The 144,179-nt window shown below is 40.6% G+C and overlaps 4 protein-coding genes and 2 long non-coding RNA genes across 10 annotated transcripts in view; 3 read left to right on the top strand and 3 right to left on the bottom strand.

Moving 5' to 3' along the window:
• The first annotated feature begins 8,475 nt into the window (after window positions 1–8,475).
• Window positions 8,476–64,887, top strand: sema4f (sema domain, immunoglobulin domain (Ig), transmembrane domain (TM) and short cytoplasmic domain, (semaphorin) 4F). 2 transcript variants are annotated; one of them, XM_036005715.1, is made up of 16 exons: window positions 8,477–9,295; window positions 52,691–52,833; window positions 53,902–53,961; window positions 57,183–57,281; window positions 57,874–57,985; window positions 58,110–58,229; window positions 58,401–58,555; window positions 58,650–58,831; window positions 59,199–59,340; window positions 59,481–59,694; window positions 59,967–60,076; window positions 60,205–60,356; window positions 60,783–60,835; window positions 60,989–61,179; window positions 61,432–61,632; window positions 64,815–64,887. In XM_036005715.1, exons 1-16 carry the CDS (start codon window positions 9,202–9,204, stop codon window positions 64,827–64,829), a joined length of 2,043 nt encoding a protein of 680 aa, XP_035861608.1. In that variant the 5' UTR covers window positions 8,477–9,201; the 3' UTR covers window positions 64,830–64,887. The 2 variants fall into 2 exon arrangements, with proteins under 2 accessions (XP_031144307.1, XP_035861608.1); XM_031288447.2 differs by lacking the exon at window positions 64,815–64,887 and having other exon boundaries at window positions 8,476–9,295; window positions 61,432–63,067.
• On the bottom strand, window positions 64,818–65,338 carry LOC116042289. The gene is made up of 3 exons (XR_004898417.1): window positions 65,270–65,338; window positions 65,022–65,141; window positions 64,818–64,936 (listed from the first exon to the last, which is right to left on the bottom strand). It is a non-coding gene; the product is annotated as an uncharacterized LOC116042289 (long non-coding RNA).
• Window positions 65,339–70,173: 4,835 nt separating this feature from the next.
• On the bottom strand, window positions 70,174–76,063 carry LOC116042311 (carbohydrate sulfotransferase 12-like). Its single transcript, XM_036004874.1, has 4 exons — window positions 75,954–76,063; window positions 73,405–73,580; window positions 71,789–72,018; window positions 70,174–70,497 (listed from the first exon to the last, which is right to left on the bottom strand). Exons 1-4 carry the CDS (start codon window positions 76,054–76,056, stop codon window positions 70,257–70,259), a joined length of 750 nt encoding a protein of 249 aa, XP_035860767.1. The 5' UTR covers window positions 76,057–76,063; the 3' UTR covers window positions 70,174–70,256.
• A 6,497-nt stretch (window positions 76,064–82,560) lies between these two features.
• On the bottom strand, window positions 82,561–87,909 carry LOC116042391. Its single transcript, XR_004103205.2, has 4 exons — window positions 87,800–87,909; window positions 87,561–87,673; window positions 87,291–87,344; window positions 82,561–83,209 (listed from the first exon to the last, which is right to left on the bottom strand). It is a non-coding gene; the product is annotated as an uncharacterized LOC116042391 (long non-coding RNA).
• On the top strand, window positions 83,053–102,864 carry syt4 (synaptotagmin IV). 2 transcript variants are annotated; one of them, XM_036005734.1, is made up of 5 exons: window positions 83,053–83,115; window positions 96,822–97,441; window positions 97,613–97,936; window positions 101,037–101,157; window positions 101,615–102,864. In XM_036005734.1, exons 1-5 carry the CDS (start codon window positions 83,064–83,066, stop codon window positions 101,932–101,934), a joined length of 1,437 nt encoding a protein of 478 aa, XP_035861627.1. In that variant the 5' UTR covers window positions 83,053–83,063; the 3' UTR covers window positions 101,935–102,864. The 2 variants fall into 2 exon arrangements, with proteins under 2 accessions (XP_035861627.1, XP_031144210.1); XM_031288350.2 differs by lacking the exon at window positions 83,053–83,115 and adding an exon at window positions 94,520–94,838.
• A 16,313-nt stretch (window positions 102,865–119,177) lies between these two features.
• si:dkey-183c6.7 (urea transporter 2) overlaps window positions 119,178–144,179 on the top strand; it is a 37,427-nt gene continuing 12,425 nt past the window's right edge. Inside the window, exons 1-5 of one of the 3 annotated variants that reach the window (XM_031288352.2) lie at window positions 119,178–119,455; window positions 126,092–126,246; window positions 126,748–126,937; window positions 127,579–127,707; window positions 139,834–140,023. In XM_031288352.2, the coding sequence (XP_031144212.1) occupies window positions 126,120–126,246; window positions 126,748–126,937; window positions 127,579–127,707; window positions 139,834–140,023 (636 nt within the window). In that variant the 5' untranslated portion in view covers window positions 119,178–119,455; window positions 126,092–126,119. Of the gene's footprint in view, window positions 119,456–125,698; window positions 126,247–126,747; window positions 126,938–127,578; window positions 127,708–139,833; window positions 140,024–144,179 lie in introns of those variants that run through there. The other 2 variants (XM_031288353.2, XM_031288351.2) reach the window with 2 other exon arrangements.

Below are 144,179 nucleotides of genomic sequence, written 5' to 3' on the forward strand. Positions count from 1 at the left end.
CAGATCACACACACACACACACACACACACACACACACACACACACACACACACACTCACACACACACACACACACACACACACACACACTCACACACTCTTGATAGCGATTATGGGTTGACTTTTACCATGGGTGGATGATTGGTACCCCACACATCATCTGAACGACGCATTTTGTTTCCCCTGATGCAAGTGCAGTACTGCAAATGGTGAGATAATAAAAAGAATAAAGAATAACATTTCTGAATAAAAATCATTTTTGGAGTGAACACTGACTCACTGACTAAGTCACTAATTTTGCTGGTTTTTGGACCGCACGTAAAGCACCTGTGGATTGGATGATCCACTATGTAAGCAGCCGTAAATCTCAATTTAAACATAGTATAAGCTGGTGTTTAAATGTGCTTCCTCTTCCTCTGCACCCCCACATTCACAATCCTGTTTTTCAGATTTATACGCTGCGGATCACAAAGTTGTTTTTTTTACACTAGTCATGTATTAATGTCACAGTGAGGCGAGGAGCTTCACATTGTACCGAGCACTGGTTTCTTCAATTATATCTCAGTGGGGTGGAGGGGTACAATGTCGTACTTGCCCGAGGCTCTCTCCTACTCTCTCTGCTTCTCCACACAGCTAGAGTGGGTTAACAGGATTAAGGGGACATTTGCATTGGGTTGGGTGGAAAGATGAGTATGTTGGCAGTGACTCCATCATGGCATGTAGTCAGATAACGTACAGAGAGCTCAATGTGTGGCGTATTTAGGTCAGATTTGAAAATTGCATACATTAACGCAAACACAAATGCACCTGGAGGATGTTAAGACCTGTAGGCAGAACACAGAGAGGGCAACGGAGGCAGTGTCGGGGGGTGTGCATCTTGATGTTGTATGCTGATCTAAGAAACTGAGTCTGGATCATAAGGGAGTTGGTGTTGGCATAATCTACTTAATCTGGTTGAAGACAGCGTCGTCTACACAGGCTCAATAATTGATAGCACCATCTGCTGTGGAAACCATCTACCAGAATGCCACACATAAGGAATTAGGTTAGAGTGACAACGGGCAATTACATTTTACCTTTCTTTGCCACAAGGAGACTGATACTGGATAATTGTATTTAACATTTCATCACAGTCACAACAGGATGAATGGGTCTGCTGCAAGTCTGCCCTCCAGAGACATTCATCTGAAATAGTCCCTCCACTAAAATTGAAGGTGCACACACACACACACACACACACACACACACACACACACACACACACACACACACACACACACACACACACACACACTCTACAAAAGTGAGATCAGATGAACTCAGGACATCAGCATACATTAGATCAGTGGTTCCCAACTTTTTTGTCAGACGTACCCTCAAAGCCCTGTCAGATGAACTCAAGCCCCACCTCATTCAGAACGTGTTGCAAATGTGCTCATTTGAATTGATTTTGAACTAATCTGGATATTATTTGTAATTTCTATTTTATAAAATGACTCGAGCTGCTCCACACTTTTTTCCGCATAGCCTACACCCTGGCAACAGCTGAAGTACCCTCAGGTGTACATGTACCCCTGGGGTGGGAATCACTACATTAGATGATTAGACTTAGCAGTATTCAATCCAAGTAACCAGCCATTATTGAATAGGAGAATGTGTATCTTACAAAGGACTTCTTGGTTCTCTAAAGGATGAGGCTAACGATTACATTTCAGCCCACACTAAAGACTGGCTTTACCACAGACGTACCGGCTAATTATAGCTGAAATGATCCCTTTAATTAGACGGGGCTTTTAGTATATATTAATTGATATGGTGTGTCTATGTGTGAGTTGTTTGTGTGCATTCACGTGTGTGTTTGCTGTCTGGATTGTGCTTGTGTATGACATGTAAATAATTGATAGGTGAGCATTGTTTGAACATCTTTGATTCACAGCACGGGGATGGATAGCACACACAGTTCTCCCCCATGGCTGCATGGATGAAATGCCTGCAAACGTGCTAATGTTTGACTGATTTAAACACTTTTATTAACACTGAAAACATGCACACAACGTATACTGTATGTGATGATACGAGACAGCTTGGTTTCCTCTGCCAAGCAGTGTGTTGCAACACCTTAGCAGGTGCAGCTGTAGCCACATGAGAAGCCTCTCAACATGTATCCATGTTTCTTGGAAGCATCAGTCATGTTGCGTTCATGTCACATTGGAAAACGTGAAAGAAGGGGTTGACAGATTAATGAAATTTGCTGGGAGCATTTTTACCCATGAATTTAAATAGGGCAGATAAGCTGGGTTTTTAAAGGGGCGCTATGCAGTTTTGGCCATTTCTTCGCTGTTTTCTGGCTTTTTGCTCGCAGGTTTCTCTATAGAGCTCCCCCTACAGCTTCAGAATAGATATTTGACAGCTCCTATGTTTACTTGTGTCTGATTCCTCGCTCGGTCAGTCAGTCTTTCTCTGTTCCTCCAACAATGCTTTCCTAGCTTTCTGCTTCTCTTTTGCTGACTCAGCCATGACGATTGTGTGAAAAACTCCATCGCTACCTTGTTAGCCGGTTCCTGAATGGGTGTATGTGTGCAGTGCCGTGAAGCAATTCGTTACATCGCGAGACCTGATATCACGCGATACTTCCTGACGCTGAGGCCGGCGGCTCGCTGTCTGAAAGTTGCAAGGGTGGTTGGGTTGGGTGTTTTTTCTGCTCACAGGCGCTAGGGGGGAAGCGAGACGACCACCACTCAACTCGAAAAAAGTCATATAACCATTCCAATGACTCCGAAGCTGTTAAGGTAAATTAAGCTAAAAAAAACTGCATAGTTCCCCTTTAATGTTGTTACATCCAATATGACATGCATGTGACTTACCTGTAATACAGCTAGGAGGGATTCAGGCAAAATAAAGTAAACAATCACTGCATTTCTGAGATTATTCTTCTCTGTATGGAGGTTAAAAAAAAAACATATGTCATTTTCTTACTGGTTTTAGTGTGGAGGAGAAGATACGCTGCAAAAACTAATTCCTTAGGAAATATTACTGCTATTGCAGTGAGCTTATAACTACATTCTTTTTCTACATTCTTTAAAATTCTTTCACTAGAACAAAAGAAACCCTCTCTCTTTGTTTTCATCATCACCTTGCCCTGTGTTTTCTGATAGATTAAGGAAAGGTCCTGCAAGGACAAATAGGAGGAAGAGGAAAGGAATTAAAAATATTCAGTTTGAGGACAACTAAGCCTGATGAAGGCCATCACATAAATGTGTTTTCAAATATGAATGTCTGGCTGTAAGGACCTTTCAAATGCATTTAACTTGGAGGGAATGCACAGCTGTCACTTTGGTTAATGCTTTTAGCTAAAACACCCTTAAAGAGTGCATGTGGTTACTGTAATATGCAACTGACAGGACTCGTGCTGTAATTCCTCTGATAAGAAGTGGAGTGCTGGGGATTGAACCCAGGACCACTTCCAGGTAAGGCATGCCCTCAACCATTGAGCTACATCCCCTCTACTAATAAACCATCATCCACTGTATAAAAATCAAGCTTTATTCAAAGAAGTTGGGAAGGTGGTCACAGAAAGAGTTGAATCCATGTATTGGTTACACATATGCAGTAAAATATGATGGTTTCAGTGATTTATCTGCTTTGTGAAATTATTATCTTTAATATTTGAGTGGCAGGTTAATGTTTCTGTATATCTTGAGTAACCTGGACAAAAATGTCCACATTCATGGATCATTTGGGTGGAATGAAACGAATCAAATGCTTTAACTTGAGCGTTGATCCAAATCTCCAGGCTTACCCGGGCTCAGTACAAGTCAGACTCACTGCCTGACTCCCTTCCATCTCCGCCCTCAATAAAACAGCAGAATCCATTGTTGGGGGATTAGCGGAAAAGGTTTTGGGCAGTTTCTTCCATTTCCTCCTCAGCAGAGGTAAGTGATGGGGGGTAAATCAGTTGGCAACCAGCCAGCTGCGGTACAAACACCAAGCAGTGAATATCACACAGGGGGGATTGACCCCACGTTCGCTTTGTAATCTTTTCGAGTCAGACATTCTGGGTGAAATGCTCACATTTTATACAGGATTTCTGCTCCACAATTTTACGTGGTGCCTTAGATTGACAGCTTGATTGACACATTTAGACAGAGGGAGGGTGGGGAAAATGTGCACAGATGCAGCAGGGGAGGTGGAAACAGGGATGTGGGGGGTGGGAGAGGTTAGAGGGTGCTGGGAGAGAGAGATAGAGAGAGAAAAACAGGGTGCACTACATCTTGGGTTTAATTAGGTAAATGAACGCTGTTAACTAAATGAGTGTTTCTGTGTGTGTGTGTGTGTGTGTGTGTGTGTGTGTGTGTGTGTGTGTGTGTGTGAGTGCATGTGGTCCCTCTGCTCCTCAGGTCAGACGTCCTCTGCCTTTTGCGACCCCACCCTCTCTCCCTCAAACACACACACACACACACACACACACACACACACACACACACTTACACAGGCAGTTACTGAATAAGTGGGAGAACATAATTAAAAGCTGTGACTGCATGCATCACTTACCCAGTTAATAGACCAGTCACACATTTGCTGGATGTAATGCCACTTCACAAAAAACAATATTTTCAAATGCAAAGTCACTGTTCCCATGTCTGCCCTGATGTCCAAGGATAAGGTCAATGTCCCATGCATGTGTGTGTGTGTGTGTGTGTGTGTGTGTGTGTGTGTGTTTGCCTGGCCTAATGCTGATCAAGAAGCAGCTGCTCAGTGATCCTGAGCCATATAATTACATTTGCTGGAGATGGTGCCTCGTCTGTCTCTCTCCATCTCTTTCGTCCGTCATCATCTTCGCCCGTAATAACAATCCCTCAATTTCAACCAGGGATCCCCAACCATTAGTCACACACACAAGACGACACACATGCACAAACACACACATAAAAAACCTTTGGCTTAACCAGTGTCTGTAAAAACATATGTGCACACATGCACACACACACACACACACACATGCTGTACAATCAAAAAGACACATTTACAGACTGATGACAATGCATAGACAGGCATGCACACTGAAACAGATTAACAGAAGGAGTGCAGGGTCACGGATTGCAGCTTCCTAACATCACGGTCTGAATATTAATGTGGGGGGACAGATAAGCAGCCGTGGCAATCCCTTTAAGGCCATCTCCTCTCTGGTTGGTGCTTGTAGTTAATTTATGCCAATCTGTATGCCCAATTTATGCAAATTGTGTTTTTCGGCTTGAACTAGTGTGTGTGTGGAGTGGTTTGAAGGCTTCAATCAATCTGACTGTGTCTGTGCATTTTACTTTGTCTTTACTGTTAGTGTTGTGTTTATAGCACTTGCTTCACCTGTCCAGCAGGGGGCAGCAGTTAAACTTGAGTTCAGCTCAGAGAAGTTTGATTTTGAATCAGTATTAACACCCTCCTTATTTGCTTCATCCTAGATGCAGTGCAGTCGATCTAAACAGTAACTGACCCAGATCTGGACCTCCACTCTGACATTGATAAATATCCTAGCCCCCCAAAAGTCATGGGTGAAGGCACAGTGGGGTTTTCCCCAGTGCCCTCATCTCCAACGGCTGCTACAACTGCCACTGATATCTCTATCGTTCATTGTGATACTGAGTGATGATTAGTCGTTCAAAAGTCATTGGCCGCGTAAAGATGAGACACGCACAGTGTGAGCCTAATCAGGCTCGATTAGAGACGGCGCCGCTCACTTCTTGGCTTTTCTTTATCACGGCTCCTTTACCTCTGACCCCTGTCCTCCTCCTCCTTCCCCCTCTTCGTCTACCAAATCCTTTAATCCATGCTCCTCTGTGACCCCTCCCTTTGTCCCGGAGTCGGGGTACATGTCTGCTCCCCCGCCCCGTGAAATTGGCCGGTCAGCACCACCAGCCGCCCTGCTCTTCTCCTTAGAGAAAGACCGATTGAGCGGGAAGGAGAGTGTTTTCAGTATTGCAGTTATGGCTGCTACACCCTAAATCCATAAATATGAAAGTTACAACACAGGCTTGAGCGATTTCTAAACTAAGGATGCTGCAGTTTATTGTTTATTTCAAATAGGCTAACTGTAAATGTCAAGACAAATTATAAACACGTGGCAGAAAACAGCCTCTCTGTGGATTATTGGTGTGGTTAAGGCCTGTAAACCTGTGACCTCACATCTACTGTTTAATCATCTTTACTTTAGATGCTCCGCCCCACCATGATGTCAGATGACTGACAGGTGGATTAAGGAAACCAGACCACAGGAGCAGAGGTAAAAGGAGCAGAGAGACCATTCCTTGGCAAATGTTCATTCATTAAATATGATATGTTGAATGAGTAAAGGATTCATGATGTCAAAAACCTGAACACCTGTACTTTTCATTCATAATGTATCACAATGTATTGTGAATATGAAAAAATGGTTAACAGAAATATTCAATAGTGATTTGACCTTTTTGAGCCTTTGTCCCCCTCACATAGAGTTTCTGAATGGGTTGCAATTTTAGTTTATGGAACCCTAGAGTAAAGCATTGGATAAGACTCAGTAGCTGATCTATATACACTATATTTTATATATCTATATTCTTTATGTCTGACTGACCAATACTGGATTGTTTAGGCTGATACCGATATCGACCAATAGGCATTTTTAACACCAACTCATAACATAAATTAAACATTTTTGATAAGGCTCTCTTAAATTATTTATTTTTTAAAGAATTGTGACCAAGAGTACTGAGAGGGACATTGTATAAATTATACACATAGCCTACAGTATATCTGCAATATTGGCAGATAGATCTGCTTGCATGCTATATCAGTATAGCTCTATTACATATTGCACTATTCCTCTAAATAGTGCGGACAATATATCCAGTAACCTGCTGGGAATTGAGTTATGTCTGAGTAAAAACATGAGGGTAATATTTGTGATGATCAAAGCTGAAGAGATATTTTTTGAAACGGATTTTAATTTGATAGGACTTGTCTTCACTTCCATAGGCTGTAGTGTGCATTTGCCAATGTATTTAATATATATTTGCAAATTTAAAGGTGTTCCAGGTGGCTTCATCATCACATGATGATGAGTAGCTGATCTATATACACTATATTTTATATATCTATATTCTTTATGTCTGACTGACCAATACTGGATTGTTTAGGCTGATACCGATATCGACCAATAGGCATTTTTAACACCAACTCATAACATAAATTAAACATTTTTGATAAGGCTCTCTTAAATTATTTATTTTTTTAAAGAATTGTGACCAAGAGTACTGAGAGGGACATTGTATAAATTATACACATAGTCTACAGTATATCTGCAATATTGGCAGATAGATCTGCTTGCATGCTATATCAGTATAGCTCTATTACATATTGCACTATTCCTCTAAATAGTGCGGACAATATATCCAGTAACCTGCTGGGAATTGAGTTATGTCTGAGTAAAAACATGAGGGTAATATTTGTGATGATCAAAGCTGAAGAGATATTTTTTGAAACGGATTTTAATTTGATAGGACTTGTCTTCACTTCCATAGGCTGTAGTGTGCATTTGCCAATGTATTTAATATATATTTGCAAATTTAAAGGTGTTCCAGGTGGCTTCATCATCACATGATGATGAGTAGCTGATCTATATACACTATATTTTATATATCTATATTCTTTATGTCTGACTGACCAATACTGGATTGTTTAGGCTGATACCGATATCGACCAATAGGCATTTTTAACACCAACTCATAACATAAATTAAACATTTTTGATAAGGCTCTCTTAAATTATTTATTTTTTTAAAGAATTGTGACCAAGAGTACTGAGAGGGACATTGTATAAATTATACACATAGTCTACAGTATATCTGCAATATTGGCAGATAGATCTGCTTGCATGCTATATCAGTATAGCTCTATTACATATTGCACTATTCCTCTAAATAGTGCGGACAATATATCCAGTAACCTGCTGGGAATTGAGTTATGTCTGAGTAAAAACATTATTTTGAAAAAATACCTAATGCGTCTACAACGTGGCATTTTTCCTCTCCAGTAAATCCCATTCTAAATAGGCAAATCCCAGTTTGAATTCAGTAGAAATGGTTGCGTGAATCCTCCAGGGTTCAGGACCGTGGCAGTCAGGCAATGCCAGGTTTCACATAACCACTACCGACTTTCATCTCATTGTGTGACAGAGCAGACTGAAGAGCAGACAGTTCCATGTAGGATAATAGGCCTAGTCTAGTGGACACAGTGCAACCTGTAATTGCTTCCTGACCACACTGCCCGTCATTTACACACATTTTAAAGAAACTCACAAAAAAAGGAAGTTCGATATCACTTGTAGCGTTTCTGAGGAAAACCACATCTGCACCTGTCGGCCGTGACATCACCCAACCTTACCTGTTGTGTACCCTCGCGCTGCCTTCTCCGGAGGGCGGGGCGCGATACGGTTGGCTTCCGCGCTCGAGCGTTGCATCCTCGAGCCGGTCACTATCCTCCATACCATATCGCTGTGCACCGTGCCAGCGCTCGAGCTCCAGCGACATAGCGCGCGCTCGGAATTTAGTTTCACTTGTCGAACCTAAACCTGATTTTCTTGCTTTAATTCCCTCCGATAATTTTAAACTGAAGACCAGCGTAGGTTTTATTTGTACCAGCGGGACAAGCTCGGCGACACAGGGGCACAGACCGGGGAAAGAGCGAGGCTTCAGCTTGGTACGACCCAGGACACTGACTGGACATTATTCCTGCACGAGAGGACAGCACTTTGGATTACTTTGACACACAGTTTGTGACTGGAACACACCACAAATATAACTACATTACTGTGTCTTCTGGTTCTCAGCATGTGGCGTTTCTTTAGTAGATAATACAACCCTTACATTGCGCTGAGCGGATGCATGCACTTCTGTGCGCTTTGTGCTGATTTTAGCTACGTGAAAAGCAGTGACCTGTAGCAAAATAGCATTATACATTTTTTTTTTTAGGAAGGATTTATTTGATTTTGAAATAACCACAAGTTATTTAACATTTTCTTTTGACCGAGCTCTGCGCCTTTTTGAACTCGGAAAACCCTGCGCAGCCAGGACCAGGATGCATCACAGCTGAAACCACGAGTCCGGGACTTTGGTGTTGGAATCAGATCGGACGGACCTTCACCTCCGTCCTGGACCAGGACAGGATCCGATTCATGATGAGTCCTGTCGGTGCGATGTTGACTCTGCTCCTGGTGCTATTCCTGCTCTCCGGAGCCTCCTGGGCAGCGACCCTGGGCGGGTTGGGAGGTGAGTGCAACCGCCGAGGCGGAGGAAAACAAAAACTCATGAGGGTAATATTTGTGATGATCAAAGCTGAAGAGATATTTTTTTAAACGGATTTTAATTTGGGAGGACTTGTCTTCACTTCCATAGGCTGTAGTGTGCATTTGCCAATGTATTTAATATATATTTGCAAATTAAAAGGTGTTCCAGGTGGCTTCATCATCACATGATGATTATGATTATGATGATGGTAACAGCTATCAAAACAATATAATACACGAGGCTGGTGCAACATCTGTAACTTCAGCATAGTTTGCAATGCTGCCTCTTATCTTTTAACCATATTGCATATGCACAGCCGAAGGATCTCGGCTTATCACACACCTCCAAAAAGGTGTGTGATAAGCTTTGGCAGTGTTTGGCGCAAAACATAATCTAACCCAAAGTTGACCCCGCATGTGTCCACGCAGTCATCCTCTGCACTGCACTGCTGTTTTACGCACTCAGGGCGCTTTACCAAAGGGCTGCCTTCCACCTTTATTGTGGCTTTATAAATGGTGATGCTGGCGAAGCAAGCAGGTGCCAGACATGTTCTGCTGAACGCCAACAACAAGTGCACAGACTGGGCAGAAACGCTGGGCTGTTGGTTTCATCCAGACACGTAGCAGCTTTCAAACTTAAAGGGACAGTTCAGTCAAATGGGCTTCCCACTGGAGGGATTGATGCATGTAGGGAATTTGTCTTTTCATTTGCCCTCATCCAGAGAAGGCAGAGGTCAGGATCAGTGGCTCTGTAAGCTGGGAGTGAGTCAACATCTTGCTCAGGGACACTTCAGCAGAGTGGAAACAGGGGCTTGAAAATGTTCAGACTGTGGGTCTCTAAAAGGACGCAAACAGCCCTTAGTTTTCTTGAAAAGTGGCTGTGTGTATCACATACTGAAAATACTGAAGGGTGAAAGAGAACCAGACACAGACTGGAATGGCCATAAGTCAGAGTGAATAGAAGACAAGCCCAGCTCTCTAACAAGCTCCCCCTTTGTGTCGGGGTCAGCAGCACAGACTCTCCAGCCTTCCTGTTGGAAACTGACTGACCGTTTAAATGAAAAAAATAAAACGAGGAGACATCCATCACAACAAAACGATAAGAAGCTTAAGGGGCAGTAGTCAGACAGAGCTATTTTGTGAACCTTTGGAGATTGCAGTCTGTATGAGTGTATCTCTACATTTGTTTGAAATGTATTCTTCTTTGCACAGTAATACATCTTTGGTTTTTTCCCTCCTTTATGTCCTTTCTTTCCCTCTCTACCGTGTGATGGTGTTTACACCCAGATGCAGTGAGGAGGAAAGGATTTAGAGGTTGCGTCACTGTGTGTCCATTGACCATTAGCCTGTAGTCCAGTCACCTGACTGTATTAATGGGCTTTGGTCTACAGAGGCACTCTGCAGCAGAGCTTATTGTGCTTTAACCCTTTTGTATTTTCCAATCAGCGATTGATCTACAATTAAGTTCTTACTTTAGACAGTCACTGCATGGCTGTTGATTCGGGATCATTTGCTGAATGAATGCAGTGTCTGTAAGTTAGCCCCCTGTCTCTGTCATTACGCAACAGTGGCCTGTGGCACGCTGGCCCCACAACAAATACAGTTGGAGCGAGCGCCAGCGAACAGCAATGAGAGAGAGAGAGGCAGAGAGGGAGACATTCAGATATGATGTCCCACAGAGCACTCTTCCCATTTTCATAAAACTATTGCAGATTGAAAACTGCATCAATGAATAGTATTTCTTGTTGCAAAGGTTGCCTGCTGCCTCTTAATTTGATTAAAGTCCCTACAGCATTTCATTTTAGCAGAGTGGTGCCATCCTCACAAGGGTGTGTGTGTCTGTGTGTGTGCATGCTTCTGTGTTTGCATGTGTGTTATGATTGCTGAAGAGAGACCTCTTGCATAAGGCAGTGGAGTTGTTATGAGCAACTGGTCAGGTGACGTGTGTGTGTTAAGCTTGGTTTGCATGTACAGTAATAACCAAGCGACAATCTGCACAGCTGATTGAAGCTTATGTACACTTCCTTTAAATGCAGTTCTGTTAAACACACATAAAAGCTTGTAATGTTTGGTGTTTCCCCTGTCCTTACAGCTAGCGCCACCAACAGGCCAAATCTGGTTCAACACGTCAGTTTATGACTTGCGGGATTTTTGCCAGCCTCAGTCGTATTTTAGGATGAAAGTGGGCCTTCATCTGGCGTCATCCTCAGAGACAAACTTAGATTCGAAGTTAAGAAAGTCCTGTTTTAAGATACCATTGTTTTTAAAGTCAGTTTGTGTAAACATTATCCATCTGTCTTGCACCACAAAGATGTTAATTTCTGTTATGATTCATCTGTTGTGCTTATAAGATGCAATATTAAATGGTTGGGTGGCTAATAAGGCTTATGTGGAATTGTTCCAACTCTTGTTCGTTTTACTCTATTCATAGAGTAGGCATTTGTATCTAGATATTTTAGTAAAGAAAACCTCAATGTAAAAGATATATAATTTCTATAATTTCCATATAAATGGGAATAATGATTAATGGCGCTGTACATAAATACAAAACAAATCCACTTAGCTTGACATTACATTTATGTGTGTATGTCTGTTGTGCCCCTCTGTCAGCTCCGGTCAGTTTCACAGGTCTAGCAGTGGCTTTAATGCTCCTCACATGAAAGTCATTAGGGTGTCGGCACACGAGGGAGGGCCTGGCTCCCAGCGGTGCACCCACTGTATGGATCAGGGTCCATTTAGCGTGATTGAGAGAGGAGCTATGTCTTATTTTAATAGCTTGGTTAGTTGGAAACTATGCAGGTATTTTAAGCTTTGTGTCGCTCAGAAGGCCACCCAATGTCCATCTACAGTACCACCTGCAGTTTGCCTGCCTGCTCGCCAAAACTATACTTTTTCTTTGTTTGTAGTCAACAGAAGCTTACCACAATCTCTATTCAAACATGTCTCACCCCAGTAGCTCTCAGTGATCGAAGACGTATTACTCTATTGTAGTTTTCTGTTTTTGTGCCAACATTTGCACTTGGCTAGCGATGAACTATGTGTGGGTGGATGGGAGTCCCATATAACAAAGACTAATCAAAGCAGGCTGGAAAATACAGTTATCGCCTTGAATTCACTCCATGCTGTGGTGTGGTGGGTGGGGCTACAGGCTCTGTTTGTCTGGTTCTTGTGAATTTTACTTGCCAGGTAATACTGTTGCTTCACACTTCAAACTATCAGCAAACAAGGAAGCAGCCAACTCTGATGATGAATGTGAAAAGTGCAACTTTTTGTGGCCGTCAAGCTTAAATGAATTCTGCAATTCAGTTGAATTTTCTTGGTTGCTCATCTACTGCTTCTACCTTTTGTCTTGAGATGTAACAGAAAAGTGCTCTATAACCAACATTGTTTAAGTATTTGATATTAATCTGAACTTACATTTTAGCTCTGGCGGGGTAACAATCTTCTAAAAAAGCTAGGACAGTCATGGGAGTAAAAATTCCGGATTACTTTGAGGAAATGTTTTAGCCTCAAGCGTCTCGTCTTGTGATCACTTTAGATGTAGAAGTAGATGACGACCAAAACAAAAGCCACATAGAGTATGTTTACTTGCACACCAATATTCCTCTATTATTCCGAATATGACAATATTCCGAATTTGATACAGGTCATGTAAACAGCATATTCCGGTTGGATATTCAGAAGAAGGCCTTTTTCCGAATATAGCATTTTCCAATTAAGACATGTGGGCTATTCCTGTATTATTCAGGTTTTAGAGGCATTCTTTGGACATGTATACAGCGCATTCTGAATATGCGTCTCAGTCTATTTTTAAACATTATTAAAGACTTGGATATCAACAGGTTTTTGGACATGCGCACACATCGCTACGCCGACCTTTTCTGAAGGTGGTTGAAGGAATAAAAGAGGGACGCTGTGTTGGCACGGTCCAACAAGTCCTCCGCCGGTGGAATACTTCGTATTTTGCACGGCTACATGTAAACAGGAATATTAGTGGAATATTCACTTTCATTAACCATGTAAACAGCTTAGTCGGAATATCGTGTTTTTCGGAATAAGGGAAAAAAACGGAATATTATGTGCATGTAAACGTAGTCAGTGTCTATTGCATAGTAATGTAGGCTATACATTGTTCATGATGTCACTGGAGGTGGTCTCTGTTTCAAGGGAGTCGCCCTACCTCCACCATGACTTGGCAGATTATTTAGGGTTAGGTGGTTTAGGGTTGAAGTCATTATGTGTTCCAATCAGAAATTCTAGTTCTTATTACCCCGTGTAGTTCCAGTGAAGCTAAGGCAATTTATGTTTCATGTTTGTTACAAATTGAACACAGACATGTCTCTGAGACCTGCTGGTTTTACATGATGACACATGCTGTTGCCTTTGTGGGTTAACGATACTCCATATGCTGGAATGGGGCTATTATGCTGCTGTCAAAGATATATAGTTAGTTTATAATTTGGAGGGATGTGGCTCATGATGTGCAAAATCCTCATCCCTGCAGGCCTGCATACTGTCCTATCTGCCGTGGGATTAGGCCAGGAAGAGTGTAACCACTAAACTGTCTGAACCGGGGCTTTGCCTGTGAGAATACATGTGGACTACAGTAGATTATGAGTTTGGGTTGGGGCTGCATTGTTGTCTCCCACCGGGGGAATAAGAAGTGGTTATCCAAAGACAAGAGAACAGTGTTCCCTTTTTCTCATCTCTGCATCCTGTTCTCTCTCTCTTGCTGTGTGTTTCTTTGCCATTCTTTTCCAGCTCTCATCCCTCTCTTCCTTCTAAGTGTCGTTGATAGGGCCTGGTGGAGTTGAGTGGTACCATGGGAATGGAGAAAGGCTTCAGAAATGCTTTTGGCACTTCCATCAGTTTTGTGTGATGATAAGCCCTAGCTCTTTGCTGGCCGTTGAGTGCATAACGAAAAGATGTGACATTTTAAAAGATGCCTTCCTATTAGAGCTGGGCAATATATCGATATTATATCGATATCGTGATATGAGACTAGATATCGTCGTAGATTTTGGATATCGTAATATCGTAATATGGCATAACTGTTGTCTTTTACTGGTTTTAAAGGCTGCATTACAGTAAAGTTATGTAATTTTCTGAACTTACCAGACTGTTGTAACTGTTCTATTATTTGCCTTTACCCACTTAGTCATTATATCCACATTACTGATGATTATTTATCAAAAATCTCATTGTGTAAATATTTAGTGAAAGCACCAATAGTCAACACTACAATATCGTTGCGGTATCGATATCGAGGTATTTGGTCAAAAATATCGTGATATTTGATTTTCTCCATATCGCCCAGCCCTACTTCCTATCTATATCTCTCTTTGGCTGTCAGAAATACTAAAAATAATAGAAGTGGTGGAACACTTTCCACCATAGCTTGTGTGGTTAGTCCCTGACTTAAAACCTAGCATGTCTTTATGTTGCTATTCTTTTTTTTTAGCTGCATGTCTGTTTTATGTATCCATCTGCTGTTATCGCTTTCTTCTTATTACCCTGTTTACTTTCATTTATTTTCTCTTATCTTTTCTTCTAAAATGAGTTAAACATGAAGGAGGGGAAGGATGAGAGGAGGGAATTATCAGCTGTCATCGGCCTCCTACAGAAAATACTCCCTCCCTCCTCACATTCGTCAGCAAAGTTCATTAGCTTCCCGTGCGCTTCCACTCATAATGCACTCTCTATCAAGCCCCAACATTAGTCTGTGATTTGGAGAATTACATTAGCGGTGCACACGTACATAGTTGTTCATGCACTCTCCCACGTTGTTTGTGAATGGTCAGCCCACACAGGCACTCCTGTGACTGGAGCCTGTCAGAGTAAAGGGCAAACCGAGTCAGATGTCAAAGGCCACACACACACACACACACACACACACACACACACACACACACACACACACACACAGTCGACACAAGCAGATTCCCTTGGTTGCATTCCCAGGAGGATTTCATGATTGGTATTCTTGGTGGCTTTTTGGCTCAGTCCTAATGCTGCATCTCTTGTTGGGACACATCTATCCCTGCGTAATATGACTGCGGTGAACAGTTTAACTCATGGCACTCAAAGGTCTACGACATGTTAGGCATGTTAGGAATGATAAAATTCTCCATCATTCATTCATTCCTCCTTCCTGCTTTGTTCCCACTCCTTCGTTCATAAAAATCTTGTGAAATGTGCCGCGTCAAGATGTGAAATACAGCTTCTTTAAAGTCTTGAAGGGTTTAGTAGAGAGTGCGTGTGAGTGCGCGTTTGTGTGTGTACTTACGGAGGGCTTTAGAAGAAATGATTGCAGTGCACAGCTCAAGCATATATCATCAACTCATTGGGATTCACTCCTGCCTTCTGCCCTCATCTCCTTCCTCTCTCGCCCTCTGTTGCGTGAAAATCCAATCTGATAGAAAGCAAGTTGATACCAATTATAATGCATAGAGAACACTTTTCAGCGTTTAGACACAGAGGGTATACTTAACCTGAAGAGTTTCATTTTTTCTACCCCTTGTTCTATTTAATTTCAAGTTAAAGTGAAGCCTTTTTTAGTGTTTTAATCAAACCTGAACAGTCCCAGAGGCATTATAAATTAAAAGAATTCACACATCTGGAGTGAGTTAGAGGACCGTTTCCCATCTGTTCAATTTTGCTGACTGTTGTCTGGGACCATCGTCAATCATATACTGTAATTCAGTATTGATTTTATTGTTCCCCAACTCAAGGTGAAGTAAAGGAGATTGGGAGAGGACAGAAAGAAGGCGCCGAATGATCATTAAACATGGTTGACTTGAAGAAAAACGGAAAATTAAAACAAATCTGATAAGCTTTGGGAAAAGAGACGCAGACTAGTCTAATAGTTATTGATGAGATGAAACCGTGTAATTGTTCTGTGTCGTCCATGACAAAAAACAACCAGAAAGGCAGACAGACAGACTGGAGGGGATGGGCGTCACAGCTCCAAGACAGGGTCAGAATTCACCCAGGGTCACCTTGTTCACTGACAGCATCCGCTTAACCTATCACAATGAGAAGATCCTCAGAGAACTGGTGGCTGTTTGCTCAGACTGATTGGGAGTCTGAAATCAACACAAGTCATCAATCGATTGGCCTGTCAATCCATCTGTGTGTCTGTCTGCTGCCAATCTGTGTATCCAGTTGTGTGTGTGTGTGTGTGTGCATGCGCGCGTGTGGGCGGGCGCGTGTGGGCGGGCGCATGCGTGCGTGCGTGCGTGTGTGTCATCAGGTCGGTGACTGTGTTCATTAAGGGAAAGACTTGAATTTGAATGCATGCTTAGGGCTGCTCCATTATGGATAAATATCATGTTGCAATTATTTAGAATTCAGAACACAAGACAAAATAAAAGTTTACCTGCAAACCGTAATGTGCAAAATAATCGTTTTTCGCGATTCCTCTGTTTTTGTGATCGTTAGGAGCCGGAATCATATTGCGATTGAAATTTTGATTAAATGCAAAGCCCAAGGCGCGCTCCATCGATATACCTCCCTTTACGTCTGTTTCACCTTTTGTGAAAGAGTTGAGATTGTATGGTGATTTGTTGAAATTTAAGGCTAATGCCTAGTGTTGCTCTTCGTGCAGGATCTGTGTCAGCAGCATTTTGGCAAAGGGAAGAGGGGTTGGAATGGAAGGAAGGAATCACACACACACACACACACACACACACACACACACACACACACACACACACACAGCTCTCAGCTCTCTCTCCTCTCGTGAGTAGAATACTACACTTCCTTTGGCCCTTTCCTCCTAGACACACACATAAACAAACACAAACACTCACTTCATCTCACCACGCTTCTTTCTTTTGGGCCATTGATCTCCACAGTTCAGCTGCCTGCAGCAGCTACAAACCAACACAAAGTTACATGAACAGTATGTTGTTGTCTCAGTGTGATGTTTAAAAGCTGGACACCTCATTTTATAATAAAACCCCTCACACCAGCGCTGCACTGGCAGCAGCGAGCAGTCAGCTTATTCCCGTTTTGTGCCTGTTGGCATTTTTTTACTCTCAGTGACAGTTGGAAGCTGGAAGAAGCCACCGTGTGAAGAGGTTCGAGTACAGATGAAATGTCTTGTAAATCCCACTTTTACTGCTTTCTGCCAGCAGTGATATGTCTGCTTCCTGTGCAAACTCACCCAAAGTATTACACCAATGAAGGTATACAGTGATATGACTGGGCCAGCGTCCTGCAGAATGTTTACCTTTATACACAAGGGTATTGAAAACAGTATACACTGTGATGAATCTGACCATGTCTGAATTCATTAAAAGGTCAGTTTAATGTTCTCTGAAGTGCCAAATTGTAAGAAGAGTATGTGAAGCACAAGCAACTACATCTAGCTTTGTTTATGCTTACTTATTACTATTAGAATTAATATAAATGTCCTCCTTCACCCTCCATATCTTTATAGATATTATTAGCCAGGTCATGGTTGATGGTTGACAAACACTCAGCTGCTCTGAAATGTCACTTTTTCTCAGAACTGGACCATCAGGTTCAACCGGCTTGCACTTTTAAACATGACACACTGTCACATCTGTTTTCCACACATAAAAAGAAATCACCTTAGATGGTATTTTGTGAATTTACAGTTAGTGTGTGGAAAGTAGAGTGTGTGTTCGCACAAACACACACACACACACACACACACACACACACACACACACACCACAGGGTGTTTGGCTTGTCATGCAGAGCAAGTAATGACTCCTGCTATGATCAAGGTAACATACCTGGTCATAAAGTGTGCACAGCGACTCCTGTTTGGAATACACACACACAGACATAGTCTTCAAAGAGAAGCTGAGTAATGAATCTTCTAAATAAAAAGGATAAGGTTGTCTGAGGCTACTGTGTGTGTGTGTGTGTGTGTGTGTGTGTGTGTGTGTGTGTGTGTGTGTGTGTGTGTGTGTGTGTGTGTCTGCGTATGTGTGTATGTGTGTGTGTGTAAAATGAACCAAGATATCTATTTCCTCTCTGTATATTGTGCTCGTTCTCTCTTTGGCAGCCTAGTAAATCAAACCACCTCTCTGGACTCCTTCTCACCCACTCTTTTTGCATGTGTGTATGTGTGTGTGTCTTTTGGCAGTCTTGGTTGGCACTGAACCACAAGTCCTGTTCCTTCCTTACACACACACACACACACACACACACACACACACACACACACACACACACACACACACACACACACACACACACACACACACACACACACTCACTCACACAAAGACTGCTTGACAGTAAGGGCTACCCTGCTGTTCCTACTTTGTGTTTATTGATTGTTAGTGTCTTCCGCTGCAGAGAGTTTCTTTGGTAATAGTGTGTGTGTGTGTGTGTGTGTGCGCGCGCGTGTGTGCGCGCATCGGTCAGCTTTAAAGCACATATTGACTGTTGTTTTCTCTCTCTCCATGTTGTCTCCATGACTTGTTGATCTCCAGTTCTCTTCTTTTGTTTTTTTATCATCCTCTTTCTGCATATTGACCTTCTGTCTCTTTCCTTTTTTCAATTTGGTGTGTGTGTGCTTTAAAGGAAAGCTGAGTAACACTGGGAACATTAATGGCAGGAAACAGGCTTGGGCAAAACACAAAGGAAAAACTGTCAGCAGTCCCCCTCACTCACACACTCACTCTCACACACACACAAATGTATATAGACATTAAAATATACATTGCCGCAGATGCCGATGTGCACACACACACACACACACACACACACACACACACACACACACACACACACACACACACACACACACACACACACACACACAACCACACACACACACACAACCACACACACACACAGACACACACAACCACACACACACACACACACACACACACACACACACACACACACACACACACACACACACACACACGCACACACATGCACATACTGTTATTTTATAAACCTTTCTCTTATCTTTTGCCGGTTTAAAAAAAGCTTGAAATGTTGAATTACCTGCATATCCTACTAGTTTTGAAATGTATGTATTTATGTGTGTGTGTGTGTGTTTGTGTGTGTGGACAAACCTCTCATTAAATTTCCACCTCTGTCTCTCTCTCAGCCGTCCCCTCTCTCTTTCCCTTACCGCTCCTCGGCCCCCCTCCTCTGCTCTCTTTATTGTGGTTTCTTTTAATTGGAGTCTGAGGTGGTAATTACAGGGTGGGAGGGAGTCTGGGAAAGGAGGGTGGGGAGAAGGATGGAAGACGTGGAGAAGGAGGAGGAGGAAACAGCAGGGTTGTGATGACAGAGCTGCAGAGGAGATGAGGGGAGGGGAGACAGCTTTTCAATGGGGGCAGTTGTTGAGAACTGACTGAAAGACGTTTTCTCAAATGATCCTTGTGTACTTTTACTACACTAATGCTGTTGATACGGCTTCTTGCACTACATACAGCCCGTAAGTGGAGGACATGAACGCTGCTGTTGGTGTTGCTGGTGTAGACAAATAATTAGATAAGTTAGTGAGACATTATTGCACTGCTGCATATTCTTTGTCTGTGAATTATGATGTATTTTAAATGTTTTACATTATTTAGATTGTATAGTCTAAGTTCCATCCGTCCAAACTCGAGGCCATCTGTGCTTTTGAAACTGGCTGATGCACACATACACAGAAAAACACCCAGTGGGTTCATCTCCTTGAGGCCTGTGTGCTTTTAAAATAAAATTCATTTTTTAAATTAAATTTAAATTTAATTTTCTTTGTCTTACTTGATCTTTCTCTCAGCAAACTCTGGCTTCAGCTTGTTGCATTCATGAGAAACTTTCATTTTAACATTGTGTGTGTATGTATATGGGTTTATCTTTGTGTGTCTGTAAGAGGGTAGAAATTCTGAAGGCCTCAGTATTTTGCTTTCCTGGAGGGATTAACCTGTGTTAAATGAGATACAGTAGCTGCCCGACGTCTCCCGCTGTCTGGGAAACACACACACACACACACACACACACACACACACACACACACACACACACACACACACACACACACACACACAACATTGTTGAAAGCCAGCCGTGCTATATGGATACATTAATGCTGATCCACATTATCATAATTGAGGTGTCTGCTGAGCCTGTATGTGTATTTTGTGCATTGTGTGAGTCCAGGGGGAATACAAAAAGAGAGAGAGGCTCTTTAGAGCCAGACAGACACCATACTTCCATCTTTTAGCTCAACATTACAATGGAAGACAGGCTGCCTAAAGTGTGTGTGTGTGTGTGTGTGTGGCATCACTAAGGCAGGAAAAAGCCTCCTAAAAGCATTATCACACTGATCTAGAAAGCATGTCGACATTACAAAGCACTACACAAGCGCTTCATAGACAGAGACGGTGGCATCACAGTGAGAACACATTAACGGAGCCTTTGTTTGAATGGAGGAGCGTGCAGATCAAAGCTCAGGCATTCTACAGTCATTAGAAACATTACAGAAAACATCATACTTACTGGGTTTTCTTATTTAAAGCAAATGGAATTCATGACAAAGTACTTTACCTATAGAATAGATTAGTTTTAATACACTATATACTGTATATTCTGACATGTGAAGCCACACACAATATAAAATAATTCCATCATGAAACTGCTGGACAGTGATCCAATTATGATTTACAGTAAAGTTATTAGTTCCCGTTGTGACATCATGCCACAGAGTGTCCAGTCAGATGGCATCATGACATCACAGCGTCTTGAGCGATCTCATCAGCTTAAGTGCATTTATATAATGGCCCCCCTTGTTCACATGGGAATGGAAATGAGATCCCGGCCGGCAGTCCAGATTAAATTATTATCATGCTGCCTGAAACACTAAGGCACTGAGGAAAAGTGCACAAATGCATGTGGATATATACACACACAAAAGAGTGCACATGGACATTTATAGCACAAATTCAAGCATGTTAACTGAAATATATGAATCATTTCATCCTCTCTGATGTATGTGAAGTGAACTCAACCTAAGTTTATAATTTGTGTCAGTGATTATTATTTCATAATTCGTCATTAATTTTATAGGCTGAATGATTATCAATTTATCAAAAACCACGAATTGATAGTGGAGTAATTGTTAGCTGCAGCCATAGTATGAGTATAAAAAAGTATAACCCACTTTTTGGCTTGAGCAAACACCTGCAACCATTTAAATTTAGACCATGGAGGCCTTCAGCCACTGAACTAATAGGTATTGAATGGACAGCAATCTGTTAATGGGGCTGTAAGTGTGTGTGGGAGTATTTGTGTGTTATTGTGTAGACCCTGTCCATTGCACTAATAGGGCACTGAAAGAAAGGACTTAATGCATTAAAGACACTAAGAGGTGACGTGCACTTATCCCACCCAACATATGGGTGAGGTCAAACTGTGCATTAGTGTGTATGGGTGCTTAAGAGGGAATAAGCTTGTAGTTTGGAACCTAATGGAATAATTATTTTTCTAAGGCTTGTGTGTGTGTGTGTGTGTGTGTGTACTATGTGTTCTGTGATGATATTATGCTCTTGGTAGGTGTCTACTTTCAGAACTCCTGACAGGGTGTTAATGTACTGCTTATTATTGTCTGAGCGCGTCCATGTGTGTCCTATTCTCACAACAGCTGCCGCACACATTCAGCTTTGTGTTGGCAGGATCTGCTGTGTGTTTATGTGCAGAGGAAGTGTGTGTGTGTGTGTGTGTGTGTGTGTGTGTGTGTGTGTGTGTGTGTGTGTGTGTGTGTGTGTGCGTGCGTGCGTGTGTGTGTGTGTGTGTGTGTGAATAGGAAGTCTGTTTTAGTCAGGTGACATAGTTACACACGTCAGAGAACACACAACAGTAGGCAGAGCTGTTATCCTGGTAGACTCGCTCAGTTGTGTTATTTGCCTCAAGTTGTCGGTGCTGATGAATGATTAACACTATTAATGGCTTATTCATTCAGCCCAGGGAGCTTTTATGTACTGTACCTACCTGTGCAAATAATCTCCCCAAACACATAATAATGAGCTACACTGTGTACTGTACTGGGCTGAGTAACAGGATTTTGAACTACAAATCATATCTATAATGATTTGATTTGTCTGTCTATTGTTTCAACAGGTAGAGTGCCTTTAGTCAGCGGAGAACAGTCTTTGTATGTGAAAATGAAATAAGAGCAGCTTTACTGAGGGATATATTTAAATCTATTATTTATATATATATATATATATATATATATACTGTATATATATATATAAATCTAGTAATTTGTTTTATGTGCTCATACCAGTGCCAGAGTTCCACTTCAATCCAAAACTAAGAATTAGAAATAGATATTTCTGCACTTAAACTTATTAAAATATTCATGGGGTAATGTGTAAAACTCGTAGAAGGAAAGGTTGCGTCATCCTTTCTCCCACAGTCTGCCTGCCAGTACCAAGCAACTGCACCCTGGGAATTTGCATGTGGCCTGCATGCATGTCTTTTCCCAATGCTTTGGTTGCATATATACAGTATATATTCCTGTGTGAGCATTCTTGCATATGGGTGTCTGTTTGTAGCATCACATACAATGCACTGTCAGCTGGCTCCAGCCCTGAGCACACAGAATCCACACATGCATACTGTCAGTGGTAGTGATGTCATTTGAAAAGCCGGGCATACAAAGTGCTACCCTCATTTAGTTTTAAAGGCACAGTCCCATTAATAACCTCTATAAATGTCATTTAAAACACTATTTATAGTGGAAAGTGTTAAAGAGGAGAGGCTAACATGTCCACTGAAGGTTGACCAAAGGTGTAATAGTACATTAGCAGTTCAGCTGGTGCATGTTATACACTGATGGGAAAATAGTAAGATAGTGTTAACGGTTTAAACTGTTAAAGTTAAGTATTATAAAAGTAAGCCAAAGTTAGTCTTTCTAAAGTTGTATAAGGACAGTAATTCAGGTTATTTTTTGTCTTGAGACAGTAAAATAAAGTTGGCCTTCTTAAAATATTCAGAAAGTGAGCTGAAGTTTGGTTCCTGACCGTGTGGTCTTGGTTTCTGCTTCTGTTTCTTTATTATGTGTACTCCATGTCACGTTGAACATCTCATGTGTCTTTAATTTAGTCAGCCTGACTGCTTTGCATTATGAATGTTTAGTGAGTTTGCATGTCATCATTGTTGCAATTCAAACAGAGACGCCCTCAGAGATGGGAACACGGGAAGACTCCGACCAGGAGTGAAAGACAACATCTTAGTCGTTACTAAACTTAAGTTAGTGGCAGGTACAATGTATTTCTTTGAATTTTAAAGCTCTAATTTAGGTTATTTCAAAGCAACATCTGAATGTTTGTGGCAGATAATGGTAACTAAAAATGATGACAATAATTGCTGAGCGTCAACAGTTTCAAAGGATTTGCAACTCCTGTTTAATGATGCAAAAAAGTGTGTAGGTTAGTTGTTGTTAGATAAGGCTAAGTGGTGGCTCCTAATCCTATTTCCATCTCTTTTTGCCTCATTGCTGTTTCAGATGGATGCTAAGTCTGTACTTAGCATGTGGTGCATAAGATCTCGGTGGCCAATTGAAAACATATTCACAACATTTCTTACTACTGATTTCAGTACAGGAGAGAACAAAAATATCAGAAATTGTATACATTTCCGTGCAACAGCTCTAGTCTGAACAGACTGCAAGTTCAACTGTAGAAAATGTGTTAAGAGTTTAACAACTCAACCATGCATAATGACACAATATTACAGTATTTAGTATTTAGATTCAACTAAAGCTTGAAAGCAATGGAGAGTGAAACTTGTGGTTAGGAGAGACAGAAAAAGAGGGAGCTAATGGACTGGTCAATTATTCACTGCTAACCTTTTTACCGCCTGTTATTTTAGTGGATCGCCTAAGACAAACTTGAATTAAGTGTGTGGAGTGTGTGTTTGCTTATCTTCACAAGAGCCCTACATGCTGTAGGATGAGTATTTGCATGTTGTGTATGGATAGTCCTTATGAAGTGACCATAAGCCCACACTATGGACTTACAGTAAGTGGTGTTTTTGTTCATGCACGAGGTGTGATATTATATACTTTACACACTATAGTGCATTTGATTGTTTTTTGTGCATTTGTGTCTATGTGTCTTTGCTTGTGTGTGTGTGTGTGTGTGTGTGTGTGTTAGCTGATGACTTGTCAGCAGGCCAACCCAACCATTGTGAAGCACTTACTGCTGTTCCATTGGCCTTGCAGCTATCAAGCACTGATAAAGATGTCAAATAACACGCACTGCTAATGTTATGGAAATAACTTGGTAGACCAGAGAGGAAACTGTCGGCCAGGCCAAGATTTATTTAAGGCAGGCTTCACACTGTCTGCGTGGCGTGTCTGTTTTTATTTTGGCTCCCATGTTAACAGGTTAGAGCTTACACACTGCCTGCGTGACACGCACATTTCAGGCGCAGCTCGAGCAGCGCCAAAAATGTGTGCATGCTAGAAATAGGACCGACGCCTATTTTTCACGTGACACGCAAGCGTGTTGGAAATGTTTCCAGGCAAAATAGAATACTAAAAGATGTTTTTATGTCATTTTGACACAAATACATTTAATTAATGACATTTTGATGTTTGAAAGTCTCTAGGTTTTGACATAAATGCAGATATAAATGTAATTAAAAAAATAATAATAAATAAATAATCTCAAATATTGCACCTGTCAATACAGAACGAAATATTCTGTAGCCTATTTTGCTGTCAATACTGCCGACGTTGTCTTTGCTGTAATCAAATCAGTATATATTTATGTTTAACATGAAGTATTCTACTGCTTGAGTGCAGTAAATCAATGGGAAACATACATGTGTACAGACAAGGCTAGCAGCAGCAGCGCCGCGTCAGACACGTTTCTGGTGTGAAAAGACATAAAAAACGCCACGCAGCTGACACGCAACAGAAACGCCACGCTCATGCCACGCAGCCAGTGTGTGGCCGGCCTAAGACGGGCTTAACTGAGACTAAATTCTAACACACATCCTTATAGGAGCATATGGTCCAGTATGTATTCATGTGTACTGAACGTATGCCACTAATGCTCTTTAAAGGCTCTTTAAATGCTGATATACGTTACATTATAGTTATTCTCCATTTGCACACACTCATAGAAAAGCTGATCAGCAGGTTGAGGTGAAGCTAAAAGCTTTTACACAGACAAAGCTTTCCTTGTTAGGTCAACCACACGCACACACACACACACACACACACACACACACACACACACACACACACTTGTCTTAATGTTTGCCAGGAATGAGCTAAGAGTCATTAATCTTGCTTTGCTCAGAGCAAACTGACCAAATTCACCCTCACACACACACACACACACACACACACACACACTGAGCGTTCATGTATATACACACTCTTATGCACACACACACATGGATGCGCACACAAGCTGGCAGGCACGAGAATTAAACTGTCTAAACCTTTCTCTCTGTGTTAAAGAGTCCCTCCATCTTGTTGTTGTTTTACTTGTAAATGAACACCTTCTCTGACTCCTTTCTGTTCAGTGTCTTTTTTGAAGGGAGGATCTGTGAAGCTCCTCCCTCCAGGTGTGTTCCCACAGGCAGGTGCAACCACGTGTATGCGCGTGTGTGTTGTGTAAATAAAGAGACCTAGACAGGTGTTGCGGCTCCATTGGAATTCCACTAGTTTGGTTTTGGGCCTGTCATCTTTTGAATGTGTGCATTAGTATGTGTTCCTCTGTATGTGTTATGCAAGTGTGTTCTACACAAACAGAAAACAAATTTGACCTGCCAGATTATTGTTTGGGTGTTGAACAGGGTTTTAATGCTGTGGAGCCCCTGCAGTGAACAAGAGGATTTGAAGCCTTTTAGTGATAAAGGCAGGGGGCACACAAGATTAAAATAGTTGTTTACCTCTTATTGCTACTGCTGAACAGAAGCTTGATCTTTTAACCACACAACATTGTTTGTTCATTAGCCAACAAGCAATGGCCGAACAAGTATTTAATTAATTTACAGGGGACATATCATGAAAAACTCACTTTTTTAGTGCTTGTGCACATACACTACATGTGGGTATCTGGAGTGCCTACCAACCCATAAACTGTGAAATAATACAGCCCAGTCAATTTTTGTGTGCCGCTGAGATCAGAAAACATGGGATTCAACAAGACACACATGCAGGCTCATTACTGTAGAATATACCCTGAGTATATATATATCTGAGTATCTCCACCCACGGCTTGAGAACTACCTTTGCAAAGCTGCACCACATTTTCTCACAAGCCAGTCAGAGCAGATGGGCTTTTTCAGGATGGGGGCATAAGGCACTAAAACCGAGCGTTTCAGACAGACGGTATACAGGCATGTTCAGACAGCATGTAAACATGTTCTAGTAGTAGAAACCCAAAATACATATAGTATGAACCTGAAAATGAGCATAATACGTTTCATTTAAGTAAATAAAAAAAGACTCCATTACAGGTGAAAGTTCTGCATTCAAAATGAAATAAAATAAAGTATCGGTGTGGCTGTATTCTTCATTTACATCTTAAAACTGGAAAGAGAACAGGGGAACAGGAGATAAAAATAGATGAATATGATAGAGGGAATAGTTTCAGTGGAGTTAATTTGTGTCCATAGGTACTAGATGGGTCAAAGTGGGAGGAAAAAATAGGAAGACAGAGAAAGAGAGTGGCTAGAGGATATTTTCTCATCACCGGGAGAAAATGAAAGTGGATGGGAAGAGAGGGGAAAGATGAGAAACAAGGGCAGGAAGTCAAGACGAGCTGTCATGTCCTGTAGACCGATGGCAGCCTGAGAGGAGGAGAGATGAAAAGAGGAGTTTTTTCCTTCTCTATCTGCCTCTCCCTGCCTCCCTCCCTCTCCTTCTCTCTCTCTCTCTTGCTGTGTGACCCACTCTGTCTCTCCCTTTGGGTTTAATCAAGCAGACAGTTGGATCGACCCATTCCGGGGGGGAATTATGATCAGCAGGCATTAATCTGTGTGACAGGGGCTTATTAGATGAGAGTGACCACCCCTGCTGGCTTACACAGTGGATGGAACCCGCGCTGACAGAGAGAGGTGGCTCGGGGGAAAGTCACACTAGGGAGGGCAGAGGAACGACAGACAGTGATTTAACTTTTAGAAACTATCTATTTTCCTTCTCAGAGGAAGATAAAAAGGGATGTGAAGGGAGGGATTAATTTGTATTTACTTTGACAACAGAGCTCTGCTGTCTTTGTTTGGAAGGTCAACATCAATTAGATGTGCAACTGGTGCTGTCCGTGTTAATATCGTTACAGTGCACTGCTTTGTGTGTGTGTGTGTGTGTGTGTGTGTGTGTGTGTGTGTGGGTGTGGGTGTGGGTGTGGGTGTGTATGTGTGTTTCTGCTCCCCACCCTGACACACTGTCCTCACACATGAATGACTGATCTTTAGTGCTGATTACGTAATGACACAGCAGCTCTGCATAGTTTTTGTCCCAGCACAGTGTCTCCTCAGGCTAAGGGAGGATGTAATGAGACTCATCCTTTCAATACTTTATAAAGTCTTGGCTTTTTATACCCTTTTTATACCCTATACTCTTACACTCATCTGGAGTCATGGGTTGTAGTTTATCTGCAGAAGGAAGCTGAAGGGAACGTAAATCACCTGTGTTGTGATGCTGCACTGTGCTGACTCACGCTTCTTTGTGCAAACGAAGCAAATACATACAGATCGGGCCAATCAGAGGGAACACAGTGATCTGTGGCACCGTAGTGACGGCATGGAAAACAGGTTATTTGATCAGTGCATCATGCTGGTCAAAATCCTGCTATTCTGCTCTGCAGCATGCTTATATTTCAATAAGTTAGTTCTTACATTTATGTTTAATAAATGTATAGAAGTCTTTATTTGACAGTTTAAATATTTAGCTGCTGTGTTCGGCAGTTTCATCAAGTGAACAGGTGAAGATTTATCTCAGGGACATTATGATGGGACACATGACTGATGATGGACATGCATAATCTTAACTATTTTTGTCCTTTGCTTTTTTTGTGTCTGTTTAATTTACTGACCAAAATCTTATTTCAGCTGTAATCCACATGATGATACTTAGTGTTTTTGTAAATGTTGCTATGCTCATCTGGTTGCCTTCTATTGTTACACTGCGCCGACAGCAGTAAGATTCATAAGCAGTAGGGAGTGATTTGTGGACTTTTTGCATGCACGTCTAACATTTGATTTAATGCTTTATTTCTGTAAAAACATGCAGAGGAGGTCTTTCCTCCCTAGGTTGTGTATGGCCCCAACAATCTGAAGATATGCCCCAAATCCATATCGCATACAGCAGAAGAAAACATGACTAAATAATGTCAAAACAGTTAGTATGCTGTGTGCTGGTGATGATTCTCCAAACAATGCAATGCAAATGTTTAAACTGACAACAATGTGGATGGTGGTAAAACCAGGAACACAAAAAATAAATACAGATTTTGTTTGGCCTTATCACGTCCATTCCCGTTACAGGCCACAAACATTTACAGGCCACTATATAATATTTTCCTAACATAAACTAGAATTGCATGTCATTCAAAGATAAGACAGTAAAGGACAGGTCTCTATCTCTGAAACTAAAAGTGATTTCAAGTAGGATTAGTGCATTATTATAGAGGGCACAATGCTTCATCACAATGTGTTGATATATTGTATGCACACTCAACAACCTTATTAACTGAACAAACTTGGGATTTGGCACAGCGCTTTCTCCAACCACTAATGCAAGCATTGATAAATGAATTAAATTATGATTTCACACTCTTGCTGATGGTGTACAGAGTTTATGAGGGTGCTGCATGTAAAAAAGGAGGTCAAACATCCAAGTGCAGAATGTCTGTTAGTCACCAGGCATGTAGGAGGAAACACATGCAGGATGTTGCCACTGTAAAAGTTGCATTCCAGGAAAAGACTTTACACTACAGTACGGCATGCTGTAAACGAACCATAAACAGTCTGTCTTCCTCTTTCTCTCTCTCCCTTATCTTGTTTCTTGGCACTGCAACAAGCTGGCAGCCTGTGGCTGATGATTGACCCCCCCTCGAGCTGACCAAATTTTAATGTTTCACTGCACACACACACACACACACACACACACACACACACACACACACACACACACACACACACACACACACATTTCTCAGTTGTAGAACGGGTCCTGCAGGTGTGTGTGTGTGTGTGTGTGTGTGTGTGTGTGTGTGTGTGATTGGCAGGAAAGAGTGAGGGGGCGGATAGTACCTGGGGATACGGGTTCTCCATAACAGCCTAAAGGCAAGTGTACAGTATGTATGAATGAGGGTGTGTCTCCTATAGTGAACATCATGTTTTAACGTTGGAGCTTCTTTTTGTTTTGTGTATGTATGTCATACTGGGGGTCATTTCTAAATGTAAAATGTACTCTTAAAAACAGGCTTTGCAATGAAACCATGTTGTACTTTAAAAAATTTGTTTTGCTTATGTTTATGTCCCCTAAAGTGTCTGACCTTGACGATACTGACTTGTATGCAATGAGGGAGAAAGAGTAGATGTGCTTCCAGTTTCTTTTTACTTTTTATGTGGGACACCCATCTTAAACAAAATATATAAACAGAGTATTTTTTATACTTGCAAATGTGCCTGGAGTGGGACTTTTACTGTTTCATTTTTACTTAGAATATTGCATAATTAGCAGCTCATTTGTGTTTTCTCTCCATTTCTCTGTTTTTCTGTTTTCTCCTTATAACCGGAAGCTGTGCTCATCCTATAGGACCTCATTTGGTCTTGCAAGCAACAAGCAAACTATAGTGGTCAGCATCTTCTTGCAACAGAAAACACAACTTTGGGTGTATTGGGACACTAAATTGTTTGAACCAATATGCTAACTATTGAGGCATAATGACATACATTTGTGTGTGTGACCTTGCACACACTGGCACTATTATAAAATTCCTCAGAAGATCAAATGAGTTAGAGAAGAACTCGGCCAAACTTGTTTCCTTCTCTGAACCTGAGAACATTAGTTTACTGGAAGTCCACAGGCTGGTTCCACTGAATTTGCTGGCAATGGTACCAAAGCACTCTGCTGTGATTTCTTTGCATCTTATGTACTTCCCCTCTAATGACATGCCAATCAGACAGTGCAGTCAGTACAGTGATGAGCTTTTCCTTGCTTTTGGCTCAGGTAATAATAAACTGAACCAAAACCTTTTCACTACTGCTTTCTGACCTGTTTCTGTAGCCACGAGGCCCACTGTTCTTCAGATTTATTTCTACTTCCTGTTGCATGTAGAACCAATCCAAAGCTCCTCTCTCCTAAATAGCTTGGTGTGTGTCCTTGTTTCTATTTATGACTCTCCCTCACAACATGAACACTAGAGTGGAGTTCATGAAGCATCGAAGAAAAACTCACATTTACATAAACACAGATTTTGCATGAACCCATGTGAGAGCTTTTCCCGCACTACCCAAAACTGTGTGTGTGTCTCCATTGTATTGGAGATGGGGTCAGGAAGGAAAGCCCCGCCTCTTTATTTCCCCTTGTCGCCCAGAGTGACGATGATGTCACAGAGGAGCCTGGAGCTGCGGGGCATCGTGGGAAATGACCTTTAGACCTCAGCACACGAAAATGCACACATGCGCACACAAACTCACAGACTGTGTGTGTGTGTGTGTGTGTGTGGGTGTGTGTGTGTGCATAAGAGAGTGTGACTTCAGAGATACAGCATATGCAATCAGGTTAGGGGCGTAGACTCGTGGGACTCGGAATCTCATCTCCCGACACAGAAATATTCTACCCATGTCAGCAAACTGTGTGTGTGTGTGTGTGTGAGAGAGAGAGAGAGAGAGAGAGAGAGAGAGAAAGAGAGAAAGAAAAGGGGGGATAGATAAATGGATTGAGGCAACCCTCTGACATGATTAACGACAAGACATGCTGTGTTCAAGTGTGTGTGTGTGTGTGTGTGTGTGTGTGTGTGTGTGTGTGTGTGTGTTGCTGTGTTGAAGCTAACCTCAATCTGTACGTGTCAGGATCCTATTAACATTAATCGAAGCCCATGAAAATAAACTCTGCTGCTATGCACAGTAAGCAACATCTACTGTGAACCCACTGTAACTGAGCTTCTTAGTGTGTAGCTGCCTCTACACGATGGATATACTTTGAGCTCATGAGCTCAAAGCTCATTTCAATCAATTTTTTATTTCAAATCGAAATTTTGACACCCCTAGCATCAACATAACATTACAAAGCCTCTATAATAGTGCACATATTGGGTTTGGTAGCTCATATATAACTACTTCCAAAAGCTGGCTTTGAAAACGTAATATTCTTAGTATTTTTGATCAGATTATTCTTGTCTTAAATCAATGTCTTGCTTATTTAAGACAATATTTTATTTACATGTAGGGACACTTCTTTTCTTGCTTGTGTTCAACATTTAATACTGGTGCATTTGAGAAGTTAAATCTCAATATGCAGCCCTAATATGTCATGTACAAAAAGCACTTTGAGTTGCCCTGTGCTGAAATGTGCTATATAAATAAAGTTGCCTTGCCTTGCCTTACAATACTAACTGTAACCTGCCCCATAGGGCTTGGCGATATTGCCAAAATTTTCTATCCCGATATAGGTAATTTCATATCTTGATAGGGATATACAGTATATCAGCATATAGCATGTTTTCTAGTAATTCAATAAATAAATAGTCTATAAATAACCACATTGTAAAGCCTATTTTTGTATACTCCTGTGTGAATGTAATACGTATCAAATGAAAAGTACTGAGTATTTTCTCTTTTTATTAAGAACTTAAGTGGAAATAAACATAACTTGCAAGGATCAAGGAAATGATTGCAAGGAAAAGCAGAAATTAATTAGTCAATGAAACATTTAATAAGATACACTGACAGCAGCAGAGGCTAAGATAGTGTATTTTGGGTTTAGCGCTCTAATATGCAATATTTTAAAATACCTCATGTTATCAAAGAGCCAAATTTGCAGAGCCAGATAGGAGCATATAGCTATTAGGTTGTATACAAGGCCTGAGTGTGGGGGAGGGCTTATGGGTAGCTTATGGGTAATGCAGTCTTTAGGGATACAGCATGCCTGCTCTAGAGGTGAAACCCACCATCCCTGTGTGTGTGTGTGTGTGTGTGTGTGTGTGTGTGTGTGTGTGTGTGTGTGTGTGTGTAGCTTTTTGCCTCGATCTTCCTCTCAACAACTGATATTTTCTAAATGTCAAACCTACATTATCTTGTCCCTGCAGGCAAATATAGTATTTATTTAGTCTAATGTATGTATAGGTGTGTGTGTGTGTGTCACATCAGTATCTCACACAGCAGAGAGGGCAGACAAACAGCTAAGTGTTGGTGGTATTTCCCAGCTCTCACTGTCAGATTCTTGTCTTGAACTTACAAACATTTATCCAAGACTGGAGCGTGTCCAGTGCACACAGGCAGTAAACGAAGAACCCCTTACTCTCTCCATCCATGTGGGAGTGGAGAATATTGATTTCTGAGAGAGAGAGAGAGAGAGAGAGAGAGAGAGAGATGTTTATCTATTGATTGATGGTATTACTGGCAGTATAATACCTTTGCATTTTGAACATGCATGGCTTTATATACTGAAATTTACACTTGGTTATTTGCTGCTTCCTTTGGTATTACCCAGAATAATAATAATAACTTTTATTTATATCGCACCTTTCATGAAAGCCAAGGACACTTTACAGAATTACAGTGGCTAAGGTAAGCGAGGTTGTAGGATGTGGTGGACAGGTGGTGTTTCAGGAGTTAAAAAAAAAAAAAGAATAGATGCAAATACCAACTGCATTTGCGTTTTTCACTTCACTTTTTTTCACATTTTTATAGTAAAGTTCTTTTTTTAGAGGCAAGGCAGTGAGACATTTAAAGCAACAACATGTAGCCTAGCCACCTCCTGAAGTGGCTTTAGGGATCCTTGTTTCCTGTTCCAGGCTGGAGGCAATTCCAGGTTGACATCTAATCAAGATGAGTGACAAGTGTTTTCAAGCAGGAAACTGACAAGGATGCAACTCCCAATACACTTCTGTTTGCAGAGTCAAGTTGAAGCTCAAACTGTACCTCTATGTTAGAGGCTGTTTTCCCCTGCACGGAGATCATGAACTAAACTTAATACGTAGTTCCCATGCAACTCAATCCACCATTGGTTTACTGTTATCTGTGAGTGTAAGAAGCTAGGTTGTTGCTCTTGTTTTCAAATTAATGAAAAAGAAAACATTGACCAACAGCCACTCATCATCTGCTGAAGCTCCAACAGGCCTCAGAGTTGCAGAGCAGTGGCTGGCTGAACTTCGTCTCACCCCTCATCCTGCCTCTCTTTAAATGTTTCATATCAACAATCTGCATTGACTTCTGCCTCCGCCTTTAACTCCCTCACTCCCCTTCTGTGTTAAAATGCTCTAACCGCTTTTAACATCAGAGACTCAAGCTCAGGGAAAACACCATGCTTTATGTTTAATGTTTCAGTGGAACTTAATTGTGCGTGTATGCAGAATGTGCGTTTAAACATATGTTTGAGACTTCTGCTGTGTGTGTGTGTGTGTGTGTGTGTGTGTGTGTGTGTGTGTGTGTGTGTGTGTGTGTGTGTGTGTGTAGTGACAGTGCAGTGAATCAGCACAGGAGCTTCAGCCATGTGAAAATAATACACATAATTTATTTAGCATGAACTGTCCCTGTGTGTGTGTGTGTGTGTGTGTGTGTGTGTGTGTGTTGGGTATGAAGTACTACAAGGCCCACTAGCTGTCATCATTGTATTTAAAAAAGTGTAAAAACCTGTATTTGTGTGTTGTATGTGTGTGTGTAAGAATAAGTCGCTTTCTTGCCTGTCTAAGGTTACCTTCTTTAGAAGATGATGGCTTAGCAAAGATACTGTCCGGTACCTGCATTTCCAGATATACACAAAGAAAGAAGGTTGACAGCATGAGATCTAATTATTCGTAGGCACGCACACACAAACACAAAGGCCTCCAGACACAACAAAAACTAGAACACCGGTATATACCTGTCCCTTTCACCTCATGCAGTATCTTCGCCATTTCTTTTTTTTTTTAATGACATCATCTAATGGGTTACTTTGTTAAATATTGCAGCACTAAATACTAAATGATCTATCTCTAAAGATGAATAGCACCTTTGAAGTCTGTTATGTTATAGTACTAATGCAGGAGCCTTTGCCCATGGCAGACAATGAATAAATAAAGCCTACTGTATGGGATAGACACACTGGAGGGCATTCATCCCATGTGACACTGCAGTGATCTATTGTTTGTGACAGATAATCACACACACCCTGATCTCTTTTAACAAATGTTTTATTCATGTGTGACTGTGTGTGTGTGTTTGTGTGTAAGAGGTGTGTTTTTTTTTAGGTCATTCAACTCAACAACAGGTCCAAGGTTGACACTAGGCTCGTTCGAGATGAGCCAGGTCAGCGCAGAATCGATCACCGGCGATCGCCGCCCAATGCATGCCGGTTAGATTTGTGTCCGACTTGATCCCGACTTGCTCTGACGTCATGCACACGTGGGCAACGATAAACTCACAAGATCAAGGCGGCCGCAGTTTTTAGAGCCAGGCGCCGCAGTTGCTCTCCACCGACTGCAAGACCCAGACAGACTCAGGGCATGCTGGGAAACGCCGGCCTCTCAGCTGATCTAACAGCTGATTGGTTCAGAATCGACTCAACATGATGACGTTTTTATAAACTTTTTATTGATTTTGATTTGGAGGGATTTTAACTGCTATTTGTCTGATTTAAAGGCTTATTCTGTACAGAACACATGTTGTGTGGCTGATAGTTGTTTAGAAGTCAGAAAGACTAAATCTGTTCAGATTACAGATCATCTACCGTGTGTTGTTAATTAAAATCAGCAACAGATCGCATGTAGAGCATTTTGAGAGCTACTCTGTCATAATTAAAACAACTGGAGACTGTGTAGGAGCTGATATATGGGTCTGATAACATTTTATTAAATCGGAATCGGACCAGTGTTTCTGTCACTTCCTGTTCAGCCTGAAGGCTGCTGGAATCGGCTGGAAACTGTCCGACTTGACAGCAGATTTTTGTCACCGCCCCCTGCTGTTCCTGCCTGCTCTCGTCCACTTTACAGGCGAGGCGCAGTTCATCTCGAACGAGCCTAATGACTTGGGGTCAGAGTTTCATAACTTGAGCATTCACGCACACACTAAAATATGTGTTTTCCTATTAGACATACAAGTATATTTGTTGTGGTTTTCTATCTCAGCGACGCACGTCACTCAGCCATGGCTTGGTAGCGTTGTATTTCCCCTGACTCATTTCCTGGTTCTCCTTCTCCATAAACAACATGAGATCAAGGAGAGGGTTAACTTTTCCTGCTACAGATTTCCCACCGTGGTCAGAAAACACAGGGGACACACTTTGTTTCTCTCACTATGACTCTAGAGTCGGTACTCGCTCCGAAGCTAATCGCCGTCACTCTCTCTCACTTCTCCCTCGCTCTAACACACTCCCCACACACACACACACACACACACACATGCCGGCTCGACGCACACACCAGCGCACATGTATAAACATCAGGCCATTTACGTAGGCTACGGTGAAAGCTCTGCGTGGAGCCTCCGCAGAACCATAAAACGGCCTTTATGCATATCCACCAAAAATACAATTTCAAAAGAGCTTTGATTTCGAACCAAATTAAAAGCTGCGTTTCATTAATTTCCTGGAAAGTTGACATTTTGGAAATGCCACGTTTTCATCCAACAACACATTTTTCATCCAAGCCATACATCTGTTTCAATGCATCTCCATCCAATCTGCATCATGTCTGTCACCTGTAACATCCATCATCAGGGTGGTGGTTATTGATAATTAGTGATTATTTCCCCATATGAATCCTGATCCTGGATTTGAGTGTGTTTTTAGTCAGCTTTCCCAGATAAATAAGACCTAAAAGACTGATGTCTGAACCAGAGATGCACCATGCTCCATCTGCTCTTTCAGTTTGGTACAGATAAAGCTATCAGCTCTGCAGACACACAGAGGACCTCAGCAGCCATTTCACAAGAGCAGAGCACTTAACCCATCGACCTCTGTACTGCTATATATCACCTAAGACACACACACACACACACACACACACACACACTAAACCTATTAAAGCTCAGAAAATGGCCCCAGTTTCACTGCAATGCTAGATCTGGCCACCTTGCACTTTCCATCTCTCTACCTCAGGTCAGTGAGTTCTTGCTCAATTCAGAGTGAGAGAGAAGAATTGCTACCAATGCGATGTAACAGAAAATCAATTAAGTCTTTCTTAACTTCAAACAGGTTTTCACCTTGATCAATTTGAACATGCAGAACCTTTGAAAAACCCATTTGTAGTTCATTTTATTTACATGCAAAACTTCACATTTTTTGAAAAGAAGCTTTTGATATGATCACATGAACACAGTGAGTAGTAATTTATAGTGATTATAGGTGCTATTCATACAGATAAGGTGATCTTGGCCCACCTGTATTGTTAATAACGCTGTTCAGTTGAGTCCAACATCTTTACATCTGGTTACCAGAGATTATACCTCATCAAAATATACAAAAATCATCTTCTATTATCATCATCTTCTATCAACTATTCTACATGCAGTATAGCACACAGCACAAATAACAGGAACACTCAAAAAATGCGGTGTTACAGTGATAGCCTCTTAATAGCCTCCATTGCAGGGTTTCATTGAATATGTTTTTAGTTGCTCATATAAGTACCAAAAAGAGACATTTTGGCACAATCACAAGACTTTTTCAGATGGCGGTGCAGATGGCTTTTTCGTGTTCGCTCTTCACTACCTGGGCTCTCTCTCTTCATCTCTCTATCACCTCCATTTCCTGCCTGTCGCTGTGTCTCTCACTCGCTCTGTCGCTCACTCGCTCTGCCGCTCGTATCACGCTCTATAGTACCTTTATTTATTCACATTCCCCTGTGCCTATTCCTCTCTCCTCCCCCCCCCCCCTCCATCCCTCCTTTTGGGTGATTCGGTGCTATGTAAAATAGCTTCTATATCTGCACACGCACACTCAGAGAGAGTGAGGTAGTGAACTGCTAACAAATGCAATTTGAAGGAGCATCAAAACAAGCTATCCAGCTGACCTTGATAAAGCAGCCAAGTATGGAAGGAAAGAGGCTAGCAGCCAAAAAGAGGAGTGGAAGCCCTGGATTTTGTGTTTCCATGAGGAAGCTTCTCTCTGAATCTCTTTTTTATTCTGGGTCTTTCTGTCTCTGTTTTGGAAAGTCTCCATGTTTTCATCATGTACTTCGGCGAGACCGGTTTCTGTGCAGCTGCAAGGTCATTGTCCTCCCTCTACCATCACACACACACACACACACACACACACACACACACACACACACACACACACACACACACACACACACACACACACACACACACAATGATACTGATACCAGTGTTATCAGTTGCTGTGGTGCTAAAAGTGTGTGAAAGCATCAGACTGCATGGAGAGAGGGGTCACAGGTCAAAGAGGGTGTCATGTTTGTGTCACTGTCTGCTGAGAACTAGTCGAGTGGAACCTCTAATATAAATACACTGACAGCCACATGGCGAGGTGTGTGTTTGTATGATTTTAGACCTGAAATGCACTAGTGAGTTTGTAGCTTGGACTTTATACAGTAGTGCAGAAAAAGGCAGTCATTTTTTGTAACGTGAGACAGAGAGCGTTTAGAGGCGCTTGTGTCTCGGTGACAATGCGCCCATTGTTCTTTACACTGAATGAAACAGAGAAGAGAGTAGTGGAGAACCAGGGAGAAGAGGGAGGCGCTGAGAGCATCTCTCCCCACTCAGGATGAGCCTTTCTGGGACACAGAGTTCCAGCAGGGGCTCCTGGATCTATGGAGAGCACCAACTACTGTTCCTGGAGCAAGTCCAGGGAGTGGGTAAGATAGAGGAAATGAGGCAAAGATTTACTTTTTATGTTTTATATTACTAGTGTTAATAGACTTATGAGGGTTATTCAATCTGCATTTCATTCAGACTTTAATACTGACTTGGGCACTTATTAAGATGGCAGAAATGTAGGCTTGAAGCATTTTTGCATTCACACGGCTCCCCTCACAAACACATACACATACCCTCAGGGTTAGTCAGTAGCCAATGGTTAAATGGTGGGTGCTTTGATCTCTGGTCTCTGTCAGTGGCCAAATTGTTCAACACACTGGGCACTTTGTTCTGTAGTCGAGAATAGACCCAGCCCCAGACATCATGAACACAATGGGTGTTTTTGAGGAAGCATGGAGATGTGTTGCTCTCAACACATCCACTAGATTCCAGATCCGACTTTTACAGTACTGAAACCAATACTGATACTGATACGGATACCAATACTGATACCTGGGCTTTGGGTATGGGCTGATACCGAGTACTGATCCGATACCAATGTTTCTTTAATAAGCTGTAAGCCACACTGTGTGGAAGTGACTGTAATTATTTTTTGTGTGTAATGCAACATCAGGCTTGACCCAAACTTTTTTAAACAAAATGTAACAAATAAATACATTTAAATATAAATAAATAATAAATCGTGCACCAGCAACTTAGTAAAAAATCGGTATGTACTGTAGAAGAGTAACAATCTGTTCACACGTACACACTCAAAGTATTAGGCTCTCTCTTCGCTCTCACAAGCCTGAAGCTTAAGCTTTAAAGCATGTAATTTACACCGGACAGTTATTTTCTCCCATTGCCACTATTACTGGAGCACAACAAAGTAGTTAAATTTCCAAACAACATGTGTCTTTTTCAAGTCCCTAACTCATTAGAAGTATGTCATATTGAATACAGGCAGCAGAATATTATTTGGACATTTAATTCTTAAAGCGTAACTCTTGCCAAAATGCAACCTAGGGTCTTTTTGTGAATGTACCCGAGTCAAACTTTCGTTTAAAAGCATATTTAGGATGGAATCGCCACTTTTAAGATTTACCGTATTCTCGTTTTTCGGTCAAATGGCCTTTTGAATGGGAGTCCTAGGGGCACTTTTATGCTAGCCTCAAAATAGCTATTTTTAAAACACTAAGAAGTCTCGACACAACATGAAACTTTGCTCGAAGTATCACCAGGGTCTCTACACATGAACGCAAGCATTGAGAACATTGTTTGTGTACACAGAGTTTACTAAAAAGCAACTCACTGTAGCTGTTGTTCTTCTAAAAATAGTCGAGGGAGGAGAGTAAAGATGGAAAGCTCCTGAAGCTTAGTTCCATATAAATGCACGGATAATTCGTTGTTTTGTCGTTAGTGAAACACAATATTGACCTTGTAGTTAAAAAAGGAGCCTCATATAAGAATGACATTTCCTCCTATGGAGTCCGTTCATTCGCATTCGGAGATCTGGGCCTAGGAAAAAAGCGGATAGCGTAAACAACTGCTAACGTGAGTTGCTCAAAACCTTTCTTTTTAGTAAACTCTGGGTACACAAACAGTGTTCTCAATGTTCATGTGTAGAGACCCTGGCGATACTTCAAGCAAAGTTTCATGTTGTGTCGAGCCTTCTTAGTGTTTTAAAAATAGCTATTTTTTTTTTTGAATTCTCATTCAAAAGGCCATTTGACCGAAAAACGAGAATACGGTAAATCTTAAAAGTGACGCTTCTGTCCTAAATATGCTTTTAAACGAAAGTTTGAGTCGGGTACATTCACAAAAAGACCCTAGGTTGCATTTTGGTGAGAGTTACGCTTTAATGAATGGCAGCCAGTATGTGTGAGGGTCAGAGTGGTAAATGGGGATGTACTGTAACGCGTCTGACTACCATGCAAGCGACTGAAGTTTTGGCCCGGCACAGTCCTACAAATGACTTGTGTGTTTTATAACCTTTGCCACACATGGATATTGCAAGGGTTTATCAACATTCTTGTACGGTAATAGGTTTCTAAGATGACACATGGTGGAAGTGATGGAAGCAGAAGGTTTAGCAGTGTGTGTGTGTGTGTGTTTATGATTAGGGGGTGAGTTTGTGGTATGGAGGATGTGGAGTCACCTGGTATGTGAGTGTGTGTTTCTGTGGCTGTCTTGGTGGCCTCTCCAGCTGGCTAATATTTTCTTTACTAGATGGGAGGTAGACCTCTATGGTTTCTACCAATGTTAATGAGACATGTGCAGGACTGGTGTGTGGCCCTGCATTATATTTTTATTCAGTTAAATTGTTCCATGTAGTCTTTCCATTCCTCTCCCCGTGTGTTAAAGTGCTAGACTCAGCTGTCCCACACTTATTTATCGCTAGCTTTTGTCATTAGTCATGAGCGTTGCTCTCGACACCTCCATACCCCTCTTTCCTCTCGTCTCCACTCCTTTGCTTCTGTCTGAGACACAATCAAATCACTATTAATGAGGTGACCTTTGACCTCGGATTCTTGCCTCAGGGCACGAGCGATGACATCGTGAGGAGGACAGAAATGGAGAGGGGAGGGTGGATGAGGCACAGAGTTGAACGGGGGAAGAGACGTCAGAAATGGCGAATGGGAGAAAATGATGAATAGTTGTTGTGTTGTCTCCTCTCCTCTCCATCCACTCCTGTCCTCTCCTCTCCTCCCCTCTCATCTCCTCTCCTCTAGCAGGCTGCTAATTAATGTATCTATTATTGATTAGATCAATCTCCCTTCCCTATTAACCTCTCTATTACTATCTGCTCCACTAATAGACACACTGCTAGCTCGGTGCTAACACCTGTTCTCTGAGTTTCCATAAACTCTCTCTATTGTTATGTCTTTACAGACAACCAATGTGTAGGCTATGTAAAATTTATGAAAGCACACAGATTTGCCTGAGACAACAGGGAGTGAAAATATGAGAATCATCTGTGGGTGTGTGGAAGCCTTGTGGTGGACAGCTGCGTTTGTGTATTAACATTGTCATTATCGGGAACAGACAGGAAATTAGCTTTGTTAATGATTAAATCATTGTGTCCACATATAAGGCCAGTCATGGGATTTTTTTCTTCCTGCGACCCTCAACGATGTCATCAAAATGAGACTTCATTATAACCTGTTGTGTCTTTCTGGGCTCTATCATACTCTGGTTGATGTTGTGTGGTGCAGTTTCAGTTAAAGACCTTTACTCGGAATCTTTCTGGTTTGACCAGCAGTGTGAATTTCCACAGAAAGGAGATCAGAGATCTTTTGTAGTTTGTTTAGTTTGTTTTTCAGAGTAGAGTTGACAACGTTGAGACTAAAATTTAATTTAAACGTATTAAATATCAACAAAATCAAACCTCTCTGTCACCTCGATCTTATGTTTCACCTTTTTTTTTTTAAGTAAATAAAAGCTAAACCGAACCGTGTGTGTGCTGCTGTGCGTGCATGTGGATTGAGGTCCTATTGATCTTCCAGCTCAAACAGCATGCAAACTCTGACCTTTGGCTGGCGACCCCAGGGGTCATCAGTGACACGTCATGTGACATTGACCAGCTGTTGCTTCAGCACTTCAATATGGTATCAGTCCTGTATGTGTGTGTGTGTGTGTGTGTGTGTGTGTGTGAGTGTGCCACCGCATGCAGATGTTATCTAGAACTGTGTGGTTTCTGCAATTATAATGAGAAATGTGTGGGGTCTCTGTGTGGTTGTGTGTGCAGCGGATAAAGACCTGCACTTAAGTTTTAAGGCAAAAAGAACTGCAGAAGAAATGAAAGCCGTTGCATGGATTTTCCAATTACACAGGGGGTATAGTGCATTGTGTACTGTGTGGTAGCATACGCAGACACACATATATGCACACACACACGTAGTTGCAATACCCCAGCCCGTTTTAATGTGTGTTTGTGTGAGTATGTGTGTTTCTATGTACCACAGTGTGTACTAGGGGCGTTGAAATTAATCATTGCATCGATGCATCGTGATGCGGACCTGGACTATTCTGCATTGATGCGGTGACAGACCATAATCGCTAAATGCGTAATGATGTTACTTGTTGATTTTCCGGTGGCTGCTTTTTTTTTATTTTTGCCTTTTGTCTGCTCTAGGGTTGCACGATATTGACAAAATGTAATATTGCGATATCGATTATGAATATTGCGATACTAATATTAATTTCGATATTTTTAAACATATGTAAAATTACAAAAGTTACGGGAAAACGCATCAAAATAGATTCATAACAAATTAAACAAGCTTTCTTACAACACAAGGTTTATTTCAACTGACGGTCGTATTGGACTGGTCCAACATGAATAAATAAATAAATAACGACCATGTCTACAGAACAGGACACATTTTACTGGTTGGACAGTATAAAATAAATAAATAAAGAGAACAGGACACAACTTTTCTTTTGCTTCTCTGATTCATTCCGTTTTGTTGTCTCTATTTCTTCCGTACACTATCACTCTGTTGAAATATGCACACACGTCATGTGGTACGCTCCATAGGGTTTGTCACGTAGTGGACCCGTGTAACTGGCCAATGAAACATGATCGTTATAGTGTTTCAAGCAAGCTCTAAATCAAACACAACTATGCCAAATAGTCAACGGACGGGACGCAGCGCTCCACAAAATATTGCATACTTATACACATACATACACTTTCGATATAATATTGCGCAACGTGATATCGCGATAACGATATTGAGTCGATATATCTTGCACACCTAGTCTGCTCTCTGCTGTGTTCAGACTCTGCTACATTCAGGAAGTGTTTTTTCTAAGAGCAGATACAATAAAAAGGGGAGTTCATATATATCTGACTGCTTGAATTTGTTGAATAAAATCATGTGTAGCAATATATAATAATATTGAGGAGGCGGCACATCGTGATGCATCGTGATATCAGTCGATTTGACTCGTTGGCAGGATAATTGTAATCGAATCATGAGACCAGTGAAGATTCACACCCCTAGTATGTACTGCCCTGAATCTAGCAACTAACCTATCTAAGCAAGAACCGAAACCACCAATTTAGAGGTGTGTGTGTGTGTGTGTGTGTGTGTGTGTGTGTGTGTGTTTGTACTTAAAGGTCCCTGTGGTGTTGGCACAAGTGGGTAAATCTCACGGCATTTGGTTTTTGCACAGATACCTCGCTCTAATGCCTTTATTGCCCGTTTACCTCTCTGTTTCTTTTCCTTTTTTCGCTCGGTTTCCTGTTGTTTACACTTCACCCAAGGGAAAACATCTGTAGCAAGACGTGAACACAAGCTGTAAAATTTCCCTCCTACATTCTCTGGGGAAGCGAGTGTGATGTGATGCCTACCTTTTTAAGCTTTCAGCACTATGAACACTACCTACTGTACGATTGATCCCTGTAGAGGAATTCTCTTATCCCTCCACTGGGAGGTCAAAAGTCAGGCTCAACCACAGAATAGCAGCCCTAAAACCCATAGCAATACAGTGTCTTGCACTTCAGCAGAGTGGATGTCGACAATGACCTCATTCAGCTAATTTACATTATCTATCAGATCAACCACTTGGACACACTGACATCACCCGAGCAAATGAACAAAAATAAATCTGTGTCAGAGTTGTAGGTGGAAGAGGAACTCTACTACAGTACTTCCCTATTTAAAGTGAGATGAAACAGTGAGATCACAAGATGACAAATATTTCTGTTTCAACAAAATCATGTTCAGAAGGAAAACAATTCGGTGGAACTGCACATCAAGGCCACAGTCTGTGATGCTGGTTTACAAGTACGTATTACCTCATTTAAAGGGTTCACAAGGTAAAAAGGTACAGAGCAACTGTAACAGATGTTATGGCTGCTCCTGCTCTGTTTGGCTTTATAGAGACACAGATTGTCTCACTGTTTAGTCTGAGTCCACCGGCCAGAACCTAAACACAGCCAGGCAGGGGTACCTTTGTGTGAAAGATGTTGTTATAAAGTAATAAAGGTTTCCAGACATATTTACTGATAGTTTTGTTATTTTAAATACAATCTCTTCTTTCTCCTTTTTATTGGGCCTGATATTACTTTATATTAACAGATTCATGCATGCAGAGATATTTATATCATGCAACGGGATGGCTTTATTATATCTAGCAGTACGGTCTTACTTAGAGTAAGATAAAAATAACAGGATTGTGGTGATTCAATGACTCATTCATACAGACACTCCCTCTCACGTACACACTGGGCTATATGTGCACACGCTTCATGTGTGAGGGCTGGTGGATGCTGCAGGCACCAGCGTCTAAACCAACACACACCGCTCACACACACACACACACACACACACACACACACACACACACACACACACACACACACACACACACACACACACTTGCTAATCCTGCAGGGCATGGGCGAATTTAGGGCAAGCCTGATTAGTAGTGCTACTGCTTATCACCCAGAGCCAGTGAGAGAGACAGAGAGAGAGCTAGAGAGAGAGAGAGAGAGAGAGAGAGAGAGAGAGAGAGAGAGAGAGGGGGGGGGGGGGGGACAGAGAGAGAGAGAGAGAGAGAGAGGGACAGAGAGAAAGAGAGAGGGTCAGTTTGGAGGTGGTAGACAAATAAGGGTAGATGTAGTGTGAGGTTGGAAACTGGGAGAAGGGGGCGAGAGAATTGGAGGTATAGCTATGTAGATTCACACAAAGGAATCTGTTTTTCAGAATCATTATTATCACTACTTTATTCATCTAAAATCATCCAAATACAAACAGACACCGCAGGAGGAAACAGGGAATAATGAAAAGACAGAAGAAGAAGCAGCAGCAGCATAGCGGAACATTAAGTGATAAGGTGGGCAATCAGCCACTGCAACCTTGGACCTCCTCCACCTCCTCTTCCTCATCCATACAAAGATGCCCCCTTCGTCTTTACTTCAGCCTCTCCCTGCGTCCTTGTATCCTTTACTTTCTGATGCCTTATTTCCTTCCTCCAGTCTTTCCCTTTTCTCCTCTCCCAACCTGTTCTGGATAATCCTCCACTTCCCTCAGGATATTTGCTGTGTGTGCCAGCTCTGTGTGTCAGGGTCATTTGGTGGTTTTGATCTCTTCACCTCTGAATCTATGCGCTACGATGTCGGTACCACTTTATAGACAGTCCATTTCTTTAAGAATTCTTTATGAGTTGTAACTAAAGGCTTTATTAATGCGTGATACATCTATTATTATTTTAAGCCATTTATAGGAACTACATGGGTTGCCAGGTTGTGAAAAATCCATGTTTATCCTCCTCTACGCTTTGTCTTTTTAGCAGCTTAATTTCAGAGAAGACCACTCAAATGGACTAAAATCCTTGAATTGAAGGACTGAATTATTACCAAACTGAAAGGATAAGCCCAAGCCAAGGATATTTTTCACAAAATTGTTTCTAATACTGTATATATTTAAAGCATACAATTAACAAAGCCATAACCTACTTATTATAAACACTTTGTAAAGGGTGTCTTATTAGGAAGTGGTACCCTATTGTATCATAGCGTCTGTTGCCACTGCCAGTAGGTTTCACATTGAATACAACTTTTCCACTAGTGTACCAGCATCTCTACACTTCCTCAAACATTCTTAACAAATAACTTAAATGAAAAGCCACCTTCAGTGTTGTCGAACACAACTCTTAAATCCCTTAATTCGCTTTTAAAGGTCCTTGAAACTGTGTTGTTTCTCAGTATATTGATTTTCTCGTGAGAAATCGGCTCAGTCACGCACACAGTGACACTCGACTCTGATAGGACAAACTGGTTTTTCATTTAGAAATTCATTTCAGGGGCAAAATCAGTTTTATATTTCATTAAAGTAACCATAAAAAGGTTTTTACAAACTATTACATTTGTTTTGATGGAATTTGCAGACACACTGGCACACAGGCAATCCTTTACCGCCCTAATAAATCCAACGGAAAGGAAAAATAAGCTGTTAGAAGGACTTTGCTACAAGACTCTCTAACATGTGTGTACTCAGCTGTGAGTTAAGAGCGACTTTGTTTGTTTCAGGATCAGGTTTCAGGATCAGGTTAGTTCAGTTTGTTTGGTATGCTGTGATATATCTGTTATATTAAATAAGTTTGTTCCTCATTTAGCTGTGACATTGGTGCATCTATGTAAAAATGTGTCACTGATTTTCATCTTGTGGTCTAATGTAATGCTTCTTCTATTGAGACCTGATTGCTCTAACTGACAACACAATTTAGATTTCAAACAAAATTGGCTACTGCAAATTGTGTCTGTAGTACGTCTCTTTCGATATTGCTCACTGTAACACGATTACTCTACAAGTAAATGAACCAAACCACAGCGGCAAACACTTTAACGAAATTAACCTTTCAACTTCAAGTGTCCATACATAAAATAATATCAGATGTTTCAGCCTTTGTAGCATTCAGCTGCATTGGTATGTAGAGACTGATGCTAGCAGGAGCTTAACGAGGACCAGTTTCTCCGTAGATCTAATGAGCACACGGCTTTGATGCTCTGAGGCTTTTGTTTGGCTCGTTCATTGACTGAAACAAGGCTGAAATTGACCGTGACCACTACAAAGGGAGGCTTGTCTTTCGCCCGCTCTCTCTCTATCTCTGTCCCAATATGTCTGATGTTTTGTCAAACCAAGGTTAGGAAGAAGATATTTTGTCTAAACAGCAGATGCAGGCCAAGCTACTCATCTTTATTTTTGTATTTTAAGTTCACATTCTGAACGCTCCTCTTACTTTAACACACTCTAGAAACAGGATACACTTGAATAGCTGACTTCTGTCATCAATCAAAGCAAAGACAATGAACCACTTAGGAACAATAAGAAGGAGTTAACCAAACATTACACACACACACACAAGCACAATCTCAGTTACCATTTTCATTGTCTGGATGCTGGAACAGGCATTGTATTTGTTGTAAATTATATTCAAATTAAGCTACTGTTTATAATATGTTCAACCATGTCTGTGCAGCTGACAGAAAATATTCAGTGGAAGTCAATTTCATTCTCTAAATATATTGCTACTGGGCCTTTATTTTTAGTGATAATACAGAGGACATACATGCTTTTACTGTAACAATGCCCAAGATGCAATTACGCCCATGAACAGCGGGGGCAGTATGTAAGGAGGAACAGTTAAGTTAGCTCGGCTGCAGAGTCTCAATAAAAGACAATACACAACACCATAGCTTCTATCAATAAAGTAAGAAAATAACAGCTGCTCAGCCATGTTTTACATAGGAAGAATAGTATCATTTATATGAAATATGATAGACAAAGTGTAAAAAATAATTGCACAGGGGAAGAATATGTGCATGTTCACCTGCAGTACAAAAACAATCTTGACATCAGCCTTATTTTTTTTTGGTCTTTTTTGTTTAAAACCATCCCCACAGTTAAGCTTTACGCCTGTGTATAACTGACAGGAGGGTTGTCTCTTTGGATGATGCTAGTTGTCTGCTATCACTCATTATAATGCATGCTAAAGTGTAAGTGTGGAGCAGGGGAGCCCGCTAATGGGTATGCTATCTAATAGGACAATCTGCCAAAGCTGGTGTGTTCTTTAACCTGTGGAGTACATCTGTCTGACTGCTGCGGAACAATTCAGAGGAAACAGCAGCTGGGACACGGCATTGAGCTGAGTGGATGATACGTAGCGCTATAAATGTGTGTTTCTGCAGTGTGTGGGACTGTGTTGACCATGCAGCTGTGTCCTGTCTCACTGTAGGGACTGTGTGTGTGTGTGTGTGTGTGTGTGTGTGTGTGTGTGTGTGTGTGTGTGTGTGGGTGTGGGTGTGTGTGTGTGAGACTGTTGGAGCAGGAGCATGTGTGTGCCTCTTTGCATCTCTTCTCTCCATCCCGTCAGTTTTGATTGACATTTGGAGGAGGAAGGTGTATAATTTATCACTTCCTGGTTGGTCCCATCCCACAATGCCCTGCAGCTAGAGACCAGGGGTTGGCCCCCCAGAGCAAAAGTCAGTTTATTAAACCCTTAATGGACATGCCGCACACACACACACACACACACACACACACACACACACACACACACACACACACACACACACACACTCTGTTGGTCTCTCTCCCTGGCTGCCTCTCAGTCATGTTTAATGTATAATGAATGAATGATTCATGGCAGGGGAGAGGATTTTGTATTTTAGGACTACTTACTCATTTATACTCACACCAGTCGCTTTTTAAAATTATACCCTTGGTGTGATTTTTTTTTTTTTTTTCAGCATGTATGAGGTCGGCAGGTTTTCTAGACACCGGATCATTTTTAAGACGTAGTTCCTCATTTTCTCTTTAATCCTGTGTTTTGTCTATTGTCCCAGCTATATACACGTTATGTCACAGCATGTATAGAGCACTTTAAGTCCTGTGTGGTATGTTCTTTTTTTCAGTGTTGTTCCAAATGTTTTTATTGAGTTTTCTGGAGACATGGCAAAGTCAGTATCAAGAAGTGCTCCTCCTTTTCAGCCACAGCAGGCAGCTGACAAACTGATGAAGCTCTGTACGTGACCTGTCTAACACCGGGTTCTCCTGCCATCCAAAAATGAGACAAAAAAACATAAAAATATGTACAGTAGATTGGGTCATTTTAGTGTTTTGCTACCAAAGACAAAGAGCATATTAACATGGTTTAACCCTAGCCGATTTATTAGACACAGTTCTCGTCTTTGTTCATTTAGTGTACAATAGTACCATCATATTTACTCTAATCTGCAGCACAGTGCATGGATTTTAAAACGATACACACAAAAAGCTGGCCTGCCTTTTCTTTGTTGCAACATGTGTCTTTTTGATAACATTACCACCACACATGCACATCTCCCAGTACACACATCACACACGAATGGCTTCTGTATGTGCACACCACAAAGACACACAGGCAGGAGGTGATATTTGATACGTGGTGGTGAGCTGCGGGCCCCTGCTGTCAAAGAGGAGGCATTTACCCAAACCTGCAGAGTGTCCTCTCTTCCCTTGTGACAATTGTCAAATCAGATTCATTGATAAAGTCCTACTGACAAACAGCTACATATGTCATCATAAAGATAAAAGACAAACAGGAGATGAAAAACCAAAAAATGTCATGACATATTTCTTTTCGAGGCCTGTGTCAGGCCTTTTTCTGTTTTAAGTGTGTGTCTGGATGTTAGAGGTGTGTATGTGACTGTTTGTGACAAGGGCAGATGGTGTAGCTCTAGGAATCATCTCTCTACATTAGGGTGCACAGCAGGTGGAGGCACCGTGTGCATAGTAGTGTGTGTGTGTGTGTGTGTGTGTGTGTGTGTGTGTGTGTGTGTGTGTGTGTGTGTGTGTGTGTGTGTGTGTGTGTGTGTGTGTGTGTGTGTGTCGTCAGGTCCTACACAGCCGGCGAGGACCAGTTTACAAGGACATCTCTCCAGACCTTGCCTTTGGCCTGTGTCACTAACAATCATGTCTACCTTGGTGTGTGTGTGTGTGTGTGTGTGTGTGTGTGTGTGTGTGTGTGTGTGTGCGTGTGTGTGTGCGTGCGCGTGTGCGCGTGTGTGTGTGTGTGTCAGACCAGCAGAAAGACTGCTGTAAAGCTGTAAAGTGAGTTTGAAGAAGTGGTGTCTTTTGGCGATGTGAGGCTGCAGGGTGATTGAAAAGATGGATGGATGACAGCGCAGATAAAGAGAGGTGACAAAAGTATGAAAAAGAAGGAGACAGAGAGAATGAGACGTGGAGGTCTGCAATGTTTTATTGCCTCCCTTCTCATCTCCTTCAGCTTTCATTTGAAGTCAGCTTTGATTGACAGATTGAGGAGGGAAGTGTTTACTTTATTAGCCCAGGGTGTGAAAGTGGAAAACTACAAAAACTTTTAATTAAGAGCAACATGGAACAAAACTTTGCAGATGCGCACATCTGATCAGCAGCTTTGTTGTATTTGAGGAACAGCTAAACAAATGCGTGTGTACAGTATGTGTGCGTCAACCTCTGTCTGTCATATTCATCTGCTTCAACAGACTGGGCTCTCCCTTCTCCTCACATTGGCTGATTTTCAGGAAGTGCAGGCCCTCAGCGAGCAAATCAGAGCGTGTGGCTTGCTATTTAACTGCCTGGAGGCTTTTAGCTGAACAGATGGCTCCTTAGTGAATGAGAAATGACATTCATGTGAAATGTTACGGGAAACAGACACAGACTGACTGGATGAGGGAGTCAGGGGAAGATAAAATGTCTGTGATTCAGTTACAGGCAGATGTCAGTGTGTCGGGGTCTTTTTTCACTTCACAGAACAACACAGACAGGCTCTAAGTGGAAAACCATGTCAACGGCGAGGGTTATTTATCAGAATGTGCTGATATGGTACTCTGAGTTCCATCCACCATAACGGGAACAAAGGATGATCAGACTAGTTTAAATTTTTCAGTCGACAGCTGCCAAATTGGGAGTCATGTTCCTCAAAGGATTTCCCTCAAACTATATTTTCTTTCATGTAATTTGGGAGATGTATCAAGTTCTAATAGTAATTATTGTCCTCCTGTTTTTATCTTGATCAAGGTAAATAAATCAATGTTGTTTTCACCTTGTTTGATCTAACTCCTTTTCCTTTCTCTTTTGCTGTTGAACACACTCCTCTATTCACTACACTGTCTCCTCCTCACCTCTACCTGCAAAATAATATGGGGTGTGTGCATTTCATTTTTGTTCTCTCCTTTCTTCTCACTTTCTCACCTGATAATATTATCAGGTGAGTTAGAAAAGCCAATGCTCTTTGTTCTCCTACCTTTTTATTCTGTTCGATGCCTAGAGCCGTGTGTTTATGGTTACTTAGGAGATAAAGGTTAAAACATCTGAAGAAAAAACTATGTAACCCTTGAAAGAAAAAAGAATGCAGTCCTCTTACCAATGTTGTTATTTTTTATTTTATATATATTTTTTCATAAACACAACAAAACAAAGTTTTGATAACGCTATTGAATCGTGGCTATGATCTGTACAGAGCGGGACATTTTCCGTTGAAAAACTTGTTACCTACTGTATCTTCTGGAGTCTAACTAATCGATAATTGATCGACATGTACATATACACGGATATAGATATATGTGCAATAGGCTAATATTGGTGTAGCTCTAGCTGTCAGATGTTGGTCGTTTTTCACCAGCCACGTGCTTTGTTAGCACATTAAATACAAAATGTTTCGACACATGTAATTGATGATTAACATAGTATCATGTTGTGAGTCTGCTTCTGTTTGTGTTTGCACAAACAGGGGTGTAGGCTTTGTTATTGTCATGTTTCATTAAGTGTTTGATTGTGAAATACACTGAGTAATGTGTGGAATGAGTAATATGTTATCTATTCTTTTGCTCTTGTCGGTCTGTTTGAGGTACAGGTGTGTGTGTGTGTGTGTGTGTGTGTGTGTGTGTGTGTGTGTGTGTGTGTGTGTATGTGTATGAACCTTTCTGGCCTTTTTTATGAGGATCAACAAAGGTCAGCGTTGTAGGACTTCATAAAACTGCTAAGTTCTTCACACACACACACACACACACACACACACAAACCCACACTCCAAAGAAGTTCAGTACACAGCTGTGCTCTTTCCTCCCAGCAGCTGGGACATGAACAGACACACGCACACACACACACACACACACACACACACACACACACACACGCTTTGTCCTGTAGTGGATGATGGAGCAGGATGGAGTAGGATGGAGAGAGCAAACGAGCTGGAACACAAAAGCGTTTGGGATTGGATTCATGGCACAATTTTGAGATTAAAAAGACAAATATATCTGAGATTACACACCATGTATTATGTAAAAGATGAATGCATTATTTATTATATATCATGATTATGCATAATTCAGTTTATTGTATTTCTCCTCAGCACTGGATTTGACTCTGAATCAACATACTGTGTACTAGGAAACTAGTATACATGCCTTAAAATAGAGGCAAATAGATAGAAGCCTAGACGAAAATTTGAAGAATAAAGGAGATAGAAAAAGAAGAGAAACCGAATTGAGTTGATGTTCTTCGTAAATGTGTTAAAAGAGGAAAAGAGAAAAAAATCACAAAAAATAAGGACTTAGAGGATTCAAAGGAGTTGATCTGAAGCTCTGATTGTGTGAGAGGGCAGGGTGAAACAAGGGTTACTCTCATCTCTTATCCCTCCATCCCTCATCTCTTTATCTCTTCAAACCTCTTGCTGGGAATATGGTGTTTGATTAAGTCATCTAATCCTGTCAACCATTTAGTCTTACATGTACACATACATTTATACATGGCTTAAGGAGTCACTAATCATGTTTATTTCAGTTTCCTGCAAACCTCAGGTGCTTCCGGCCCTCTGAGTGCATCTTTTAGAATCATTGTGGGATGATTGACAGCAGCACTGACTTCTCTTGAATGTTGAAAATCTCACCCCCCTATCTTTCTCTTTCTCTCTCTCTTTTGGTCCACAGACACCATTCTTGGTCCGGATAAGCTCCATGGTGTGGCCAACTTCAGCACCTTCCTACTGGACCAGTCAACAGGTATGCTGTTCCTGGGTGCCAGGGATGCCATACTGGCTGTGGACACCAAAAAACTGAACCAACCACGAAAGGTAGGAAGGGTGTGTGTGAGTGTGTGTGTGTGTGTGTGTGTGTGTGTGTGTGTGTGTGTGTGTGTGCGTGCGTGCGTGCGTGCGTGCGTGCGTGCGTGCGTGCGTGCGTGTGTGTGTGTGTCGAGTCGTTGTTCATTATATTTGTCTCAATGTATTATTAACACAGTATTGATATTCTAATAAACTGATTTGGAGGATCATTATCTAACTACTCATTAGATTAAACCAACCAGGAACAGAGAGTTAAAGGAACAACCATTAACCATTTAAGGAAATGCATGTACTGGTATTCACTTTCTTCTCAAGAGTTACATGAACAGATCAGTACCACTCGTAGCTGTACGCTAAATATAAAGCTAGAGTCAGCTGGCCATAACTACATTAGCTAGCTTTGGAGGTGCTGATATTTGTTTGGTTCTTTAAACATTTGGACAAAGCCTGGCACACTCTCTGTTTCCCCCTGCTTCCTATTCTCCAGTCTATGCTATGCTAAGCTAAGCTAACTGCCTCCTGGCTGTGGCTTCCTACTTAATGTACAAACATGAGAGAGGTATCCATTTTTTTCATCTCTCTGCAAGAAAGTGAATAAGCACATTCACATTCACAAAAGCACATTCACAAAATCTTTAAGTACTCCTTTAAGGGCTACTATCAATACTGGTAGGGAGAATAAACAAAGGAGTAAGGCTCAGACTGGCCTTTGGATGTCATTTGTATAATTTACCGACAACTTATGAGTTTCTCTCTCTGTCACAAGAATAAAAAGAGAAATATTCTGAGCACATTTCTATAGAAATTGGTCTGAGGCCGAAGAGCAATTAATTAGATTTATAATTGTGATGATTAGTATTAATGTTTGCAGGGCCAATTTTCTGATTTTAGAGTAGTGTTTGCAGAGGTTAGGACTCCCTGGGTGATTAACCGTAAATGCATTTTACTGTTAATTGTTGTTAATTGCTAATTGACTAATTGGTGAAAATAAAAGAACAGGACTACTAATCAGCTACTGATAAGCAAGTGGCTAATGACTTATCTAAAACTCTCTGTCTCTCTTTACTCTTGTTCCAGATTGTTTGGGATGTGCCAGAGGAAAAAAGGAGGTCTTGTGTGGCAAAGGGAAAGACGGAGGTGAGAGCTGTGTGTGTGTGTGTGTGTCACAAGTCCGTGCTGTTAGGCATTGGATGGGAAGTTCTGGGACTTGTGCCAAAACCTCGTCAGGGGTGTGGGTGTGGGTGTGTGTGTGTGTGTGTGTGTGTGTGTGTACAAAATGAGTTTAGAGTGGTGTATGTGAAGTCACAGATGCCCAGTAACAGTCTATGGAAACAGATTAAATAGAGCGTACTGTAAACTCAAGCTGTACATCTCATTATTCTTAGACTACAATAGGACATGAACCAAACTGCTCACACTAATCTAACTGTACACTGGAACTATATGTGTTGAGTAATGTCTTAGTGATCCATTGGTTCTGCAGTTTACCGGGCAGTACCAGGCTGATATAGAGCATCATAATGTAGCCCTGGAATGACCTGATTACTCTCGAAAAATGCCTGAAAAAGGCCTTTAGTCCACAAATTTAGGTCAAATCAAAAGATAAACAAAGCTGATGGAAGCACAGTGTATTGACAGAACAGAAGTGCAATTAGATTTGACCCGTTTTATACAGTCATCATCAGCACAGTTTTCTGCTGAGGTCACCGTGTTTTTTCTGAGAAGATATTGATTACAAGATTACATGTGAGTCTGAAAGATTAAGAAAAAGGGGATAGGGAAGGAAACAGGAAGGGGAGGAATGATAGATAGGAGTGAAGGATGAGGAGCACTGATGCAAGACCAAGAGAGAATGCAGTGCAGGAGATAAAACATTAGATTAGAGAGACAAGACAATAGGCTCAACAAGAAACTACCTTGAAGTTGACCCAGGGAGACTGAAATTTAATGTCAACATTTGATTGTGAGACAGAACAAACAGTTGACTCATCAGTGATTATTATTTGGTGTTGACTGGAGAGTTGTTTTCCTGTCATAGAATACACACAGGTTTGTTGTCTTTCAACACTTAAAATGTTACATGAGGTTAATAGGCTTAGACTGATTGACACACAGGCCAAGATTAGCTTTTGCACTCTCAGGGTAAAATGAATGCTGACAATTTCACTGTGGTATAGAAAGACACTGTGGAACAGACAGAACATCAGTCAGCATTGTGACAACATAAACAAAGAAAGCTCATTCACCTGCACTTTTTACTATTAATCTAAAGTTTCCATACTTAAGACCTGCATTAATTGATTTCTTTGGACACTTAGTGGCAGTGCAACAAGCTGTAAACACAAGATTGATACTCGGGGTGCATGATATATCGACTCAAAATCGTTATCGCGATATCACGTCGCGCGATATTATCAAAAGTGTTGCGATAAGTATGCAATACTTTTTATATTTATTTGTATTGTTTCTAATATGTCCTGTTCTGTAGACATGCTTTTTATTTATTGTTTTTATACTGTCCAACCAGTAAAACATGTCATGTTCTGTAGACATGGTCCTTATTTATTTATTCATGTTGGACCAGTCCAATATGACCGTCAGTTAAAATAAACCTTGTTTTGTAAGAAAACTTGTTTTATTTGTTATGAATCTATTTTGATGCGTTTTCCCATAACTTTTGTAATTTTACATGTTTAAAAATATCGAAATTAATATCGATATCACAATATTCATAATCGATATCGCAATATCACATTTTGTCAATATCGTGCAACCCTAATTGACACATAATTGCCTCGTAAAGTTGTTCTTTCTAACGTGCTAGCAATCAGTGACATATCCAGCAGACACAGAGTAGCTTTAGAATCGTTTAGAGTTGTTATTCTACGCTAAAAAGGCTACGTAAAGCTGTGGGGTTCGTCACTATGGACAGCACTTTTTACTTTACGTGTAGTCATTTCATCCATTCATAATATGAACATATTAATTATAGCAGCTTTAAGAAAAGAGCAACATTATGTCTGACAATAAAAATACAGATGTGTGTTATGGTAATATGACTTGATATGGCTATAGATGGTACAGCGTCAAAAAGCTGAATCTGGTAGAGTAACAACTCTCTTGGAGGAAAAGCCACCTTATAACATTATAAAACATAATGAGTTCTACTATTATCTCTAACACATTAAAATAGAATAGTATTGAACGGAATAGAGCCATTGGATTCACCCCATGCCAGATTGTGAATGAAGCTTATTAGTACGAATGAGGTTAATTTGGACCAATGAAATAGCTAATCCCAAGCTGATCCCATTGTTGCCAGCCTGAGCTCTCGCTCTCTCTCTCTCTCTCTCTCTCTCTCTCTCTCTCTCTCTCTCTCTCTCTCTCTCTCTCTCTGGCTCTCCGTCCGTCTCTTGGGACAGGCTGGTGGTGGGGTGGTGGGGGCTGATGTGGGTGACATGATCTGGGCATCAGAGAGGATCAGGTCCCTGCGGCGGAGGTGACTCAGGCCTGGAGCTCACCCAAGATGGCACGCAAAGACACACACACACACACACACACAGACACACACACACACACACACACACACACACACACAGACACACATGCACACACACACACACACACACACACACGCACACACACACAAGCATACTGAATTCTGCCTGCGTCATGGTTTCAGAGCAACTGGGAAGGAACAATGGGGGTGTTTTTCCATTATAGCTGCAGACTGAATATATGCGCGTGCAAAGAAAGGAACCTACAAAGGGGAAACAAATGTGGGTTTTTGTGTATTATTAATGCATGAAAATGAGTGGTCTTAAATTGCAGTTTGCATATTAGCGTGAGTTAGTATGGATGGTCTCTGCTGGTAACAATGGGGGTCTCAAGTGTCTCTCCCATCAGTGGGGGTCTCCAATTTCCAATCAGAAGCATTGATGCTCCATCTGTTCTCAGAATCCACTCCAACCTTTCTCCTCAAGCTCACTGTGGTTAATACAGTACCACTTCTGTTCTGATTTTGGTTCTAAAACTCATAGTCACAATATCAACATCAATTTAAATAAATAATGCTGGTATATATTTTAGACCATTGCATATTTTATCATGTATCCATCTAATCATTTTAACTGAAAGTGAACCTCCTCTTTTACATATTTAAAATGTGTTATGATCCTGAAGCTGACCCAGAGCATTGATCATCTAATGCAAAATATTTAAATGGATACTAATACACTAGCGAGTTTTTAGAAATTCTTATTCTAATTTAGAATAAGAATTTCTATTCTAAAATTGAACCTGGTGGTAAAAACTCTTTTGGCTTGTTTTTATATCTGGGCGTTTGTCTCCCCCTGCAGGTCGACTGCAACAACTACATCCGTCTGCTGGAGTTCCTTGGCGACGGACGCATCTACGTGTGTGGCACCTATGCCTTCGACCCCCAGTGTGCCTTCCTGGTTAGTGTGTGTGTGTGTGTGTGTGTGTGTGTGTGTGTGTGTGTGTGTGGCCTTCCTCCTGTTAGTCCGTGTCTGCATGTGTGAATGTATATTTGAGTGAGACCTTATAGGACAGATCTATGCCTGAAGATTTATCACACAGCTGCACACACAGCTGCAGCGCACTATAATACCAAACTGGTGTGTGTTTGCTTGCATGTGTGTTTTTGCACCTACAGTATGAGCATTAAGATCTGCAAATTAATCTCTGTGACAAGTTCCCACACTCATTCACACCCCAAGTCCTTCACCAAAGGGACAGGCAGAAGGGCACACACACACACACACACACACACACACACACACACACACACACACAGTTATCCCACCACTGCAGTGCATTATTTAACATTTACACTTATTATTTTTCAGACTCCACTCAAACACTTTTCCTCTGTACTGTAAGTGACATTTTCTAGAAGGTACTTTAAGCTCTAAAGTCACTAAAGCTTTTAGCATAAAAGCAGGAAAGAGCATAATTATAGTGTATAATTTTAAACAGACAACCCGTAGAGATTAAATTGAAACTAACTTCTTCTCTTTCTTCCTGCAGGAGCTCTCCTCCTTCACCCTGGAGAAAGCCGAGGATGGAGGGGTGAAGATGGAGACGGGGAAGGGCAAGTGTCCCTTTGAGCCCAGTCAGCACTACACAGCTGTTATGGCAGGTGGGACAGTATCACTGAATGTTTGACTAGTGGACTGATTAATCTGCTTGTGTGTTTGTTGTCTGGTTGACCAGAATTTCAGCCTGATCCAAGGTTCTAACTTCTCTCTCTCTCTTTTGTCTAGCTGGTACCCTGTACACAGCAGCCACCAGTAACTTCCTGGGAACGCTTTTCGACATCTCCCGGGCAACGGGCGCTGAGCAGGAGCGCATCCGAACCGAGCGATCCATCAACTGGCTGAGTGGTGAGACACACATGCACGCTTGCACACACTCACTCACTAAACCCCCGTATGCACTTATTTGACACGTAAAGACACAAACACACTTTCATTTACAATGACCATGGTCATACTCTCCCACAGGAAAAAGTCAAATTGTGTGTGTGTTTGTGTGTGTGTATGTGACTTTCTCAGACCCAGAGTTTGTGAGCTCAGCCTTCATAAAGCAGTCTGCAGACAGCAACCCGACAGGAGACGATGACAAAATCTATTTCTTCTTCACTGAGGTGGCCAAAGAGTATGATCTCTACACCAAAGTCAAAGTGCCCAGGGTGGCACGAGTCTGCAAGGTAACCCAACGTCATGATTGAATCACTGGTCAAATGACGGATCGATGGCCTCATGAATTCACTGTCGGGCGTGTGTTTCTTCCCGGCTGTTCAGTCCGATGTCGGAGGGATGAAGACTCTGCAGCGGCGTTGGACCACCTTCCTCAAGGCCCAGCTGGTGTGTGAGGACAAGCCCAGCGGTCAGCGCTACAACGTCCTAACTGATGTTTTCACCACGCAACACACACCAGGCGACCCCAGCAGCACACACTTCTATGGAGTATTCACCTCCCAGTGGTAAGCTGAGGAGCAAGCAAGGGGGAAGGGGAAAGCACAGCTTTTTTGTTATATTTCCCCCCCCCCCCAAGAGCCAAGAGCAGGCATTTAGTGCAACAGTGGCAAGGAAAAACTTCCTTTTAGGCAGAAACCTTGAGTGGTGAGGAAAAAAACTAAATTAACTCTTAAAGCAACACTATGTAACTTTTAGCTGCAGCTGTAGTTAGCTCCAATGAGACAACCTGTAGGGGGACCGAAGCGGGAAAAGTTACATAGTGTTGCTTTAATGACTTTTTCCATTCATCCCAACCCCACACACACACACACACACACACACACACACACAAAGTAGCATGGCTTAATGTTAACCAACCATTCATCTTCTTAGGGAGCGTGAGGAGTTGTCAGCAGTGTGTGTTTTCAGTCTGTCTGACATCAGCAAAGTGATGGACGGTCCCTTTAAAGAGCTGAAGAAGACCTGCGAGAACTGGATCAACCCAGAACCTGTCCCCACACCAAGGCCTGGCCAGGTACTAAACTGTACAACCACATGCAACGACTGCAGATGTACTATTACCAGCTCTACTTTACACTATGCCTTTCATTATTAGATGAACGTGAATGACTCAAACATTAGTTGTTTTTTCTCCTTTTCCCCTACATCTTTTAGTGTTTGAACACTGCTTTGAAGGAAGAGGGGTTCGAGTCCTCCCTGACACTTCCCGACAAGGTGTTGACATTTGTGAGGGACCACCCTCTGATGGAGAACAGTGTTACTGCAGCGCCGCTGCTGGTCCGGGAGGGAATCAGATACACCAAGCTGGCTGTTACGCAGACGGGCAGCGGAGACCAGCGGAGGGGGGCAGTGCTGCACCTTGGAACAGGTGAGGAGACAAGGATGCAGGGATAAGAAGAAAGGAAACAATATAAAGGAAGAAAATTTTAAAAAAAAACTCAAGTTGGCTGGCTAATTAATCCTAATTTAAAATAAATAAACTAATTGATACGACAGATTAAATACTTTCAAAAAAAAAAAATCAATCAAAATTGTATGACCGTCCTCAATTAATGTAAATACATTTTGATATGAAATAAACTATATTCAATATTGTAAATAAAACAAAAATAAATGATGTGTGTGAAATGTGTGTTGCAGACCGTGGGGAGCTCCACCGGGTGGCAGTAGTGGGCCAGAACACCACCTTACTGCAGGAGATTCCTCTGTTCCCCTCACAGGAGCCTGTCAACAATATATTACTGCACCAGGTATTTGCACATTTGTTCACACACATACTGCACAAGCACACACACAGAGATGCATTTATGAATCTGCAGTGCTCATAAATATATGTTATATTGCTCAGTGTCTCTGTAATGGTTCCCTGTGTTTCCAGGGCTGGGCTCTGGTGGGCAGCCCTCTGTCTCTGGCTCGTGTCCAGGCTGAAGGCTGCGCTCTGTATCCCAGCTGTGAGGTGTGTGCCAGAGCCCGAGGACTGGGCTGTGTGTGGAGCACAGAGGAGGAGGCCTGCAGGCCCACAACTGCAGAGTGAGTACTACAGGAATATCACAGAGAACTGGAAACCTTCCAAAAATGAAAAGCAAAGGCGGAGAGCATTTTCTAACCCAGTATTTGGGTTAGAAAATGAAAGTAACAGGTTTTATTTATATTTTGTTCATTCATTATCCTGTATTTGTTTCAACCCTTTACAAATACTAAGATTCTCCACATTAAAGTCTTGTAATTATTTAGCGAACAAACAGCAAAAAAGAAAGAAAAATAAAAACATTGGCCACAAAAAAGAAGTAAATCTTTGCAATTTCTGTATTAATCACTTATCAAAATTGGAACCGATAACTATATATTGATTGACTAATCAATTTGAAGATATATTTAGAAAAGTATGCACCAAGGAAAGTAGTTTTACTGCTAATACTCTGATGCATAAAATGCGACAAATTTTTGTGTCTCCAGGCCTGGTCCAGGTGATATGGTAGACAACGCCTTGAAAAAGTGTGCTATACAGGGTAAGTGTATCTCATTTTTATCATGCAAATGTCAAGTTTATCAATGATTTCAAACCTGTGTTTATATATATATATATATATATATATATATATATATATCCGTTTCTCTGTTATTCAACTGTGTTCTGTCTCCCTGCTTGTTGTCTCCTGCAGGGCGTTGCAGCCCGTCCATGAGGGAGCTGCGAGTGTCTCTGGGTCTGCGCCTCCTGTTGCCATGTGTCCAGCTGTCTCCCAGGCCCTGTAGCTGGGAGCATCCTCCCCACAGACACACCAGGCAACACCACTCAGACCTGGAGGTGACTGTCACAGAGGACAGCCTGGGGAAATACATCTGCACGTGCCAGGTACACAGCAAAAACAGAGGCAAAACTTAGCATAGCATAAATGTAGTTACCCTGCTCCACTTTTTTACACAATTAGAAATTGAATTGAAAAGAACTGGAAACTCCTACTACTTACTGCAAAGTTCCCCCCATTTTATTTTATTAATAAAATAAATGTTGTTATTAAAAACTGTCAGATACATATTTGATTTAAAAGCGGAGCTCTAACAGATCAAGCAACTTCTTGTTCTCTGTCATGTTGCTCTTCTCCAGGAGACGGGACAAGGTAGCAGAGACCCCACCCCCTGCCGCAGAGCAGCCTATCAGCTGACACTAGAAGCCCCCAGTGCTGGAGGAACCGTGGCGACAGCAGGAGGCCGTCACGTCCTGGCAATCTACATCCTTTTCTTCGTCTTGGGTTTAGCGTTTGGTTTATTTATCCTCTACTTTGTGACCCACCGGCGCAGCATTTCCCTCCATGGTCACCACCTGCCAGATAATTCGCTGTCGTCAGAGAAGGGGCGGGACTTGCTGGGCTCCTCAGCCACGCCACAGTCCCCTAGCAGTGCCAGTCTGCTGTCCGAGGGATTTAGATTGACAGAAAAACGTAACGGGACGTCAACCTCAAACACGACTACAACGCTCCTCAGCAACCAGGGGAATGGTGGTCACCATGGCAACAGCTACAGCGGCACCCTGATCCATAGCAACCCCAGCAATGGCCATGGGAATGCCCTGTATGCCAACTGCAACACAAGTAGCAGCGGGCTTAAGTTCGCCTCCGAAATATTAGCTGCAGACTTGCTGGATGGAAGGACGGGGGAGAGGGAGAGGGGGAGGCCGGAGGGGGTTGAGAGGGAGTCGGGGGAGGGGGACGAGGTGGATGAGGGGTTGGGGGATAGGATAGGGGAAGGAATAAAAGGACTGGAGGAGGAGTTGGCCAGCTTTCCCATGTTTAAATCACCAGCACCGCTAGCTAAATGTGAAGAAAGTTCGATATGAAAAGGTGATATAAATGTTGATTGCACCATTTTGCATCCTGCAACAAACTGGATACTACCAAGGGGAATACAAAATGGCTACTGCCAAATGCCTTTGAATGGGAGCTGTGGCATGAAGAGAGACTACAGAGAGACTACAGAGATATATGAGAAATATATGATAAGTTTATGTCTAAGCATGTGAAAGAGGAAACATGTTACGGTGTTGTGAGTAATTCAAGATGAGAGCCACAGCTAAAGAAATGTGTCAGATGTAATATAAAATGTAAATATGAGCAGTCTCCATGCACCGAAATGTCTACATGTGGAGACAGTGAAAAAGCCATATTGTCTTTCTCCTTAACTTCCGTTGTTGTTGTTTGCTCTCTCATTCTCTTCTCCTGATGGCACTACAAAAGCTTTGAATCTCAGCACCGCTCGCTTTCTCCATTTCTATTCCTCTCTCTGACACGCCACTCAAATCCCAGACCTTGACAGGTCCAAAGGCACCAAAGGACTGCTGAGCCATAGACTAACCAGTCAGACTGCACTGGCTCTGAGCTCCAAACAGAAAGATGTCACTGTCTGAGACTAAAGAACCATAAAGAGACCCTCAGTTGGTCTTTAGTGACCGTGGCCTGCTTACACTGGATGCTTAAGGAGGATGATAGGGTTCAGGGTCACCTATCAGATTTGTGTCAGTGTGGAAAGCTCAAGATGCACAGCAGATGTGTCACTTTTCACTTTCACAGTTAATGAGACAGAGGGCAAATGATTTCCAAAAGGATGTGAAATGCATTTAAGCCTAACGGAGTGGACCTTGCCAGACACAAAGCCACCATCACCTCGTTTTGTGAGTGTGGAACTGAAACAATGTATTGTTTTTTGTCATGTTTTTGTAATAAAGCCTAAAAAAAAGTTGCCGTTAACCGGGCATCACTGTTTCCATACTGTCTGGTGAAAATCGGCATGTGAGAAAGATCTGAAACAAATAGTGTCGACTGCTGCCCCGTTTACACGAAGGGAAGACGCAGATATTTTCCTGCGGTTTGGCCTCTCATTTACACGAAAACCCCGTTTTTATCACAAAAAACGATTATTTCTAAAAACTCCGGCCAAAGTGGAGATTTTGGAAAACTTCGTTTGCACGTTTGCATGCAAACGGAGGTTGAGGCAGCCGAGGAAGTGAAGAAGAGAAGAGAGAGGAAGTGATTCGTTGCTGTTGTTGCTATTTTCAGGATTCTGGCTAACGTGGGCTTGAGCTTCTTGTTACACTGCCACCTACAGGTTTGGCATGCTCTTGACGGCATTGACGGCATATATATACACGGGAACACTTTTCTGAAAACTGACAGTAGTGCACAATGTTATTTTTGAAAACGGAGAGGTTGAAATGTCCGTTAATGAAAATAGCCAGCCACGTGTAAACGTAGCATGCTTCTCATGCTTCCCAGAAATGGACCAAACCTCTAAGTAATTTCTGCAATTTGCAACGGTGTGTGAATGTGTCTGTGGCTGAGAGTGCTTGTACATTTTTGTAAAGATGTGAAATACAATGATTATACCTAAAGAATCAATATCACCCACATGCACTTGTAGTTTTCATCTTTGACATCTGCCACAGTAATAGTTTAATTAGCAGTAAAAGATCTTTAAAGTTTGACATTTGGGGAAATAGGCTGCACTTTGTTGCTAAGAATTCGATGACAAGCTTAATACTAACCTGCATGAAGCTACAGCCAACAGCTGCTTAGCTGAGCTTAGCTTAAAGACTAGAAACTGGTGAAAACAGCTAGCCTGGCTCTTTCATCAATTACATGTTTGTAGCATCTTTTATGCTAAGCTAACAAGTTGCTGGCTGTCACATCATACGTCACAGGCTGTTTCTGTGATTCCCAGGGGTCAATTATATTATCCTGTCCTAAAAAGAAAGTGGAACAGGCTGAAATGTTGTTGGGTCCATGTACGTTTGATTCGTTGAGTTGAAACCATCAAGCAATTCTCCAGGCCTTCTGTAGCCAAAAAGCCTGAAGTCCCCCTCATAGAGCTTGTACAGCTTCCTCCTGTCCTCTAGAGGCACTGTGCTGAACCAGTCCAACACAGAAGCAGGGGAAGTCATGTTTTCATAGGAAGGAGGGAACTTGATGTCGTCCTCCAGCTTTAACATCTTCAGCAGCTGTCCAGCGTCCTGTTGAAGAGTCTCCAGATGGCCAACGGAATCATACCTGAGAGGTAAAACAACCCAATGTCAAACTACAGCTGAAATTATTTTGTAGTAACATTCAAGTCATGGTAATTTGTGGACGTTAAGAAGCATTCCAACAATTTTACACGGCAAGATCAGTTTACTCATGAGAAGTACCAGCCAGCCTGTTAAACAGTTTACATTTTGGGGTCTACTTGCATTATGGGAAGTCCAGGGATTTGGAGCTTGACCCATTCTAGCTACTAAAAGTCAGCTGCAGCAATGATGACCATTTTTTTAATTTGTCTCTTGGTCACCAAGTACAGTTTAAAATATCACAAGATGAAAAGAACAACAAGGCTAAGCTAAATTAGTTTTCAATTTGATCAATTCAGGGAACAAACTTTAAGGTCCGACATTAAAATAGCTAAATGAAAAAATGGCCTGTACATCTGCCTCCAGTGGGGTTCAAAGGGCTGTTTCTCCACTGTCTGGAAAAGTTTTGATAGAAGTACTCATCGTGCCACTGCAGGAACTTGTCTTTGTAGGTGGAGATGAGTCGGGTGAATGGGTCCCGGACAAACAGGAACTTGGTGTAGTTTTTCAGCTTTGCCTGTAGTCAACAACAACAACATGTTAACATCTACTTTCTGTCTGTTTGTAACTTTAGGAACACCTCTAATGTCATTGTGACTGACCTCAATCTCTGCTCTTGGGAAAGTGTTTAGGTAAATGAGCTTGTCGATGTCATGGGTGTCAGGATATGGCTTGGTCTGGTTCAGGGCAAACATTACCCTCTTCCAGTTGGTACATGCCACCTGTAGATAACAACAAGACTAAGAGTCTACAGTGGCAGTGTACATAAGTGACATTCTTTAACAGTTGTGAAAGATGCATGTCTACATTGTGTACTTTAAGTGCGTTGTGTGTGTGTTAGCAATATTACCTTGGGAATGAAGCAGTGTTTGTCATCCACAATTAGGTTCTCCAGCTCTTCTTCACTCAAGTCATCTAAACTCTAAACTTATTTCCATTAGAGTAAAAGAAGACATGGAAGCAAAATGGACCAAAATCTCTATATTGACCACAACATGAAAAAAAGTGTCCTGCATTAAACAGTATCTTCATTGTTTTGATCGTAGGCTCCTCATCTAACATATTATATCATATATCATTATTGGTGCAGTGATTTTTCCTGTAAAATTGACAAAATTGCAGCAACAGCCTTTTCCAGTTTAGTGTAAAGATTTTGGTTGAGAAGCGTTATTTGTTCCACACCAAAACACCAAAAGAATTAAAATGATTTAGTGCCATTTGCAAAATAAACAAAGCTATGTCCCTCTCCTTGGTGCAGTCACTTATTCTAAATATATACTTGAAACTAGTAGCATAGAAAACACGCAGAGTTTCCTTTGTGATTAACCGGGTGAATACTAAAAAGTCTGTGTGTGAACTGATTATTTTGTTCAGTATTTATTAAATCTATTAAACAATTGCGTAAGGGAAATAAATTGGCAAGGTAGTTAGAGTTGTGTTAATATATTTAACATTTTGTTTAAATTTAAAAAAAAATATTCTTTATTAACTATTAGGCCTTTTTTTTTCCTTGAGCCCCTGCCGCCCAAAATGTCTGTGCACGTCCCTGCTCTCTGCTGTGATGAGAATAAGAATGCATTGCAGCTGTCTGAAATTATTAGAGCTAAAGTAATTCAGGCATTGGTGGAAGCCACATGCCAAACATTTGTCTCTCTCAAAGTCCCACACAGCTAAAGAAATGTTACATTAAATGTGAGCCACGATAATCCCAAAGTAATCAGGGGTGAGGTCGCATCTTCACCATCTACTAATCCATTTACTTACCCCACTTCATTTTACAGGCAGGGAAAACAAGTGCAAACAAAGCATTAACCAGGGACAGGATACACAGCAGGAACAGTGAGGAATTCACACACACTAGAAACACATTATACCTCTCATTTCTGGTAACACGTCCCATCGGAAGAAGAACATCATGATGACAAACATGGATCCCAAAAATCCGAGGAGCACCACGAATCCTCTGGTCCATGGTGCCATGGTGGCTGGAGCTGTCAATGGACCAGAAATAATGAAAGGACACTCAATGTACAGAGCTTTAAGAAGGTATAAGAAGTAGATGATTTACAGTAAAGCCATTATCCCTCATTTATTTCCTCCTAATAGTGTGTAAATACTAATCTAGATGCACATCACGTTGCATCAAGATATTGACTGTGATTTTTCACAAACACATTAGTAGGGCTGCTCCCTCTTAGTCGATTAGTCGTTTTGGTCTTAGTCAACTAAGATTTCTTTAGTCGATTAGTCATGTTTTATGCTTTTTTCATGCTGAATGACTTATTTCCATGAAACGTATGAGCACATCTCTGGTAAACACAAGTATTAAAGTGGTGCTTTTGCATGACTCTTTGCAGAGAAACTCAGATTTACAGCTCTGTCGATTAAATCAACTAATCGATTAGTCGATACGATTGAATGATTGTTAGTCAACTAAGAATTTCTTTAATCGAGCACAGCCCTACACACTAGTGCATTCTGGAACACACCTGTTGACTTCTTGGCCTCCTGTATTGCTGCTTACAGCTTTCTCCAGAACCTTTTGTACCCGCAAATAACTTACCGAAGCCATCAAAGCACTTAATATGGAACTTAATTGTCACTCCAGATTTACTTCATATAAACACATTAGGCCTATACAACTACTACATTTACCTGACAGAATGTTGCAGATTCCACTCGAAAATGTAGATGGACCCCCTGCCACACCAAATTTAGGATCAATGAGTGCTTGCATTAGGACATAACGTGAGTTTAGGTGAGAACACTTCTTTACTCACCACTTGTCCCTAACATCTTCATTTTAAACATTACACCATCTTATGCTCTACATTTGTTCAGGTTGCTATAATATAGCATTGCATCACTTACCATCCCCAGTTTGTTTGTGTTAGCATCTATCTAATAAAGCGGGACGCCTCTGTGTATGTCTATACGTCTCTCTGCGTCGCAACTCTCATGTTGAATAAGGTTGGAAAAAAAGGCCCTATGTAACGCTGGCTTTTCCGTGTCTATTATTTCACTACGAGGAAACTCAATAAAAAGCCATTTGCCAACACTAAATAGGCTATCAAACCAAAACCAAACACTATATCGTATTAAGTTGCTGTGAGCTGTAGCCTACATTCACCACTTCTAAACACAGGCAGAACATAACCTAATATTGCAGCTTCGATCCTACACAGCGCTGTGCAATGCGAGACAATAATCTCTGAGCTGACTGGCCAAAGACAGCGGTTTTCATCAGACTCACCCTGGGTCCGGTTAATTAAGTGTAGTCTACTGCAAATTTATAACACTAATAACATTAATGTTGGCAAAATACCCTCGCGAATCAAATCCCTACTTCAACAGTTAACCGTCAAACCACTAAAACTGTATGGAATGACACACACACACACACACACACACACACACACACACTTTTGAATCTGAAACGTTCTCTCTCAGGTAAATATAGTAGTACAATGTCTTCCTCTGATGTAGAAGTAGCCTACACTGAAAGTCAGTGGAGTTGCATATTAAGTGATTTGGGGTCCTTCTGTAAGTCACCACAGGCCAAGCAATCGGCCCAACAGGCACTGCACTAGTTATATTAAAGTTGGCATTAAGGATCATGAGTCAATTAAAGCAAACACATAACCATGAGGTACTTTCACTTTTCTTCATTATGTTGCAGGTTTGAACAGTGTTTAATCATGCGTTCCTTTGTTCATACTCACAAAGCAGGACAACTTATAACTTATAAAACGAGGGATTAGAAAGTTTGTAACTACACCAGAAGTATATTTAAATAACACTTGCCTGATACCGCACGATAGCGCAGTAGTATCTATCAGGCAAGTGTTATTTAAATATACTTCTGGTGTAGTTACAAACTTTCTAATGCCTCGTTTTATAAGTACAGAAACTACTGTAGAAGTTTGGTATCATTCCGGGCATTATTAGTGGGGTAATTTACGAGATACAAACGTGGATCCATTAGCGCATGCATTAAGCTAACCAGCTGATAACACTAACTCAACCAACGTTATAACAAGGGAAAAAAGCTTATGGGGGGTTGTTTGGCTCGAGGTCAAGGTGCAAAGCAGCCTAGGGTGAAATTACTCCGAACCATCACTTTAACTGGAAACACCTGTGTGGGTGTTCAGAGCCTTCAAATCGTCTTATTAAATGTAGATGTGTTGAATATATATATTGTGCAATATATTTAAATAAAAAGTGTTACAGTATCACTGAAATGTAAAGTACATAACAGAAAGCAGCATCTGTACAATGCATCATATTTTTAAGATGATCATATTTCTGTGTCTTCCCCTAAAAAGTCAAGTTACTGTGCAGGCAGAGGAGGATCAACATGAACTCCAGGGATACCTCAAAACAATTCCCCAATACAGACAATGTACTGCATTCTACTGCTGTAAATACAGGATTATGTAAAAGTCCCACCGTCATTAACAACAAAGACAAATGCAAAGACCCTCCAGGGTAAACATGCAACAAAAAGCAGAGCGGGTGGAGGCCCGAGGAGCAGGCTCTTCAGGTATCTCACAGAAATGTTAAAGTGCTCATACCACAAGAATGTGTACTGCATGTAGCATTTAAAACATGAAATTAAAGTGCAAAAGTATCAGCATCAAAATAAAGTTAAAGCAGCACAGGGCGCCTGGGTAGCTCTCCTGGTTGAGCGTGCGCCCCATGTACAGAGGCTCAGTCCTTACCGCAGTGGCCGTGGCATTGATTCCGACTCATGGCCTTTTGCTGCATGTCATTCCCCCGCTCTATCCCCTTTCGTGTCTTCAGCTGTTAAAGGCCTAAAATGCCCCAAAAACAATCTTAAAAATAAATAAATCAGCACTTACACTTGTTAAGGTTTGATTGTTTGTCAGGCATGAATGACCAGTGGCCTGTGATTGATGTTTTGGAGTGAAACTTGGATTCTTTTTTTTGAACGAGAAAGAGCACTTTACTATATGTTACACCACATATTTCCTGATAGTGAAACTCCTTTTGCCCTCTCACTGACAAATTAGCAAGTGGATGAATGGTCCATGAGAGTGTCCTCCATCTTTGCTCCAATCACATAAAGGGAAGACAAACTAGCAATCAGTTTCTCTAAGTTTATCGTCACCATGATCTTCTCAGTGAGCACCAACCGGGATTTCAGCATTGATTTCTACTGTAGTTGAAAACTGGGTGATATTCGGTCTGAACGTCTTAAGACTTCTTTTCAACTGGCTAATATGTGGTTACACCATCAGCATGTCACAAAACACGTTTGTTTAATCATTTTGATAATTTGTTTAGTTGTAGGCTGAAAGAGAGACTATATTTTGGATACTATGAAGGTATTTCTCCAAAGGCATATTGCACTCTAGGCAAAATGTGTTGTACACAAAGATATAATTCCAACGCATTTAGTGTTTCATCTCATCTGAACTGTCATAAATATGGAAGTAAAGTTAATTTGACTGTAGAACTTTGACCTTTGTGTGGAAACATGCAAGTATTGAAAACCTCCAGCGTGAAAATGTTGTCAGTTTCACATTTTATACTTTTAGCCAACAAGTGAAATGATTTGAAAATGACTTATCTTGCTACAAATTAATGAGACAGACTGTCTAGATTTTGATGGTTTAGTGTAGAAAAGCTAGCGATGTACATAAGTAGTAGACACATGCATGAACAGAGCCCTTATAATATATAAGTGCAGGGCTTATAATTCTTGTATTTCAGAAAGCAAGTTAGCTGAATAATTGTAATTGTTCTTTTCTCGCAAGTAAATAGTGGTTTTCTATGCCCACAGGGAAGAGTGAAATCCAAATCATGACTTCATCTCAACTATCAAGCAATTCTCCAGGCCTTCTGTAGCCAAAAAGCCTGAAATCCCTCTCATAGAGCTTGTACAGCTTCCTCCTGTCCTCTAGAGGCACTGTGCTGAACCAGTCCAACACAGAAGCAGGGGAAGTCATGTTTTCATAGGAAGGAGGGAACTTGATGTCGTCCTCCAGCTTTAACATCTTCAGCAGCTGTCCAGCGTCCTGTTGATGAGTCTTCAGATGGCCAACGAAATCATACCTGAGAGGTAAAACAACCCAATGTCAAACTACAGCTGAAATGAGCATTGTTTTGTGGCAACATTAAATTCATTGGTCATTTGTGGATGTTAAAGGGGCAGTCAAGATCTACTCAGCCTGTGAACAATTTTTCAGTTTTGGGGTGTAGTTGCATTATGGGAAGTATATGGTTTGTGGACCTTGACCCATTCTAGGGACTAAGGCTTGCTTCACATTACAGGGCTCAATGCTCGATCCAACCCCGCCCCCCCCCCCTTTCTGCTTAGACTGGTCACATTCATCTTAGAAGTCATACATACAGTATATCATATCTGACATCAGTGTGTTCATGGTGTGAAAGGATCTCTGTCTTGAAATGCCTCACATGCAACCAATAACGTCACACATGCGCGTTGGAACAACAACAACAAAAAACATTTTTAGACACTTGGCTGTCATGTTGCTACAGCCGTCTACTTCACTCTCCGGAGCTGCCGACCGTCCTAGAGACACCGGCACTACTACTGGCCAATAGGCCAGTGTTCGGCTCATTTTCTGCCGAAACCAGTGTAGCATGAAAGCACGGTGGAAGTAGCAAGCTAGTTATTTATAGTTACAATCAGCTAAAGTTGTCACCAATATCCGCATAGCATCCAATCACAAGGACGCGTCAAGACTAGGAGTACTAGCCAATCACAGCACAGTAGGCCGGGATTGGCGGAACACACTTGATCTGCGCCTGTGCAGTGAAGGACCATGATGTGGAAAAACCATAGACTGTTTAAGACTCACATGAATTCCAATATGACCGTTTGCAGTGGTCGCATGGCTAGTGGTTGGAAATGTATGGGATTTAGGACCACATAAAAGCGGCCCAGGTATGATTGAAAAAAATCTGATTTCTATGTCGACACAAGTCAAAAATTCTGATCTATTGCGTCCGGATAGCTCAGTTGGTAGAGCGGGCGCCCATACACAGAGGTTTACTCCTCGACGCAGTGGGCCCAGGTTCGACTCCGACCTGTGGGCCCTTTGCTGCATGTCATTCTCCCCTTTCATGTCTTTAGCTGTCCTGTTAAATAAAGGCCTAAAAATGCCAAATCCAAATGCCAAATCTTATCTGTCACATGAGAGCAAAAAAAAAAAATCAAATTTGGGCCTCATCTGCTTGTAATGTGAACGTAGCCTAAAAGTCCGGATGTTTCGGCCTTTAAAATGCTACAAGGAAAGTCACAAAATTGAAGAGAACACCAAGGCTGAGCTGAATTAGTTAGTACTATTAATTGAAGTGGCCACATGAAAAATGTCCTTACTGGATGAGGCAGGGGTGGCATTGGCGGTACATCTGCCTCCAGTGGGGTTCAAAGGGCTGCTTCTTCTCTGTCTGCGGGTCCAGCAAGTACTGAATGAAGTTGTAAAATGAGGGGTGTACCCCGGATGCAAATGCCTTGTCCACCGTCTGTGGTGGATTAGTCAGGTTACCATACAGGCGCAGAATGTCCCGGGCAAAGTTTAGATAGAAGTACTCATTGCGCCGCTGGAACTTGTCAACTCAAGCGACTGAGTGAGCAGAGACAGTCCGAGATTAGGAATGTCCCACAGAGCCGGAAACATTGCAAGCTCGCAGACCATGGGACTCATGAGTCATGAGCTCTTGAGTCCTCGTCAGTCAGCAGCGCGAGTCAGCCGGCTACGTTGTCATGATTGGATCTATAGAGCGAGTGAAGTCTCTTCTCGAGTCAGGGTGAAAAGCAAAGCCACATCAAAAGCCATTCTTTCACTTCTGAAATAACATACAATGTTCTGCACATAGCCTAGACCTACTGTAGGTTTGCTGTATAAATGTAGTATATTAAAATGCAATTTGGTCGAGCACCATCCGAAACATTGCAAGCTCGGTAGACCATGGGACTCATGAACTCTTGAGTCCTCGAGTCAGTCGAATCAGCAGGCTATGTTGCCATGAGTGGATCTGTAGCAGACGAGCGAGTATAGTTTCTCCTCGAGTCAGGGTGAGTCTGCACCGAGTGAATCCACAGAACTTTCTACTACTTTAGTGGTTAGAGACAATGGGCTAGGACTGAGTTTCCTTGGCGATTTAGCAATACTGACTCAAGTGACTCAAGTTACTCGCATAACCCGGATCAGTTAAGTGAGTGACTCAGAATAACCCAAATCCTTAAACGTCCCATGACATGGTTCTCTTTGGATGCTTTTATATAGACCTTAGTGGTCCCCTAATACTGTATCTGAAGTCTCTTTCCAAAAATTCAGCCTTGGTGCAGAATTACAGCCACTAGAGCCAGTCCCACAATGAGCTTTCCTTAGGATGTGCCATTTCTGTGTCTGTAGCTACTGAGGAGGAGAGGGGGGGGGGCAAGGTGGAGGGTTGGGATGTGGCCTTGACCAACTGCCACTTTTCTCGTTTGAAAGCCATGATGTCTCTCTCTCATGGGTGGGCCAAATTCTCTGGGCGGGCAAAGCAAAGAAAGGGGAGGTAACCTTGCTCCTTATGAGATCATAAGGAGGAGATTCCAGATCGGCCCATCTGAGCTTTCATTTTCTCAAAGGCAGAGCAGGATACCCAGGGCTCGGTTTACACCTATCGCCATTTCTAGCCACTGGGGGACCGTAGGCAGGCTGGGGGAACGCATATTAATGTTAAAAAACCTCATAAAGTGAAATTTTCATGCCATGGGACCTTTAAAAGGAATAGAGTTTTCCAGGCCAAGTTTGAAATTCCTGAATCAGTGATGTCACTCATTGAGAATGCCAGCCCAGTTTTTCATGTGTGCTGCCCATAGGTGATGCCTGAGCAAGCACAGCCCCATTGTTTGAATTTGGTTGACCAATCACAACAAAGTGGGCCTGCTGACCAATCAGAGAAGACTGGGGTTTTCAGTAAGGCAAGCTCAGACAGAGGACTTACCTTGGGAATGTAACAATAGATGATGCAGTGTTTGTCATCCACAATTAGGTTCTCCAGCTCTTTGTCACTCAAGTCATCTAAACTGTGCTTGCCCTCAGTAAATGCGTCTCTGTCACCATCACACGTTTCTCTTAGCAGCTTCTTTCTCAGTTCCTGCTGCTGATGGATCCCCTCTGCTGTGATGAGAATAATAAGAATGAGTTGTAACTGTCTGAAATGATTAGAGTAATCCAGGCATTGATGAAAGCCAAACATTTGTCTCTTTCAAAACCCCACACAGCTAAAGAAAGGTTAAACTAGAACTGCAAGCAGTTATGACGGGGCCCAAGCCACCCACGCCAGTCGCCCCCGATTCCCCGGGGAGTGCGCGAAAGCGGACCCCGAAGCCGGGCGGCGGGGAGGCAAACGTCGCTAAATATCGAGAGGTGCAAGCCGCGACGTCTGCGGTACGTCGCCGTTGCAAACGTAGCGGTCAACAGTTCACCTCCATGCACATACTGACTACCTTTAACAATGATATACGGATAGGATTGGAGATGAAAAGTTCAACTGACACGTTACCGCGATCAGCTTCGTGGGAAATTAAGAATCAATGCAACCAGCATAACCAATCACACTATGACAGACTCTCCACTTAGCACCAACTGCAATGTTTAATTGTAAATGAATGTAGCCTACTGGCAGTCTGGCACACGTGGGTGCTCAGTATTTTCATCGACGCCTATGAATGGTGTTGATTTTGGATTGAAAAAGTGAGAGAAAAGAGTTGAATTTGTCCACTGTGAAGGTTGTAGAAACTTTGTCAGGTGGGTTAAGAAGTTTGTTTATTGTAAAAAACCAAAGGAGCACGCAAAAGTGAAAACCAAAACCTAACGGTAGGAGGCAAACATCAGTAAATATTGAGAAGTGTGAGCTGCGAGGTCTGTGGTACATTTCCATTGCAAATATCCCATTAACATTGAGTAAAAGAGCCAAAACTCGTCTACGTTGATTATAGCGCCCCCTAATGGCCGATCTTTACCAAATTTGGTACAGAGCATCGTAGTGGGATGTTGAACGATCTCAAGTTCTTTGCTGATAACATTTAATTTGGGCGAGATATGATATTATACGTGTGTGGTAGCTAACTAGGAAAATCTGTTTGGTCGTCAAATGCGCATACTTTAACGTAGCAAAATTCCTTGAGTAACTTTTGGTCAAGTCCATCTGGAGATGCTACTTACCAGGTTTCGTGCTGATCCGTCGCACGGCCTAGGACGAGTTCGGAAAAGTTGGTTTTGTGCATTGCGCGATATTGCGGAAAAAAATGTAAGCGGAAATGGGCGTGGCCTATATCATGTGATTCAGCTTGATTCAAGGAACACGTGGATGTAAGGATTTGTAATGTGCGATGTGTAATGTGGGAGTTAAAAGCAAAAAAACATTATAGCGCCACCTAGTGGTCCACATGTGTAATTTTTAGTAGGTTTGGTCCATGACCCATTGTCTATCTACCCTGTAAAATTAAAGTTGTTCACGTTAGTGTAAGTAGTAAATTTAGACGTGGATCCCATAGGCCACGCCCACTTTGACCTCTCAGTACCCCACTCTAGGGTTGGCCTCAGGAGTGGCCCTAGATGGTACCCAACAAATTTTGTAAAAATCGGATGAGCAGTTCATGAAATATAAACTTTTTGTACTTGTAGTGTCCCCTAGTGACCAATTTTCGTAAAACGCGTGTGGGACCTCCAGAGGGTCACGGCAAACAAGAATGATAGCATTTATTTTGGCTGAGATATGGCAAAGTTGGTGTTTTCATAGTTAGCTACACAAATTTGTTTGTGTGTAATATGCGCAATTTTTATCCTATCAAAATTATTTTTATTAACTTTTTGTCAGGCCCATCTGGAGATGCTACCTGCCAAATTTCGTGCCGATCGGTCGCACAGTCTAGGAGGAGTTTGAAAAAGTAGGTTTTTGATAAATCTCGATTTTTCACGCATAAAAGTTTAGCCGGAAATGGGCGTGGCCTATATCACGTCATTCAGTTGGATCCAGGGAACGCGTGGATATATGGTTTTAAAATGTACGGTGTAGGTGTTAAAAGCCAAACGCGATTTTTTTCTGCTATACCGGCACCTAGTGGTGGAAGTGGGTGAATTGTTGCGCCTGAGGTCCTTGCAGAGTTTGGGACCAGTCCTGAAAATGGCAACCCCCACCATGTACGGTTTAGGCTGTAGTCAGAGTTTTAGGCGGAGAAGAATAATGAAGAAGAAGAAGAAGATTAATCAGTAGAAAAACAATAGGGTTCCACAGCCCTGCTGTGCGAACGGCATAGCTTTGCTATTGCCGGTTCTTACAGACTCGGGCTTGGACCCCTAATTAAACCTTAATTACGATAATCCCAAAGTAATCAGGGGTGAGGTCGCAGCTTCACAATCTACTAATCCATTTACTTATCCCAATTCATTTTACAGGCAGGGAAAACAAGTGCAAACAAAGCATTAACCAGGGACAGGATACACAGCAGGAACAGTGAGGAATTCACACACACTAGAAACACATTATACCTCTCATTTCTGGTAACATGTCCCATCGGAAGAAGAACATCATGATGACAAACATGGATCCCAAAAATCCGAGGAACTGCAGGAATCCTCTGCATGGTGCCATGGTGGCTGGAGCTGTCAATGGACCAGAAACAATGAAAGGACACTCAATGTACAGAGCTTCAAGAAGTCAGTTATATTAAGGGTAAAAGCCATTACCCCTTATCTACTTTCCTGATTAAATACTTTATAAAGGCTGTGTAAATACTAGCCACAAAAGAAACTGATAGGGTGTAAAACTATATTGCACTAGTTTTTAATAACACTGAGTTATGGAAGCTGAAATCAGATACATTAGTTTCAATGTTTTTTTCAAATTAAGTAACTAAATAAATCAAACAAAATCTATTAGTAGAAAAACATCAAGCTTTGTTTAATGCGGCTGTACAGTAGCAATCTAAATATGACACGTAATCAATCTTTACATCACTCGCCTTGATTTACCTTGCTGCAAAGTGCTCTGATGATCTGAGAGAAAATCACCTCTGCTTACAGAAACTGTGATAACTTTGAGGTGAGCAGAGTGAACTGTGTAAAGTAGATGATAAAACAAATTTGACAATGGAGAGATGCAAAAGCCAATATTGACTTTGCAACATCATCATCCAGGATGTACAATTCCACCACGCCTCCTTGCTTATTTAAATTTATATGTATACATATATATACATACATACATACATACATACATACATACATACATACACACATATATATATATATATATATATATATATATATATATATATACATACATACATACATACATACACACACACACACATATATATATATATATATATATATATAACATATATAGTATGTGATGATGTGTGATCAGGCTCGTTCAGGCAACGTTTTTACTTTGTGCTGAGGTGTTTGGGTTCATGATTTAGGGAAGCACATGCGTTTACGGTGCCCGCAATATCTTTGCTTACATTGAAGGTTCAGCTAAACTAAACACCTTCAGACTGAGTTTACTGTAAATACACCTAGAGGAAGAGATGAACGTCAGACACTGGGATGGCACTACACTACTGTTTAATCCTAAATTCTACTCAATTGAGATTTCATTACCTGCGTCTGTGTAGCTCATCAAAGTCTCCTGAACCTTTTTCACATGTGAATGAGTTTGCTGCTCCTGAGTTTTTCCATAACAAGCGCCACCATGAGATTAACAAATTTGTGGTATTAGGCTATATAAATAAGTGACTTGACTTCCTCTGTCAAAACAAATGCAGCTGCTACTCCTGTAGCAGAGGTGACACCTACAGAAGGCTGCAGTCTTACATCACATTGTTTCTGACTTCACCTGTATACCTGTGATGTCTCTAAAGAAACAGCCCCAACACATATGTTTACAGTGTAACAAACCATTTCCTGTATGAACAAATGCATTATTTAAAAACAGTAAACGTGTGCCTCATTATAAAGTGCACAAGCAGTAGGCATATCATGCAGCCACAGAAGCAACTGTGACGCTGATTTGAATCATTCAATTAGGTAATTTGGTGGGCTCGGTAAGGACGTGCCCCTACCAATATTCAGCGACTACTGAACTGTTAATCAGAGGAGAGAGCACGAGCCTAGAGCCAAATCCAGGCTGTTGTGTTGCAGGTGCTTTGCCTTCTGTGACGTTAACATTTGTGTAATATTGTCAGTTAGTTTCAGTTTTCCACCCTTAAACTCCAAGGGTTTATTAAAGCAGCCATATTATGCTCATTTTCAGGTTCATAATTGTATTTTAATGTTGCACCAGAATAGGTTTACATGGTTTAATTTTCAAAAAACACCATATTTTTGTTGTACTGCACCGCTCTCTCTCACTGCTGCAGATCCTCTTTTCAGCTGGTCTCTGTTTTAGCTACAGAGTGAGACCTCTTTTCTTCTTCTTCTTCTGTACTATCTTTGATTGCACTGCACATGCCCAGTAGCTCAGATGTAGATCATGTCAGCTAGCTAGCTCCATAGACAGTAAAAGAGGCTGTTTCTACAACTTCAGTCAGTTACAAGGCAGGATTAGCTGGGAGACTTCTAAATGAGGGCACACATGTAAGTAGTTCTTTTGTAGATTATGGTGAACTTGTGTGGTGTTGTAGCAGTGCTTTGCTATTGAGAACGAGGTAGCATGCTAGCGTTAGCATGCTAACGCTACGAGCTAATGGTTGCGGTTAGCCTGCTCGTTTCGGCTTGTGACGTCACAAGCCGTGCCGATTTTGAACAGCTCACCCAGAGACTGAAGGCAGGACACATTCAGAAACTGTATCTCACTCTAAACAGCATGGATGGATTTTTTTCAAAGTTTGTATGTGTGTGGAAACACCAGAGACACAACATAACACCCCAAATCCCAGAAAAAGTGTTTTTTTTTTTCATAATATGGGCACTTTAATTAATAATTAGTTAAATTAAATTCATGTTTTTATACCTTGAATTGTCACCTAAATTTTGAATTTTCTTTTACATAAATAAAGACATTTCCACCATAAATCGATACAGAAAAGACTCAAATTGGTGAATTAAAGTTTAGCAGAAAGCATGAAATGATTGTGTCCCCTCCAATGTTGAAACAAAACCTACACCTACATGATGAGGAGGTAAACTCATTAACCATCTAGAAAAACACCTTTGCAATGCAATGCAAAACGGTAACAGCAACAGGAAACTGAATTCATATTTTTACTTGTTAGGCTGTTAAAGAGGCTACACAAAATTAAATGTGCACTGTTCACTATTAGACTATTAAACTTTAGCACAAGACTGAAAGTAGCTTTTACTCAGCAACAGAGCCGCCAGAGATGTTCACAAGTCAGTTTTTGGAAGTCCAAGTCGAGTCTCAAGTCTTTGAGCTCGAGTCCAAGTCAAGTCTCAAGACTTTGAGGGGCAGGTTCAAGTCAAGTCTCAAGTCTTTTGCCACGAGTCCAAGTCAAGTCTCAAGTCTCTGGTCATCTGATCTGTCCCTAACACTGTATTGTTAAATCTTATGAATTCAAAGCATGTCCTGTAGCTACCATCCATACAGTACAGTATCAAAATCAGTTGTAGGATAACTTTATGGGGTCTACTTAACACATCCCTCTAGCCCTCTGACCTGGTGAAATATTAACATAAAGCTGTCACATCATATGGATACAACTATAAAGATACAATTTGCCTGTTCCCAGCATTAGCACAACACTTTGCGACGGTTAGCTGGTTACCTGTGACGATATATGCTAAAAGTAACGTCTCTTTCACTCAAAAAAATGTTTAATGTCGAAGTGGAAATCAAGAGAATAGTGGCAGCGCCACACCAGTTACAGAACAACATGCATCTCAGTGTCAGTCCAAATTACGCACAATAAGCAGTTTGAACTCACTGATGTAATGCCATTTATTTATTTTCTAAGTGTGAGTACGCTCGGTGAAACTGAGTCCAGCGCGAGGGAGACCCGACTCAGAGGAGGAGAGGTTAGTGAGGCCAGCGTCTCCACGGCAGGTGACAGTGCGCACGGATCCGCTGCGCCACGCATGGATGAAATAATGAAATAGTAAATAGGACTACAGTAACAGAAATATGTGCAGAATGAAGACAGTCAAGACGTCCCAGTGTTTGGTGGACCGGGTACACCTTGTTCACTTAATAGCCTACAAATCATCCACGGGATCAATTACGCATCACATGAGTTTGCCCACCCGACACAGCGTTTGTTCCTGGGGAGATGGATCCGTGCGTCCCGCCTCCTGTGCGCCATGGATGTCTGAGCCTCAGCAACTACTAACTATAAAGATACAATTTGCCTGTTCCCAGCATTAGCACAACACTTTGCGATGGTTAGCTTGTTACCTGTGACGATATATGCTAAATGTAACGTCTCTGTCACATTAGCAAGTGACTGACTTGCACTGCGGTCAAGCCAGCCGACACTCGGATCTCCGTGGTCAACTCAGCCGACACTAAACTTGTAATGCGCTCTTATTCCGGCACGCGTGGTAAATGCATTCAAACGGCCGAGATCGAGTAGCGAAGTTGGCGAGATGATACACATTGGACTACTTCCGGTTTTCAAAATAAGATGTTAATACAAAGTACATATAAAAACTAGTAATGGATTATATTCACCAGAAGTAAAATACATGTAACCTGTGTCTGTCCATTATACAAAACAAATGAGTGAATTGTGAAAGGAATGTATAGTTTGAGTTTACAAGAATACAACATAATTCCAGACTGATTTATTTCAGGGGACACCTCTGACTACACCCATATTTAAAATCAGGCAATTAAACGGAAGCAAAGTCCCATACTTCTGCTGTAAAGTGACTCAAAATATGAAACTGGAGGTGCTATAAAAAGACTTTGGTCCATAGTTCCAGGCAATGACTGACATATTTGAGTACAGGGCATCACTTAATACTGTCATACTGAAAATCAAACAATTTTACTGTATAATTTTGGAGATTTCTGGAAGCAAAGTCCCATACTTCTGCTGTAAAATGACTCAAAATATGAATTTGGAGGTGCTATAAAAGGACTTTGGTCCATAGTTCCAGGTAATGACTGACATATTTGAGTACAGGGCATCACTTAGTACTGTCATACTGAAAATCAAACAATTTTACTGTATAATTTTGAAGATTTTTGGAAGCAAAGTCCCATACTTCTGCTGTAAAATTGTTTGATTTAAAGTATGACAGTATTAAGTGATGCCCTGTACTCAAATATGTCAGTCATTGCCTGGAACTATGGACCAAAGTCTTTTTATAGCACCTCCAGTTTCATATTTTGAGTCACTTTACAGCAGAAGTATGGGACTTTGCTTCCAGAAATCTCCAAAATTATACAGTAAAAATGTTTGATTTACAGTATGACAGTACTAAGTGATGCCCTGTACTCAAATATGTCAGTCATTGCCTGGAACTATGGACCAAAGTCTTTTTATATCACCTCCAGTTTCATTTTTTTAGTCATTTTACAGCAGCTGTAAGGGACTTTGCTTCCAGAAATCTCCAAAATTATACAGTAAAAATGTTTGATTTTCAGTATGACAATATTAAGTGATGTCTTGTACTCAAATATGTCAGTCATTGCCTGGAACTATGGACCAAAGTCTTTTTATAGCACCTCCAGTTTCATATTTTGAGTCACTTTACAGCAGAAGTATGGGACTTTGCTTCCAAAAATCCCCAAATTGATACCGTTTAATTGCCTGATTTTAAATATGGGTGTAGTCAGAGGTGTCCCCTGAAATAAATCAGTCTGGAATTATTGTTGTATTCTTGTAAACTCAAACTATACATTCCTTTCACAATTCACTCATTTGTTTTGTATAATGGACAGACACAGGTTACATGTATTTTACTTCTGGTGAATATAATCCATTACTAGTTTTTATATGTACTTTGTATTAACATCTTATTTTGAAAACCGGAAGTAGTCCAATGTGTATCATCTCGCCAACTTCGCTACTCGATCTCGGCCGTTTGAATGCATTTACCACGCGTGCCGGAATAAGAGCGCATTACAAGTTTAGTGTCGGCTGAGTTGACCACGGAGATCCGAGTGTCGGCTGGCTTGACCGCAGTTGACTTGCCTGGGTGCGTTTGGAGATGCCTAATGAAGTTCGACGTCGTTGGTCCGGCATCATTTGTCTTGGTGCCACACACCTTGCATGTAGCTGCTCGCTTACTGACACTGTTTACCAAGTTATTGAAAGCAAAACTAATGACAAAAGGCACAACTCCGGGAGGACTTGGTGTCGCCATCGTCAATGCATTTATGTGAGTGCCCGCATATAAGGCATTACGCATGCGTTACGTTGCACATTATGGCAAAGGGCAGGGGACGTGCAGCTCGTCATACGTTTTCCCAACGCATATGCGCCAATAAGAGAAAATAGAAATACATGAATCAATTTCGATTTAAAAAGCAATAATTGCATGAAAACAGGTTGTTGACGAGTCTCGAAGCTCGAGTCCAAGTCAAGTCTGAAGTCTTTTGGGTCGAGTCCGAGTCAAGTCTGAAGTCTTTTGGGTCGAGTCCGAGTCAAGTCTGAAGTCAGCTATTTGTGCGACTTAAGTGCGACACGAGTCCCAATCTCTGAGAGCCGTAGCCTTTCTAATGGTCTCAGTGCACCAAACACCAGGACTGAAAGACTTCTAGCCTTATATTGTTAATTCTTTACCACTTAATCCCACACACGATCATCAGAATATGTATGATTCCCACAAACACATTGATCCTAATATTATACTATATACTATAATACTTTATTTAAATATCCTTATCTGATTAATCTAGCACTACAGGTAAAGATGGTCTTTGATAGAAGCAACAGAGGAGCCAAGTATTGTCTCTACAGAGGAAATATTTGTACTAGAACTCCGGACTTCATATTTTAGGATTGCAAAGAAATAAGTCATCAGACAACAATAGTTCCCATGTATTGAATTTATTAGATTGTTACCTGCAAGGAAATCAGAAAACCAGAAAAAGAAAACAAAAACATATTTTTAATTGAGTTATCCACCTTAATTTTAGTAGAGTAGAGAGAGAGTAGCTGAGTAGAAGTAACAGTATAGAAATGTGTTTTTTGTCAAATGTCATTTTGTAACATTGTTTCCACTTTGACACTTTAAACACATTGTAATGGTTGCACCCATCACTTTATCCAACCTTGCGATGCACCTGGATACATCATCAGGATACAACGCTAATGATAGATGATGGTGTACATCCAAATGTATGTATATCATTTACATATGAATATACATTAATTAAACATTGCTGGTATATCAACACATTTCACATGCCTGCACTTCTCCAAGATCCTATGTCAAAGGAATTCATGATTTAAAGGCCAGTGTATAGAAACAAAAAATGATCTCCACAATAAGAAAGAGAAGCTTAACAGATACAACAGATGCAGTATCAGAGATAGAGACACTGATTGACATGGAAATTACAATTCAGTTTGATACCCCTCAAGGGCTTTAATGAATTTCTCTGCATTTCCCAGGTCCTTTTCAAGTTTTGCTATTTTTGCATCCATCTCCACATTCTTCCTATCTACATAGGTCTTGATTTTCTCCATGAAGCCCTTGATGTTCTCCATGAAACCAAAAAGTGATGGAAAGTCATCAGGTAAATCTTTGGAGATTCTCTTCATAAATCCCATCATTGGCTCCATGAAGCTCATATATTCACTTATCAGCTCTGAAGGGGTGTCCTTTTCTGCCTAATGGGAGGGGGGGATAAAACACTTCATGATATGGCACCAACTCAGTTTGCTATGTTGTTGCATTCTGTTGTGTCCACTGTAGTACAGGAAGTCATTTCTCAACGAGTTACAGTTCTCTCATCCTGCCAGAGTATTCTATCACTGAAGTTACTCTAAAGCAGTGGTTCTCAACCTTTTTTGTGCCAGCGCCCCCCTATCCATTATCTAGGTCCCTAACCCCTAACTATGAATATAAAATAAATATATTATATAAATAATCAAAAAATCATATAATTGAATGACAAACAACACATGTATTAGTTTCCCAGGTATCAAAAAAGCCATGTAAAAAATGATATGATGAAGAAATGATATATATTTACAGTTTTTTTTTTAAATGCAACCATTTGACATTCAATTTAAATAACAGCAGCCAATCAGAACGACTAGATATGTAACATTCAAACTATAATGAGGTATTATCAAAAGGCCTGCTGCATGTCCCTGGTGTGAACCTCAGAACCTTTATAAGATGACTATAATTTGAATGTCCTTTTTTGTTTGTGAAGTGACCTTGGGTGTCATGAAAGGTGCTTTAAATAAAATGTATTATTATTATTATTATTATTATTATTATTATTACAAACACTAACAGTAGCCAATCAGAAACAGCTAGCAATTTAACATTCAAATCTATTTTTCATTCAAATCTAAATCTATAATCGAATTGTTCCAACGGAAAACAAGCTGCACTTATCAAGGGGTAAGAGCAGAAGGATTACACACACACACACACACACACACACACACACACACACACAACGTACACAATGACCTAACACACAAAAGTATTTTGGTGATGACAAACGACTTGAAGAACGACATCCAACTTGAAGAACGACACCTAGCCTACTGCACAATGGAAATAGGTTTACAACCTTTGAAAGTTAGTGAGCGCCCTTTGTTGATGCTTAGAAGAGTATAGGTTAGAATAGTATAGGTTAGAGTATAGGTTAGAATAGTATAGGTTAGAGTATAGGTTAGAAGAGTATAGGTTAGAATAGTATAGGTTAGAAGAGTATAGGTTAGAAGAGTATAGGTTAGAATAGTATAGGTTAGAGTATAGGTTAGAAGAGTATAGGTTAGAAGAGTATAGGTTAGAATAGTATAGGTTAGAATAGTATAGGTTAGAGTATAGGTTAGAAGAGTATAGGTTAGAATAGTATAGGTTAGAAGAGTATAGGTTAGAAGAGTATAGGTTAGAATAGTATAGGTTAGAGTATAGGTTAGAAGAGTATAGGTTAGAGTATAGGTTAGAATAGTATAGGTTAGAAGAGTATAGGTTAGAATAGTATAGGTTAGAATAGTATAGGTTAGAGTATAGGTTAGAATAGTATAGGTTAGAAGAGTATAGGTTAGAATAGTATAGGTTAGAATAGTATAGGTTAGAAGAGTATAGGTTAGAAGAGTATAGGTTAGAAGAGTATAGGTTAGAATAGTATAGGTTAGAAGAGTATAGGTTAGAGTATAGGTTAGAAGAGTATAGGTTAGAGTATAGGTTAGAATAGTATAGGTTAGAAGAGTATAGGTTAGAGTATAGGTTAGAATAGTATAGGTTAGAAGAGTATAGGTTAGAATAGTATAGGTTAGAAGAGTATAGGTTAGAAGAGTATAGGTTAGAATAGTATAGGTTAGAAGAGTATAGGTTAGAAGAGTATAGGTTAGAAGAGTATAGGTTAGAAGAGTATAGGTTAGAATAGTATAGGTTAGAATAGTATAAGTTAGAAGAGTATAGGTTAGAGTATAGGTTAGAATAGTATAGGTTAGAAGAGTATAGGTTAGAGTATAGGTTAGAATAGTATAGGTTAGAAGAGTATAGGTTAGAGTATAGGTTAGAATAGTATAGGTTAGAATAGTATAGGTTAGAGTATAGGTTAGAATAGTATAGGTTAGAAGAGTATAGGTTAGAGTATAGGTTAGAATAGTATAGGTTAGAGTATAGGTTAGAATAGTATAGGTTAGAGTATAGGTTAGAATAGTATAGGTTAGAATAGTATAGGTTAGAAGAGTATAGGTTAGAAGAGTATAGGTTAGAGTATAGGTTAGAATAGTATAGGTTAGAATAGTATAGGTTAGAAGAGTATAGGTTAGAAGAGTATAGGTTAGAAGAGTATAGGTTAGAATAGTATAGGTTAGAAGAGTATAGGTTAGAAGAGTATAGGTTAGAGTATAGGTTAGAATAGTATAGGTTAGAATAGTATAGGTTAGAGTATAGGTTAGAATAGTATAGGTTAGAAGAGTATAGGTTAGAAGAGTATAGGTTAGAATAGTATAGGTTAGAATAGTATAGGTTAGAGTATAGGTTAGAATAGTATAGGTTAGAGTATAGGTTAGAATAGTATAGGTTAGAGTATAGGTTAGAATAGTATAGGTTAGAGTATAGGTTAGAATAGTATAGGTTAGAGTATAGGTTAGAAGAGTATAGGTTAGAGTATAGGTTAGAATAGTATAGGTTAGAAGAGTATAGGTTAGAAGAGTATAGGTTAGAAGAGTATAGGTTAGAATAGTATAGGTTAGAAGAGTATAGGTTAGAAGAGTATAGGTTAGAATAGTATAGGTTAGAAGAGTATAGGTTAGAATAGTATAGGTTAGAAGAGTATAGGTTAGAATAGTATAGGTTAGAAGAGTATAGGTTAGAAGAGTATAGGTTAGAATAGTATAGGTTAGAAGAGTATAGGTTAGAAGAGTATAGGTTAGAATAGTATAGGTTAGAAGAGTATAGGTTAGAATAGTATAGGTTAGAAGAGTATAGGTTAGAGTATAGGTTAGAAGAGTATAGGTTAGAATAGTATAGGTTAGAAGAGTATAGGTTAGAGTATAGGTTAGAAGAGTATAGGTTAGAATAGTATAGGTTAGAGTATAGGTTAGAAGAGTATAGGTTAGAAGAGTATAGGTTAGAATAGTATAGGTTAGAATAGTATAGGTTAGAAGAGTATAGGTTAGAAGAGTATAGGTTAGAATAGTATAGGTTAGAAGAGTATAGGTTAGAGTATAGGTTAGAAGAGTATAGGTTAGAGTATAGGTTAGAATAGTATAGGTTAGAAGAGTATAGGTTAGAAGAGTATAGGTTAGAAGAGTATAGGTTAGAAGAGTATAGGTTAGAATAGTATAGGTTAGAAGAGTATAGGTTAGAGTATAGGTTAGAAGAGTATAGGTTAGAATAGTATAGGTTTGCTATCGCCTGTCTTGCGAGTAAATAGCAGAAAAAAACGTTTGGAGAAACGCAACCCCATATCGCGCTGCGTTTTGAGGTGAGAGAATCTTGTAGCCTGCAGTAAACAGTAACATCACTGCATCGCTTCCACAAGAAAGTTTTAAAACACCAAACACAAGCTCTGAACTGCCCGGGAGTTCATGAAACAGCTAAATGTTTTCCAAACAACAAAGCACAATCGATATATCTCGCTCATCTCTTTTCTTTCTCTCTTTCTCCGTGAAATGAAGCTGCCTTCAGGTGCAGTAGGAAACGTTGTGTTCTATAAACGATCTGACGAAAAACTGTTAGTGTGAAATACAAAGTCTATTTGTGCTACATTGGGGGGGGTTAACGAACACAACAGGACGTGGCGGCGATTCCTTTTTTTTTTTAATCTGAACACAGCCTGACGTAGTAGGCTACAGAGCTCATTTAAGATGATGCTCTGACGTCCCGTTTCCGTGAAAGCAGCACGGAGCTGCGCCAAACAAAGCTGACAGAAGCACAGAAGAGTTATGGTACCCGTCTCGTCCAGTCGCGGTGCCGTGAACTGGCAGGTTTTAATGGTGCAGACCACTGTTTTTAGTAGTTTAAAGTGTAAACATGTATTGTTATTGTGAATCTTTGGTTTAAACTAGCTTTCAAACAAACGCCCCCCAAGGGCACCTCAACGCCCCCCTTTCCAAAATATTGCTTCCAGCGCCCCCCGTCATCTTCTGAACGCCCCCTAGGGGGCGGTACAGCCCCCGTTGAGAAACACTGCTCTAACAACATGTCTCGAACATGGACACTGATTGGCTGGCTGGCTGACTGACTGACTGACTCACTCACTCAGTCACTCACCTTCAGTTTGTCCAGGTTTTGTTGTGCTTTCTTAAGGCTCTCCTTCATATTTTCCTGCAAATCCAAATGATAATGAGAATCAACATTGCAGTAACATTTGTGGACAAATAAGCAGCTCTAATAAAGTGCATATTGGCTCAAACGATTACAGATAAAATAAATTAAAAACATTTCAACAGGACGTTTGCTTGTGATGACTCACTTTGGACATGCAAATAAAAGTGGAACTGTTTTCCGAAGCAAAAGGAGGTTAAGCTACACTTAACTCACCAGTTTTCAGTGAACTTGTGAGGCAAACCAGACACAGCAGAGTGAGGAGGAAGTACAGGCCTCCAGCCAATGCTCTGCTTCTGGACAAAGCTGCTGCTGCTGCCATTGCTGTTCTAAATAACATTTATAGAGCATAAAGGGTCAAATGGATAATAGAAAAACACTTTTATATTGTAACATTTAAAAGTCTACAGTACAAACCATCTTACAGTATAGTGAGTTTAAGTTTCTAATCTTACCTGTGATGTAAATGAAAGAAGAGCTGCACAGGGGATGAATGAAAAGAAATTATGAGATGACATCCCACAAAATGCTTTATATACTCCTGGTGTCACCTCGCCCACATAGTTTACCTGCCCTCCTTGATGTCATTGTAGTTTCACTTTCACGGAAATGTACCAACATCCGTTAGTGCAGGTACATACTGCAATGTGAGACACAAAACACAACTCCTAGATGACAAACCAGAACAAAGCTGTAATAGAAACTGTATGTGAAACTGAAATTAATGCACTGAAAAAAGTCTAACATTGCTGTTGTTCGTTTAATGTGTATTTTCTCGTTGAAATAGCTGAAAATTATTAGTTTTTTCATTTAAAGTAAACGTTCTAGTTTATGTTTATGGTTGAATCCATTTTCTTTATATGGATACAGTATAAACTGGCAGCGGGACATTAAACTGAATTTATTCATTTGATCAGAGCATTTTTATTAGATCTGTCGAAATTCTCGAGAAGCCAAACCCACAGATGTTCAATGTTATCAATTTATTAAACAATAAATATAAATGTGTTCTAAAGGAAAGTGTCCTGAGTAGTCATTGATCAAAATGTATTAAAATCAGTTTTTTTCAAATTTGATTTACTATACGTTTGAAATAATGACAACTGTTAGTTTTTTTATTTGAGACAACCTAAAATAATTAATTTACTCGGATGTATAAATATTTAGTTTGACCCAACCTTTAAAAAGTGGTTGCTTGGAGTTAAACGTTTCAGGTTAAACTAAATGAAATTATTTACTTTGAGTAATGTCAACTATTTTGTGTGATTGATTACTTCAATTTTTTTAAGTTGATCCAAGTTTTTGTTTTTTTTTCAGTGTGGAGGCCTTATAAAAGAAATGATTTGTTATTCTGATATATTTAAAGAAATCTGTGAAACTGACAATTATGTTAAAGTTTTTTTTATTAAATCAATCAGTAACATTTTATGTCTGCAAAAGCTTTGCAACCAACTGAAAACACTAGAAAGAAACCATCAGGTGGAAGTAAAAGATATTACACAACATGTATAGCGGAGTCATTGAAAGCCCCAACGCTGTTGATCTTTCTCAGAAAACGGCTAGCTTTCGCTTCATGAGAAATCATCAAATGTTCAGCAATATGAGTCACTTGACATGTGGTTAAGTATCCCTTTCACTTCATAAGAAACTGTCACTCGACAGTTCCTTTTTCGTTTAAACAAGTGTGAACAATTGTGAAGCTCTGCCCCAAGGTAGCAGTCTCTACAAGTGGGGGCATGTGTGTCTGCTTACAGTTCTTGTAATCTGTTCTGTGGTTGGACAGGGAGGGGTGTGATCTGGGAAAGAAGCTGTTCCTCAGTGTATTGGTGTGGGGTCTTATTGTCCTGAACCGTTTGTTGGACAGCTCCCTGAGGAAGAAGAGTCTTTGCTGGGCCTTTTAACCAGATGTCAGCTGTTTTGACATATTGACTCAAAGCAAATTCAGTTTTTCCACGCTTTCCACTGCTTCTCCATGTATGTTTAGGGGGAGATGGGCTTTTTCCTTTGTTCTCCTGTAGTCAATGACCATTTCCTTTGCCTTAGAGAAGAATCAGGTTGTTTTCCTTATACCACTCAGCCAGGTGTTCCACCTCAAGCCTGTAGGCCGGCTGCTCATTGTATGAAATCAGCCCAACTACTCTGGTGTCATCCACAAATTTTATTATGATGAAGTTGCAGTTGTGGGTGAAGAGTGTGAAGAGCAAAGGGCTCAGCACACAGCCCTGTGGGGTTCCTGTGTTTAGGGTGAGGGCGGAGGAGCTGTGATTACTACCTCTGACTTGATATGGAAGGTTTGTGAGTGAGTCCACGACCCATGAGCTCAGGACCAAGGCCCAACAACCTAAGAGAACCAAAGCGAGAGAGCCGAGCTGCTGCTTTGGCATGCGCTGCCATCTTGACATTTCATTTCAGATTAACAACTGAGAAAGACTTTGGCAATTAAATTGTGTTGGTTTAAAGCATCTTCATTAAAGGCACACTGAAACCCCAATCCATCCATGACACAAAATTTTAATGTTACGTCCGCACAAATGTTCAGGATTGTCAAAACAACATAAAAACTTTATGTTCATTTGACACAAAAAATCATCCCATGTGAGGTTGACATCATTTTTTTATGTTAAGTCAACAATTTTTGACTTTTGAGTTCATTCTACTTAAATGTATAACGTCAACATCACATAATTAGTTCAAGGCCAATTAACAACACATATACTGTGCACTTAGCATATATTTTTATAGTTAAGTAAACCTAAAAAATGGTTGTCAAAATATGTACTCAATGTTTTTATGTTCATATGACAAGCGGTCACTTTCATGTTCAACAAAATGAAAATATTGTGTTCACTTAACACAACAAAAACACATAATTACAACATAAGTTCCAGAGTTATGCTGAACACAACTATTTTGTGCTGTTTTACCATAAAACTGCCACAATGTTTTGTGTTTTTACCAACGTATTATGTTTTAGTACACATAATTAAGTTTTAACTAGTCAAAGCAACGTAAAATTTAAATGTTGAGAACAACTTCCATTTCTTTGTTTGTCTAATTTAAAATGTTTGAATAGAAAGGATACATACAATTTGTGTTATGTTTGATTTGATACAACATTCAAATGTACTGTTAAAATGGCATATATTGTTAAGCTCAATGGACAGCATAGAATTGCTGTGTAACTGCCAGAAAGGGAAAAAAAGGAATACAGTAACTCTGGCTCAGAAATACAACACTATCACAATATTGGTGCCTCTGTATCAATAAAATAATTCAACATCAAATCATGTTATAAAACCATTTGAATCAATTGTCCTACCTCATAGGTTTTTTTTTTTTCATATAACTTTTTTCACAATAAAAGCTCAGTCCCCCGGTTTTAATGTGTAGCTGCAACAGCAGGAGAGGTTTGGTATGCTTTAGCAGTAAAAGCAGAGCTCCAAAATGATTGAAAGTGATAAGTAAACGGTAAAATAAGACTCATCTGAAAGTACAAACACAAAAACAGGAATGAAACCAAACTCCAAATCACATAAAGACCCTTAAAATAGAGCTTTCACTCTGGTCTCCAGCACAGAAAGACTAGCTGAAGAGGACAAAACTGAGGGGAGGAGACCGCCATGGGTTGGCCCTGCTACCAGCAGGTATTATTATTATTATTATTGGTATTCTAGATATGACCACCTGGAGGAAATAATGGGTGAAAGCTACACTGTAAAAAAGTACAGACCCATTTAGTTATGTCCACTTATTATTTTTAACTGAACAAGCTTATACAAGTTGTGGATTTTGAACTCAACTTTATGAGTTTTTGAAAGTTAAACTTGCATTTATTCATTGGGTCGACTATTTTAATTTTTTGTCAGATATGTATGTGTTGATTGAACTTGGGTATGTAAGTTAAGTTATCAGTTGAAAAATTGTGTGTTGCAACAATAAAGAGTTGCCTTTTGAGTTTAAAATAACCTGTCTTCTTTCACGGCAAAGTTAAAGCATTGACACAATAAATTAATTATACACCGCAGATAAGTGATGTAGCCTATTCAAATTTCAACTAAAATATAACACGTGTTGTGGCAAACAAGAAAGCACTAGTGCCACCGGCGGAGGGAGTACCTGTCAACGACTTGTGAATTGTGAATTTGGCATTTCGCTCTTCTCAAATTGAAATGGAAAGTACTTTTCAAAAGTCAAACGTTTAGCTCCGCCCACATTTAGCCCAACCCCGATTTGCGTACTGCAGTCAGATGCAATTGGTTCATTGGCTGGTCAATTCCCATGATGCAAGGCAGTAAATAGAGTTGTGTTAAAATTTGCTGAAAAGTTTGCAGTTTGTTCGAAATACAAATGTAACTTTATGAATTCTGTTTATTAAACGTGTCTGCTTAGAATTTTTGTTGCCTGGTAATTGTCATTGTTGTGCTGATTTACATTTGTAACCATGAGTTAAGTGACTGTTACGTTTGATAAGAGCTGGAGTATTGCAGCATTAGATTTTGAGTAGCAATAGGTTTCCTTTGGCCATTAACCTGCTGTGTGTCACTTCATTAGCGGTCCTTTTGTGTAAAGTGATGCGAGGTAAGTGGCTTTAGAGGGGCCCCTATTTTGCATGGGGCCTTTGGGCAGCTATGCCCAAACTCATGCTATCTCTGCTATAGATGTGGTTGTGTTGTTTTAACTGTTTAATTGTTTGTACATAAAATTAATAAGTTATGACACATAACTTTTTGTGTTTAATAAACATAAAAATACACATTAAGCAAACTGATCATTCTATGTTAATATAATGTAGAATTGTATGTTAAGAAAACACTAATTATTTTTGTTGCATGACTAAAAAAAGTTATGTTAAACTGACATAAATTTCCTTTCAGATAAGACTCATTGTGACACATTTATTCTATGTCTAGTGTACTCAAAACCTTAATGTTACCATACTGTACTAAATTAAAAGTTTTGTGTGCAAGCTGTTTCCAAAAAATATTTGAGTAGAGTGAGCAAATTGGGATATAGCTGAATAATGAAACTAATTATGTTAATTTGACTTTAAAATTACAATACTTAATTGTTGTTTGTACATAAAATTAACAAGTTATGACACATCACTTTTTGTGTTTAATAAACATATAAATACATATTAAGTAACCTGATCATTCTATGTTAATATAACGTAGAATTATATGTTAAGAAAACACTAATTATTTTTGTTGCATGACTAAAAAAATTGTTAAACTGACATAAATTTCCTTTCAGATAACACTCGTGACACATTTATTTTATGTTTAGTGTACTCAAAACTTTAATGTTATCATACTGTACTAAATTAAAAGTTTTGAGTGCAAGCCGTTTCCAAAATTTTTTTAGGTTGAGTTAGTGAATTCGGAGGCCAGTGTGAAGATAGAATGTAGGACAGGAGCGAGTAAACACAGATTCACTTAAAAAAAAAAAAATACATATGGAACACACTGTGTGTGTGTGTGTGTGTGTGTGTGTGTGTGTTTGTTATCATTTACAGTAAGAATCACCCTTTAATATCTAAAATCCAGCACAACTCTCTGATTGGTTGCAACTCCTAATGTCCAGAGTGGTTTTCAGGATGTATACTTTCTAAGGATGCATGCTTTTACTTTCCCGTGGCTTAAATCATGATCATTATTAAAATAAATTGTCATTTTCATGGAAATGCATTCTTTACTATGAACACCAGGTGTCAGTATTGGATTATATCAGATGTTAAACCTGTTGGCAATGCAGAACACATTGACTTGTATTTTCTATAAATTTGCCATGTCTAAATTCACGCAATTCATACATTCTAATGCATCAATACTTGTCTGAGATGTTCAGGTACATGTACAAATGTCAGTTGAAGAGATATTTTGTGTTGCTAAAATGAATATAAATGAAGTTCCAGCCAAAGCCTGCAGCATAAGATTTTTTTTTAAATTCACATGTATATACATTTATGAAGTGTGACAAAAAACTGCGGGATCTTTTGTGAGGAGCTTTTAATACAAAGTCCACAAGGGTGCAAAAACGCATTTAAAAAGTAGGGCCCAGGTTATGAGAATCACTTTCTAGACACTTTTTCTTGGTTCACCTTTTGTCCTATTGTGCATGCTGTGTTAATCCAACTATTAATTAATGTGTTTTTTATTGCCAGAGACAGTGCAAGTGGATATGGCCAGAATGTTACCTGCACAGTAAGAAAGTTGTACTCATTGATTACAGTTAGACACATTGAATTTATGTTACACATAACAAGTGGCATAGTAATCAGCCCGACCACTCAGTCCAGCTTCATTGGGCAAGATATAAAGGAAAACGACTATGAACCACAAATGGTTCCACTGAACTGTCCGACTCTTTCTTTTCCTTTCTTTTTTTCTATTCTTTTCAGCTCCTTGTCTTTTAGTTGGACTGTGCAGTGAATTACAGACACTTTGCACACACACACTATTATACGTTATACTCTAATAATGTGTATGACAAACTGTGAAAACTGAATTTTCTGTAACCTATTCTTCATGGTTAAATTAAACATACACTTCAGCATGTAAATCAACAATGTGTTTCATTACGCAGTGATCTGCATGATGTCAGTAGGCCTCCCTTTACATCCTTGGGTGTAGGTGCACACATTGACCTGTGATTCTAATTACTGTTGATTTGTAGTATTTTGGAAGCTTTGCACTATAAACAGCACAGTATATAATATAAACTGTAGACTATTAAATTAATTGGTAGTAAATCTGTAGGCTACTTTAATCACTATGAATCTATATCAGAGGAAAGCATCACTGCACACAAACCTATCAGCCAAATTACCACTTACTTTAACGAATGATAGGACCACAGTAAAACTCATCCATTCACCAGTCTTATCGGAAAGGGAACACACACACACACACACACACACACACACACACACAAATACAGAACCACACACACAGTAAGAGAGAGATACAGGTTAAGACCGTTCATTCCCGAACAATCAATCAGGGAAATTGGCAGCCCTGTTATACTGCTACTCCAGGGGTCCTGCTTTCACAGCCAGCCTCCGTCACTACTGCGTCAGCACTGATGAGCTCAGCGTTCCTCGGTAGGGAGGGTGGGAGAGGTGGCAACAGAGGGTGAGAGAGAGAGAGAGACGGAGAAAACAAGGGGAGAGAGAGAAAGAGAGAGATAAGAAACGGGGTGTTGTCGCCTCTGAGACACGCTCACGCATCACAGAGTAACAGCAGCAGGGTGAGGACAGAGCATCCCCTCCATCGTTCTCTCTGGAACAACAAGACTGCTTATTCAATTATTGAAGCCGTACAAAAGCCGTTGCATTATTAAACATAATCAAAGCGGAGATATTGTGGAGATATACTACACCTCGTCATCAGGAGAGGAGAGAGAAGAGAGCTCGGTGTGAAAGCAGGCGGACCGTTTCAGCAGCACCTTGGACAGCGAACATGGCTCCAATGGTGGAGGAAGGAGCTCAGCTCGGTGAGTCTGACCGGTTTCATTGATTAAGAGATATACAGGTGTGAATGTGTGAGGTTGTTTGTGGTAACCTCGGGGTTGTTAAAGTACCGAGTTATTCATTACACGTGACTCGACTCAAACGTAGCTAGCGTTATTAGTCGCCACTATTGATAGAAGATAGAACTTAGCTAGTGTGTTTCATTTTAATTCATGCTCTATTCTGGCCACTTGTTTTTAAAAAAAAAAATAACGACAGTAAATGTATGTTAGAGTAGCCTACACTACTCTAAGGTGAATGGCTTTGTCCAGTGTGCTGCCAAACCCTTTTATTCGATAAAACTACGTGTTTAAGGAGACCTCCAGCCTCCATTTTGCAGCTAGCTTAAGGACGACAGTTAATTGTCAGGAAAAGTCAGAGGTGACGTTTTTACGATAGCAATATTAGTTAAGTTTTATTTATTATTGATGGACTTGAGTAGAATGTAGCCCAGGTAAAGCCTGGAAAGCCCCTGTTTGTTTTTCATATAGCTCTCCTCTCGGTTCAGCACCGCCCTCCCGTTGTCACATCCATCTGTCTGTTGTTGTTGCCTTGAAAAGCACTCCACCCAGGACATCAGGCTGAAATATTAATGAAAAGGAAAGGGAGAGAACAGTATGGCTACAAGTGCTATGATTAGAGCAGCAGATTAGTAATGCACTTAAGATGGATTCTATGCCTACAACTATTATAGAAAAACTATCTTACAGTAAATAGGCTATACTGGAAATGAATATAGGCGTACTATAATTTACACACAGGCCTTTAAGAGCAGAGATGGCAGCAAAGAAGTAAAATTGTTCTGAAACATCACTGTTTACCTGTAAAGTCCTACGTGTTATAGGAAAGTTATAGGAAAATACAAATTGGTTATGTATATTGTTAAGTGTAAACATGACACTTTCAGCATCCTAATCACCCAAGTAACAAGGCTGATATATAAGAAAAGTAAATATAAATATATAATAAAAACAAAATTCTGATGATCTAATTTAAGTGAACAACAGTACAGATTTTACCAAATGTAAAAAGATTCACAAGACATGAGTACACGAGTGATAACCCCCCAACCCCACCCCTCTCCCTCCCTCTTTGTGTGGGTGTTAACCTGAGTGCTTTTCCACTGGGCCGCCGTCTAACTGCAGGAAACGGTGCAGGTTTCCTCCAATGAGATGGACCAGCGTGATTGCTGTTGAGTCACAGTTCAACACCACAAAACAAAGAACTGAAGCATTGATTGGCAAATACCCCAGTAATATGTCTCCATAATAACATTTTAGTGATCCCACAATAGGAGACAAAAGTACCATTGAAAGGAATTAGGTCCCTGAAGTACCACTACTGTTGAAGAAAATGTGATTAAAAAGTGCTGGCCATTTTGTCTCTGTATTGACCAGAATTATCCTGATGTTTCCTTTTTAAAGAATGGTCGTCAGTTAGAAAAACTTTCCTAACCCCTTTACATTATAGGTCTGCGTATCATTGCATTAATCTGTCACGATACCAAATAACAGAAAAGCTGACATTGCCAAGGTCTTGTTATTTTTCTATCTTTTGCTTCTGAGTTCAGCCATTTTTATAAACCTGCCATCAACAAATCAACCAGTCACATAATGATGTTATGTGGTTTTCCCAGCAGTTCATTACTTACACCAGCTGTTTCCTGTTGATTTACTGCAGCCATGTTTGGAATATGAACACAGCCCTGATGGTAGTTCATCAGAGTTGAACAGATTGCGTTGTTTTCATCTCCATCTGAGTAAACACTGCACTGTCAGTCACACACACAAAATTTATACAATTTTCTCGGTGCAACAACAAAATCTGTTGAGGAGAACAATTGTTTTATGTGTGATTGTTTTACTGTTGCTTGTTCTGCAGTGTTTGTTGGGGTGTGTGGTCAGACATTTTTAATTAAGGTTATTTTCTCCCTCTCTCCCTCCATTCTCTCTGTTCTAACTCCATAGTGGCAGTGCCAGTCGGTGTTGCTGTGGTGAGTGTCTTTGGCCTTGTCTTCACCGTGTCAGCCTTTGCATGGATCTGTTGCCAGCGTAAAAACACCAAATCCCAGAAGACACCTCCTTACAAGTTTGTGCACATGCTCAAAGGGGTCGACATCTACCCGGAGAGCCTCAGCGGCAAGAAGAAGTTTGCTGCACCTGCCACCATGACAACTAACGACACCAGTAAAACTGATGTAAACGGAAACTGCCACACTGCATCGCCAATGAGTCCGACCGGCACTGGTAAACTGGCGTCAAGTCCAAACAGTTCTAGACCAGCTCTGCATCTGGATCTGGAGAAACGGGATCTGAATGGCAACTTCACCACCAAACCATTTCATCACCACCACCAGAAGGTGCGCAGCTCCCCAGACCTGGAGCTGCCCTCTCCCCATGCAGGGTTCACCCAACCTGGGGTGATGGACCGCAATGACCTCCCTTCACCATCCAGCACCCTCTCCAGTCAGGCACCCACCCCGGCCGTGGACAAACCCCAGGGGGAAGAGAGGGAGGGCGGACTAGGGACCCTCCACTTCTCCCTGGAATACCAGCCAGAGAAAAAGGCATTCATTGTCCATATTAAGGTATGGTGTGTGTGTGTGTGTGTGTGTGTGTGTGTGTGTGTGTGTGTGTGTGTGTGTGTGTGTGTGTGTGTGTGTGTTTAACTATATTCGTGGGGTCCAAAAACCGGGAGTCCAGTATATTTGTGTGTCCGCACCAACAGTCTTGACTGATTTGATTTTTTTTTTATCCAGGAAGCCCATGGCCTGACCCCAACTGATGAGCAGTCGCTGACCTCTGACCCTTACATCAAGCTAACCCTGCTGCCAGAGAAAAAGCACCGGGTGAAGACCAGAGTCCTGAGGAAGACTCTGGACCCCGCCTTTGACGAGACCTTCAGCTTCTACGGGATCCCGCTGGCCCGAGTGTCGGAGTTGGCCCTTCACTTCATGGTGCTGAGCTTTGATAGGTTCTCCCGTGATGAGGTCATCGGAGAGACCCTTGTACCCTTGTCTGGGATCGACTTATCAGAGGGGCGTATTCTGATGAGCCGAGAGATCATCAAGAAGAATGTCAAGGTAAGATCTGGAACAATTTGGATGTTTGAACCCTTTGAATTCATGATTTATATCTGGGGTTTATATTTATATCAGTTTTCTTTGAGTGCAATTATTGGGATTAGATTTATGACACGTACAGTGTCTTAAAGTTACTTTACAGCATGCAACATTTTTATTTTATATAACTAACCCCAGTCAAACTAACCACAAAATCATCACATTGCAAAGCTGCCCCAATAATGACTCATCATTTCTCTCATCATAACAAAAGTGCTTAAGTGTCACAATATTAATCAGGACATAAATCAGTATGTAATCATCCTGAAATCCCTTTACTTATTAAAATATAATGATATTTGAATCATAGAGCTCTCTCTAACTCACCTAAATGCAAATGTATTATAATATGTTTCTTGAAATCACAGTGAGATCTATTATTCAACTCTAATGGCATAATCTGAACCTTGAATACAAGTTTTAAATTTGGATCTCAATAATACATTTTGCAATACATTTTGAAAAATGACTTTAAAATAAAGCCAATGGAGAAAGTAGATAGGAAGTGTATCTCTCTGTGGAAAGAAGGAGACTAGATCAGTTGCCATTATGGATTTGATATCTGATACTGAGGTCTGGTGGGGTTCTTAAATGGACTGCTGTGAGTTTAGATACATGAAAGCCTTTGGTGTTTCTGTTTTGGCTGATTATTCTGAAATCCCTTAAAATATGTAATTTATGTGATCAATGCATTTATCAGCTGGAATAGATATCACATACCTTCCACTTTGCAAACAAGACTTGGACCATCGGATAATCTGAATTGTGGTTAATTTGTGTTTAGTGAAGATCTTTTTATCCATCAGAGATTTGAAACAGTAATGCAGGGATGCCCAATTTGAACGGGAGTCACATGGACATTTTTACATTCTTAGTAGTGTATTGAAAAGATGATGATATCACACCGCACCATTATGGATCTATGGGCTGGTGGTCAATATACAGTGCTTCTACTCTGTTCCTGGCAACTCTAAGGACTACAAATGTACTTTAGCTCATTTCCAGTCGCACATTTTCATGTACTGTGGTATTAAAACCAGTTGCTGAGATGTAGGCTGATATACTGTGTAATTCTCTGACAACTGGGTCAGAAAATACCCATGAGCAGATAGCCTATATTAGCCTGAAATACGGCAGCAGGGTTGGCTGCATTACATTCAGTGTACTGGTGAATTTAAACAATGGATTATAAGATGATATCTCTATCCTTATCATAGGTCTTTGGTTTAGTATACAGCAGTGCTCTATATTTGTACTCGATGGTTTGGCTGTACATGAGCATTTGTCCATTTGTAGGTGGAATGTGAGATGATATCAATGTAATTATAGATGTGTGGGCTAATAGTGTACTCTGCAGAGCTCTGCTTTAATGGAAGCACTGTGCCTACCAGGTGGGAGAGGATATGTTTACGCACATTTTTACCTTCCCAGGAGGAATGTGAGCTATCTGTAATATCTTTGAAGATTTCTGATATGATATAGTACTCCAGAGAAGTGCAGGGAAATGTCACTCAGATTCTGAGAAATATAAAAGTTTCATTCCCCTCAGCAGAGCTCCCTCTGTATTTTTATGATCAATAGGATAATATTTCTTAAACTATAAAGCTCTCTCCACACTGAGACTAACCATATTTTTTCAATTCAATTTCTCATTTGGGTCCCAGAGAGTTTCAGAATTCACGATATTGCTTTGCAGTGGGATTGGTCTTCTGAATTCTTTTGTGCAATTTTTAAGTCGGCAGGTGAGAGGAGAAAAAGGCTTGGCCTCTTTAGCTATAGTTATATACTGTGTATCTTTATATAAAGAGAACATATCGACTAGTTATTCTGCATTAGAAAGAAAACCATTTTATTTGCAAATAAAAGTGCAACCAACCCTTTTTTGACAGATTAAAAAAATGAGGCTTACAGAGTGCAAAAGAACAAATCATTCAATAGAATAGTTCACTTATTACATCAGGTATTCAATATCTCCATGTGGATGTGATGCAATGAGAAAATCATTTTGGGCTGAATTATCTTAATATGAGCATATATTGTTCTCTCTTAGAAGCAGCCCTTTGTTAACTGGGTGGTGGCTCTCTTTGTCTGCATGGCATATCTGTGTCTCACTGCTTTGTGTGTGTGTGTGTGTGTGTGTGTGTGTGTGTGGGGCAACAGTTCAGGGAATCGATATAGCAAGCAGCAGAGCCATCGTTTTCACCCTGGAGAACGGCAAAAATGTAGAATAGAATAGAGTAGGAATTTTTATTGTGTAGTCACATACAAACACAAATGCAGCACACTCACATGTGCATTTTCAATTTCTGTGTGAAATCTCATTGCCATGGCAACCATGAGTCGTGGCGGGACAAAACGTTACGTGTGATTGCAGCATCTGAGGCGTCAACTCGATTGGCTGTGGACACAGACATGGATGTGCATGTGTATCACAAACGTAGCGCAGAATAGGGAGTTTCTCAACTACACATTTGTGCTAGTCAACATATGAGAACACACCCCATAAGCAGCTGGTGATTATTTATTTGACAGCCATTTAATCATCAGCACTGACACCATTTCCAGTATAAGCAGCTGCAGGTTGTACCACAGTAGCTGATTATCTGCTAAGTCATTTATTAATACATAGATGTGCCAACAGCCACACCCTATTACTGAATACATGTGTATGGATTCTCTTGTTATTTTTACCTAGTAAAACTCATTTAATCGTGAAAGAAAGATGTAAATACAGTATGAGGCAATTGTTTTAGCCTTACTTAATAATATATTACCAATGTATTAATGGCAATATGTCTTTGCATATAGCCTCTGTGGCAATAAACAGGGCAGGAGAAGTGGAAGGTTTACTTTGAAATTGAGAAAAGAACATGTTTTGATTTGTTTGGTCTGCTGCCTAAAATATGTTTGGGTGCAAGTTCATGTCTGATAACATGTCTGAAAGTCCTTCTTCTCTGTCTTCTTTTACACCTGCCGTCTCTTTTTGAATCACTTTTTTTGTTGTATTTGTTCTGTCTCCCACCACCTGTCACCCATTCATCCCTCCCCTGTCTCTCCACAGAAGTCCTCAGGCCGAGGCGAGCTCCTGCTCTCCCTGTGTTACCAGTCCACCACCAACACTCTGACCGTGGTCGTCCTCAAAGCTCGCCACCTGCCCAAGACTGAAAACAATGGACCTACAGGTGCATACACTTTTTGCGAAACCTTTCAATATGCAATCCATGGGATCACTGCTTACACAGACAAACACGTGTGCAATAACTTCCTTCACATAACCACACACTGATGAGACCAAAATCATTTCCTCTTCCTGCCAAGCAGCCCAGACTACTTTGGATGCTGTGAGAGTTGCCATAAAGACACCGCCACCGCACTGAAGTAATCTGATCAGGATGTGATAGAGAGCACTTTAGTGACAAGCACACACACACACACACACACACACACACACAGTGTTTACACAGCCAGCCTCTTTTGTCCCCATCCCTAATATCCATCATTTCCGCTCTATTGATTGCCGTATTGATCTGGCTTGGGAATAATATGCCACTCTGCAACCGCTGCCGGGATATTCACCATGCCTTTTTTTTGCTTTTGTCCTTACTTTGTTCCTCTGCTCTTGTCATTCTTCTGCTCTAGATCCGTACGTCAAGGTGAACATGTACCAAGGGAAGAAGCGTGTGTGCAAGAAGAAGACCCACGTGAAGAAGTGCTCCCCCAACCCGGTCTTCAATGAGCTCTTTGTCTTTGATCTGCCCTCCAACGAGGGCCTGAGGGACACCAGCGTGGAGCTGCTGCTGATGGACTCAGACATAGGCAACTCACGCTGCCCCAACACCATCCTGGGGCGCCTAGTGTTGGGCACGTCGGTGACGGGCACGCCCGGCGAGCATTGGAGGGAGATCTGCGACCACCCGCGTCGCCAGATTGCCAAGTGGCATGGTTTGTCTGAGGATTAGAAAGCCGGGATATTGCTGGATTCCATCTTCCATGTCTGACCTGGTCCAACCACGAGAGGGATGGAATGAGGATGGGTGGGATTTAACGTCCTGCTAACCATTACCCATTGGACTTTCAGTGAGGGCGGGTAGGAAACAAGGGGGAGGGGACTTTGATGTTGTGTGGAGGGTCATTTGAAGTGATGTCATCATTCAATCAATCATTCATTCACTTATCTTTGAAGTTATTGGGGTTCAGCTAGTAGGCCGGGGCATGACAAAAGGAACCCCATAGCTTTAATGATCCCAAAGACTGTCACCGAAAATCACCCGGTAACATGCAACATCATCTTCATGGCAACAACCAATTGTCACTGTAACCGTGTGCAGTGCAGAATGTCTTAAATGTCGCTATTACTCTTCTTCTTTTCTTCCTCTGCTCCTTCTTCTTCTCTTTTTTCAGCTCTTCCTTCTATAAATAGTAACCTAGTCCATCGTATGAAAACCTGAATGAATCACATCTGACAATGCTGTAAAAATGTGCATTATTAAAGTTTATTTTATAACGCAGTGTTTTCTTCATAAAGAAGTAGATTTTTTTTTAATTTATGTTCTTGTTTTGTACTCTTATGGTTGATTTGTTGAACATGTTTTGTAAGTATAAGTGGTATTTCATATATGATTACTTATTAAGTACAAGAAAGCCTAAATTAGGTGGTTTGAGAAAAGACTGGAACAGACTGAGTGCACTGGGGACAGTTTTGGTGTGTGTGTGTGTGTGTGTGTGTGTGTGTGTGTGTGTGTGTGTGTGTGTGTGTGTGAGCTCTGAAGAGATGTGAGCCACATAATGTTTACTGTAGGTGTTTTATCCCCCTTACTGTGAGCACAAAGACAGCTGAAATGTAAATGTATGTACCTTACTATAAAATATGGCAAGTTCTGAGAAGAAAATGAGTTTGAAGTATTTATTTCACCAGATTGTGAAGTTAATTGTGTGTGTATTCAGAAGTGCATTATTACAACTAGAAGCATTTACACTCTTTTAGCGTTAATGATAAGTTAAGGTTAAGTGTAACATCCAGTGGCTCCATTTCACAGAACATCGCTCATAAAAACAGTCCAGAGTTCAATCCAAGGTAAAGCCTCTTTTCATTTTAGAACACTACAGTACATAGTCTGTGCGTCCTCACCTCCAGCACTCTGGGGATGACATCATCGGGCCTCTTTCCAAATCTGATGATGCAATAACTGCTGAGTGGCTAAGTGCTCCAGGATGAAGTCATCATGTCTGAATTTAATATCAGCTAAGTGGTTTGGTGAGGGGACAGCTAGCTCAGCATGCTTACTTAACCCTCTCTTTCTTTCTTTCTTTCTTTCTTTCATTAAAAATATGAATAAAACTAAGAAATGTATCTTTCTGCCCTCTCTCTGTATTCTGCCTCTGCTCCCCCCCTTCCTCCAGTCTCTAGTCTTACACTGAGTTACATTGTGTGTTTGCTGGTGAAGCCTCTGGAGAAGTGGGATGTTCTGTCCCGTTGCCTTTGTCAGGTCGCTCTCTGAGACTGCTTTCTATTTTAAACCTCTGCTGTCATCTTTGAAGCAATAAAATAGACCCGTGCAATGTGCAGCATCGCTACCATCCCCCTATTCCTCACCTTCTCCAGCTATCCAATAACGATTAAGCCTTTTACCTAATTCTCTCATGTGAAGACACTTTGATTTGTGACTGCAATCTGCAGAAAATGACGTATGTACAGCTTAAACCAGTTTTTCACTCATCTTTCTTTTTAAAATTATTCAGACGTATTGATTGACTTGTGAACAATTTCTCCCAACAATTAGTTCAAACAGACCCAAAATTATACTTTTATGCCCAAGTCTCTGTTCGTCCATCTTCCGATTGACTAAGCCCATAATCATTGGTGTGGGCCCTTTTTATGTTGAGAAAATAAGGCAACAAAACATGAAGGATGAAGTGTTGGTATGAAAAGAAGAAAAAAAGACTGAATCAATAAAAAACACAACATCTCCCCCAAACAAAAGAGGAACATAATAAGAATGGAGCAAAGAGATCTTTTAAAAGATCTTGAGGTTTTCTTTTGATAGCAAATGTCAAGGTTTCATTTTTCTTTGCTTTTTGTTTTCGCATTGATTTAAGAGTCAGACAGACAGGGCAACGACCCAGTCAGCGTGTGTGTGTGTGTGTGTGTGTGTGTGTGTGTGTTTGTTTGTGTGTCAGTTGGCCCAGTACAGCAGTTATTAGTTAGTCCCTCAGAATGTCATTCTGATGCAGACCCAGACCCTTGATCTAATGTAATATAGACATGCACGCACGCACACATACACACACACACACGCACACATACACACACACACACACACGCACACACACACACACACACACACACACACACACACACACACACACACACAAAAACAGATCCTAACATCTGTCCCAGAGAGATCAAGTCAATCTGATACAGAGAGACAGGTACAGAAATCCAATCACACCAGCAGATTGTGTGTGTCTGCCTGGAATATAGAAGGCAGTGTGTGTGTGTGTGTGTGTGTGTGTGTGTGTGTAGAAGAGGAAGAGGAAGATTTGTCCTAATTAGGGATCTTCTAGGAGAGCACATAAACCAAATGAGATATCTCTGTTCTTAGTAATGCTTGTTATCACCAACAATCCTCTAACTCTAAATCATTCTGCTCTTCTTATTCTGCTACGGTCTCATGTTTTTAGTGATAAAAAGAAAGGGCAGGGGAATTCAAAGAGAGAGTAAATGTTACATCTGAACTGGGTTGCACCAGCTATTTGTAGATTATTTACTTTATGTGTAAAGTTCCTCCTAAATTCCTTCTCAACTACTAGTTTCAACCTAGATTCCGGAACAATCCCGGAAATGAAACGTTGTCGATATAGAGTAGTAGCATCATGAACTGTAACAAAACTGTCATAAATAAAAGTTTAGGGGACCCAGCGATATATTTAACAAACTTTCAATCCTTCGTAAATCTATGGAGAAATATGTGTTTGTAGTATTCTACTTTGATGTTTGTGTGTTGATTTTTGTGCATTGCAATTAAAAATCAGTTTGCATCATTATTCAATCGCATTTTAAATAAGTTTCAGGTCACATACATGACCATAAGTCATAGCACCTCATTATTGGCTCCTGGTCTCTGAAATGTGCCATAAAATAGATTGTGAGCCACACCTGAAGCTTGAAGTGCTAAGTATGCACAATAGTCCTCTGAAGCACACCTACAAAAAAATCAATCTGCAGAGGGAAGGGATGGATGAGGAGAGGAAAGTTTTCAAAGTGAGACTGCAGGAGTGGAGGATGGGGAAGATATATGGCCGGAGGGAGAAGGAGGGGAGACTAGAGTCAGACAGGCCTGACAGGAATGGGGGGTGGCGTGGAGAGGGATGACATAGCGCCATGTTGGGATATGAAGTCTGGGACTGAAATGAGAAAGATGAGCAGGGGGAAAGTTAGTTGTTGACACGGTGAGATGAGTCTGGGATTGGCTGATGTGTGGGGGTTTGCAGATGGATATCATTTGCAGATAATGAAACGACAGCAAGGAAAGGGGATGAAGAGGCTTAATGAGTGAATCTGATGACAGTAAGCGTAAAGGTGAAGGACAGAAAGAGGGCTGTTCGACATAATGTACTTGTGTGACCGAGTGATGAAAAGAAGAACCTTAAATAACTGACAAGAACACACACGCTCCTCAGAAACCATAACTTAGTCAAACTTAGCTAATTTCTTTATTAATATAATTTCCGCCTTAACAAAAACATAAAAACCAATGATGTCTTTATTATAATGTATCTTTATTATCAATTCTTTGATTTTTATTGTAATAATTATTACTTAATCTTTATTTGTGCCATACGGTTCTATTCATCAAATCATTCTTTAATCTTCTAGCAATAATTATCATAATGTGCAACTTATGATTTCTCAAAATCAACATCTGTTTCTCTTTTTGCTTCTCAAATATTGCACTGCCAATCTGTAAACTGTCTTTCCTTTTTCTCACCAAAGCTTCTTAGTTATGCACGATATAATGAAGCCCAGGCTCTTTGTGTATGTACAGTATTTGTCAGATATGAAATATTTCATGTAACATTTCCCCTCGAGGCTGCCCTACTGGGATGACAGCAGAGGAGAAACTCTGTAGAGAAGGGACATATTTATATAACCTGTTATCAGTGTTTTAATAACCGTTATCGGTGTTGTTTGAGTGAGAGAGAGGACAAAGCGCAAATAAAGAGCAGGAGAGAGTGAGAGAGATAGAGTGGGAGAAAGAGAAAACCTTATGTGTGGTCACAAAACGTTAAAGACACCAGTGAATTATTAATGATGTCAACATCCTTACATACGATTCCATATTAGAAAGTGTTTGTTGGTTGCAAATGAGCAGACAGAAAAATCAGAAGGCCGATGAAAAAGAAGTGTAATTTCTTAACCATGGCAACCAGGATATGTATACATACTGTAGGTATCTCTGTGTGATTTCCATCCATCCATTCATTGTGTATACCTACTTATCCTGTTGAATTTGTGGTGCGCCGAAGCTTATGTCGTCACCCTGTACGGGTTGCCAGTCTATCTCAGGGCTGCACAAATAAACAGACAACCATTAGAAATCACTTGACCTGCACTTTTGGGACTGTGGGAGGAAACCAGAGCACTGGGAGAACTGAGAGAAATCAAATTCAAAGGTGTGAGGTAAAACTTGCTAACCACTGACCTACCTGTCTATAATGTCTATTAATTTATTGATTTAGTTTTTTGTCTGAATAAGATGTGTATGTGGATATGTATGCACACTGTAATATTAAACATTTTGAGAGTTGGGATTCACGTTAAGTTAAGTTACGTTAAGTTTTAAAATAGTAGCAGCAGAAAGATTGTAACTCTGACATCATGTTTTCACAGACATGATATCATATTGGGCTTTGTGACACTATAATGACAATAATAATAATGATAATGACAATAATGATAATATTATACAGATATCCTTTTCAGCCTCCAAATTGCACCCTTTCTATCTATCTATCTATAATGTTTAATCGCTAAAGTCTTTCTCTGTTGTTAAACGCAATAATCTCTATTTGATTATTCCTTATTGAAATCACTATAGGCACATTATGAAGATGTGGTAATAGTGTATAAAAGCTCTTTTCTGTTCCGTTAGAAATGATTTTTGCCTGTGCTCAGACAGCTACCTCCACTGTAAGATTCAACCCTCTCTGAGTCACAATCATTATTACTTTGTCCTTGATAGTCATTTTGATCTATTTGTGCTCCTCTTTAAAAACCATCTGTCTGTCTGTCTGTCTTTGTGTCTGTCTGTCTGTCTGTCTGTCTGTCTGTCTGTCTGTCTGTCTTTGTGTCTGTCTGTCTGTCTGGGGAAATCTGTGCTCAATGCACTGTGGAATAGAAGGGATGAGTCATCATGAAAATGACCTTCACGCAGACAAGTTTTACTGAGACCTTTACGTTTGGCACACACACACACACACACACACACACACACAGGGAAGCATTCAAGCACACATACACACACACACACACACACACACACACACGTTATATTACATTACAAACCATTTTGCGTATTCAAAGCAATCCTGGTGCTTTCAACACAACACACACACACACACACACACACACACACACACACTAATGACCTCATTTGAATGGGAACTGAAGCCTATTAGTCAGGTTGTGAGAGCACAGAATAATAGATAAGTTGGGGGTTGAAGGCATTAGAGGGGAAAAGGCGGGCATTGGTTAATGAGAGCAAACTATCACTTCTGGGAATAGCTGCTCAAGAGACGAGAGCGTGACAGACAGAACATTACTGCACTTTAAAATATTAGTTTAAGACTATTTCTCTTTTTTTCAGCATAGTATTAGTCATTTGAATATACTAATATAGTAATCTAGGGTATAGGCAGCCATGTATTGGAGGTCTGAGCCTGCAGGCTTTAATGACAGAAGGTAGTCTTACTGTAACAGCTCTGCAAGGAGGAATAATCAGCTGCTTTTGTGATTGGTTGAAGTTAAAATCTACAGGTTTCTGGGCAGTGCATGGTTGGCTATGCCTTTCATGTCACAGAGTTAGTGAGTTAGCTGTGGGCTACCACTTGAGCCTTGTTTAAAGTACCTTAATTGCCTCCTTGAGCTGTATGTCCCAGTTGAGTGGACCAAATCAGCAGGCCAAACTGCAATGAATACACTGTTGTTTTTAGACCACCGGCATGCATCTATTCCCTTCACCTTACCCAGTGTCTTTGTCTCATGTCTCTCCTTTGTGCTCCCTGTGGGGAGGCGTGGCTCACAGTTTCAAAGCCTCTAGTTTAGGGCTCATGGGAAAATATGTTCATTAAAGGCAACTAAAAACAGAAGAATTGAATAAACAACATTTTAGTTTTGCTTTTGTTTTTTTTCAAATTTACCATCCTTATCTAGATAAAATGGAGTGAACCACACAGCATCAAGTAAGGTGATGTATGCACTATGGATTAGCAGACATTTTTTTTATTGTTTTTTAGACACAATCTGTGGATAAAAAACAATCAGGGCAAAATCGAACCAAAAAGTAATTGTAGAGATGGTTAAGGAATTGCAACCACCACTCCTTCAACCAATCAAGACACGACCGGGGGCATTTCAACCAATGCAGGATCAAGTTAAGGATCCATACGGGTTACCATAGCAACGGCATGAAGGCCACAGGTGCCTATCCTTGAGAAAGCAGCAAACGAGATGGACCACACGATTCTGTTAGGTTTACGACGCAGAGCCTATAAAAACTACAGCCACCTGGGGGCTAGTGTGTGTGTGTGTGTGTGTGTGTGTGTGTGTGTGTGTGTGTGTTTGATTTAGGTGCATGCATAGAAACAAGTTAAGTTAAACCCAGGCTCTCTGATGTCTTGCCTTGACATTACCTTTGCTGTCATGGCAACAGTAGTGGTTCTGAGGTAGGAGGGCGGTAGAGAGCAGGAGAGACAGAGAGAGGGGATAACAAACAGAGGACGACAAGTTGGAGGAGAAGGAGGAGGAATGTCGGCCAGGAGGCAGGAGATTGATGGAGCAGGGAAAGAGGTGGGACGGAGGGACTGAGGGGATGGATAACTGAGCGGTCTCGCTCTGTCAGCCTGGCGAGGAGGCAGAAGAAATGGAAAGGAGGCAGCGTGAGATAATGGGCATGAAAGGAAAAGGTTGGCATGACTGCACTGATACGTTTTTGCTTTCTCTGAGAATTCCCAGTGCTGATGGCCTCTCCCTTGTCTGTACAGAACAATATAGACCCAGAGTATTTGTGTCGAGGTTTAAAGGTAATTAAAGATATACAGTGTACAATGGTAAAAAATAGACCAGAATGGTGGGATGTTGATTTGAAGGGATAATGAATGGGAGAAAACAGGAGTGGTTAAACAACACAACAGTCTCTTGGGTTTGCTTAAACCTACATTGTGTAATTTTTTGAGTTGATTCTTAGCAAAAACCCCTTTGTTCTTTCACAAATATGTGCTCATTCATGTAGTATTCTCGTAAGCGTAGAATCTGCCATTCAGAATACATACGAGCGAGTCGCTCGTATCTATTCTGCCATGTTGCGCCTCCATCTGTAAAATACATTAGCCAAAGAGGGACATACCTCCGCGTTTCGCACTTTTACACTTAGTGGCACCGTGATGAATGCCAGGGGGAGGTTACTCGATCTGCCAGCAGATTTGAAAGCCTGTTGAAGATGGTGGATCACGCTGATACTTTACTAACATTAGCTTGCATTCGTTTGGGAACCTGATAGCTGATGTTAGCAATGAAATGGTACCAAAATAACGAAAACGTAAAACTATTATACACTGGAAGGAATACTCACGGACGAGGTCGTACTTCTTGGAATAATACGGCCACCGTAGGAGTTAAAACGCGCTCGGAATGGGAGGGGCTAGAAAGTAATATTCAGTTGGTTGTTATTAGGGATGTCCAGATCCGATCACGTGATCGGAAATCGGGCCCGATCACGTGGTTTCAGACTCGTTCGGAATCGGACGTTACCTCCCGATCAGGACTCGGATATATGTATTCTCATTATTTTCTAACACCTCTATAGTTATGCGGTGGCACAGAGTTAGACCCTTTTGACTCCACACAGAAACAGCAATGCGTGCGGCATGACATCACTTTGTTGCAGAGACGCTATTGGTTAAATGCCGGCAAAGTAGAACACGGAAGCAGCTTGAAGCGTAAAGCGCGAGTATGCCTGCGGTCTGGAGGTATTATAAAGTTGAATTATTATAGAAGTATCGGATCGGGACTCGGTATCGGTAGATACTCAAAATCAAATGACTCGGGCTCGGACTCGAGGGCAAAAAAACCTGATCGGGACATCCCTAGTTGTCATATACAATTTCACCGCTAGATGGGAGAAATTCTTACACAATGTAGCTTCAATATCTCTAGTGGTGTCCGCCTGCAAGGACCACAGCTCATGAGACACACAGACAGAGACAGACAGAAAGAAGGCAAGAGGACGTGAAGAGTCAGCATCGCATCTTAAGCAAAAGCTCAGATGGACAAATGTAAAAACATTTGATGGATTGACTATTAAAGATGATACATGCAGCAGTCGCAACATGGGACAGTTTAACGTTATGCAGTTATGCACTTCCATGCTGGTCTAAATGCAGTGTCAGCAGTCTTGAGGAATGTTTAGCATGTAAATGATCACATTTAAAAAGTATGAATTACAGCACAATCTATTGGAATTCACTATTAAATCCATATTAGTCAAAGTATGGTTAGAATCTTGTATAATTTCATATGCTAGCTAGTTCTTCTCGGTAGCATCAATCCCAGCTTTATTAGAACCTGAAGAATCAAAGAAAATACAAAAACGAATGAAGGATGAATGGAGAATATTTCTATGAACCGTGCAACAAAGTAACACTCATGACCACTGAGATGTGGACGTTTGAATTTTTCAGGCGCCTATGGGTAGAGTTTGGCTCATCTACATTTGGAGCAATTGTACAATGTATTACAATACGGCAGTTTATGTCATTTAGACCTCATCTGCAAGACTTCAAGAATCAGGCACAGTAAACCCATATGGCAAATCAAAAAAGCTTTTTTCAGGCTCATCCAAATATGTTCCAAATTTGGTAAAGGTTGGATATATTTTTGTCACAATGGTGAAAGAAAAGATGGCAGAAAATCTAGTGACTTGCATTTTTAGTGATGTTATTAAGACTGTGTCATCTAGTTTTTTTATAACCTGTAGAAATGAGGATTTAAGGCTCAGAGGACAATAAGATGTGCCAATGGAAGCCACAGTCACTCAGTCACATATACACCAGTGTGTTCATATCGACATATGTTTCTCTCGATTAATAACGTTTGTTTGAGTGAAGAAAAATAATATGAATATTGTAGACTACCTGCCATGGAAGGTTTTTTTTCTGTGATTGAGAACAATTCTATATGTGAGTCAACTTAACAAGTTCTGTTTGTCCTGCAGCATTCTTTCCTCAGCCCACATCTAGTAACTAAGAGCCACATATTTTCTGCCACCTCATTAGAGGAAGGATAGAATTTGCATCCAACTTTTTTCCTGCAGGCTCCAGAATCAGTCTCAGGCTACTTTATTGATTGTTTTGTTTTGTCAGTTTGACTACAGCAAGGTGTTGTAATTCTCGTCGTGCTTAGAATTCACAAAGCAGTCCATGGAGTTTGGTCTGGTTTTACTATGACCATTTTGCTGGCCCCACTTAAAGGGATATTTCACCGCTGGAAAGATGAATATGTATTAAATTTAGTCATCTATGTAGTAGAAATGTGAAATTTTTTTTAGAAGTTGGTGCCTTCTAGACCGAGAAAAGCCAGAAAATGTATTTTTGGCTCATGTGGATGAAAGACAACAACTCCCAGAATGCACTTGCTTCGCTTCCCATCGAGTCCACTCCCAAGCCACGCCTACCGGTTACAGACACAGACAGTGAGGCAGTCAAGTCAACTCAAGTGTGTATTATTGTCATTTCAACCATATACACAAAACGTTTCACCGTGGCTCAAGTGGTGCTACACATTTAAAATATATAAAAATGACATTATATAAAAATGACATACGAAACAGGCTACATTTAGTGCACACACATTATAGGCTCCATAAAGTTCAGCTAACGCATTGGTAGCATTAGCGCTTGACTGTAAACACTGAGTATAAACACAGCCGTGAATTTGCGTGGAATGTAGAATGGTTGGCATTTAACAGTCACAAACTCCACCAGCAGTTAGCAGTTGGTTGGATAAAAGTCGGTACACTGTTGTTCAGCCATGTTTCCACAAAAACAAAAACACAGCAGTCTCTGAACTCGCGTTGGGAGTTTCGTTGAAGTTGGATGTAGTCCAGTTTGTTGTCTAATGAGCGGACACTTGCAAGCAGGATGGATGGGACAGGTGGCCGGCTAGCGTTAGCTTTCCACCTAGCTCGAACTCCTGCCCTCGGTCCACGTTTCCGCTTTCACGCACACCGCTTTTGATGTCCCATTCCCCGGCTAGCAGCATCGAGCGACACCGCAGGCTGAGGTGCTGGTCTCCGTAGCAGGCGAAGCTCGCGTAGTGTGTCGAGTATTCCGTCTGTAATAAAGTGTCCTGCATATTCTCCGATCTGTACCAGTGTATCCCGATGGTACACATGTGCGGTAGTTTGAATGCACATAATTGTTGTTTGCTGCTGAAAAGAGAGAGCCTGTTTAGTGTAGCTCAAAGATGGCTGACACTCGACTTGCATCGGTAGTGACAGTCCCACCCCCTATGGGCGGGTTGAAAACATGCGGAACTAGCTGGCTGTAGTCCATAGCCTATGGGCAAAAACGCCTCAGATGACGCTAAATGACGATTTTTCCGTCATCAGAGGCTTTTTTCCAGACACACAATACAGAGATATCTCGTCTCAGGGGGACATGAGGGAGGGAAGCAGGGTTCGAATTACGTGGGAGCCAGTAGGAGCTGAGCTCCCATAGAGAGAGGATGAGCTCGCATGAAAGCAGTAAAATCATACACATGTGGGGGTCTCTAAAAATCATCAGCACCATTATTCAAATCACAAATAAAGCACTTTTCCCAAACACACGGAGCTCTGAAGCAGACCTGTGCGTCGCTTAGTGTCCACTCTCGCTGTAAAAATAGAGATGAGCAGCGCGCCTTCCGTCCGTAGTCTGTACAGCTTCAGGTTTATAATGGACGCGCTCTGCATATACCAATATGATACACCTAAAAATACAACTAGCATTATCACCTTTATGAACACCTCATTTTATCATGGTACCCAGATTTGCACTCATTCTCCCAGAAAGCATTCAATATTCTGAAAGTTCAACATCAAAAAGACATCTGAATGTCTTTGAACATGTTGGGAGAAATGCGTAAATGTGCTCATTAGTAGCCATTGAATTCTTCAGAATCAGTCACTGTAGACGTTTATCTGTTGGCAAAATGAAAAGCCGAAATTGTTTCTCCGATTGAATCTCCAGTCTGGCAGACCCTCATCATCTTTATCCCCACGTATCTCACATCTTGGCATAACATCTTGCAGAGACCTAGGGAAGGTGTTGCTAATGGTCTGCTGGTGAGGAAGGCAAAGGAAGATCAAAAGAGCAACCACATCTGAATACAGAGGATTGTGTGAGTGTGTGAGATTGGTGCAAATTTCATGTGTTGTAAACAGATGTTTTACAGCCCAAGGCGACAGATGAAGGGAGTGAAACACTTCCTTTTGATCTCCCCCATACCAGCCCCCCCACTCCCCAGTTTTCCTTCCATCTCTTTTATTTATTGCTCTCATTCGACCACTCTTTCCCTGTGCAATTCTCAGAACATCCTTGCCGCATCATCTTTCAGATGCAGCTCTTGTTACCAGCCATCCACTCCGCTCTCTCTGTCTTTCCACTACATTCCCTGTGGTCAGTAGGAGCCTGCCATTGAGAGCCATCAGTCTCACACACACACACACACACACACACACACACACACACACACACACACACACACACATACACACACACACTGATCCTGCTCTTTCCCCTCTCCTGCCCCGTTGTAAAATCACAGAGGAGTATCCCTGATCGATTGCCACTCACTTCTCATCCTTCTTTCTCTTGTTGGCCTTTTCATCACAATTTTCTGGATGGATGTACACACACGCACACATACACACGTACACACACACACACACACACACACACACACACACACACACTAATGACCTAATTTGAATGACAGACAGAACATTACTGCACTTTAAAATATTAGTTTTGGACTGTTTCTTGAACTATTTCTCCTTTTTGCAACATATTATTAGTCATTTGAATATACATATATATATGTGTGTGTCTTCAGTTGTGTACTTTATTTTCAATTCACAAATGGAAAAAAAGAATACTGTAATATACTACAGTAACAGTATAGGCAGTAATAATTTCCCCACTGACAGAGATACAGATCAAATGGTCATACAAGGAGCTCACAGATGCTCTGGGCGTGGTAGATAAGCAGCTGAAGCATGGTATTGCAGTTGGTGTTGAAGAGGCTGTTTGCCAGCAGCTGTTTGTGCCCAAACTTAATTTGCATAAAATCCAAAATGAACAAGATTGGGCACATTGAAACTTTCAGCTCAAGCAGCTGCTGAGGCACAAAAAAGCCAACAGATTAAACTCACAATAAATTATCTGTGCAGTTTAACAGATCGTCCAATTTAGATTTTCAATTCAGATTTCTCCCAAAACCAAAATCAGTCTGAATGGATGTACATTTAGGCTACAAATTGATAGTTCTTTTGAGATCCTGGTAACTCTCACTCTGACACCACTAATCCATCCTCCTTCATTTCCTGTTCTCCAGATTTAGCAAAGGCAACCTGGATTTGAGGGGGTAAGACTGGGACAGGAACCCCAGAGACAGGCAGCTGTTTAGCTGGGCTTAGTGGAGGGTCAGTGTCAGAGTGCTGGTTTGTCTGGCATCCCAGAGGTGTTTGAAAACACAGAAATCTGCATTTTCCTACTATAATAAAATGCAATGGAATGAGCCTTCCTCGGATGCCAGTAACCTTGTTTCCAACCTGACACTGCGTTTGATCCAGCATTGCATGAAGAGGGAGTGCCAGGATGGAGAGTATAAGATCTGGAGTTAAGAGAAGCAGAGCAGGGTCTAATGAGTTTTCTGTGTCAATGGCAGCACAACCTACACATTTACTGATATAGGAAGAGATATACAAACAAAGACAGCAAGCAGACAAACACACACACAAACACACATGCAGAGTCAATCGTTAGGGCTTAGCCTCCGTAATGATCTTTTGTCTTTATCTGCTGCTGCTGGTTAATTGCTCAGTCGCTGGAGGGAAGACAGAAGGTTATTGATCGGTTTCTACACAACAGTGTCATCTCGATCACATCACTCTCTCAGGAATAAAAAGGTTGGGCCACTGCAAGTCATGGATATCTAGAGTAACACTATGATATGATGTGATCATGCCTTGATTTATTTTTATTTATTGTTAAACAACATTTTTCCAGGAATTGCGGACAGATAGAAATGAAGAAAATACAATAAATATAGTACAAAATAAATAAATACATAAACATTAATACAAATTAAATAAAAATTGTAATTTCTTTTTTTTTTTTTAAAGAATTAAAAATCTATTACAGCCATTGATCTAAATCTCACAACTTACCTCCGCCCCTCCCTCACCTTGATAGGTCATGCCTTTATAAATCTGCTGTGAGCAATTCATATTTTAAGATGAGCACTACAGAGTATGGAACCAGGTCACAAGAAAATAAACTGAATTTTGAGAGCATGTTGCTTCTGTAATGGAGATATGTGCAGCTGAAAGAGGATGAGTGGGTAGACAATGTAAGAGAAGCTGGGGTTAATCGAACCTGTAATCTAAGATCAATCAGGGAGTGGCGGAGTATTATTCATTGGGAAACAATTTGATTATATGTCTTGTATGACAGCATCGCCTATATTTCTGCTTTGAGTGTAAGTGCGCCATCTTCCTCTGGCAATAAACTTCAGTAATAAAAATGTCTTTCTCCAGGTACCTCATCTTATTTACTTCCCAAATGGGTTTTGAAGTAAAGGAGAGAAATAGTTTTTTCAAGAACATTGTACACACCTCACCACTTTGGATTCAAATTGCTTGTGAGATGAATAAACAAGTTGAAAATGAAGAAAATTATAAAGTTAAAGCCAAATTAAGAGGTGAAGCCAGGCTTCATTTTATTGATTTATTTCCATTCAGCTTTATTGAATTTGTTTATTTTGCACAATAAAAGCAAGACAACAATAACAATAAAAAAATAAAGATTATAGAAGTCTCAACTAAGGAAGAGAGGAATAATATAGATAATGAACAATTACAAGTGTCCTAAACAAAAACAAAAAAACAACATATTGAACACAAGTAAGCACTGAAAAAAAAATAAAAGCATAAGGATGGCTACATAAACATCAAAGGCATAAAATAAATTACAATAATATAGATAAAATGAGGGTATGTGTAGAAATGACTTCTTCAGCAGCAGCTCAGAGGAAGGAAGATAAAATGCTGATCTAACACGCAGCCTTTTGGGGGAGAGCAGCCCAAAGATCCTGTCAAGCTTTCACCGAAAAACTGCTGTTTTCACAGCCTGAGATCAAACAGCTGACATAAACTCAATAAAAAACTATTTGAAGATCAAGGGCTTCATATTGAGGCGTTGAGCCTTGAAAAGCTACAGAAAATGACTAGATAATTTCAATACAGCGTAAACAGTTTAGCAAAGATTTCTAACAGCACAGATAATGTTGCATGTTTTATTGAGTTAGTTGAAGGACAAAGACTAGTATGAGTCTGTCGATATTCTTTCAATAGAGAGAGAAATGGTAGGGATGACCTGCTATAACTCCAATACAAGGATGAAATTCAGAACGTTGTACAGGCTATGTACCTGACACCACTGCCAGCTTAGCAAAAATAAATAAAAACTTGAAATGGAACAAAATAAGAGAAAGCTAAAGAAAGTGAAGAGGTAAACTAAAGTAAAGGTTTTTAAGTTTAAGGTCTTTCAACAAAATGAACTATATGTGGTAAATTCTACAGAGTTCTACAGAGTTTCAAACATTTGGGAGTGTCACAGGGGAGGTCAGGGTACTTTTGATTGGTGTCATGTTCAAGGACATGTTAACACTGGGATTCACACAGCCTGGTCTCACAGAATTCCGTGAAATGATCATTACGTGGTGGTGTCACAGAATGTGTGAAAAATCTGTGTGGCCACCACGGAAAACAATGCCAATGTAAAGTCAATGACGAGATGACTTAGCAATAGGAGCGAGTAGTACGGTTGGGGTGGTGGATGGGTCAAACACAGGACTTTGACCCAGGAGACCGGGGATCGTGTCCCGTGTGTCACGTTTCCTAAACCCAACCGTAACTGTCCCGTTCTTCTTTTCCTAAACCCAACCGTCCCGTTGTTGTCCTGCCTCTCGTTATTGTTTTCCCAACCATTATTATAGTTTACATTTATGTATTAACACTTTTTAGCACTGACGCCATAAAGCTGCAAGGAATAAATAGCCCTCTACAGTCTGGGTTAAGTGTTAGCTCAAGGGCACTTTAGTGGAAATTATTTTGGGAAGAGTCTGGTTCTATTTGGCCGCTGTGATTTTAATCTTGTGGAGGGAATTGGATCGTTAACTTCGCTGCAGAAATCCCATTTCAGCACTAGATAAAGTCAAACACAGTAGTTGATTATTTCTCTTAGTGTCAACTTTGTTTTTATATATTGCCACATTTCTGATCATTTCCTTTTCTAACATTTAAGGCCGTTCCTCCACTATATAAACAAGGCTAAAATGAATGCAAATGGATTCATAACAACAGCTTGGGATGGATGTTTTTTTTCTTTGCACAGAAACAGAGCAAACACAAAAAGTTTCCAATAAATAGTTGTGTGTGTTTTGTTTGGACTAGTTAGCAAAACTTTGACGTTTTGGGAGATCCGCGTGCTGAAAGTTAGTTGAGGAGATAAAAAAAAAAAAAAGCCACAGCCATAGCTTAGCATAAGGACTGGACACATGGGGGCATGTTAAATTTAGTAAAACTAATTTAATGGCATAATAAAACATACAAATGACAAAACAGACACCTGTAAAGCCCTAAAGAGCTTTTATTTTTTTAACAAAAATACACTCCTAGTTTGAGTCTGTCTTCATTCTATCAGTGTCACTGTGGTTAAACAGGCTGTATAAAACACCCAGCTAATCCAGGCAGTCATATCGTGGTGGTGAGTCAAAAACACACAGCAGTCACTCACCGCCTCCACACTGTCGGCTTCCTCTTATGCTGTATATTAATTTGATTGGATTAGGTTTGGTGGCTGTCATTTCTGCACACCCAAACAAGGAAACATACATAGAGGGAGAAATACAGAGTAAGGGAGAAATACAGAGTAAGGGAGGGCAGTCCAAACTGGATTATATTTACTGTGGCTGTGGAATCAGGCACTGAGTTACCTTATACTTTTGGGCTTCTACTGCAACATAGGCCTATTGACCTTGCCACACAAGAGACCATTCATTTACACATAGGCCTACATGCATTCAGGGCAATGATGACCATGGATGTATTAGAGAATGACTCTAGGAAATCAGTAACAATCTGTGTGTATGTATAAATGAGAAAGTTTATTACATCATAATGCCGTACAGGAAATACACTCAGTTCACTAACATGGTGAGTGATGCAAAGGTTCAATAGCATCCTGTTGTTACAGAATAGGCCTGGCCTATATTTCAATCGTTCAATGTGCTTTAAAACAGAAGTGCTGTCATATAGAAGCCAAGAGAAAAGAGCCAGAGAAAGATAAAAAAAAAAAAAAAAAAAAAGGTTTAGTCTATGCATGATTAAATAAGTCACACTTGTGTAAGAAGTAGGCTACATCATGAGTAAATTTAAAGAAAGAAGATAAGTGAACAGCTGCAGCAGAGAAGAAGCTAGGCACTTAAAACTGCTACCAACCGCCATTAAAACCCATAGAAGAAGAAGGTGTGTCTGCTGATTTATTATCCATCCATGTCAATTAAATAAGGAGCACATCATTTTGGGTTATGGCTAGCTTTATTGTCGGCTACACTCGGTAAAAATGTTGCATTGCGTTAATCACTGATTTAATGCACGACACAGCGAGCACGCTAGGTGACCCAAATCAAACACACCTGGGATGTTGCGTCGATAAAGGCCCTAGGTGCACACTAGCTAACATGCTAAAGGCTAAAATGCTCCTGGTGACTCCTGCGTTCACTGAGGAGCTTTCACCTTCAGTAAGGTGTGTGAGGCCTCCCTGCTGTTTGCGACAACATTCTTTGCAACTTTGGGTGGTGCAGAGAAACTGGGACTGGATAGGCCTTCAGTATGACAATGAACGAGCAGATTGAGGTGGACGCGGTGCTCTAGATGACAGGTGAGTAGGTTAGTGCAAACTCTCTGCATGGGGTCAACAACTGTGTGTGTGTGTGTGTGTGTGTGTGTGTGTGTGTGTGTGTGTGTGTGCGTGTGCGTGCGTGCGAGCGCGCGCGCGCAAACCATGCCTGCAGTCTATAGAAGCAGAAGCATAAAACGGCCGTAAGTTGGACAGCTACCGTCTGATCCTATAAATCCTAAATAATAAGAAAAGAATAGTAAATGCAGACTAACTTTTATGTACGCATATCAATTACTATATGAAGTTACTGTGAATTAGTAAGCCAATCAGAATTGAGTATTCACCCAGGCCATGGTATAAAATTCTTCAACTGATGATTTAAGTGTGAACTAATCACATAAAGTCATAGTGACTTGATCATTGTTAATGGTGAGCAACAGGAGCCTTATGCAGCATCCTGCATTAATTCACGAGTATCATGAGTCATGCATTTTTAAAGCATTACTATATGATGTGTACCCTTATTATACCTATATGTGTGTTGTGTTCGGGTTGGTGTTTGTGAATGCAGCCATTGTGGAATTTACAATTTATACATGTGTTGTTGGCCTTGGTGATGTTTTATTCTATTGTTGATTCTAAAGGAAGTGCAGGCTATTTTATTACAGTATGTGACTTAATAATGGTTATAGCACCGCACTCGGTGGTGTCCTGACATCTATAGACTTTTTTTGTGTGTGTTGGTCATTTCTATTTAATAGATTTTCTATTTCTAGTGAATAGAGGTGTGAATCTTCACACTGATTTCCTGATAATCAAATACATTTTTCTATTAAAGCCATATAGGATATTTAATTCATAGCTTTTCAAGCTTCAAAAAAAAAAAAACATTCTGCAGTGCTCTAATACAAAATAAATTGGATACATAAAACTACAGCACTGAGCACATGGCACTTCCTGAATGTGCAAAACATACCAGAATATGTAAACAGAAATGTTGTTAGGCCTACATTCAATTTTAAACAGTAAATAATCGATTATGGCCAGGCCGATTATCGATGCAGCATCGTCCATATCCACGATTCGATGCATCGATTGTTTGATTAATTTCAACACCTCTACTAGTGAGGCTGCACTAAGGAAGGCGGTAGCATAGGCAATTTGTTATTGATAATCACTGCTGTATGTATGCACAGGCTGCAAGGTGCCGTCTATGGAAATGGAATGTATTGTTGGTTTGGACATTGGGGTTCGGTCCTATGTTGCTGATGTTCAGCATGTTCTCTTTTAAAATAAAAATATAACAAAGTGATGATTATTACTCAGAGTATATTTTAACTGACCTACTTTTATTTCAGTCTATTTTTTACACGTTTACTTTTACTTGAGTAAAATGTCTTTGAAACAATAGTACTTTTAGTTGAGTACAGTATTCTAGTAGCCTACTCCTCCACCTCTGCATACATACTTGTATATACATAGAGAAAGAAGGAGATATGTTAGAAGATTAAGGGTAACTGGTGCCAACATGGAATGAACAGGGAGTGATTAGCAAGAATGGTGAGAAGGCCATGAAGGAGAATGGAGCTCCTCGAATGATCCTCCCATAGGTAGGAGTGGGGGGGGGGAAATCGATACAGCATAGTATCGCAATATTTTCCGTGGCAATACTGTATCGATACACAGACGCCAAGTATCGATCTTTTATTATATATATGTTGGTCAGTTTGTCTGCTTGACAATCCCATTTTACAGCAACAAAATTGAAGTGAGGTGAACAAACAGAGAAATGTATCTTTTTAGATTAAACAGATGTTGACAAAGTTTCCTTTTGGGGACATCATTTGAAATTGGGAATTTGAAGTTGGAAAAAAGGTAATAAATTGCAATATATCGCAGAATATTGCAATATGTTTAAAATCACAATAATATCGTATCGTGACATAAGTATCGTGATGATATCGTATCGCGAGGCCTCTGGTGATTCCCACCCCTACCCATAGGGCTGGGCAATATATCAATATTATACCGATATTGTGATATGAGACTAGATATCATCTTAGAGTTTGGATATTGTAATATTGTGATATGACATAAGTATTGTCTTTTACTGGTTTTAAAGGCTGCATTACAGTAAAGTGATGTACTTTTCTGAACTTACCAGACTGTTCTAGCTGTTATATTATTTGCCTTTTCCCCACTTAGACATTATGATTATCCACATTACTGATGATTATTTATCTAAAATCTAAGTGTGAAGATATTTTGTTAAAGCACCAATTGTCAACTCTAGAATATCGCTGCAATATTGATATCGAGGTATTTGGTCAAGAATATCGTGATATCTGATTTTCTCCCTATCGCCCAGCCCTATCCTCCCATCAGTCTTTCACTCCAAACATTTAAGTAAGGGTTTTACTCTTTAAAATATTATGTCTTTGTGGCCGGGATAAACTAAATTAAACCAAATAAACCTCCTTGAACAATTAGTTAGTTCTAACAGGTTGAGCTAAAATGGGCAAAATAAAATAAAGTCTGTGTGTCCTACAGTTTTCCTGCAATCTATCATACAATTCAAAACAGGAAAGAGAGAGAGAGAGTGAGAGAAAGATAGGAAAATGATGGCTCATTTTTCTCTCCATCTCTCTTCTAGATAACACAGAAATTCCATGTCCTCCCTTTTATCAGTTTTCGGTGGCGTTTTAGTCATTCAGTGTTTACACAGCTAGGAAAGATTTTATCATGAGTAGCCTTAGTGTTGACTTCTTGGGAAACTCTGAAGCTGAGTACCACGATGAACAGTGTGAAAATTGCATCTTGAGGTCCAGATGGGCTGTAATTTCAGCACCTAATTTGTGATGCTATCAGGGCCTCAAGCCTCATTTGCTGTGGAGATTGGATTCTTTTAGCCAGTTCAGTAGTTAGATATGTTAGTGGCTTTGGGGAGTTTCTGTGAACTGATCCAAACGCTCTCATTAGTTTTGATTGCTATCTTGTTTTCTTTATTTAAACTCTGCCCAAGGTTAATAGAATAATGCTTGCAAATAACATAGTGTCCTTCTTGAAGTTCTGAAGAGTTCCTCGTACTCTCTAGATTCTGCTAGATTGTAATGTGACCCTAATGCTAATGTTATATTTCTCTATTTGGAACGAGGTAACATGCTCTGTATTCATCTAGTGGGGATGTAGCTCTGTGGTAGAGCAAGTGTTTTGCATGTACAAGGTCTCTGGGCTCATAAGATGTTTCTAAAGTAGCTTGATGCTTTGGCATGCACTCTGCCCTTCTCTTGTGTTCATCCCCTCAATTACTTCAGTAAAATACACATTAAGTCTGGTGGTGGCTGTCCAACACTTTAAAAAGCTGCAGGCCTGGCAGTCAAACTCATGCTGTGCCTGCAAATATTCTTCAAAACCACAGAACTTAATTTAAATTTTAGTGGAGATCCCAAAGTTTTCTCGGATGCCAAATACTGTATGCTAAGGGAAATTTGGGGGGAAGTGTATAAATAGTGAAAAAAAAGTTAAGATAATTTAATGCGTTTTGTGCTGTCATGTTTTCTTGTGAGTTGTGTGTATTTGCGTAAAGAGCTTATGTAGGTCTGGTGACAGGCATTGCAAACTAGCTTAAGCTATAAATACTGTGGTATGTGGCATTAGTCTATGCAGCATACTTGTCCTTGTGAAAATGCAGAATATGTATGATACTGTCAGATAATGTGGAATGAGATGATTTTACTAACCTTAAAGGCAGTTAAGGAGACTCAAAAGGGCAAAATTGAATGTTGTTTAAATGAGAATTTGTTTTGTATCTCTGTAGTCTCTCAGTTTAATTTCAACTTTCAGTTACAGTTTGCTTTATTGTAGGGCTGTCAATCGATTAAAAAAATTAATCTAATTAATTTGATTACATGCTCTGTAATTAATTCATCGAAATTAATCGCATACATAATTAACGGTGCCTGAACCGATACTTTTTAAGAAAGTAAAAAAAGAAAAAAAAAAAAAAAAGGGTACTAAACAACAATTGGTGACATTAAAGAACAGCTTGTTTATTGCTAAGGCCATATGGTCAAAATGACATGATTTAATAATAATGTATAACAATAACAATAACTTATTATCATGCATATCAGTGGCACCAGATTTCGGTAGCCAGGGTTGGCAGGAAGAAGATTTTTACAAGTAAATGTTCCAATTAATGATCCAGGCAGCACATTCTCGTCTCCCTCCTTCATTTTACAGTCCAATGGTGGCTGGAACGGCTGGAAGGATTAATCTGCGTTATTTTTTTTAACGCGTTATTTTTCTCAGATTAATTAATCGAAATGAACGCGTTATTTTGACAGCCCTACTTTATTGGCATGACGTGTTAGGACATCTGTGCTGCCAAAGCGTGTTAAAGAAAATAGTCTATATTCTCTCCTTCACGTACTCTAATTGACTTGCAATACGACATCCTATATTCAACATTTGTCAATCTAGTTTAACTTAAAGCAATACATGTTATATTAGCAGTCTATGTTTTGTTTGGTGCTGATATTTGTGTAGTATAAAGTAAGCACGATGTCATGAGCCTTCAAAATATCCTCTGACACCTACGCAGAAAACAGTTACAAATAGTAAAACTGCCTGGTAAAATGAATTATTCTTCATGTAAAGTCACGTCACTGGGGTCAGTATTCAGTTACTACACAGCACACTGGTAACACATTGGTGCAGACAGTACTATATACTTTACTGTATAGCCATCTGAGTGTGCAATGTAATGCATTCAGTGACCTTTGGTCTGTTAGAATAAGTCTGGAATGGTGCAGACACACCATGAATATTGAACATCATTGCTAATATTGACTGTAGCTGCTGTATATTGGTTTGTCTTAATGTGGTGTATGTGTGCGGCTGCGTGTGTCTGTGTGTTTTGCTTTAACAAAAGCAAGACATTTGCAGGTCAGAGTGTAATCTTTCAACGTTTACCTGCATCTCTTCCTCTTATTACAGCCCACTCTGGCGTGTGTGCCATCTGTAGCTCTTTTCCCTCGCTTCACAGTCTGTGATTGATGGAATGAGCCAAGGAGCAGAGACAGACAGAGGGAGGTGGATGTATTTGTTGAAGCAAATATAAAATGGATAGAGGGAGAGAGAGAGAGAGAGAGAGAGAGACAGAGAGAGAGAGAGAGAGAAGCTGTCAGGGGTTCTTGAATGCAATTTCCACCTGCAAAAACAAGGCTTTTGAGTCCCTGCTTCACTGGCTTAGACAGAGTGAAAAGATTATCTCTGTGATGGTATCTGACATGCTGTTATTGCCTTCCATGCTGCACTTTGAGTCTGCAATGGCCATGCATGCACCCACATACTAGATGCACACACCTCTCGGAAGTCACATTTTTGTGTTTCTCAAGTGGAAGCGAAATCAAAGCATGTCTCTATTATTCAGATCATTCCGTGAGTTAGGTGTCGCTCCAAAAACTGGAGAAAGGTGACAAGAGGTAGAGTTGCAGGTATGCACGCACACAAACAAACTCCAAGTGCTCTCAACTGTTCTTTAAATGGAAACAAAATAAAAGGGGAAAAAACCTTTAAAGGCAGACACAGTGTGAGGAGCTTGTTAAAACTGATGTCAAACAGTGCCTCTCAGATTTAATAAAAGAATCTGGTGTACATATTTTTATGAAGGCAAAGTAGCAGAGAGCTGGGTTATATATTACACCTTTTGGAAAGACTTGAGATAACACACTGGCACTAATGGAGCACAGCGTAAATTCCTTCAGGAAGACTAAAAAACGTAATCACTTTTCTCTCTCTTCTAAACTGAACAGCTGTTAGAGGCGTTCACTTTTATTTTAACCAATCAGAAGCGGCCATGAATTTCACAAGCCAATCACAGCATGGCATCCCTGTCTTAAACCTGTCTCTCTCTGCTGCTCAGTTGTCATTTCAGGCTAAGAGCACAACCTTCGTCCTCCCCTTGCACCGCTGGTCTTCATCGCGCACGGCTCCTGGGTCCTCCTCCGGCAGGCCGCTACCGTCGGCTCCTCGGTTTGGTCTCAGTGTCTAGACTCCATCAGGGGATTATCTTTTGGTTTTCTACCCCTTTAAAAAAAATATTTCATAACGATGGAGTCTATTCTCCAAAGACTGTACATTTCATATTATACATATGTACAATAAATCTTTGCATATCTGCAACGAAGTCTCTCCTGATTGAAATGGCTTTAAGAATGAAGGAAAGATAAACATTCATGTGTATGCTGCAATAAAAGTTGAGTTGCTTAAATGGACAAACAATAGATGAAGAGATGTCACAGTGGGGCTGGAAGAGAAAGGAGAAAGAGAGGGCAGAGGGACCAGGCGATTGTGAAAAAGGGACAAAGTAGCAGGAGCAAGGGGTTCACTAGTCTTCCTCTCCTTGAGCAGTCCTGAGGGGGTCGGACTTTGTTCTTCTGTGGCACGGCCGGTTGAAAGCTGAGTGAATATGTTACACAGCCCACTAGTTTATAAGTCATCCCCGAAACCTGACCAGGAAGGGAAGAGGGAAAGGAGGAAAAGGAGAAAAGGAATGGGAGTGAGAAGCAACAGGAGAACAGAGGAGCGAGACTAACAAAAAAGGAGCAAAACATCAAAATCAAGTGGAACTCTGCGGTTTTCCAACATTACAACAACATATTTATCCCGTTTGCAGTAGTGTGGTCCAGCTGATGCAGGGATGTGGATGGATACCAAAACGGAGGCAAAGGAGGCCAGCGGGAATCGTGCCAGCCTCAGACGGTGTGTGTTGAGCGGTCTGCTGTTGTGTACTGGGGACATGGAGCACTTGGATAAGTACATGCAGGGTAGGAAAATGTTCACAAAAGACTGCTACTATACATCTCAAAAAATTTTTTTTTACTTCTAATCTTGAACCCAAGTATAAAATGTACATATTTTATGACTTTTTATAAAAATGTGTTTGGAAAATCCCTAATTCATCAAAGCTGAGTCATCTTATTATGTGATTAATTACAAAACCTTTTAAAAAGAGCAAGTTGCCGAACACTTGGATGGTGTTAAACTGCCATAATCACAAATAAATGAAAAGCTTACGTTTCCATTAAAAGCAATCCTCACACAACTTCCACGGTGAATGCTGCTGCAGTCTTCCTCCAACATAAAACATAATCATTAAACTCCCTTCTTGATTCTTGTATAAAACCCATCAAGACATCCAACTGAGAAACATGTTTTGTGCTGCAGATTGTTTGCCCTTTAGTTGGAAATATAATTCTTTCTGAAAGGTTTGAGGGACAAATGCTGTCAAGAAAAATATGTCCAATCTTTTCTTTCTGTGTCCTCAGAGAAGTTGTTTGTGATGCAGCTGGTGGTGTGGGGCCTGAGAGGGGTGACCAGGGTGATCCTAGCCAACAACCCGCTGAGTGGTGCTCTCATTCTGGCCGCACTGTACTGGGCCTCCCCCTGGCAGGCCCTGCTGGGAACTTTGGGTGTACTGGTCTCTACGCTAACAGCTGTTATAATGGGCCAAGACAGGTGGAATGATATAAATATTCAGAAACACAGACATAAAAATAGCATAGAAGCTTATAAAAGTGTTCATTTGTATGTACATATTTAATGATCTTTGTATCTGGAAACACAACAATAAAACATATCCATTTTTAAATAATCGAACCCTCATTGTGGCTTGGAAGCCGACCCTGTAACACAAGCCTATAATTTGCTCGACCTTACGACTGAAGTTGATTGATTGTTCTTCTTAAAATTCATGGGAATAAGCACAGCTCACTGACCGATGCCCTGTGTTCTACCACACCCACTGCCTAGCAATCCTTATTTTGGTTAATGTTACAATATATACTGTCTGCCACACTCCGTATAAAATATGCTTATCTGCAACCTTGTTTTAAGGTTTTAAAAATAGTTCCAGCTGAACTGGGGCTCCTTATGTTTTAAGTCTTATATGTTGAATAGATTTGGTGTCAACATAGGGGCATCTGCTCATTAAAACAGAACAGTTTGTTTTATGTGGAGCCATAAAAAGCTACGCTATCATGGAAACAATCATACATCACTGTATTACACAAATGTTGTCTTTAGAGTAGAAAATGCAAGACGTTATTGGGATATGTGAATCTTCCTGTTGTGTTCTCTGTGTGTGTGTGTGTGTGTAGTGCTGAGGTGTCAGGAGGTCTCCATGGTTTTAACGGCATGTTGGTGTCTCTGCTGATGGGGGTGTTCAGCTCAGCCGGAGACTGGTACTGGTGGCTGCTGCTGCCTGCCTGCTTGGGGTCAGCTACATGGTGAGACACACTGACACAACAGAAGTGCTTGGCTGGAACAAAAGTAATTTTGAGCAACTGACGAATGCTGGTTTTCCACTGAAGACAATCTGTATATTGTATTCCACAATAGTACAAACACTCCAGAAGTGTTCACTTGAAGCACCTCTCTCAAGTGTATCTTTGAAGTCTATCATGTATTTACACCTACATTATAGTACTTTAAAAGCTTTGTTTAGGGTTTTTTCCTGCATAGAGGATTTTTTGCTGCCCCCCAAAGAGGTTTTAGCCAGTCCCAAAGGAAAATCACCAGCACCAAAATTGAGAATAAATATAGCAATTCAAATCCTCTTCAATGTTTAAAGGTCCCATGACATGATTCTCTTTGGATGCTTTTATATAGGCCTTAGTGGTCTCCTAATACTGTATCTGAAGTCTCTTTTTTTTTTTTTAAATGTTTATTGATCCCCAGTGGGGAAATTACAATTTACACTCTGTTTGTTAGAAATCACTACACACAGGCCTGAAATACACACACACATGCTCAGGACCTATTCATGCACAACTGGAGAGATGTCAGAGTGAGTGGGCTGCCAGTGCTGGACCAGCGCACTGAGCGGTTGGGGGGGTACGGTGCCTTGCTCAAGAGCACCTGGCAGTGCCCAGGAGGTGAACTGGCATCTCTCCAGCTACCAATCCACACTATGTACTTTGGTCCGTACTGGGACTTGAACCGGCGACCCTCCGGTTCCCAACCCAACTCCCCTACGGACTGAGCTACTGCCACCCCCAGCTGAGCTGCCACCTCTTTCCCGAAATTCAGCCTTGGTGCAGAATTACAGCCACTAGAGCCAGTCCCACAATGAGCTTTACTTAGTGTGTGCCATTTCTGTGTCTGTAGCTATTGGGGAGGAGAGAGGGGGGGGGCAAGGTGGAGGGTGGGGGTGTGGCCTTGACCAACTGCCACTTTGCTCGTTTGAAAGCCATGATGTCTCTCTCTCATGGCTGGGCCAAATTCTCTGGACGGGCAAAGCAAAGAAAGGGGAGGTAACCTTGCTCCTTATGAGATCATAAGGAGGAGATTCCAGATCGGCCCATCTGAGCTTTCATTTTCTCAAAGGCAGAGCAGGATACCCAGGGCTCGGTTTACACCTATCACCACTTCAAGCCACTGGGAGACCATAGGCAGGCTGGGGGAACGCATATTAATGTTAAAAAACCTCAAAGTGAAATTTTTATGCCATGGGACCTTTAAGAACAATTTACTAAACAATTGTTGAACAAGCAGAACACAAACTTGCATATGAGAGCTAATCTCTGTTTTATCGTCCAGAGTCAGCCTGTACCGGACTCTCCCTTGATTTATTTAAATATTAATATTATTGTTTTAACCAGTTTTCTAATTGGGGTTTCATTTACTCAAGCATAATATACATTTTTGTTTATCAAATTGTTAGAAATAATAGGAAAATGCATAGATTTATGTCAGTTAAGGTAACAAAAACTAATATCTTTTACTGTATGCGGACCGATCATCACTACTGTGGGTAGTCACCGCCCTAAAGCCCATTGTGAGCCAGGGAAAACCCTGTTAGTTGACTGGGTTATCTGTGTATCCTTTTTAGTGACCAATCAATTCCAGACCATGTATTGATGAGTAGCCTATATCTCGACTGCCAAGATGATTCATTTTTAAATGTAACCGCCGTGCTGCGTCCGGCTCTGGAGAGGCCTACAAAAAGGCATGGGGCTTTGCCTGTGCTGTAACAGATCACAAATGCACTTTTGCTGAGGGTGACTCCTCCTTTGAGGACAACCTTCTGCTGCATTCTAATCAAAGATACAGGCATGACAGGACATGTGCCCCTTGAAAGTATCCATTTACAGTTAGTTATAAGTTAGAATGTTTTAAGTTAAGATAGGATGTCTGAGATAGACTAGGATGATAGGACTTTTTCTTATCTTTTAAACTTAAAGGAGAATTCCGGCCAATTTTTACGTTAATCTCGATCGCTGTAAATATGCGTGTACTTTAGATTGAAAAAACCCCCGACCCAAATCGGTGCAGGCAACACGGAGTAGCTGCAGCTACGTGTATGAGCTTCCACTGAGCTAAAACGGCAGTTGTTGGGGCAAGTTGTAGAGTGCCTTCGTGCCTCTTAACAGACATAAAATGCAATTAAAATGTCTGTGCAACATGAACAGGGCCCTTACGTGACAACAAGATGCGTTTTCAACTCAGACATTGTTTAAATTCACCTACCCTGGTCCCTGTCTCGATCCTGCCGCTAGCTGCTAGCTGCCGTCCGGTGAGTGTGTTCAGACAGGCTTCTGTGATAATCAACCCGACAACAATCCGCGGAGCAGCAGTGTTGTGGCTATGTCCTCCAGATGACAGGTCATGTCACGTCTTGAAGTTTATTCCCCCCTAAAAAAACGGTAGCGCAGAGCGATCTGCACACTGTTTCCCTTTTCCTGCTACAACGGGACTTCAGCGCGAGACTACAGCTATCTTCTCTAACGCTATCACTGTGCAAGCCACAGAATCATTTGGCCCATTTCCATGTAGTTACATAGTCAATGATATGGTCATAACCACTACAGTGCTCAATTACCTATTTTTGAGGGGGGATAAACTTCGTCAATAAAAGTTTTCGTCGCGAAGGCATGACCCGCCTAGTGAGTTTTAATCACACTATAATTTACCATTTAATTTAGTTTTAAACTAAACAACATGGATTTCTTATTCAAGTGCTTTAAACAAACATTTCACAACAAATGATCAGCATCTAGGCTGCCTAGATTGCAAATTTTTGTCTAGCACTAGCAACCCGTAGGAGAACGTATGTAGGACACTGGCTAGATTAATTCACATACATCTAATTAGCTCATACGGGCTACTTAGGTGTGTAGAAGCTAGCTGCTACATGTGTATACACTTGTATAGATTTTTCTTTAATTAAAAACAAAATAGTTTTGGATTTATTACTGTGGTATATTTCAGTTGCAGCACTGCTGTCGTTGTATGGAGAAGGAACTTCGTAGACACTGATCTTGATTATAAAAAGGTTTATTACAAGCAAAGATTCAGCATCAATTTAACAGACCCATGGATATCTGGAGAGACGACCAGCCCAATCTTCAAATTCTGTCGCTCTAACTTTCCTTTGTTAACACAGGGTATATATTCCATGCATAGGGCGTAATGTGAGAGTGCATAGTTCGACACAGAATTAGCCAATCAGTGCCTGTTATCTGGCACAATTCCAAAAAAGGTCTCTTCTGTCTTGGGGGACCTCTACTCATGTTAACAGTTTCCAGATGTTCTCAGTACATGTAGAGTAAGGTTCATACATCCTCCTTATACCAAAAACTTAGATCACAATGGTAAATAGTCAGATACCACAGATTTCCCCCCTACGAGACTTAATAAAGTCTCGGAAAATAAAGAAGAATAGGATTACAACAGAATAACACTTCTCATTATATCAGGTTCCTTATAATATACCCTTTGGGGTGTAATCAAACTTATAGAGTATAACAAAAATGAAATTGTTGGAGTGTGAGAGCGAAAAACCCATCTGGCAGCTATCTTTCAAATAACCATCAATCAATCTAGATAGGAAAACTCTCTCACGGTCCCTCTGCCTAGGCGACCACCTTAGTACTCCAGATCAATTAGAAAATAAATCTTTATCAATTTATGTAGAATTATGGTTTAAGCAAATACATGTGAAAACCTCAGAAAATGAAATAAAACCAAAACAATGTCCAAATTCAGGCAGGTCGACCCTTCGGATCTGAAAAAAGGACCTTTCCCTGCCTGGACCCCATTTCCCTAAGCGTCAAAGGAAAAAAAGAAAAAACATCTGAGGTCTCCATATATTCACTTCATGACAAAAACTTCATTATTCAAGCAATTAATACAAAAATATGATACAAAATATGCTTTACTTATGCAAACATGTATATATCAGACAAACACAGGAATGTAGTCCACTACATTGCAGCTTCTCAGCAATGTTGAATATCAATGCAGTGTTGGTGTGATGAAATCTGAACAGATCCACACCATCCTGGTTCAGAGTTCTCCTAGTTCCTTCATATTGTCCATGTTTGTATCTGTATCCCCTCTGCACATTCTCCCATATTCTCTGGAAGAAAAGAAAACACTGACCAGTATCTTTTTGCAAAACAACGCATAGAAATTAAAACATCAAGATAAGAATAAAAAGAATAAGTAATTAATAATATCAAAAATAATATGAATCCAAATAAACCTTGACTTTCTACACTAAGTGGAACACTAAAAAATGCACCACACAAATCTATCACCGTAAAGTGTGTCGCATCAGAAGGAATCTGAGCTAACAAAGTATGCGGATCTGGCACTTCTGCTGGGAAGTCAGTTACTACTTCATTTACTGCTCTCAAATCATGCACCATACGATAAGTCTCATCTGGCTTCTTTACTGGCAACAAAGGCGTATTACTCTGAGGATTTTGTGTTATCTTCAAAACACCTGCTTTTAATAGTCCTTCAATTTGTGGTTCAATCCCTTGGATAGCTTCATCTTTCAACGGATACTGACTTTTCCACGGAGGTCTAGCTCCTGGTCGAAGTTCAACCTTAACTGGTTGGGCTGACTTTACACGTCCAATATCAGTAATATGTTGAGACCACAGACACTCTGGCACCTGTTGCATCATCTCCTCTTTCAGGGTGTCTGAATCCTTCTTGGCACTGCAGATAGATTCATGTGTCATCCGTACAGCTTGTGGCTGTCCTTGTCCTTGAGCTGAAATCATGATTTTGAGAAATTGCTGATCTTCACTCCTCCAAATTGCCAGATTCTCTCCTGTAGGTATAAAAACAGCTTTCTCTGCTTCTGTCATCATTTCTCCTATATGCTTCTGCTCATATTCTTCAGAAATCAACAAGGTGACATGTGGCACACTCTTCTCGATCTCAAATTCTTTATCCAGATAATCATCTGTGTTTATCTTCATAGCTGCTCCTTGTGGTCCTAAAATTATGCAACTTGAACTAAGTTGGACTTTCTTTGGTTGATGATTCAACCATTCCTCTGAATTTGATTGGGCAGCATTCTTGAAATACTTGAGCGTACAATGAAATGGATATTCCGGAAGCCTCGCATCTGGCATGTTTGCAACAATAAATTTTTCCCACAATTTAGCTGGTTCCAAAAAATCTGCACTGAGATTTCCAATCCAGAAGACTGAAGAAGCTTCGGTCTCCATTGTCATCAATAATTGGTGAACAATTTCTTTAGGTACTTCCACCAAACAGCCGTCTGGTGTGCATTTTATTGTGCAGTTCAATCTAGACAAAGCATCTCTTCCCAACAATGCAATCGGTGTATGTTCTGATACCAATATGGGTATTGTAGTTTTCAGATTTTTATAGCAGAGCTCAATTGGTTCCGTTAGAGGAATCAGCTGTTTCACTCCCTCAAACCCGATTGTCCGAATCAGTTGATTGGACATGGGGAGATGTATAGCATCTTCAGGCCGAATACAGGTGAACGCAGCTCCACTATCCACCATCACTTCCAAAGGACGGTTATTTACTTTCACCTTAATTGTTGGATCTCTTTCCGGCCCTAATGCTACCAGCTGACACCCCCCTTTCGGATCTTCTGGGCACCTCTAGAATCCTGGTTCCGGACCCCTGTAAGAGTTAACCGGTCCTCCATATGGCCTCGTCTGGCCCCTGTAATCTCCTCTGTAGTTTCCTCTGAAATTTCCTCTTGATTTATTACAATCACGGGCAAAGTGTCCATCCTGTCCACAACTGTAACACACTTCTGAGGACTGTTGAGAGTATGGGTTATATCTTCCTCCTCTTCCTCTTCCTACACCCCCTCGTCCTCTTGCTCTTCCTCTCCAGTTCTGTGTCTGTCCAGAAACTGGCTGTGCATATGAAACCACTGGAACCACGAATGGTGGTTGAGGCATCTGGGGTTGGAATTGGCTTGACTGAAGTTGTGGCGGTGATTGTTGATTCTGTGGGCACTGGTTTTGCAAAACCACGGCCTGCTTCTTCTCCTTCCTCTTATTGTCCACCAGTTGTATTTGATTGAGTTTTCTAAGAGTCTCTCGGTCCTGTTCTTTCTGCTCATGTTCCTTTTTCCTATATAACTCCACCTGATGGGCTATTTGATCTGTATACACACTTGTTGTCATACTTCCAAGTCCCACTACTTCCGCCAATTTGCTTCTTACCGGAACAGGCAATCCCTTCTGTATTTTGGTTCGCAAAACTGACTTTTCCAGTTGACTCACCTCTGGATCATTTCCTGTAATATTTCTCCACACTTGGTGGGCTCTTGACACATACGCTCTTGGATTTTCTTCTTGTCCCAATGGCTCAATCAAGATATTGTCTGGATTCACATTTGTTGGATACTCATCTCTCAGCGCTCTCCACAGACGACCTCTACTTGCGGCAAACAACTCAAGATCATATACAGAAGTCCCCACATATCGATTGAGTCCTGCTCTCCGGAAGATTTCTCCCATAGCTGGAATCCCAACAAGATTAGCCAAAAGTCTCTTGATATCTCCTATGGCAAACTGTGTTCCTGTCGACATTTCTTCCAACTTTGCAATCCAAGGATGTGCTCCCTCTTGAAGAGTAGGCAACTTATCAAGAATGTCTGACATATCAGTGTTCTGCAAGGGCTTGTACTCCAAATTCTGTCCTCGAATGAACACCGGCAGCATCTTCTCGCTTACCTTTCCCTTTCTTGAGCGCAATATATATTTCTTCTCCACTTTTCGGGATCCTTTCTTCCGCAATTCTTCCCTCCTTGTTTTCAGCTTCTCAAATTGCTTTTCCAGTTCTTTTATTTCTTCTAGTTTAGTAGATCTCTCCAAGTATATCTCACATCGATCCATGTCTCTTTCAACTTCTTCTAACTCAGCTGTAGTAGAACATGATCCCGTAGCTCCTCTGATCTCCTCTTCTCCATCACTCTCATCTCCATTTTCACTTTCGTCAGAGGTCTGATCTCTTATAGCTTGTTGTTTCTTCCGTTTTTCTTCTCCTCTTCTTTCCGCTCTAGCCAGCACCCTTCTGATTGCAGGGGCATATCCTCCCATGATCTCCTCTTCTTCACTCTGATGCAGTAGTCACCCTTCTGACTGATCACTGGAAGCTGGGGATAGATGTCCTTAAACTCCGCTTCCTCCTCATAAGGTGGAGGTCTTTTCACTGATTCCGTATGCGAGAAAGGTGTATTAACTTCTGCCATTAATTTTTCTGTTATTTTCTCCTTTTTTGCCATTTCCTCTACACTTTGGTCTCTTTTATCTTTTGTAGCCTTCATCAGTTTCTGTCCCTCATTCTCAAACAATTTAAGCGTACCCAACTCTTTTTGTCTCCTTATTCTACGTTTTTCGCCTTTTTTCCCCTTCTTTTGATCTGCCTTGTACGTAGACACAAGCACTTGGATTATTTTAATAACATCTGGGTTAAGAGTCCCCTCTACTGGCCATGGCTGTTCAATATCCGGCCAGCGTTTGTGCCATTTTCCTGACAACTTAGCGATATCATTAACTAAAGGATTGTTCTTTTGTACTACATCAACCGGAGTGATTATTTTCTGATTGTTAATGCCCTTTTTCCTGTCTTTTTTCCACATCGTAGCAACTCTTCTGTATTCCTTTATTGTAAATTATTAGTTGTATATAAAAACTACCAATTGTTAAACTAAGAATACTTTAGACTACAGAGCTTATCTTTACCCTCCTTCCTTTTATTTATTTTTATTTTATTTTGATTTTTACTTGTCTATTTATCTTGATAAACGGCGGGTGTCCCACATCCAATATAGAAAGGTAAAGGAACCAGCCAACTTCAAAGCAATCCAAAAAACACTTATTACTCAGCAATACTAGAGCACCAACACAATAGTATTCAATTACTCAGGTAATCAAAAAGAAGAACAGATGTCCGATAAAGAAGAGAAAGTTCAATCCTATGTAACTAAAAAGATCCCACACTACTATGTAGTAAATCAATAACCCAATAAACCCTCAATGGCCTTAATTTACCAAATAATCTCAACACTGAATGTCCAACGTAGCTCCAAACAAAGCAACCCATACACATGGAAAATTCCCATGTATAATTCTCGAATGCATTAATTGATCAGTCTGTTGCCAAGTCTCTTGTCAAATTGTCACAATATGGAATATCTTATGCATAAACTTATACAGACAGATGTAATATCTTCTGTAGAGTAATGTAGCTACAATATCCCATAAGAAAAAGCAACCCAAATATGCATCAGCAATGATAACTGTAAATGAGCATACACATATATATCAGGATGCAGGTATTTGTTAAGAGTTTGTGGATAAAACAGTTACTGGCCTTTTGATCAAATCAGATCCAGGACTGCCCACGTTGTCGTGTGACGCACCGGCCAGCACCTCCTCTCTGTCTCTCTCCCCTTCTTCTCGTTTCTCACCCCACAGGAGGAAAAAGGAAAGAAACAAACAACAATTCTTAATCTTTTTATCTCACCAGATCATTCACCATAAAATGTAAGTGTTAATTTATTTAAGTAATCACAATTGTTATGAAATACTAATTTAAAGACTCTAGATTAAAAATCATAATTAGTCTCATTCATATTCCTATTTATAAAGGACAATACACATTATTCTACATTTCTGTAAATATATCAGTGTTAACCAGCTACTTTCAACTATAGTCCTTTTTCCAGATTTTTAAACCAAAACAGCAAAAGATTGCAAAACATTAACACAGGTTAGACTATGCAGTTAGAAATCAGCAAGACACCATGCAGATCATTACAACACAAACTCTTTCCCCGTTAGCCATGTAAAATTACAGGAAACAGTAAAACATTAGCATAGCTACACACCAAATAGCATCCACATTTAGTATATGAAACCATGCAAACATCAAAACACAGCTAAGCAACACAGACCTAACCATCTCCTAGCACCACTCAAAGGTGCATAACAGTAATAAAATAAGAGTAAAAATGAAATAAGCTACATCACTCGTGAAGGATGCGTTAATACAGCACCAGTTAATAAGATGATAAAGAATAATTAACAGATTTATGAATAATCAATCTACTTAACTCAAAAACCGTTTTAATCATTGCAATAATATTTCCCTTTTTTTTATCGATCAGCATAACTCTTATCTATAAATTTAATAGATCTCAATCAGATAATTTCATAATTAAGCAATTGCCACTTTAATTTTACTAGGCTGCATTCAACCCCCCTTTCTCCTTTCGCCACTCCATCTCTGTACTCAAGTGCAGGCAAGGAGTGGCCTAAACTTTCTGTGAAGACTTGAATTCCTAAAATTCCTAGACATGCGCAGTTCATACACCAGTGTGATTCTGTCGGGAGCAGAGCTCCACAGCATTGAAGCACACAACTTGACCAAGGAGAATAACTAAAGACTAATTCAAGTCCACTTCGACATAGAATCCCATAATCTTACCCGTTTCTAAACGGCAGATATTGCAAACAACAATACACTACCATAAAACAAGTTAAACAATCACAAAAAGTCAAAGAAAACTTAACGCTCTCAGCAAACAGACCAGCTGTCTCTCCGTTTTTCCTTCACCAGACCACATTTATAAAATAACAACATCCCGGGACAAAATGAACAAACCAACACAACACATAGAACACAGATCCTACTTATGAAGCTTCCTAGTTTTACTATAGTCTAGTCTATTTTCACGTCCTTCGAAGGGGGCTCATAAGTTTTTAGCAATTTTTGAAAACGTTCTCCTTCGAAGAAGACTCATAGGCTAGATCGTTTACACAAAAGTCCTCCTATAGGGGCTCATATCAATTTATGTCTTTTACCTATTTAACAAAGTCCACCCAAAAAAGGCTCATACATTTTAACACATTTGAAAACGTTCTCTTGAAAAAGAGACTCATATTTTAACCATAATAAACAGAATATCTTTCCTTATTAAACTAAACATATATATCTAATATAGGATATCCTTATCACGCATACACAGCCTATCACATACAGCAGAAACACCACTGTTCACACACACACACACACACACACCGCTGTTCACACACATCCTCTCTCATACACACAAAAGTCGACATCATTCATGCATGTAATTCCTAAAAAGAGCTTGCTTTCCGCCGTTTTGTTTTTTTTTGTCTTGTTATTTTGCTACCTTAGGCATAGACGTCCAATAGCAGGCCTACCTCGAACATTATTCGTCAACAATGAACCGATTGGCAAATCTACCATTGAACTGTTAGTCTACACCTCAGTTCTCCGAACTGGCTCAAACTTTTCATCTAATAAAAGTTTAAGACTACGGCCCATCCTGTGATCGCCTTTTTTCAAAGGGCTTTTTATGTCAGATTAACGGCGTTATCCTTTATTCTTTGTTTTTGTTGGTTTCTCTTTATTGTTACTGTTCTTTTCTGTATTCTTTTATTTTCTCTTATTGCCTTTAATCTTCTCCTTATTACTTCTTGTTTTTATTTTCTCTTGTTTCCTTTTTCTTTCTTTACGTTGTTTAAGCCAAATTGCCCTGGCCAGGGTTATCAACTGTTTTTTTTTTTTCTTTAATCCAATTCGCCTATTCCTTAAAATCTTTTCACATTATCTATGTGAATATTCCTTAATTCCTTACTTTTTTCTTTTCTCTATGTCTTTAACTCCCTTAAGCCTTTGCTTAATTTTCTCCTCTTATTCCTTTTATTTCTCTGTCTTCCCTCATTACGCCCACACTAAGGCTTATCTCACTCCCCCCCTTTTTTTTTTTTTTTTAATACACCCCAACGCAAAAAAATTTACAACAAAGTTCCAGCCCACACAACAACACACACAGCACAGCAGCTGCACACACAGGTTTCAAACATTACAATGCGGCCCATCACACACACACACACGCGGCTCCCATGAACGACTGCCACCCCAAAAAATGTGGGGAACACTCACCCTAGTAAGCCGGCCTTTGAAGCAGAAGTCGCACACTGAAGCCCCGCAAGCGATGCGCCTGGGGCCGTCAAGGCCGAAGTTCGTGACGCCAAGAATTTGTGGTATATTTCAGTTGCAGCACTGTGTTGTTGTTGTATGGAGAAGGAACTTCGTAGACACTGATCTTGATTATAAAAAGGTTTATTACAAGCAAAGATTCAGCATCAATTTAACAGACCCATGGATATCTGGAGAGACGACCAGCCCAATCTTCAAATTCTGTCGCTCTAACTTTCCTTTGTTAACACAGGGTATATATTCCATGCATAGGGCGTAATGTGAGAGTGCATAGTTCGACACAGAATTAGCCAATCAGTGCCTGTTATCTGGCACAATTCCAAAAAAGGTCTCTTCTGTCTTGGGGGACCTCTACTCATGTTAACAGTTTCCAGATGTTCTCAGTACATGTAGAGTAAGGTTCATACATCCTCCTTATACCAAAAACTTAGATCACAATGGTAAATAGTCAGATACCACAATACCCCTTGTCCCATTTTCACTACATGGGAGAGATCCCCCCCCATTTTTTTAATGTAACTAAGTAACTTTTACTACATTTTAAATGAACTACTTATTACTTTTACTTGAGTAATTTTTCAGATAGGTAATTTCACTTGTACTTGAGTAATATTTCATCAAAGTATTGGTACTTTTACTTAGTACTTTTTCCACCTCTAATAATAAATCATATTTTTCTGCCACAGCAGTTGTGAGTCACTGTGAGAAACTGAGTGGAAATCACTCCTTTCTCCAAGGCAACCAAACAACATTTTTTCTCATGTCAATCAATCTGCAAATATCAAGACTTTTTACACACATTTGCAGACTGAAAGCTAAAGAAAATATGCCAGTGGCCCTTTCTCTCACCACAACATCCAGTGGCGTATATCAGGAGTGCCTCCACTTCACTCCCAACATACAGTGTGTGAGCCATGGATGCCACAGTGAAGCCATATTGGAATGGTTCTGTATTCAGTGTAAATATGAACACCATGTTTCCGCAAAAGCATGTGTACCGTTCATTGCAACATGTAAAAGAGGTCCATTTCATTCAAAAAAATCAGAGCCTCCACTCTCACCCCCACCCCCCTCTCCATTTCCAGTGTCTTTCTATCCAGTGGTCTCTCTCCAGTGTTGGAGCGCTGGGACTTGCCTGTCGCTGTGTTTCCCTTCAACATTATCATTGTCCTCTACCTCCTTTGTACCGGCCCAGACAACCCCTACTTCCCACACCACCCGACAACGCCACCAGGGCTGCTGGAGCCCAACGGCACAGAGCTCATTGCAGTAGAGGTGAGGCAATCCAAAATTTAACTAAATGTTTGTTCATAGGTTAAGTTAAATTATATGGAAGCCAGGACGTTGCTGTTCGAAACTCTCAAATCATGATCAGGAGAGACTAGATTTTAAGAGTGATCAAATCAATTTATTGACATTGTGCACAATAAAGTTAAGAAATGTGAAAAGTCTTTGACCCCATCGTGACATCATCAGTTTAGTGGGGTAGTGATGCTATGATTAGTGAAGGAATATTCCCCTGATGGAGTTCAGACACAGGTGGTGGTGGTGAAGAGATGAGTTGGTTAAATATGTGGATGGATGAGATGTCGAGCTGACGAGATCAGTTGAAGGAACTCTGGCCGCAGGATGTGATAAGAGGTGAATGGGATGGAGTAGGGTCGCCGATTTTGCACTGAAATGAGAACTGACAACAGCAGGAAGAAGAACAGTTTCAAAGTTTGACAGCAAAGATATGATTGGCTCACGGAGATTGTGGCAAAATGTAGTTGTTTAACTGAAAGACTCACATATACAGGTAGGCACAAGAAGTTACATGAGAACAAGTCCAGGTCTTTGTTGACTTAAGTTATAATAATTCCTTATGAACAGTCAAACACAACTTGGAAAGTTATAGTAAATCTCAAACTTTTATTGTAACAAGGTATACTGTTATTTCATTTACAGCATAACAACTATAATCAGTCTTAAATGTAACCTGCTGAAACCCTGTATAATATAATAATATAAAATTCCAAAGTGAAGATTTATTTAAATTTCCCTTCACCTATAAACAAATTATCAATATGTCATTATACTAAATATATAATAATATATATAAGGAGGGATTAGTAATCCTATGGTGATGGTGACACCAAACATCCCAAACCCAAATAAGAAAAGTCTAATTAGAATCCAAAGTTCGAGGTCAGATTGGTGGAGTTTGGTGTGTGTATCCTACCACAGCATCCTACATCAGATACACCGGAAGTCTGAAGTTGAGCTCTGAGGCGGACTAGCACGCAGACTTCCTGGCTCCTGGGCAGCATTAAAGACCGGCCTATCATCATCGCACTCTGCTGTCAGCAGCCACTCAAGCTCCAGAGGAACAAGTCCACTGAGCCGCGGTGGCTTGCCTCCACACAGCGACATGTCACCATGCAGGGCTTCAGAGCGGGGCTGAGTCTTCCCCACAGCCCAAACGCCCACCATCAGCAGAGGCTCTGAGAAGCCAGGGTTACCCCCTGAGAGACGGCCTTTGTCTCCCTAGAATACAGTTCACCAAAACAGCTGCAGGACACTCCCCAAACAGCTCAAAACACAGTGAGCATGAATTTGTCAACATGAAGGGGTAACACCCGGCTGGAAGAGGTTGAAGAGTGAAACCTTTTTCAGACGTCTCCCAATAATCACTCACTCGGTGACTTGCAGGTGTCTAGACAGGTTAAAGCTATTTTTGGTAGAAAAGTAAAAAGATTTCTGGACATCTATCCCCACAGTATAACATCTAGGTAGGTACTTAGATGTTAAAGGGACCAGGATGCCTTAAAGACTTCCACTTTCAGACCGGTTTTAACCTACCAGTGGTGGAGGAAGTATTCAGATAGTTTACTTTGGTAAAAGTAGCAATACCACCATAAGTAGCATGAACTACTCAAGTAAAGTAAAAGTACCTGAAATGTGTACTTAAGTACAATACTTAGAGTAAATGCACGTAGGTACAGACTATTCCACCAGTGAACCTAGACATCTGGACTTCAAGTCACCAGTGGGCTACTTACTGGGTTGGTTACATACAGTATAACTGTTGTTCCGTCATTTCAGTGAAATGCTGTAGAAGCAAAGTTAAATATGTAACCAGTAGACGTCTGAAGAGCTTGCACTTCTCCAGCCCATCAGCCAGATGATTGGCCTTCACATCAACAGTATACCATCCCAGCGGAACTGGGACAGGTGGGGAGCCCCACAGGAAGCCTGACCACAGTCGGGGGGAAAAAAGATGAAAACGAAAGGAAATTAGCATCATGCATGTTGTCAGTCTGATCTGTGTAATCAGAATGTATCTGAGGGTCTGCAGAGCTTTGACCGGTGGTTTTGCCGCGGCCCGCCTCGAGTTCAGAGCTTCACAGCTGTCCAGGTGTCTTCTGTGGGAGTGTGGGAGATACTGAGGTGAATTTGTACAGGGACTGCAATTTATGCACCTCAACATTCTAATTTATTCACACATACTGGTTATTGCATCATTGTAGAACCCATAACTGTGATCATCTAATTCCATACTGCATTCTATTCTCTCCTTCTAAAATTCAAATAAGCTTTATAATATTATTTGAACTTTATTTATATATGTGTATGTGTGTGTGTATATATATATATATATATATATATATAATACTGTATGTACGTATGTATAGTATGTATGTACAATTTTCACAAAACACACCATATGACTCATTAGCATGAATAAAATAGCACTGTATAGATATATAATACATAAATATTACTTTGCAAATCCATTTGAAATTACACAGTTTAACAGTTTATGCCGTACAAGGTGGCAATAAACTTCTGAAAATTCTAGATGTTTTTATTACTTTCTTTTCATGTTCAAATACAAAATACAATACACTCGTGATTGAACAGTCAAGATTGTATTGTGGTTGGTGTTGGTTAGAAAGCCACTGGTCTACCTGTAGCAATAAAATGTCACAGCAGAGAGGGGAGGCATGACATTTTAACTAAATCTATACTGTGAGTTAGAGCTTGGCAGTGAATAACCCATGAGCTTTATTCTACATAAACCAGTGTTTGGATTAAGCTGTTTATGTTTGCAAATTAATATTCACATGTTAATACATTGTATGTATGCATGTACTGTGGTTACTATAGCCACACACAAATCTCACCAGCACCAGAGTTTGGGAATTAGTCCATTCCACTCTTGGAAGTGAAAGGATATATGATGGATGACTAACAAAACCCGAGCTGAGCTAAGGCCAGGGTTGTCCTCTGTGTGTTTGCCATGTTGCAGCCAGAGGAAACAAGTAACGGATAGGAGCACAATATGCATAAGATCCGCCAGCTATGACTCACCAGTTACTTAGCAACAGTTACTGATGGAGCGCCTGTTCGGAAATTATAATCAGCCCAAACTGTTTTAATTAACAATTCTTGGTGATTGAAACTCATAGTGGAGGTAAGGCTGCTGCATTCAAGATTATTTAGTTCCGTTTTTGTGAGCTGAGATGAGTATGAGTGCCAGTCAGGTTTCCAGGAAGGATACGTTGAGGGGAGATTTTATAGCAGCTGTCTTTTTGTAAAGCCAGGGAGAAAAAGGCCTAAATGTATGCTACTGAAAAGCAACTTGATAAGAATGCAAGCTGTTGCAAGGTATACCCTATAAGTAAATAGTTTGCTTCGACCACTGAATTGAAATAAAATGCAGTCGCCTTCTCACGAGACTTTGGCAAAAGAATCCAGACTCTCAGCAGCTGCAGTGGGCTTCTGATCTCTGTGAGCCAGCTGGCATCTCAGTGCTTGAGGAGCGACTGAATTTTAATCTCTGTGCTTTTGTTTGGAAGTATGCTGAACAGATTACGTGATCCGAATCAGAAACACTCTATTGTGTGTGTACATAAAGTAAATGTATTTGCATCATGCAGTTTGACAGTATGTGCTGATTGTATGGACTTCAAGATCTCAAATGCAGATACACCAAACCATACAAATTCCTATGAACATATACACACATATAAAGAAGCAGTAAATACATATCTTCACTGTACAAATTCAATATTTTAGCTGCAAAAGCCATAATATTGCATTACGTATTGAGACAATACCTCTTGATTGTTGGATTTATTTACCACGTTCGTGTGTTGTAGAGGCACAGTAAGAGCCAGAAGAGGTAAAGGATGTTGTACAAGTGTACTCCTGCACACGGTGATCTGCAAACTGACTGTGAAGTTGTCTTAACTAGATTAGCTACGCCATCTAAACCCTCTCAGCGCTGTTAGGTGTCCTGAATATAGAGTCAAGATTTACACACCATTCTATTAACAAGCGTCGCGCCCCATTGCACAGTATGTCCCTCACACTACATAATTACTTTCCACAAGTTCTAGGCCCTGCGTCTCAGATTATTCCTCTGTTTTTTCCTATATTATTCTCA

Source organism: Sander lucioperca, chromosome 9 (genome assembly GCF_008315115.2).
Source record: "Sander lucioperca isolate FBNREF2018 chromosome 9, SLUC_FBN_1.2, whole genome shotgun sequence".
NCBI lineage: Eukaryota > Metazoa > Chordata > Actinopteri > Perciformes > Percidae > Sander > Sander lucioperca.

Coding starts and splice junctions, on each gene's coding strand:
- LOC116042311 (XM_036004874.1), bottom strand. CDS start 76,056: ATGGCACCATGCAGAGGATTCCTGCAGTTCCTCGGATTTTTGGGATCC. Junction 73,581..75,953: donor CATGTTACCAGAAATGAGAG/GTATAATGTGTT, acceptor TTCTCATCACAG/CAGAGGGGATCCATCAGCAG. Junction 70,498..71,788: donor TGCCACCCCTGCCTCATCCA/GTAAGGACATTT, acceptor TTTACCTCTCAG/GTATGATTTCGTTGGCCATC.
- syt4 (XM_036005734.1), top strand. CDS start 83,064: ATGAAGCCCTTGATGTTCTCCATGAAACCAAAAAGTGATGGAAAGTCA. Junction 83,116..96,821: donor AAGTGATGGAAAGTCATCAG/GTAAATCTTTGG, acceptor CTAACTCCATAG/TGGCAGTGCCAGTCGGTGTT. Junction 101,158..101,614: donor TGAAAACAATGGACCTACAG/GTGCATACACTT, acceptor CTTCTGCTCTAG/ATCCGTACGTCAAGGTGAAC.
- sema4f (XM_031288447.2), top strand. CDS start 9,202: ATGATGAGTCCTGTCGGTGCGATGTTGACTCTGCTCCTGGTGCTATTC. Junction 57,282..57,873: donor ACCCCCAGTGTGCCTTCCTG/GTTAGTGTGTGT, acceptor TTCTTCCTGCAG/GAGCTCTCCTCCTTCACCCT. Junction 58,832..59,198: donor GGAGTATTCACCTCCCAGTG/GTAAGCTGAGGA, acceptor TCATCTTCTTAG/GGAGCGTGAGGAGTTGTCAG.